Raw genomic sequence first — 144179 nt, 5'->3', positions numbered from 1 at the left:
TATCATCTATATATTGTAGTTATATCTATATATTGTATCTATATCTATATATTGTAGCATATATCATCTATATATTGTATTGTATATATTGCAATATCTATATATTGTAGCTATATCTATATATTGTAGCTATATGTCTATATATTGTAGCTATATCATCTATATATTGAAGCTATATCTATATATTGAAGCTATATCTATATATTGTAGCTATGTCTATATATTGTATCTATATCTATATATTGTAGTTATATCTATATATTGTATATATCTATATATTGTAGCAATATCTATATATTGTAGCTATATCATATATTGTAGCTATATATTGTAGTTATATCTATATATTGTAGCTATGTCTATATATTGTAGCTATATCATCTATATATTTGTAGCTATATCTATATATTGTATCTATATCTACATATTATAGCTATATCTATATATTGTATCTATATCTACATATCATAGCTATATCTATATATTGTAGCTATGTCTATATATTGTAGCTATGTCTATATATTGTAGCTATATCTATATATTGTAGCTATGTCTATATATTGTAGCTATGTCTATATATTTGAGCTATATCATCTATATATTGTAGCTATATCTATATATTGCAGCTATGTCTATATATTGTAGCTATATTTATATATTGAAGCTATATCTATATATTGTAGCTATGTCTATATATTTGAGCTATATCATCTATATATTGTAGCTATATCTATATATTGCAGCTATGTCTATATATTGTATTTTCCATATCTATATATTATAGAGAGAATATTGTAGTTATATCGTTATATCTATATATTGCATGTCTATATATTGTAGCTATATCTATATATTGAAGCATATTATATATTATAGCTATATCATCAGTGGAGAGAACGTTTGTTATTTACAATATTTATGTTTGAAAGTCATCTGGCTTCAATGGCTGTCATATTTAAATCACGTATAAAATTTATTCTTATAATTTTGATATCTGGTTAAATCAGATATCTATTGCCGTATGACATGACACAACATGCCAGGTACGTGATAAATATGCATGAGGCTATATCTAAACTAGAGTAAGATATAAAAGGAGTGTGAAATATATACACCACAGCTAAAACTGCCCATCACTTGCAGTTACATGTATAACAATTTCCTATTAAATATCACTTTTTTCTTTCTTCGTGTCAGGTTTCATTTTTCCATCCGACTCCATGATGACCACTGATGGCAATACAGACATACCTTGTATTGAAGCATGTGTGTTGTGAACCACTTGTAATACAGAAGCGCATTATGGTTAAATAGGAATATATTTTCCTGATTGCGGAAATGTCTTATTTGGAGAGCGCCTCTTCAGCATCTGACTGCCACCATATAATCATCCTCCGCGAAACGCGTTTGCGTGGGATATTAATTTGGGCTCCGTCCGTCCGTGCGTGCATGCGCCCGTGCATCCCTCCGTCCGAGGGGTTTTCCGTGCTATAACTTCAAAACCATTCAACTCAATTTCACAAAACGTTCTGTATATATTAAGTTTGTACCCTAGCCGTTTACTATTGATATTCCCTTTTGATGTATACTTTAACCAAAAACCACAAAGGGCCGGTTTCCAAAACGGCCCCTTCTCTGCTTCAAATTTCCTGTTGGTGGTGCATTGCCCATGCCGTTGTGGTCACAAATATATAAAGTATCAAGATTTAGGTCACTTGGTTTGTTTTTTATGGTTCCTCAAAGTTGTACCTTTCAGAAGCTGTCTAAGTGTTGATAAAATGTGCATGTTGTGTAAAATATTAATGAAAATCTCATCAAATGATAGTCACCGTAAAGAATACATTCATGGCATGATTGTGACAAAAAAATCATGTTTCCATCGCGCCATTTGGCTGTTTTATGGAAGAAACAATCTCAAAAATGCCATTTTCGATGATAACATTTTAGACACAAAAACTGTGTTTTTTAGAGAATACACCCTTTTATGGGCGTTGGATGCAAACCAATTTTTATCCTATTAAATAGTACGTAATATGCTATTGATGAGAGGAAAAATCATCAAAATGTAAGTGGTGGAACATTTTCAAATGTTGGGTTGAATTAGCCTATGGTTGAATTGCCGATTTTCGACTTTCTTTAGATAATTAACAAAAAAACGAGAGTATTTGCTCGGTATGTTGAGAATATGTACACAGATATGAAAAAAGTGAGAGAAACACTTTTTCATAAAAAAATCCAAGATGGCTACTTCGCAAGTCCCCGTGGTTGAAGATATTGGCTGACAAATAGACAGAACAACAAACAAAACGTGTTCCTTATGATTTTGGTTGGTTTTCGCATTTACGGGATTGTTCATAGCTACCGGCGATTGTATAATACCTATATTTATAAGTTTGGTTAGTCACATGGTAACGGGGATCTTTCATATCGAGCCCCAAACATACTTTCGACATATGCACTCTGTTGCCGCATGGAAAACTATTTCAAGTTTTGTCGGAATTTCTTTACCTGTGGTTGTAATGGTCGAGGGTTTTCCAGCGTCCTGTAATACCCAAGGTAGTACAAGATACTGGAGATGTGCGCACACATTCCCATCGTTCTCTCTCCAACTGGGCACTGGCAGTAGTAGTCCTTTATTGGGGCCTAAACATCGGGTGAAACGGTGAACCGTATCCAAACGTTATATTTCGTTTGGCGTTTGTGTCGAGAATGTATTTGACATCGGAGAAGGTCTGGGGAGTGCTGGTAAAGCCACACCTCATAGTCGCCGTCATCACTTAAATGTTCGGCGATGTAACCAGGAGCCAGAGATATCTGATACGTTCCACACGTAATGGTTCTCAAGTAATCAAGATCGAGACGGGGAAACAGTACTTTATTTTTTTTACACATCATAAAACTGTCATGAAAATATCCGCTCTGATATTCAATATAAAAGTTTGTATATAATAAGCTATATAATAGGGTTTCAGACAAGGTTGTTACTAATTTCCCATTTTCTTTCAATTTACAACCACATTCAGGCGGCGATATGAGAACGTTCCACCACATGGAATTAGCTGATTTTTGGTACACATATGAAACAAGTAAAGCTCTATCCGATTTTCTGATGGGAATTTGCATCCAAAACTATATAACGGGAGAAAATTGCAAATTTATGGCATTTTTCTTCATAATTGTGTCTCTGCAAGTGCATTTTCATCCGAGAATATATTTTTTTTGTGTTTTATGAATAAACACGATGTTTTGGAAATATTTATCAAAAGAAATTTATACTATGTTGCGAATTACAATTTCGAGATAACCTTCTTTTATTTACGAACTTATGTCTTTGATGCTGAAATTGACAACTTTATAAAAATACATTTTCACTGAAATTATGAAATCTGGGTGTCGGCAAGGTGTAAAATTATTTTTCGGAAAAGAAAAAAACAGTAGTTGAGCTAGATAAGAAATTATACGGGGGCAGGCTCCTATGGAGAATTAACATTACTGGAAACAGGCCCTTAGTGTTTGCTTTACTTTCTGGGCTACATTTTTGAAACTATCCTACTCAATCAACTCCACAAGACTTTTTTTATATATAAGGTTAATGCCCTAGTTAAATTAATTTTCTGTTGCCATAGAAACAGATATCTCACATCACAAATACCAGTTCTCTTAAACCATACCTGGTCCTCAAAATGTTGTACTGGCATCAAGCTAGTACTCCATCCAGTAGAAGTTCTCAATTTCAACACTTTGTATGGAACAATTAAAGATAACAAATAGAAATTAAACTTGTTGTAATATTAACACATTTATATATGATTGTGTGTCTTTTAAATAGCGGCGCGCGGGAGATAATGTCACGCTTTACGTCATCTTGTTATGTAAACATATAATATATATATATTGTCTGTTGATCCGTAGATACTACACTACATAACGACAAACACAACATCAATTAGAGAAAACACACGTTTCATCAACCTCAGACTGTTTCATAATTAGTCATAATTCTCCAACGTCACAAGTGATATGATGATTAATAGGTCTCCACGGAAACAGACTGTTTAGTAAACATAGTTATAACATGTAATTACCTTAAAACAATCGCTAGACTGCAGAATCCATCGACGTCATCAGCCAGGACCACCTCTCACTGGACGTTTCGACTCCCTATCCTGGGACGTCCTCAAGGTGGCGAGTCGACAGTGATTGGCCAAATCACTGCCCGTCGATGGATGGCTTCCAGCTCAAATCTTCTCTTCTCCACCAAAGCCAGCTGGACGACTTCTCTGCTGTTGTTGATAGTCGTTGAACAGCTGCCCTTGGGTCTCTTCCCTGGATGCCTAGTGTAGAAAACATCCTCCACATGGACTGTGCAGGGAACCCTCTGCACCCCATCTCTACTGGCAAGACCCACACACTCCATCCTTTTGCTCTCACGTCGTCTGCAAGATCGGCGCACTTCCCTTTCTTCCGCTCATGAGCCTCTTGGCATCGATCCTCCCAGTGGACAGTTGGCTCAATCATTACCATTTTCCTCCCTTGCTGTGACCATAGCAGGATATCTGGACGAAGGTTGGTTTGGACGACCTCTGGGAAAACTAGTCTTTGTCCTAAGTCAACCCGCATCTCCCAACTGTTTGCTCCATCCAGTATCCCTCCTTGGTGCACTGCTTTCTTATTGGTTGTCTCTCCAGATCTTACAAAGTTGATGTACGGTTGATGTTTGGTACATTTCTTCTTTTTCTGCCTTTTCTTCTCAAGGGTGTCTGCTAGCTCTCGCAGTACCTTGTTGTGTCTCCATGTATGTCTCCCCTGGGTCAGAGCGGTGTTGCACGATGACAATACATGGGCCAGGTTACCCGGTTGGTCACACAGTGGGCAGTTGGGGTTTTCCGTCATCCCCCATCGGTGGAGATTGGTAGGTGTTGGTAGGACATTATACACTGATCGCAGGAGGAACTGGATTCTACATGGTTCCAACTTCCAGATATCTGCCCATGTAAGACGTCTTTCCGTTGTCTCCCATTTGGTCCATGCTCCCTGTGCTCCCATTTCTACAGCTTTAACCTTCCTGATCTCTTCCTCCATCTTCCTGATGTTATCTTGAACCATCTTCCTCCTACCAGCCGTGTCTGCTGTTCCCCACCTTTCCACCCGCGTTGACCCTAACCCCTGTTTGCCTATACAGGTAATCCCAACGATGTCGCTGTGCCTTAGCCTGCTCTCTGCTTCCTGTACCGCACTGCTTGCTGACCACTGGCGTCCTGTTCGAGTCTCAATTCCAGCATTCCGGATCTTCTCATCTTTGGAGTCTCTAACAGTCATCACCAGCCTAACCTTTGCCACCTTGAACTCTTCTACCAGCGATGATAATGGGAGTTGTAATTTGCCTGTGGTGCTGTAAAGGCCCACACTGGTGAAACTTGGGGGGACTCCAAGCCAACGTCGTAGACATTTGCTTATTTTCCTTTCCAGGATTTCCACTGTGGTAGTGGTAACCTCGTACAAGGTTAGAGGCCACGTGAGGCGTGGTAGGAGCCCGTGTTGGTACATACAAGATTTGAATTTACCGGGCAGTCCTGATTTGTCAATTCTCCTCAAACCTTCTTCCACCTGGCTTTGCAAACGTTTGATATTCTTGCTGTCGTTCAGGCTAGCATCAAACCACTTTCCTAAACACTTGATTGGATTGTCTACGATTGTTGGGATCTCCTCCTGCTGTATCGAGAGCTTGAACTTTCTGGTCACTTTCCCTTTCTTTATCACAACACATCGAGATTTCCTTGGTTTAAACTTCACCCTTGCCCATCCAGCTGTTTCCTCGAGTGCTGACAGGATCCATCGCGCCTGCACGTGGGTGGTAGTCCATGAACCCTCTGTTTGGTGGTACTCGCACTCCTGATGAAGTTTTGGGTCCTCTAGTCTCCCGGTCTGCCGCCTTGATGATCAGGTTCATCCCCATCACAAAGAGTATGACCGATATAGTGCATCCTGTTACAATACCCTTCTCAAGTGCCTGCCAAGCTGTTGTTATCTCCCTGACCGTGAATCGGAGCCTGATGTTGCTGAAGTAGCTCTTCACGATCTTCTGGATGTGATCCGGGATGTGGTAATGTTCCAGCGCCTTGAAAATCAACTGGTGGGGGACAGAACCGTATGCATTGGCACAGGTCTAACCAAACAACTGTCAAGTCTCCTTGATTGATCTTGGCTTCCCGAATTAGCTGTGTGATTGCGCTGGTGTGTTCAATACATCCAGGGAATCCTGGAATTCCTCCTTTCTGCACAGAAGAATCGATGTACTCATTCGATGTCATGTACTTCGTCATCCTCCTGGCAAGTATGGCAAAGAAGATTTTCCCTTCTACACTCAAGAGTGATATGGTTCTGAACTGGTTCATGGTCGCAGAGTTCTTCTCCTTCGGTACAAATATCCCTTCTGCCGTCTGCCAGCATTCCGGAATTTTCCCTTTCCTCCAAGTCACCCTCAGAATCCTCCAGAGCCGTTTCAGAAGTTTTGGGCACATCTTGTATACTTTGTAAGGTATACCACTCGGTCCAGGTGCTGATCCTGATCTTGCTTTCTTCACAACTTCAAAAACCTCCTTCCAGGTTGGTTCTTTCTCGTCTAACTGGAATGTAGGCTCATCCTCCAATGGTATTCTCTCACACTCTCCAAGAGGCTTGTTCTTACCAGCATCAGAGTGTGTCTCCCTCAGATGTTGTTCTATCTCTTCCTTCGAGGCTTCTAATCTGCCAGATCTCTCTCCCCCCAAAAGTGAGGATGTAAACTTCTAGGGGTTGGCAATGAACGCTGCCCTTTTCTTTGCTGTAACCCTTCTGCTCTCCCTTGATCTTTCAGCCTTCTGTAGTGTTGTTAGCTTTGTTCTGATGTCATCTCTTAGCTGCTGCAGTCCGTATCTTTCAAGCTCACTCGCTTTCCTGTACTGTTTCCTCAATACCTTTAACTCCTTCCGGAGTTTTGCCACTTCCTGTTGTCTCCTACTAGGTTGGTGGACCACCTCTGCTCTTTTCCATTCTTGAACACCAAATCTCTCACAGCTGACAGTGTCAACAATGGTCGTAAGTGAAGTGATCTTCTTCTCCACCCCTCCTTGTAGCGTCGCTTCTAGTATACCATCTAGGTCTTCATCCAGTTGTTTCCATGACTTTCTGTCGTCCATCTTTGGCCATTTAACCCGCTGCCTTCTCTCTATGTGGATATTGTCTTCCTGAACCCCCTGGTTTGCCTCTCCCTCAGATGAATTCATGGTGTCTTCCTGCGAAGGCACAACAGTGGAGAGGTCCTCAGCACTGTGGTGTGACCCCTGGCTGGGAACCTCCTGCGTCTCATCAGGTTTTCTTCCTGTGCGCTGCCGTTGTATGTCCTCAGGTCGGCACCTTGCTTTCGCCTGGTGGATCCGCAGTCCACGCATTTTTTTACAGACCTTCCCACATTTGCATCTAGTTTCATTTTCCTTCCCTCCAGTCAAAGTCCGTTGAACTAGCTTAGTCGTTGCCGTGTTATCTGCCATGTTGAGTCTTTCATCCTCCCTCCCTCTCGGAAGACTTTGGGGCTGTTGTTCTCCTGTTGTGCTCGTAGCTGGTTGTAGGTTGCGTCCTTGCGGAAGCTGTGGATTGGGATGCTACCCCTCTCCACCCTGGTACTAGTCTGTTCCTAGTCGTCATCTGTCTTTCCAGTGTCACCATTCTATTCTTGGTTGTCATCCAGTCTTTCCTGGAAGTCACTGGATACTCCAGTTGTACATGTAATTACCTTAAAACAATCGCTAGACTGCAGAATCGACGTCATCAGCCAGGACCACCTCTCACTGGACGTTTCGACTCCTGTATGTATTGTATAGTTATCACATCTGTATGTATTGTATAGTTATCACATCTGTATGTATTGTATAGTAATCACATCTGTATGTATTGTATAGTAATCACATCTGTATGTATTGTATAGTTGTCACATCTGTATGTATTGTATAGTAATCACATCTGTATGTATTGTATAGTTATCACATCTGTATGTATTGTATAGTAATCACATCTGTATGTATTGTATAGTTATCACATCTGTATGTATTGTATAGTTATCACATCTGTATGTATTGTATAGAAATCACATCTGTATGTATTGTATAGTAATCACATCTGTATGTATTGTATAGTTATCACATCTGTATGTATTGTATAGTTATCACATCTGTATGTATTGTATAGTTATCTCATCTGTATGTATTGAGATGATGTCCTATGTTATCGTTTTCACCAAATCACGTTTTAGAATTTACTTTTTAAAATTCTGAACACTGACTAAATGTAAAGAAATAGTATTTTCATGATTTCAGCAGGTGAAGAATCTGTCAATATCGAGTGAGTTGACGACAGTGGATAACATCACAGTCGTCTCCATTACATTCTCGCGGTAGATATCTCACTGGACCGAGAGGTTAGTATTGAAAATGCGAGAAAAATGGAGATGCGGGGGATTGAACCCCGGGCCTTTCACATGCGAAGCGAACGCTCTACCACTGAGCTACATCCCCGATATTTCAATCAACACAGATCGATAATGAAAATTAATTGATTATATTGAAATTCAATCTGTAAAAATATTCAAAGAGTCAAAAGTTCTACAAAATTGAGTATCTATCTATAAGACCACGATATGTCCCCGATGACTTTTTCTTCGTTACTTTTAAAAGACTATCCCACTTTGTCAAGGATAGCAAGTGATTACACAAAAAATATATGCCAAATAGGGGATGTAGCTCAGTGGTAGAGCGTTCGCTTTGCATGTGAAAGGCCCGGGGTTCGATCCCCCGCATCTCCATTTTTAAATTTTGGTCTGTTTTTGCCTCATGGACAATTAACAAATAAAATTATCTATCAGGCCTTGTAAGCCACAGCCGTTTACTCATAAACATGGTGGCTTAGTAGAAATTTGAAATGAGAACTATATATGACGGCCATAGCATTCAAAATACTTGTACTAACGGCCATAGCATTCTTCTCAACCTTCTTCGTAATCGTGATGTAAAGTATCGTGTTGATGAACTCTAAGAAGTTTTTTCAAAGTCAAGACTTATTCTAAGTGAAATTTCAGTACGAAATCAAGAAAACGTCATTCGTGAATCTTTCATTTCTGTTTTATTATGTTAAAATACCTGAAGGCTTAATCCAATATTAAATCAGTAAGTTATGTCGACGCTCTAACTCGCATATAGGGGATGTAGCTCAGTGGTAGAGCGTTCGCTTTGCATGTGAAATGCCCGGGGTTCGATCCCTCGCATCTCCAATGTAATTTTCATACATTCTTGCCTGTTCAACATTTTTTTAAGGATTATATTTGCTATCCCTGTCGACGAGGCTGCTTTTTTCCTCCGATTTGTTAACAATGAAAAGAACAAGACCAGAATTTTACAATAATTGAATACGATGATAATCAATTAAACAAAGGCGGTGCTTCAAGTTGTTTTTTTATTTACAACTGTTTTTACAAAATTACTCTGGTTGGTTAAGCAGAATTAAAAAAAAACCCGACGACGTCCTCAACAGCAAACTAATCTGCTACAAGTTGGCATCATCGACATTTTTCATGCAAGTGCCTAAAAAAGTTCTACCTACTGAAATTTTGAATATTGCTATCATTAAAACAAATAGTATTCCGGCAATAGTTTTGATATTTGGAACTTCTTAAATGAAATGGGGAAAAAAATTAAAAATAATTTGTGGAGATGCGGGGGATCGAACCCCGGGCCTTTCACATGCAAAGCGAACGCTCTACCACTGAGCTACATCCCCTACGATACTGAAGAGTGTTTAGCAGGTACGGCCAGCGGTATGTAAAAACACTGCGAACACTTGTGTTTTGAATCAACGATTCTTATATATATATTTGAAACATATTGTGACAATTTATATCGTTTAAGTCATACAGCAAACTTCTTTAGGCCTGTATCGTGAACAATTATCGGTGGAAGGGAGACAACTCGAAGCATGCTATAAAGAAGACAAATAATGTCAATATAGATTTACAACGTTGGAATGTCTTATTATCTCGTCCTAAATGTGTACGATTTATCTTGAGAACAGCGAAACAATTATGACTTATAGAATGTGGTATATCTACCAAATGCTGATTGTTTTAAGATTCTACGGGGAAAGTTTGCGCGATTTTATGAAAACCTTGAAGCGGCCTAACTTACTTTTAACCTATATCCTGAAACACACCATGCGGAACCTTACCGGATACTAACGAGCATCAGAGCACTAGTGAGGACTTTCATAATGACGAGAGTAAAATTTCCCCTAATACTTACGGAAATCATTATATAAGTACAGTAACTGTAACACAGATACCATACAATTGATAATTGGGTGCCAGTTCGGACACAGACTTTTTGATATAAGCGAACTAATTGTAACATTGATAACATACAATTGATAATTAGGCACCAGTTCGACTCTGTATCAATATAGAAGCAAAACAAAACTTCATTCCTTTTCATTTGTTAAGTAATGACTGTGCAGTTTGATGTATCGCATGTAAATGTATGCTCTTTATTCGACAATTGGACTTGTTCAGCAGTATTCAAAACGAATTCGTCAGTCACGTTTTAATTTGAACTGTGTTAGACTTTCTATAACTTAAGTGCTCATTGTAACAGCTCCTTCGGATGGTCGTACGCTAGCAATACAATTATTATTGGGGAAAACGGTTGAACGGCGACACCGTTTTCAGAAAACCTATTGATGATTTTTTGTTTTTTTTTTTCGTGCCGTTGCTACAAGTTTTAGCCTAGTTACCTCGTTGCTGACCCCGTCAACTTTTGAGCACACACACGCGTTTTTGACCATTTTAAAAGTCTCGGGAACCTTCAATCTGCTTCTTCTTCGGTATTATTTCCGGAATCGGAAAATAGAGTCGGTTCTGTAAATTACATACGGTGAAAATTATCGTTCTCAAAGAAAACAACACAGTAATGTCGTCCATCGAAAACGGTGATATCACGACATTTTGTAACACGACGACAAAGATTATATAGCGCTTATGGCTTCAGTTTTGTGATTCTTGTGGGAACCTCGTAAAAATAACAATATTTTTTTATAATAAAGCATACGGAACGGTGTCAGGTGTAGAAATTGACCGGTGAAAATATGCCCAACGCCGTGAATTCTAAGAATGCACCCTTTTCTCCTGCTATACCTCCTTAGTATGTTCAAAAACCAAAATGGCGGATATGCAAAGTGCGCGAGCACAATCTGCCATATGATATAAAATTGAGAAAGAAAACTCATCAAAATCCAAGATGGCTGCTCGTTCGTTAAGTCATTAGCCATTTTGTTTTCTGATCAGTTTTAAATCAAATGAGCATAATTTGGGATTACATGGAACATACTTTTGAAATTGGAAAAGAAAACTCGTCAAAATCCAAGATGGCTGCTCGTTCGTCATTAGTCGGTTTGTTTTCTGATCAGACTGTGAATTTGGACCGTTATTTTTCTTTTCCTCTTCCGTTTTATAATTTTTCTGTCCAGCAGGAATTTTTTCAAATTCAAATGTGTAGTTAGATATTGACATTGCTTCACTATTAACTATAAAATGAGGTAAATGTGTTTATCTTCCTTGATATTAACTTTTTATCATCCATGAGAATTTTACGTATTTCAAAGATAACAAATAGTGCAAGTTAAACTGTCCTGGGTATTTTCATTTCTTTTGTGACTTATTCTGTATGGGTGTTGGTGTCCCTCCCGACACCTGTTTTGATATGCCCCTGGCTGTTGGTGTCCCTCCTGACACCTGTTTTGATATGCCCCTGGCTGTTGGTGCCCCTCCCGACACCTGTTTTGATATGCCCCTGGCTGTTGGTGTCCCACATGACACCTGTTTTGATATGCCCCTGGCTGTTGGTGTCCCTCCTGACACCTGTTTTGATATGCCCCTGGCTGTTGGTGCCCCTCCCGACACCCGTTTTGATATGCCCCTGGCTGTTGGTGTTCCTCCTGACACCTGTCCTCATATGCCCCTGGCTGTTGGTGTCCCTCCCGACACCTGTTTTGATATGCCCCTGGCTGTTGGTGTCCCTCCTGACACCTGTTTTGATATGATCCTTCCTGTTGGTGTCCCTCCTGACATCTGTCCTCATATGCCCCTGGCTGTTGGGTGTCCCTCATGACACCTGTTTTGATATGATCCTTCCTGTTGGTGTCCCTCCTGACACCTGTCCTCATATGCCCCTGGCTGTTGGTGTCCCTCATGACACCTGTTTTGATATGCCCCTGGCTGTTGGTGTCCCACATGACACCTGTTTTGATATGCCCTTGGCTGTTGGTGTCCCTCATGACACCTGTTTTGATATGGCCCTGGCTGTTTGCGACCCTCCTGACACATGTTTTGATATGACCTTTGATGTTGGTGTTCCTCCTGAGACCAGTCCTCATATGACCTTTGATGTTGACCTTTCGTTTTTAGGACATTACTCCATGATTGAATCAGTAAGACGTTTTACACTAAACCATTGATATTGGTAAGGGACAAACCATTAAGTTTGGTTAGGGACAAACCATTAAGTTTGGTTAGGGACAAACCATTAAGTTTGGGTAAGGGACAAACCATTAAGTTTGGGTAAGGGACAAACCAGTAAGTTTGGTTAGGGACAAACCATTAAGTTTGGTTAGGGACAAACCATTAAGTTTGGTTAGGGACAAACCATTAAGTTTGGGTAAGGGACAAACCATTAAGTTTGGTTAGGGACAAACCATTAAGTTTGGTTAGGGACAAACCATTAAGTTTGGGTTAGGGACAAACCATTAAGTTTGGGTAAGGGACAAACCATTAAGTTTGGTTAGGGACAAACCATTAAGTTTGGGTAAGGGACAAACCAGTAAGTTTGGGTAAGGGACAAACCATTAAGTTTGGGTAAGGGACAAACCAGTAAGTTTGGTTAGGGACAAACCATTAAGTTTGGGTAAGGGACAAACCAGTAAGTTTGGTTAGGGACAAACCATTAAGTTTGGGTAAGGGACAAACCAGTAAGTTTGGTTAGGGACAAACCATTAAGTTTGGGTAAGGGACAAACCATTAAGTTTGGGTAAGGGACAAACCAGTAAGTTTGGGTAAGGGACAAACCATTAAGTTTGGGTAAGGGACAAACCAGTAAGTTTGGGTAAGGGACAAACCATTAAGTTTGGGTAAGGGACAAACCATTAAGTTTGGGTAAGGGACAAACCAGTAAGTTTGGGTAAGGGACAAGCTTGGGTAATGGCAAACCAGTAAGTTTGGGTTAGGGACAAACCAGTGAGTTTGGGTAAGGGACAAACCAGTAAGTTTGGGTAAGGGACAAGTTTGGGTAATGGCAAACCAGTAAGTTTGGGTAAATGGCAAACCAGTAAGTTTGGTTAGGGACAAGTTTGGGTAAATGACAAACCAGTAAGTTTGGGTAAATGACAAACCAGTAAGTTTGGGTAAATGACAAACCAGTAAGTTTGGGTAAATGACAAACCAGTAAGTTTGGGTAAATGACAAACCAGTAAGTTTGGGTTAGGGACAAACCAGTAAGTTTGGTTAGGGACAAACCAGTAAGTTTGGGTAAATGACAAACCAGTAAGTTTGGGTTAGGGACAAACCAGTAAGTTTGGTTAGGGACAAACCAGTAAGTTTGGGTAAATGGCAAACCAGTAAGTTTGGGTAAATGGCAAACCAGTAAGTTTGGGTAAGGGACAAGTTTGGGTAAATGACAAACCAGTAAGTTTGGGTAAATGGCAAACCAGTAAGTTTGGGTAAGGGACAAGTTTGGGTAAATGACAAACCAGTAAGTTTGGGTAAATGGCAAACCAGTAAGTTTGGGTTAGGGACAAACCAGTAAGTTTGGTTAGGGACAAACCAGTAAGTTTGGGTAAATGACAAACCAGTAAGTTTGGGTTAGGGACAAACCAGTAAGTTTGGTTAGGGACAAACCAGTAAGTTTGGGTAAATGGCAAACCAGTAAGTTTGGGTAAGGGACAAGTTTGGGTAAATGACAAACCAGTAAGTTTGGGTAAATGGCAAACCAGTAAGTTTGGGTTAGGGACAAACCAGTAAGTTTGGTTAGGGACAAACCAGTAAGTTTGGGTAAATGGTAAGTTTGGGTTAGGGACAAACCAGTAAGTTTGGTTAGGGACAAACCAGTAAGTTTGGGTTAGGGACAAACCAGTAAGTTTGGGTTAGGGACAAACCAGTAAGTTTGGTTAGGGACAAACCAGTAAGTTTGGGTAAATGACAAACCAGCAAGTTTGGGTAAATGACAAATATAAAGTAAAGTTTGTAAAATATACAAATATTTAACAATATTTAATGAAGAAACAATTGTCCAACAAACATAATTCAGTTTTATATGTAACACTTAAAAAAACTTGCAGGGAAACTGACGATAAATTATGTACAAACATACATTAAAATCTCAACTAGTTTTGATAGTAAATTGAATGTTTTCTCTAAAAAAATATCTTGAAAGTAGAACTTTCTTTGGGACATTTCTGACCCCAATATCCATCAATATAACCTGTTTATGAGAATCATTTATTCTCAATTAATTATGTTTTGATTTAAAGAAATAAAGAAGATAATTGTATAGTTGTAATTTAAAGAGTTTGTGGTTTGATATAGGCTTCAGATTTGCAAAAAAAAAAAAAAAAAAAAAAAAAATGAAAATTTATTACAGAAGTACTTCTCTGTAAAGAAGAAAATGCCCTGTATTTATGTGAAGCAGTTTCTTAAAACATTAGTTTAATCAGCCTTCGACAAATTAGTATTTTTTAAAAAACATCAAATATCTGATTGTTTCCTTTTTTTCTTCTGGAACTTTTCTGTACATGATTTCTTTTTTTTTGTCCAACTTCAACTTCATCTTTTCCAAACATGCAGGCGATATAGTTTGATCTGACCTTACGTGTAATTAGAGTACAACATCAGAGTGACCAGCATAAACTATTACAGATCAACAGGGTAATGTAAATAATTATGCAATTATATAATAAAAAGTTTTTTATAATTTTTGATCATGATATTATTTCTAGAACAATGATACAGAGATAGTTTTACAAATAATGATATAGAGTGTCTCTATGTATAGTCCACAAACTTATAAACTGGAGCCTGCTGTTGTCTCATGTTATTTATTTATTTATTTATTATATATTGGTAATGAGAAAATTTGGACTGTAAATGTATTACTAGAATCCAACAATCACTGTTTGTTAAATAACTTTAAAAAGCAATATACTTGACACTCTCCAGAAGTCCCAACACTTACACTTACATTGAGGGGTACAAAGTTTATTGCCTCATTTATCATAAACATTCATATCTGACCTGTTTATAAAGGCCAACTGTCTATAAAGGCCACTCCCTGTACAGTTATATTTAATATCAAGATAAGTTCATTCAAACTATTGTATTTTAAAGAATTTACACGACATATAATTTTAGTTTATTTAACACACATGTTTTATTAGTAGATATATCTCTACAGTGATATAGATACAGAATCTGTGGCATGTTCTGAAGATTGTACAAAACATGTTTACCTTTAGTTTGACCACACACACCCCTCAGCAGTTTCTTTACCAGTAGCTCTCTATGTACATTTCAATTTAAATATCAAATGGTATTCAACCAAACCTCATATTTAAAAGATTTTACAAATCATTAAATTACCGGGTTCAGTAGATTTATCACAAACAGAGTTATCTGTACTCCATGATCTGTTTCCCTCCAAATCTCATCAATATTAGCAATTCAGTCAAAAGTTTTGGCTATAATTAATCAAGCATGATAACAAAGTATTCAAATTGTTTTAAAAAAAATTGGGGGTGGGGTTGGGTGGGGTGGGTGGGGTGGTGTTGGGGGTGTTGGGGGGTGTTGGGGGGAGGGGAAAGAGTTGTTCTATAATATACCAAAAGCCCCTTGAATAAAAACCAACCAAACAGTATAAAATTTCCTTTTACTCATGTAAAAACACTATCCCAAATACCTCTCACAGAACAATCATGCACACACCCACAATACAAATTTCCCTCTCCCACTTCACTGAAAACATCCCCCATGGATACAAAGTAACTTTCCCCAACAGTGTAAACAGTCTTTACATTTCTTCCCCTTTCCCACCCACAATACAAATAATACCCTCTTCTACACAACAAAAATATCCTGCACACTTCAAAATATAAACCTCCCTCCCAAGATAATCAATCCTTCTCTCAATATAAATTTCCCATCTGACAAACACATCCCCACAGCTTCCTTCTTGATTGATATAACCTCCCCGAATTACAACCATACCATCCCCACTCCCTAAAGCTACCATCTTGATATACCCTCCCAATATTACAGTCCCCACTCCCTAACCTACCCTCCAAATATTACAGACCCCACTCCCTAACCTACCCTCCTGAGTTACCCTCCGCATATTACAACGTCCACTTCCAAAATCTACACTCCTGATAGACCCTCCCAATATTACAATCCCCACTCCCTAACCTACCCTCCTGATATACCCTCCCAATATTACAGACCCCACTCCCTAACCTATCCTCCTGATATGCCCTCCCAATATTACAATCCCCACTCCCTAACCTACCCTCCTGATATACCCTTCCAATATTACAGACCCCACTCCCTAAAGCTACCATCTTGATATACCCTTCCAATATTACAATCCCCACTCCCTAACCTACCCTCCTGATATACCCTCCCAATATTACAATCCCCACTCCCTAACCTACCCTCCTGATATACCCTTCCAATATTACAATCCCCACTCCCTAACCTACCCTCCAGATATACCCTTCCAATATTACAATCCCCACTCCCTAACCTACCCTCCTGATATACCCTCCCAATATTACAATCCCCACTCCCTAACCTACCCTCCCAATATACCCTCCCAATATTACAACCATACAACCTCTGCTCCCTGATGCTTACTCAATGACTAAAATTCATATTTAAAATAGAATGTAAAATAACTGTCGGTGACAGAATTGTAAGATTATGAAAATTTTAAGTAAAATTAAAAAACTTACAAAAATACAATCATTCTGACAGACTAGTGATACACTTTAGAGGGGATCTAGGAATGGCAGGTATGTGAAGCCTTATACAGCCTAAAACGAAACTGTATGGCTAACATCAATAATCTTACAGACACTCCAAATTACTTTATCAACGTCAATAATCTTACAGACACTCCAAATTACTTTATCAACGTCAATAATCTTACAGACACTCCAAATTACCTTATCAACGTCAATAATCTTACAGACACTCCAAATTACCTTATCAACGTCAATAATCTTACAGACACTCCAAATTACTTGATCAACGTCAATAATCTTACAGACACTCCAAATTACTTGATCAACGTCAATAATCTTACAGACACTCCAAATTACTTGATCAACGTCAATAATCTTACAGACACTCCAAATTACTTGATCAACGTCAATAATCTTACAGACACTTCAAATTACTTTATCAACGTCAATAATCTTACAGACACTTCAAATTACTTTATCAACGTCAATAATCTTACAGACACTCCAAATTACTTGATCAACATCAATAATCTTACAGACACTCCAAATTACTTGATCAACATCAATAATCTTACAGACACTTCAAATTACTTTATCAACATCAATAATCTTACAGACACTCCAAATTACTTTATCAACGTCAATAATCTTACAGACACTTCAAATTACTTTATCAACGTCAATAATCTTACAGACACTTCAAATTACATAGAAATATATTTATACTTAGTTATGTATATTCTGTAAGGAAAAAGAAAGGAAAAAAAAAAAAAAAAAAAACCCAAAATCAAACATCAATGTAAAACACCAAATAATGACTGATAGACAAGGTCATTATCTCACAACACTCTATTAGTATGTAAATGTTCTTAGTTGCTTTATAAAGGTACACATAGGTATTTCACAATAATTAGAATTTACAGTAATTTTTGTCTGTAATCATTATATTTATCATAATTTAAAATCTCGTTTTTTGAAGAATGAAGCAGTCTCCTATAATGTCGCTTCATGAAACCTTTTTTTTTTCAAAATGTGTCAAATTTTGAAAATAAGTTTATTTTCTTGGTAATGTTTTTTTTCACATCAAAAATTTTGGCTGACACATGATGAAATAATAAAAACATATCAATTAATTTCAGTCGTCATCATCCTACGGCCAAATTTGTTTAAACTTAGATATTTAAGTTCTACGTAACAGATCTCATAAAGACTGTACACAAACATCACCTAATGGCTTTGATTGATCATCTATATCTGATCAGAAATAACAGGTATTGATCACCACCTATATCTGATCAGAAATAACAGGTATTGACCACCACCTATATCTGATCAGAAATAGGTGATCAATACCTGTTATTTCTGATCAGATATAGGTGGTGATCAGAAATAACAGGTATTGATCGCCACCTATATCTGATCAGCAATAACAGATATTGATCACCACCCATATCTGATCAGAAATAACAGGTATTGATCACCACCTATATCTGATCAGAAATAACAGGTATTGATCACCACCTATATCTGATCAGCAATAACAGGTATTGATCACCACCTATATCTGATCAGAAATAACAGGTATGATCATCACCTATATAGAAATAACAGTGGTGATCAGAAATAACAGGTATTGATCATCCACCTATATCTGATCAGCAATAACAGATATTGATCACCACCCATATCTGATCAGAAATAACAGGTATTGATCACCTATATCTGATCAGAAATAACAGGTATTGATCACCACCTATATCTGATCAGCAATAACAGGTATTGATCACCACCTATATCTGATCAGAAATAACAGGTATTGATCATCACCTATATCTGATCAGAAATAACAGGTATTGATCACCTATATCTGATCAGAAATAACCGGTATTGATCACCACCTATATCTGATCAGAAATAACAGGTATTGATCATCACCTATATCTGATCAGAAATAACAGGTATTGATCACCTATATCTGATCAGAAATAACCGGTATTGATAATCACCTATATCTGATAAGAAATAACAGGTATTGGTCGCCATCTATATCTGATCAGAAATAACAGGTATTGATCACCACCTAAATCTGATCAGAAATAACAGGTATTGATCACCACCTATATCTGATCAGAAATAACAGGTATTGATCACCACCTATATCTGATCAGAAATAACAGGTATTGATCACCACCTATATCTGATCAGAAATAACAGGTATTGATCACCACCTATATCTGATCAGAAATAACAGGTATTGATCACCTATTTCTGATCAGAAATAACAGGTATTGATCACCTATTTCTGATCAGAAATAACAGGTATTGATCACCTATTTCTGATCAGAAATAACAGGTATATATTATCAAATTGAACACTGATTACATGTGATAATAACATAATGGTGATCTCTGCAATTCATATATTTATACAGTAAGCAAGATATCTTAAGTCTGTCTGTTCCTGCCTATCGCCCAATAGTCTAAAGATAAACACAGTATGACCTTGTCTTATCACCTTTGTCTATACAGATCCACCCTATGACAGAATGACAGTCTGGTTTTCTTCTGGGATGACAACATACACTACTTCCTCACCCACCGTCCCCCCTTCACCCTCGTATATAATACTATCTTGAGGGATGGTGATGCTGTTTGTTGTTCCATCAAATAATGCTCCAATATTGGCCGCTGTCGCTGCAGAAACCTCGCTAGCATCTAAAGTAATGTGTGAAATGGCACTATTTGTTTCGTGGTCGTGTCCTTCCGCGAGCTCACTAGGGATTGTAACATAGGTTGTTTCTATAACTTCTTCTGTGTTGTTGTCCTTCCCATCAAAATGACCAAGATTGCGGATGATAATTTCCTGGTGTCCTTCCACTCCTTCTGTAGGCGAGTCACGCTCCATTTTCACTACGTTGCCTTTGTAGCCATACATGGATATGTTCTTTGTTCGATCCTCGTTGTGGACCTGTTTCATATGACGATTCAATTTGGCTCGTTCTAGGAAGCCCTTTGCACAGTACTGGCATTTATGGCGGAACACACCCTCATGGGAGTCAATGTGACTCTGAAGCTTGAATTTAAGTCGGAAGCCCTTCCCACATATATGACAGATGTGTGGTGTGATACCAGTGTGAATGAACATGTGGAACTTCATCCGCTCTTTACTGACAAAGCCCTGGTCACAGTATTGACATTTGTATGGTCGTTCTCCTGTGTGGAGACGACGATGGGTCTGTAGTGATCCGAGCTGAGTAAATCCACGGCTGCAAATATCACAGATGAAAGGTTTCTCACCTGTGTGACGTCGTCGATGACAGATTAGGACACTTTTCTGTGCAAATGACATGTGACAGAGGTCACACTTGAACGGTCGAATATTGCTATGAACACGGACATGCTTCACTAAATCGGTGTTTTCAAAAAACCTTTTCTTGCACTGTGGACATTCATAGTTTCTGACTTGAGTGTGCAGATACCTGTGTCGCCGTAGATGTGACATCTGTATAAATCTTCGCCCACATTCCTCACAGTGATAGGGACGATCCCCAGTGTGTATTCGAGTGTGATTCTCTAGACTCTTTTTCTCTGCAAAAGATTTTCCACAAGTTGTACAAGGAAAAGGCCTTTCACCAGTGTGACGAAATTTGTGGCGTTTTAAATGTCCAGAATTGAAGAAGACTTTTCCACATTCATCACAAGGCCATGCCTTCTTTTCCAGCATCTCACCTGTCGTCTCATCTTTGACAGCATGAACACATTTCTGATGTTTCCGTAAAGTGTCAGGATCCTTGTAACTCTTTTCACACAAAGCACATTTAAAAGTGCGATCAGTTGTGTGAGTGAGAAGATGGCGTTTTAGATGGGCCAGTTTGAAGAATCCTTTGGGACACTGATCACAGTGGAATGTCCGTAGATTTTCATCCTTGTGTGACTTCATATGAGTTTGGTAGTCGGACAGGATCTCAAACGTCTTCTCACAAACCTGACAGTTATAGACCTTAGTGTCGCCCTTCATGCTGATGATGCCCTCTTTCTCATGACGAACACGATGCTTATTGAGATATTTTTCTAGTGAGAACCCTTTCCCACATAAATCACACAGAAAGGACTTTGTATCTGTATGTGTCTGCATATGAATTTTCAATGAGGATTCAAAACGGAATTTCTTCTCACAGGTTTCACAAGCAAATTTACATTCTTCTGAATCATTCTCTGTGCTATCTTCTTCTTCCTTTTCTTCATAATTTGTTTCTATCTTCTTTGACTTTGGTGTATCAAGAGTTATTTCCCCTTCTTCAAGGTCGTCTTCCGTTTTAATTTTACCTCGACCTGTTTTCACCCAAGAGTGTACACGAATCATGTGGATATGAAGGTCATATTTTCGCATAAAACTTTTTCTGCAGATTTTACACATGAACTCGCGAATTCCAGCATGGATTGTCATATGACGTCGTAAATATTTCACATCCTTGAATGTTTTGCCACAAAGTTTACATTCAATTTCATCATCACTAATATTCATCTGCATATACAACAGATCAGTTTGAGAGTATTTCTTCATAGCATTTTTTCTTGCTTTCTTTAACTGGTCTGGTAGAAAATCATCATCATCATCATAATCCTCCTTATAAATCTGTCGTCGTGGCCGACCCCGTCCTCTCTTCACTGGCGGGGCATCATTTACTTCTGCTTCAGAAGTTTTTTGTTTCTTAGCTTCGTCAGGATCCCAGTCTTCATCATCATCTTCTCTTTTCCTTTTCTTTCTTACTTCTTCATCTTCCTGCTCCTTATCATCACCTTCGTCGGCATCCTCTACCTCTCCGTCAACAATACCATCCATGTCAGTTGTGTCTGTTGCTTTGTCTCTGTCTGGTAAATTTTCTGTATCAGATTTCTCTACGTCTTCTTCAGATGTTTTCTTGTCACCTTTTTCATCTTTTGGTGTTTTCTTTGCACATGATCTTGCATGACGTTCCAGTAAACATTCTAAAACAAATTCTTTATCACAAGTTTCACACTGAAAATTATCTTTCTTTCTGGCTGTTCTCTTCATCTGTCCTGGATTGATGTCATCTTTTGGTTCTCTTTTTATCAACACTACACCAGTGTTTTTCTTGACAGCATGTGTTTCATTCCCATCTGCTTCTTCTCCGTCAGCTGCAACAGATTTGCGTGGCCTGCCTCGTTTCCCTTTGGAAGCACTTTCGTCATTTTTTGGAGTTCCTGAAGTATCTAATAAAGATTTTGCCGGACGTCCACGTTTGCGGGGCTGAGGGGTATCAGCATCATCTTGTTCACCATCTTCATCTTTTCCTTTACTATCCTTCATCGCTGCCTTTTCATAAGCCTCACCATCTGGTTCACTTTTAATCAATATTTTCCTTGGACGTCCCCGTTTTCCTTTTGAAGATTTTTCCCCTGACTCTTCTTCCTCATCTACCCCCGACTCACTATCCTTTGTCTCATTGTCTGATATTTCAATGACGGCCGCATCTAAGTATCTGGCTGGAGTTTTCCTGACTCGTCCTGATCTGGAACTCACCATTGGCACAGGTGTGTGAACAGGTGTGTTTTTACCTGGTTTTGTCTTTCCTTTCTCTTCATCGCCTTCCTCTGAGTTTTCTTTGACAGTTTTTCTGGGTCTTCCTCTTTTTTCTACTTTCTCGGATTCTGAAATTTTTTCTGTTGATTTTTCCTGTGCTTCCTTTGGTGTTTTAGGAGGTCTGCCTCTACCACGTTTCATCTGTGGAGTTTCCGGACTTTTTCCAGGAGTTTTCAGATGTTCACTTTGTTTATCCGTTTCCTGCGAATCAGCCTCAATTTCAACTTCAACTTTTTCATCCAATTCCTCCGCACTAGGTGCTTGGTCCTTCTCATCTGATTCCTCAGATTCACTTTTCTTCTTTGCTCCTCCTTGCAAATTCTCATTTTCTGCATCCTCCTCTTTCTTGTTTTCATCTTCATCCTTTTCATCAGATTCTATGCTTTGTTTTCTTGTGGATGTTTTACTCGGCCTACCACGCTTTTTAATTTCTTTGCTTTTTGATTCTTCAGGAATTTCATCTGATACCTCATTTGCCTTTACAAGTGTCTTAGATGGCCTTCCTCGTTTTCTGACCTCCCTACTTTTTTCTTCTTCATCTTCACTGTCATCAGACTTTCCTGCATGACTTCTTGATTTATATCTTCGTTTGTTTTTCTCCTCACTATTTTCATCTTCTTCGTCATCTTGCAATTTTTCTTTATCAGCAGATTTTTGGTTACTTTCAACATCTGAAAAAAAAAAAATAAATGTACACATATAAATACTGTTTAAAATTTATATTTCACATGATTTATGTTGGTATATATTTGTGTTTCCAATAAAATCTGCCAATTCTAAACAGTGAAATATTTTACACATCACTGATGTTATGGAGAAGTGTCAAAAAATGTACCATATCATCACCATGACGATAAAAATATGACTCAATGACGTTTACATTTCATCAATTTTAATCAATTGATAAATAGAAGCTGGGATACAAAAATACCAAGCAAACTGATATAATTTACTCCTATATACATATTCCTTAAAACATGAAATATTGACCGCATAAATTTAAAGTGCTATACAGGAACCAAAATATGCTTTCTCAAATCAGCATAACTTTATTCTATCCTGAAATCTAATCAGAGGGAGAGAGGATGGAGTTAAATCAGGGCTCTCACATCCCATTTTGGGACTGGGGCCCGGGGCCCTTAGAATTGGGAAAAACAGCAGCGTTTTCCTTAGAATTGGGAAAACTTGGGGTCTAAATTGGGAATATCGGCCCCAAATCTGGGCAGATCGAGAGCCCTGTAAATATAAAACCTGGTTTTTCGGACCCTTCTCAATCATTATGTGATCTATGCTACAGTCACATTACAGTAATTACAACAGCTATAGTGTGTGTCTAATAGCAATAGATATGGTTGGCCTTATTACCAGCAGACAATGACTTATTGAAGGATCAGCAACACAAATCCATATTTATTGCCACATAAATGCCATTTCACCGTTTAGTAATCCCATATAATAAGCCCATCTAAAATTTTCATTCTGAAGTAACAGAAGTTGTGCTTTAGAATAAATTTTTTTGAGACTATATATTTGAGCTTGTTTTTAGGGATCATTCCCCAATGTGTATGTTGATGTTCCAATATGGATATACCAACATCAAAAATCTTTAGAGATACAAGTTTTTTTGTGGGGACATGAAACCTAGCAATTGCAATTCCCTATTATTTCCAATCCACCCTCCCCTCCCCCCTCTCCCCTATACTTCTGTCAAGTGGCAATTTCCCAAAATGGCCAGAAAAACACTTTAAACATTTTTTGTATAATGCTTGCTGTGTCAGACCAACCTTCCTTAGTGCTGCTCCCTTTATCAGGGTTGGCGACCAACATCACATCCACTCCCTCATTCTTTAGCGCGGCACACTGTAATATTAACAGAACAATAAAGTCAGGACTTAAAACATTTCATTTGACAATCCTTACATCAAAGCTGATGAAAGACTGCAATCAAAGGAAAGGAAGGAAAATATCTACGTCTATGTATGAACAGAAGAAAACAGAAACTGAAGAACTGCCTTCAGACATATCAAAACAAAATTGTGAGAAAATAAAAATTTGACTGTGTCTTAAATGTAAATTTGTAACAAGATTCTTGAATTTGACTTATATCAAGTAAGTTTACATAACATAAGTTACTGGTCATATTTCCAGTCTAAGGCAACAATTTTGAAGTAATGAAAACTGACCAAGGTCTGAAATTGATCTTTGTATTTCTCCCAGGCTGCTTTTTCTTTTTCTGTACGTAGAACAGGTGCAGTTGGAAAGTCTGCAATGACTGCCGTCTCTGATGACCCTGCCACAGGTGATTCAGATTCTTGAACTTTGCCCTTTGACCCTCTGGTTATTCTGGTACTCCCAACCTTAGCTGGCGATTTCTCAGTACTGGCAGCTGAGTCATCAGTCTCCATTATACTAGAAGAAAATAAGATACAGGACAACTGGAATAAAATTCTACAAAATCATTTATCAGGCAGATACCAAGGTAAATCTTTTTTTTTTTTGCTTTTTTGTGTTTTTTTTTATCTAAAATTCTACAAAATCATATATCAAGCAGATGCCAAGGTAAGTGGGGTTTTTTTTTTGTTTTTTTTTGTTTTTTTTATCTAAAATTCTACAAAATCATTTATCAGGCAGATGCCATGGTAAATTTTTTTTGCTTTTTTTGTGGGTTTTTTTTATCAGAGACTGTACATATTTTCAATATTTATATTCAGTTAATATATTTGCTCAATCAACCAACCATTAAGTGTACAATGTAAGCTTGATGTTGCCTGGATGGAATAAAGAGATGTTTCTGTTTCAGATGCCCTTTAATTTGCAATTACACAATGGTAAATTGAATTCAGTATATCAGTGTAATATTTTTTAAAAAGTGAATTTTCCATTATTTTTATGATGAACCATTTGCTTTCTTAATCTTTAGTGAACACTTTTGATAACTTTCATAGCATATTATCAAAACCAGTCATTTTCAAATCTATCTCTTTTTTGTTTTCCAAATTGAGGTATTTTCAAATCTATCTCTTTTTTGTTTTCAAAATTGAGGTATTTTCAAATCTATCTCTTTTTTTTTTTCTCTCAAATTGAGGTATTTTCAAATCTAGCTCTTTCTTGTTTTTCAAATTGAGGTATATCATATTTGATAATAGGAATCCTAGGTTTATTACATCCCAAGTTAAATTTCATACACACGGTCTATTATTTAAGATTTATTAGATGTTGTCTGGCTAGGTTTGTCTTTTTTCAGTCCTACAATACATGTCTTCAGATTAGATTCATCTTACAATGTTTAACATTTATAATAAGATATTTAATAGTTGTTGAACCTTTATACGATCCTTCCGAACCACATATTGCAGGACTTGCTTTATATAACTGACATTTTTTCAATAATATTTAGCTCATGGTTGTTGATGTCAATGTAAGCATCTTGTTTCTGTTGATGTGTCTTTATCCATATACCGAGTCACATCCAGATCTGGTTGCACAGATCAATGTAACAGTTAGATCCGACTTGTGGTCTACTCCTTGCCCGTGTGTGTTGAGTCTTGATTTAAATATATTAATTGTTGGAGAATTCACAACTTGGATGGGGAGACTTCCAGGCATTCACAACCCTATTGCCACTGGTGTTGAATCTTTATCTGGCTAACTGTTGCCTCTAATTACTGTAAAAATGATCTACAGTCAAACTTCGGTATTTCCAACTTCAATACTTTGAATTTCTCTGTATTTTGAACTTTTTAAAAAGTCCCACAATTTTTTACTATATAACTATAGTAATTTTACCATACTTATTTCGAACTTTTACATATCAAATTTCTTGCTATTTCGAACTTTTTTCTAGTCCAATTGCATTAAAAACATAGGAACATACACGTTTCATTTTGAGGTTTTCAAAATTTACCTGTACGAAAACTGACATGTAACCCTTCGGCGGTTTTCACACCTTCAGACCATGCCGCGCTACCAGCATGTATGACTACACTCGGAGTGTGTGTATATTCTCCGAGTTGGTCAACTTGTTTACAAGAGTGATTAATTAAAAAACATAACACGGACCAATCTGTGATGTTTACTTCACGGCAATTGGCTACCCCGTTAATTGTTTAAGATCAGAAGTGCACACATCCGTGACCTGACTATTGATTTTCGGAGTCATCTTTGTATATTGTTTAAGATTGTGTAAACTTTAATGTATCAGTAACCTTCTACATCTCTTAAGCTTGGTACTAATCAAGTTCCCCTTCTGTGAATATTCTCTACACAAACTTGGTCATTTTTAAGTATTTGGGACCATAATGTTACTGCTGTTTCTAAAAACTGGCAAACTACCAATTTATATAGGGTTAGAAACCTTTCCTGATGGATACATATGTGTTTTGGATGTGGGGCTCAGGTTATGTTTACTGTAATGACAGCTAACTGAACTACATGTACAATCACTAAATTGCTCGAGTTAAGGACTCTTTTTGAGTTATAGTACAAGTCGTTTCTTTTTAGGTAATCCTTGATGAACTTTGGGGTGTAAACATTTTTCAATATTTAGCAAGTCACGATAGAACAGAAAAGTTAATGCAAAATTTTTTTATAAATGAATGTTTAAACATATTGTAACTGGCAAGGATGTATTGAGTATTGATTCATGTTTACCATACAACACTTTAAATTCAGGACTCTAATAAAGAAGTAAACGAAACAGGCAAATTATAGTACAAGGGCTTTAGAAAAGCAGTTGATGAATTATGAGCTATACCTATCGCTGGAGCAATTTTCAGTTATCATTTTTTTGAATTATCGTCCTAGTGCACCTCCCCTCAAGATTCTAACATCTATTTTGATCACTTTCGATTTTCCTTTGGCTTCAAAATATGTCAATCACATCATTAACGAGTCCTATGAAGGCAACATCAGCTGTATGATGCAGTCTCGTTGTTTGATTGGCTCTACTGTATTTAACTCTAAATATATATTAAAAGGTGCTTATAACTTTTTGTGTGCTTTGTAATTTCCTGTTATACCTACTAATAAACCTAGAAATCCATCCAGTACAGGACTTGTGCAAGTCTATCCGATACACGTCACTAAATAAGGTCAAAGTCACAGACATCAGCATCAACGACAGCGGAGGAAATCATTTTCTAAATATCTTAACAAATCATTGCTATGTAATGGCGATCGTTACCAACAAGTGTAAGAACCTTGTCTTGTTAAACACAAACCCATTATCTGTCTCCCTAGACGCCTTCGGGCGACATTGAAAACAAAATAGAACACATGGGGTTTCTAAATATGACGCAACCAAGAAGAATTTCCAGACAACCAACAAAAGCAGCCAAATCAGATTATTATTCACCTCCCATTTTATCTACGTGTGTCTGTTAAATACATAAGTACATTCCCTGACGTTCATATTCGTCAACAACTTCGGTTCGAAGTCTGTTTTGAAAATTAAAACGTCCCTTTCTTTCTACAAGCTAAACCGGATGCGGGCCGCAACACATTTTTGGTGATCATACCGATATATGCGAGGTTGATGAACTCCAACAATCATTAAAACATTTATATATAATTACCTGCTGATGAAATTTACCAATAAATGGTACGCATGAGTTTCTTCTTGGCTGATGTATGGATTTCTAAGTTATTTTCCATAAACTCAAAATGGCGGAATCTTTACGCGTCCGCCTTTCCAGCTTTGGACGTTTAATTTGTCTGACTCTTTCTAGGGTTTGTAAGTGTAGAATTATACACGCCTTCAAAGCGTCGCTCTCACGTAGGTTCAATTTTGAATCTGGTCAGCGCCATCTACGAAGAGTGAATTCCCGCGTTTTCCCAAAGCAATCTCATAAATGTTCAAATATGAAATGATTATCAAACAAAATTATTTAATTCTATATGTGATTTATGTGAAACATTCCAATGGCTAATTGAAATTGATTTCCTATCAGATGTGGCAAACGAAAAAATCAGCCAACTGACGACGTTATTGAAAAAACTTTTTTTATAGTTGTGTAATACCTCCTCGAGCTAACGTTTCTTGTTCTCTGTGTACGACCATTTGGCACATAAAATCTTGTCCATAATTATTTTTCGCGAGATGTCGCAGGTAACTTAGCAGAGACATAAAACGTGGAATATATATATATATATATATACATATATAATAGACAGTTACGTGTTACGATCTAACACAATCGTTCCATTTGACCCATTGAATGACTCGACTTTTTCACGTAACTGAAATGTTAGATCTAGAACCTAGTATCAAGGTCTGCCGTAACCTATATATCACGTTTTAATTCATTTGTACATTGACATGATTCTGTACACATACATGCACTAGGCGTCATTTTGAAATAATTCAAAATGTAAAATTATGAAAGGTATTTTAACGAGACGGGCAACTGTGCAACACGCCTTCACCCTTTCCCTCGCTGTGGTTTTGATATTTCTGTCGACCTTGGGATGAATGCCCCGTTCATCGGATTTTTAGCTCACTTGGTACAGAGGCCTCAGATGTTATGTCATTCCGCGGCGTCCGTCGTCCGTCAATTATCATTTCCCCTCTAAAAATCGCAGCTAGTTATAAACGAATAAACCGAGATTTTTTTAACCAAATATGGTTATTTGAGAGAAGGACACATGTGTAAAGGGAACATTTTTTTTTTTTTTGAAATTGTGGGCCTCAGACCACTGGGACGGGAGGGACCGAATAGGGAAAATGGAGCAAATTCTTTCAAATCTTCTGTAGGGAAACTTGGTTTCTGTCCCAATATTTGGTCTGAAAAACCCTTGGGTAAAGGGGTCACTTTTTCATTGAACGATGAGTCTTGCACTCTTGGGCGGGAGAGCGGAGCGAGAAAAGGGAACTACAGCATTTTTTCTGTATGAATGCTAATGAAGATTCTATGCTAATTATCTTTTGAAGCATCTTTGAATGAAAAGGGGTTCGATTTTGTATAAATGATGAGCATCTGGGGAACAGAACAAGTTAAAATCTTTCTTGTCTGAAGCATCCTTGGGTAAATAGGATTCAGTTTTGTATAAACGGAAGAAGTGACTCCTTCTGGCGCCGGAGGTGGGGTGGTGGTGTTTCGGAGCCGAAAATCTATAACAAACCTTTAAAATATTTCTTCTTCTCTGGGAATGCACGGATTTCATCCTAATTTGTTACAGAAAATTCTAATTCTGTGTAAATAATGGGTCTTGGCACCCAGGAACCAGAGGGATAGTGCCCATGAGGAACAGGAGTGACGGAGTATAAGACCTTTAATAAAGTAAAGTAAGCCAGGTGTATAAGGTACAGGTCCAACATTAACCTCGATGATATTTCTGCCGACCTATTGTGATTTATCTCAGTTGTAGTACCATGTTTCCACGACTCGTACTTCTGAGCAGCACTGACGAGTCCTAGAGGCGCCGTGTGATGCAGTTCAATTCCCGATTAGTTTATTAAAGTACTTTTTTTTGTAATACATTTGTGTACATCTGTAAGTCAGCGACAAAGATCAGAAATGTCGCCGTCACAGACGATATGTACCCCAATAAGTAATTATTCATGATCAGAGATGTAATATATAAAAACTTGGAATACAGTCATCTGACACTAATTACACTGCAGATAATTTGTTTTATATCACGGATTTAAGATACATATATCTAAGTAAAGATAATTCTATTTATACTTACGGGGATGTTTGATGATCGCCAGCTTAATATCATTAGCAAATATTTTATTTCCTTGTGAACTACAAAGTAAATGGTTCCGTTAATTTGTCTCTGCACCAATTCTTAATTAACGGTGCAATATTAAGACGAAGCTACACGAAGGAATGATATGGCGGATCTTCAGCGGGGCCAAACTTCGGCAGTATATTTCATTGTGGTAACACTATAAATTCGGGTGACCAGATGGGATGTCCTCCTGGAGGGATTAAACAGAATACTTCATAGAGGTAGCACTATAAATTCGGGTGACCAGATGGGATGTCCTCCTGGAGGGATTAAACAGTATATTTCTGTGAGGTTGCGCTATAAAGTCGGCTTAATTAAGTATCAAACTATCACAAGGAGACTCACACAAGCGCACGCACACATGTACTTGTTTCGATTACATTGGGAGCTTCTGATAACCCTGGCTAAAGATAGAACATTTAACAATATAAACCAAAGGTAACACCGTATAATTGCCATGGGTTCCTCGGTAACATTTTCTTTAGTCGGTATGTTAGCTTAAAACGTATTTCAATTGTAAATCTGCGGTATAGATTTTCATTTAAAATTGAATTACTTAATTCTGTAGATATTTTGATCTCTTTTCAATCATGGATTTTGAGCTCTCTTGTTTTTCGGCCCTACATTCTAGGTTAATTCCTTCCAATTGTTTCTTTTCCAAAATACAGTCAATGCAGTGCTTGATTCGCCAGTTTTGGTGTGTGACCGGGGAATTCCGAGTTGTCCAGTCAGTACAATACGTGTTCCGGGAAACCAGTGACGTGTTACAAGACTATTTCCATTGGAAAGAATAAAGAAGATGGATGTGTCGGGTTTATCAACTTTACTACAACTGTCCTGTGACAATTCGACCTCTGTACGGCAACATCGTCCAGGTTTAGAGAAGTGAATTTTAAATAATTGGCTGTACTAGACACGATTGACCAGCTCCAGGTATGTTATGCCTTAATGCGTCTCTCGGTCGGAGGAGGGTAAGTGGTGAATGTGGTGGGGTGGGGCGGGGGGAGGGGGTCAGTATGCCTCTGATCTCTACAGGTGATACGAGCCGTCTCTCGTGGACCTAATACTACTGAACATTATACACAGTCATGTTAGTAAAGTTGAACAAGGAGGAAAAAATTCGAGAAAAGTTGGCATCATGTTGAGGTTGTTTTGGGTGATTATCACACATTTAATTCTTGAGTAAAATAATGTTAAAATATCACACAATGAAAGAGCTAAAATATCTCGGGATCGTGACTTATTCCAATACTATTATATAAATCTTTATGTTATTCACACTTCGATCCTTGTAGACAATCCTGATATCAGTAGGCTGTAGAACTAGAATGGTGCGCCAAAAGATAGCTGACGAGACCAATCTGGATACACAATCCTCCTCCATGGACTTGTCACGATTGGGTAGGTGCTGTTCACTGGTGTATGGCACAAATTGAAATTGTTTCCATTTCCATTTTAATCATCTCTCATTTTGATAATTTCGCCTGAAGAAATATCAGTTAAGAAGTATCAGTTTTTAGGATTAACACAGGGACCTATAATATATATATTTACATCCCCCTTCAACTACTGCAGCTATCCACTCCTCCCTCAAATATATCATATTGAAATAAATATTAAGTAAAACAGTTTGCAATATTGAGATAATTGTGAAATACTTTTGTTTAACAGGATTTGAAGAAGATTATGGCTCATTGTAACAAAAACTGGTTAGTAGACATTGCCAATGAAACATTGAAATGAAAGCAAGGTAGTGACTGATTGTTGAAAACAAGGTATTGACTGGTTGTTGACTAAATAGCCTGCAGTAGTTTCCTAATTCCTTCCGGTATTTGGTTGTTGAAAGCAAGGTAGTGATTGGTTGTTGAAAGCAAGGTAGTGATTGGCTGAATCAGACCACAAAATTTACAAACATTACAAACAAACAAAGTTTAGCTTGTCCCTATTTATTAGCATTAAATTATATAAATGACAACTTTCTGTGACCTCAAATGAAAAAAAATGTACATTATTAATGTAAACAACAAACATGACATAATCATCTATAAATATATCGCCAACAAATAGACAAAACAGCTGACCTTTGACCCATGACCTCTCAGAACTTCTAGTGGGTAAGTCGAAAGGTCAAAGTGTACCTAGACAAACTATATACCATTTGGAACACCTCTGGTAACTTTGCACTTCATTAATATGAATATTGGCAAAGGTCCCCTGATCAATCACACAAAATGTGTATAAATACTGACAATCTGAATCACCCCTGTAATTTCACCCCAGTGAATCCACAATAGAACAGTCATTTCATAACTGTGGAGCAGCTTAATTTTATCTCTAGGGTTAACAGGATATATAGTTTATCAATTAACAAAAATACCACTAAATTCCCTAAAGATTGTCAATATTCTGAATCTGTGGAAACAATTTGCTTAGTAAGTTAAAAACCCTGACTACAGATAAACGATGCAGTGCTTTGCTGTAAAAATGGCATCATTACACAAAAGGGACATAACTCAAATATTTTTCCAAACATATTTTCTCTGATAAACAAAAAGTATTTCACGTTATTCTACCAGGAGTAGTACTGATTACATTTTACGGTTTTAGAGAAATAAATAATCAATCTGGTAATAAATAAACCGATTGTTGCCGTAATCACCTACAAATTCTATTTCATTTTTACTGACTTAAGTGATAGTTCTTGCCTGTTGTGGTTATTACAGGATAGATACAATTCCTACACATAATAATACATCATGGAACATTGTGCATTTATATCCAAAATCTGTCTTTTTTATTCGTGATGCAGAGTTATCTATTCTTGTGAGCAGATATTGATTATAATGCCGTAAGTATTTGTTTTGTATTCTCACAAATTTACGATGATATTCACAGAATGACGCAACAAATAATATCTTCTTACAAGAGCAGATAACTCTGTCTTCGGAAAGGATGAAATTAACAATGATATAAACATATAGCCCAAGAAAAATACTAAACCCATACAAAATGTTCAATCAGAAGTCCATATATAATTATAAGTAATAATTTGTAACAAAATCGTACAGAGTTATAATTATGCAGGATTAATATATACAAAGGCAGTGATAAGTTAACAGGGATGTAAACCCATCCAAAACTTTTAACTTATATTTTATGTTAAAACTCATTCAAATTCTCCACACTGACTCACTACAAAGAACTGTTAAGGATAAAAACTACTGTAATTTATACCGCTCTTCTTTACCCAACTGGACTTGAAAGCTTTACCCATCAGGACCTGAAAGCTTTACCCAACTGGACCTGAAAGCTTTACCCATCAGGACCTGAAAGCTTTACCCAACTGGACTTGAAAGCTTTACCCAACAGGACCTGAAAGCTTTACCCAACTGGACCTGAAAGCTTTACCCATCAGGACCTGAAAGTTTTACCCAACTGGACCTGAAAGCTTTACCCAACTGGACTTGAAAGCTTTACCCAACTGGACCTGAAAGCTTTACCCATCAGGACCTGAAAACTTTACCCAACTGGACTTGAAAGCTTTACCCAACTGGACCTGAAAGCTTTACTCAACAGGACCTGAAAGCTTTACTCAACAGGACTTGAAAGCTTTATCCAACTGGACCTGAAAGTTTTACCCAACTGGACTTGAAAGCTAAGTCTAGGGTAAAGCATAGATTTTTCTAAAAAGAAAAGAAATTTCTTTAATAAAGTGAACCAAGTCAGGATCCCGTACAAGCCCAGTCTTATTTTAATGAGACCAATATAATCAAAACATCTGTCCCACCCTAGGACTCCTTTTTTCACTGTCCACACAATTAACTATTGGCATTAAAATAGATATCACCAGGATGAATTAGTTTAGTTTAACTATACAAGTACTTCCTGGATTAGCCTTTATAAATATATATTTTCATGTTCAAAGTTTTGAAGGTTTTCCACAGAAGCACTTGATTGTGTGGTTAAATCTTGTTAAAAAATCTGCTAGTTGTAAAATCCGTGTCACCATTTATCATTACTGTGAGATATGAATATATCTAGAGTACGAATTAATCCCCATGAAAATAAATCCCCACAAAAATGACTAATTTTGCAGTATGCAATTTAGTTGTTCAGAATAGGATTCAGACATATCAATGTGTACCACACAATATCTATATCTAACTTTCCTATAAAATAATTATTTTATTATTAATTTACTGAAGGGATCATTATTCAAAATCAGAAACAAAGAATAACTACAATATTCTAATGGTTCAAGTGACTTATACACTTAGGTAGTGTAAACATGGTACATAGTTTAGCAGTATTCTTGTTTTGGCACTTTCCACAGGTTATTGCACTAGATGTGTGCGCTAATTGGTTTCTGTATGTTGCGGATGTAGTAATTATGACTTATGTGTAAATCCATCATCGCGCTAATTTGCTAAAATGTGATAAAGTGCTGAAATTTGATTGCTTGCTAAAAATAAGTATGTTTACAGTATATATACCTTCAATATTGGAGATCGGACTCGTTCGGCTGATCTCTTCACCAGCAAACAATTCAAAATATTTCTTTCCTAGGAAGATGTGTAACCTTATTGTTATACACAGTAGTGTTGTATATAACAAACATAACAAATCAAGATGAAAATTTATCAAATGATTTGTTATATTAGAAATACCTAAACTAGAATGTAAACCTTTCATGTCACTTATATCATTGTCACCGTCATCGACAAAACGGACCAGGATGAAAAATTTTAATTCCTCTTATGAAAAAAAAATGAAAAAAAGGTGCAAAAGTCTGATATATATATATGATCAATGAAGTAATAGCAACAGTATGGACAAGCGAATTGTCAACTTTTCGAGGCAACCTTCATTGCTATTACTTCATTGATCATACATCTATCCCAGTAATTCGCATCAAATGAACATTTGTTTGTTAGGATCTAGTATCAATATTGAATCATACCGTCGATATTACTTACAAGATTATATATATATATATATATAAAATTTTCATTCAATTGTACCAAAATATCTGCAGGATACATTATGTTTCAACAAAAAATCTACATTTATCACAAAAGATATGAAAAATTTAATTGATAAACTTGCATTGTAAATCTATGTTATGACAGATGTTTAACACAATAATTGACTCACCTTCCAAAAAATAACTGGACGATTGACCTCTTTGCAAATGAATGTGACAACTTTTACCATCTTGATACACGAGATTTAAAATGCTATAGAAGTATAAATAGGTACCTGGTATATGCCTTGGAAACAGCCTTATGATTAACATGATAAACTGTATTTGAAAGACAACAAATAAATATGAACATTTTCTCTATAAATATCTACTCACACAAAATGAACGGTTTGCAAATAATATTTGACATGAAAATCACTCAGGAAGCACAGCTGTATATACATCTACACAAAACAGTGTTAAAATGATCAAACAATGCTTTCTGTGAACCTGTATTTTCATTTACGGTAAGTGGACAGATAAGAATATAAGTGCTTTTTACATTATGAGATTTTGACAGAAATCATTATTCTTGCATTGTGTCATGCTTTTTAAATCTTTATTGAAGAGAAATATGCTTACTGTGCTATACAAAATTTTTCATAAATAAATATTTTTTTTGTAAAGAAATATTGATCCAAGTTGTGTCCACAGTTTATCTCAAGTAATTGACTTTGAGCAATACAAACATATTTCATTCCATTTTACTAGGAATAGGACATGTCTCACACTTTCTGATAATATCATGGTATTAAACCCAAAACATTGAATATTTTTATATGAACAATCTGGTGACAATATCACAGATCTAGTAAACTCTGATGGATCTTTTTACAAGTGTGATCTTGTGACTTACATACATATATATGTAGGCTATATATACAACATTATAACATAGTTACAATTTATTGCTTATCATTCCCCCAAAACAAGGAATCAACTCTCCACTCCACAACAATATTCTCTTCTGTATATTCAGGTCTATACTTCTGACTTATCAATTCCCTGCGACTGAAACAGTTTAATTAGATACTGTAGGTATCCAAAACATTGTTCTCAATGCCTATGGTAACACTTCTATATCCTCGTTGCCCCTGGTAACACAATTGTATCCACGTTGCCGTTGGCAACACAATGTCTACTTGTTGCCCATAGTTACAAAGGGGCCTTCCAGAGACTATTTCAAGATACTTATGGGAAAGGAACTCTGCTTGATATGTAAAGCGAAATAATAACACCACAGAATGATGACCAAATATGGTCTTGGCTGTTGTGATATCCGACCACCTGGACAGTGATTCAGTAATATCGAATGACCTTGACCCTTTGTTTGGTAATGATCATGATGACCTCGACTACACAATTTTGGAGACTTAAAAACTTTGACTGGACAAAGTCAAAGTGATTTTGACATATCTGATCATACCGTCTCTCCAGTACAAGCACCATCGACATTGATTCTAGTCCTGAAGTGCTCAACTGTAGTCCAGTGATTATGATATAAGACATGGCCAACTCTGGTACCCATTGGTATGACCTTGTTCATTGTCACACAGCAGATATTGACCATGGTCAGGTAAACGCACCTTTGATCTTGACTCAAAAAAGCTTAAAATGACCATAGTCTAATAATCATAGTACCATGGTAATCATCACCTTGACAACTGCCATATACCTGTGGTCATGACCTTGACCTTGTCACTCCTAATGTATTATGACCTTGACCACATTTTCTTTCTAAGTGACCATGACTGAAGTCACCCGTAGGCTATCAAGACGACGTGAGAGAGAAGAGGACAATACGCGAGGCGTTGAAGTACATGTTAGATGAGTGATACACTAGTGACCAGATGTAAGGGATGAAGAATTCCTCCGGCGATTCTTCTTCTACGTATTTAAACTTCAGATCCGGGAATTTCTGAAAGAGATGTAAATATTGTTTTAAGTCAATGATAATATAAAATCTGGTTTTGAAGTTTATAACAAAACTAAACATGTAAAGAGAACAACTTTTTTCAGCAAAATTTTGTCTCCCGTTTATAAACCACTTGTTTGAAATGGCTACAGCCACTACTGTATTTGACAATAAGTATAGTGTTGTTTCTGAAAATCATTAAAGCTATAAGTTTATTTCTTTATCATTTTTGATTAAGAAAGTTAATCCGTCTATTTTACTTATTCATCTTAAATTTTCATACAAACTGAATTATCTATATATATAAATGTACATTTTTATGTTATCTTCACCAAGACATTAATATTCTATACATCTATACATGAATATCCTATACATTTATACATGAATATTCTATACATTTATACATGAATATTCTATAAATGAATATTCTCTACATCTATACATAAATATTCTCTACATCTATACATGAATATTCTATACATCTATACATAAATATTCTCTACATTTATACATGAATGTTCTGTACATCTATACATGAATATTCTATACATCTATACATGAATATTCTATACATGAATATTCTGTACATCTATACATGAATATTCTCTACATTTATACATGAATATTCTATACATCTATACATGAATATTCTATACATTAATATTCTACACATTTATACATGAATATTCTATACATGAATATTCTATACATTAATATTCTACACATTTATACATGAATATTCTATACATCTATACATGAATATTCTATACATGAATATTCTATACATCTATACATGAATATTCTATACATTAATATTCTATACATTTATACATGAATATTCTATACATGAATATTCTATACATCTATACATGAATATTCTATACATGAATATCCCATACATCTATATATGAATATTCTATGCAAACTAGAATCAAGTAAGGTGTAGAACTTGAGGCTTTGATACTACTTGCCAAGTATGAATAAAACTTCAGACATTACACTGATTCCAAATGTAATGGGACAGACAACATGGGCTGAATGCCCCCAATCCCAATTAACTTGGGGGTGGGGATGGGTGGGGGTGGGCTGGGATGTTGGGAATAATGGATTTTGTCTGAAGGGTGCTATGTTATTTGTGTCCCTACCCTTAAATGATCTCTTCGGAACTGTTTGGATCCATCTTTGATCAAATCCAGTACTTCAGCAGGAGATACGGTAGCGGTATGGCCATTTTGTTCTAGCTTTGTGTTAAAGAATGCAAGCACCTGTGAGCAAAAAACAAAAACATTGTACAATAGTTGTACATTATTGGTTCAAAACGTGATGAAATCTAATCAGTAATATCTACTGTTAAAATCTGTTTACCATAAAAGTCGAAGAATACCTTAATACCTAACTTTTACATATGGGGAGGGGATAAGTATAGATGTCCCCTCTCTACCACATTTCTGTATCCCATTCTCACCCTTTGCTTCATACTCACTTTCCTATCTTTTCTAGTCCACTGAAAGGCCAAAAGACCATAATAGTGGAAGTAAAACTAATTCACTGAATAAATGAATAAATAAATAAATAAATAAATAAAGACGGGCTTATTTGAGGATATATACAGTAAGTATAAATGGTCCCCAGAAATTTTTATACTGATGAGCCTTAATGAAAATCATTGTAACTGAACCTCTCTAAAAAGACCACCTGTGTACAAAGGCCACTTTTCTCTGTTCCCTGGAATAGTCTTTAGAAACAGGTTTGACTACACATAAAAATCATTATATAAAGAATTATTAAAATTTAATGTACTCAGACTCTATAAAAAAAGTCACCTGTCTGTAGAGGTCACTTTCCTCTACTACCTTACATGGTCTTTATAGACAGGTTTGACAACCTTCACTATACCACATAAATAAAATTATGTAATCTTACTGTGTCAATGTTCTGTATGATGTCCTGGAAGGTGGGATGTGTCCTGAACTGAGCGAACAGTTCCTTACGATAGAGAAGTGTGTATATTAGGTTTGGATTGTGGTGGAGGGAGCTCGTCAGACAGGAATTAAGAATTTCTAACATCATTCGTATCACCTCCTCAAGTACTGCAAGGTCCTGCATCTGTTACACAATAAAATTAAAAAAAACAGTTACATGAATCTTTATCATATCTTTTCTCTTTCAATAATAATATAGCTACTTAATATTCTCTTTTATTAAGGCCATTTACTGCCCTTTGCTAATTTTGAACTATATCCCAGGCCTTAATGTCCCTAACCCTTCATCCCTTTCCCCATCCCTACCCCATTCCCTTCATCCCCAACCCTAATCCCTAGTGCCCTACCCCTTCATCCCTTTCCCCCCCTCCCCTACTCCACTTCCTTCATCCCTAACCCCACTCCCTAGTGATCCTTCCCCTTCATCTCCTACACCACTCCCTAGTGCCCTACCCCTTCATACCCATCCCCCTCATCCCCAACCCCACTCCCTAGTGATCCTTCCCCTTCATCTCCTACCCCACACCCTAGTGGCCTACCCCTTCATCCCCATCCCCAACCCCACTCCCTAGTGCCCTACCCCTTCATCCCCATCCCCCTCATCCCCAACCCCACTCCCTAGTGCCATACCCTTTCATCCTCATCCCCAACCCCACTCCCTAGTGTTCCTTCCCCTTCACCTCCATCCCCCTCATCCCCAACCCCACTCCCTAGTGATCCTTCCCCTTCATCTCCTACCCTACACCCTAGTGCTTACCCCTTCATCCCCTACCTCTTTATCCCCATCCCCCTCATTCACAACCCCACTCCCTAGTGATCCTTCCTCCATCATACTTACATAGTCCTGTCCTCCTCCATCATACTTACTATGTACCTGACTCCATCATACTTACATAGTCCTGTCCTCCTACTATGTACCTGACTCCATCATACTTACATAGTCCTGTCCTCCCACTATGTACCTGACTCCATCATACTTACATAGTCCTGTCCTCCTACTATGTACATGACTCCATCATACTTACATAGTCCTGTCCTCCTACTATGTACATGACTCCATCATACTTACATAGTCCTGTCCTCCTACTATGTACATGACTGACTCCATCATACTTACATAGTCCTGTCCTCCTACTATGTACCTGACTCCATCATACTTACATAGTCCTGTCCTCCTACTATGTACCTGACTCCATCATACTTACATAGTCCTGTCCTCCTACTATGTACCTGACTGACTCCATCATACTTACATAGTCCTGTCCTCCCACTATGTACCTGACTCCATCATACTTACATAGTCCTGTCCTACATATGTACTGACTCCATCATACTTACATAGTCCTGTCCTCCCACTATGTACCTGGCTGACTCCATCATACTTACATAGTCCTGTCCTCCTACTATGTACATGACTGACTCCATCATACTTACATAGTCCTGTCCTCCTACTATGTACCTGGCTGACTCCATCATACTTACATAGTCCTGTCCTCCCACTATGTACATGACTGACTCCATCATACTTACATAGTCCTGTCCTCCCACTATGTACCTGACTATGTACTATGTACTGACTCCATCATACTTACATAGTCCTGTCCTCCTACTATGTACATGACTCCATCATACTTACATAGTCCTGTCCTCCTACTATGTACCTGGCTGACTCCATCATACTTACATAGTCCTGTCCTCCTACTATGTACCTGACTCCATCATACTTACATAGTCCTGTCCTCCCACTATGTACCTGACTCCATCATACTTACATAGTCCTGTCCTCCTACTATGTACATGACTGACTCCATCATACTTACATAGTCCTGTCCTCCCACTATGTACCTGACTCCATCATACTTACATAGTCCTGTCCTCCCACTATGTACCTGACTCCATCATACTTACATAGTCCTGTCCTCCTACTATGTACCTGGCTGACTCCATCATACTTACATAGTCCTGTCCTCCTACTATGTACCTGACTCCATCATACTTACATAGTCCTGTCCTCCCACTATGTACCTGACTCCATCATACTTACATAGTCCTGTCCTCCTACTATGTACCTGACTCCATCATACTTACATAGTCCTGTCCTCCTACTATGTACCTGACTGACTCCATCATACTTACATAGTCCTGTCCTCCCACTATGTACCTGACTCCATCATACTTACATAGTCCTGTCCTCCTACTATGTACCTGACTCCATCATACTTACATAGTCCTGTCCTCCTACTATGTACCTGACTCCATCATACTTACATAGTCCTGTCCTCCTACTATGTACCTGACTCCATCATACTTACATAGTCCTGTCCTCCTACTATGTACATGACTGACTCCATCATACTTACATAGTCCTGTCCTCCTACTATGTACCTGACTCCATCATACTTACATAGTCCTGTCCTCCTACTATGTACATGACTGACTCCATCATACTTACATAGTCCTGTCCTCCCACTATGTACATGACTGACTCCATCATACTTACATAGTCCTGTCCTCCCACTATGTACCTGACTCCATCATACTTACATAGTCCTGTCCTCCCACTATGTACATGACTGACTCCATCATACTTACATAGTCCTGTCCTCCCACTATGTACATGACTGACTCCATCATACTTACATAGTCCTGTCCTCCCACTATGTACATGACTGACTCCATCATACTTACATAGTCCTGTCCTCCCACTATGTACCTGACTCCATCATACTTACATAGTCCTGTCCTCCCACTATGTACATGACTCACTCCATCATACTTACATAGTCCTGTCCTCCCACTATGTACATGACTCCATCATACTTACATAGTCCTGTCCTCCCACTATGTACCTGACTGACTCCATCATACTTACATAGTCCTGTCCTCCCACTATGTACCTGACTGACTCCATCATACTTACATAGTCCTGTCCTCCCACTATGTACATGACTGACTCCATCATACTTACATAGTCCTGTCCTCCTACTATGTACATGACTGACTCCATCATACTTACATAGTCCTGTCCTCCCACTATGTACCTGGCTGACTCCATCATACTTACATAGTCCTGTCCTCCCTTTGCACTCAACCTCTACCGGCCTGACTCCATCATACTGTACATAGTCAAACTGTAAGAGAAATTCACATTTAATACACAGAACTCATTTACGATTCTGAATAGGTAAACAGGAAGAGGCATTTTCACCGATTTAAAATTCTCACAGACTATCTCTAACAGTGAAGTAAAAGCCATGTTTTTCTTGAGCGACTTGCCCATATTTTCAAAACCCACTACATCACCTGGAAATGAAATATCAATATTATGAACATGGAAAAGTGAACCAGAAATATACCAACAATATATCTATAGTATAACTTGATGACACGGTTTGATTGTGACAATCTGAGCGTAACCATTACCTGACAAGCCTCTGTGAGACATAAGGATGGAGATTGGTAAACTGTGACGACATATTGGCAAGGGCAGCCAGACAATTGGTGTGTAAATATTTATCCTGAAAAATTAATAAAACAATCTTTCAACTCTTAGATAAAAACATAACCAGTCAGTTAATGGAAAATATGCATCTTCAACAAAATGGAGTCAGTAACAGTTATTTTCACTAATTTCTTGTAATGTTTTTAGATTGCCCTTTCAAGGGCACCGACATACAAACTGATTGCCCTTTCAAGGGCACCGACATACAAACTGAAGGCCCTTTCAAGGGCACTGACATACAAACTGATTGCCCTTTCAAGGGCACCTACATACAAATCGATTACCCTTTCCAGGGGACTGACATACAAATTGAATTACGTGTATATTTTTGTTCTTAAGAGCTTAACACAAAGTCTAAAGGCTGAAGTGTCAAAATATAAAGGCCACAGTGATTATTAGTTTGTTGTATGTACCCTCATGCGAGTCATATTATACTGTATCGTCCTGATAACCACCAGAATCAGCAGACCACCAAGCGTTATCTCAGAAATCGGCCTTTCTTTGAACCAGGGAATATTTCTAATCACCTGCAATTATATCACCAAAACAAAAAATAGAAAAGTTTTGAAAAACCTACAAGTGTTATTTCTCTCTCTTTTTGATGGAAATGAAGGAGAATAATGATAACAGAAATAAAATAACGTTAAATAAAAAGCTCAACCACCGTTAACTCTGTATTAGTATTAACAGGAACTTAAACATGTAGTCGTGTCATTTTCAATATAACACTTTAAGTCCTTAAAATAAAATCATTTCCATTCTGATTTAACTGAACACATAGAACATCATTTTTATTTGTGAATAGTTTACATGACTTTAAACATGAAAATTGAACATGATTTAAACAAACACATAAGTTGAATAAATATATGTGATTTCCAACTAACACAAAAATTTGTAACAATTTAAACAAACACTGAAGTTAAACATGTCTACATACTATTTAAACAAACACTGAAATTGGACATGTCTACATACTATTTAAACAAACACAGAAATTAAACATGTCTACATACTATTTAAACAAGCACAGAAACTGAACGTGTCTACATACAATTTCATGAATGGCTTTGTTGAAGACATCATCCTCACTGAGTATGAGGAGAATGATGAGGGCCATATAGATATGGTGTGAATTTCTGTCCTGAGCGTGGTACAGGATCTTCAGTAGTGGCATCACCTGACAAGTAAAACATACTATAATACATCAAGATTACTTAAAACATGGAACTAGTTTCTGTAGTTTAAAGATTTCATACAAGAGCACACACTTAAAATACAATTCTGAAATTTCTATTACATATTTGAAAATAAATTCAGACAGGCCAATTAAATCTGTTGGACTTGATCTGAACCTGTCCAAGGATCCATGAGGTATCATGAACACAGGCTTTGTACACAGGGATGAATGGACATATACACAAGTCCTTACTATGTATTGTCCTTTACTAGTTAGATTGGGGGTGGGGTTAGGGGTTTGGTATAATAACCAATGTAATTGCTTATATACCAATAGGGCATGATATTTGAAATTTACACATATGAGAAACTCTTAACTTTACAGGTAATTATTTTTGATAGGTTCAACTTTTAGCTATTTTAAACGGCGAGATAACATCGTGAAATTTAGATAAATCACAATAAAGAAAAGCATGATACATCTCTTGACTTGTGGTAAAATTGTGAAAATTTGAAACATCAAAAATCATTTACAGCAGTTTTTAATGTTCGTACCAGTTGATCGATATTTGTCCTAGACAATATAAACGCCTTCATTAGTGTGTTCCGGTGTATAAGTAAATATAAGAGTAGTGTTGATTGGTCATCTCTAAGGGCAACACATAAGGCATCATACAATTGGCTGAAATCTAGTTTAAATGTAGCTGGCGTCTTAGTCGGACTTGAAGAGGATGGATCTGTAAAGAAGAAAATATTGACTGTATTTAGATATTTGGTCTAAGTAGTACATTCAATAACAGTTATGGACCTTTGACGAGGTCAAAATGGGGATTTAACAACCTGGCAGAAAGTAACCCCATATAGACCGAAATCAATCATTTCATATTATGTTGGTACATATTTATCAGCAATATAACTTTTGCCTTATATAAATATCTTTATGAAGTAGTCTTATCTTCAAATTGAACATTCCAATACATTGTAAATTTTGTGTATTTCCTTAACAGAGAACAGAACATTCAAAACCTTTCAATATCTAAAATGTCTGAATTAGTATAACACAAATTATACTCTTCCAGGCTGTATATGGACTAGCTGACCTAAATTCAGTAATGTGGAATGGGATGGCTTATTTAATTTTATGCAAATGGAGTCCTTTGTTATATATCAATCTGCACATGAAAATCTCTAATCCAGTCAAAACAAAAGAAAATCTGCACATATGTGATGCATTCTGTCTGATAAAATATCGATCTCGTGTAACTTCAGAGGGGATATAGAGAAAAACACTTTTCTGCAGCAAACAGTGATGTACCATGGAGCACAAGAAACAAATTTAGATAAAAGCGATCTATATTTAACATATTTCTATGTATACCTTGTGAGTTTGTAAAGGCAAACAGGGCCTGTCTGTAAGGGTTGTGCATGCTGTGATCTGTTGTACAGTGATTGGTCAGCACCAATAGAAATAAAAGGCTCTGATTGGCTAATAATGTCTCGTGATAATCTTCTTCCTTCTTCTCTGCAGCTCCTCCCATTCCTAACGTCATCACAGACCAAAAACTTGCTAAAAAATTAAATTGTTTTATGTTATTAACCAGTTAGTAGAGACCTGTCTCACACTTATACTACATCTACTTCATCTGATGAATAAATCTGTTTTATTCTTCTGACTAAATCAAAATTTCAAAAGCTTCAGAGCCTCAGACGGAGTCAGGAAAAATAAAAATAATCTTAACTCCACCACTGAATTAAGATGTCGCATGAAAATGTGTGTAAACTCCACTAAAGGCCAAATTAAATTGTTGGGCACTGCCACACTTAACAAAAAATTTCTACTGGTTCAGATCCGCAGACTTTCGTAAAATCTCAACCACTCCAACACAGACAACCTTGATACTCTAGGGATTAGGCTCACTATTGTTCTCTAAACCCTTGAAACATGCCAGGGTAAAATTGAAGGTTCCATGTGTGATACCTTGTAGACGAGAAGACTAGTACGATCTTTTGATGTATATGAAACGAATCTCTTGGGCGCATATTTGTATGTTATACTTGTTTTGAAGTTGGGTGTTGCGCCTGAATTCGCTCTAGACCAGTTAAATAACCCCTGGAGTATCAACGATGCTAATGACTCTATTTAAAAGTTGAAATGAACTTGTGTAAACACTCTGACTTAACGTCAGAAGAAATTGGTGATTTCTCGTTAAACTAGACAAAAATAGCAGCAGATCTATATCAGCAATTTACCTGCAACAGAAGCCATAACGCTACTGTTGTCACCAGTATGTTTGTAAAGCTCAGGGGGACATTTCTCTTGACCCGAAAAGTTCCGCAACAGAGACTTAACTAACAGGCAGGCATGGATAGAACTGAAACAGCAAAGCCATATGATAATGATTGAGCACAAAATTCATGTATCTTCTGTAATTTACCTGAATTTTGTCCATTATTGCATAGACTATGGAAATTAAAATTGATTTATTTTTCCTGTTTTTAGGGAACAGTTACAATTCTTAAACAATTGGTGTACTAATTTGAATAAAAAAATCATAGCTAAGAAGAGTTTTTAAATATGTTTAACTGGACTCGACTCTATAGCTGAGAACAGATTTCTCTGGTAGTGGTAACTGAAGGCCTATACTTGTTAGATGTAACCTATATAGGAAAAAGCTTGTGATAATTAACATATAGGTACCATTATGTAGACTGTTGTTCCATCATCATGTACAGAATTAATTAGTACTGTGGTTGTACTGAAATCAGCTCAGGGAACCAATACCATATCTGACTAAAAGATAGGGACACACCTGGGCTACAGGACACTGAAATACTTGTACATAAGGCTACTGAACAGTTATAAATAGGGGCGGGCTTACTACAGGACAATGAAATGGTATCTATAATTCTTCTGAACAGTTATAGATATGGGTGGGCTTATTACACCACAATGAAACAGTATCTGTGATTCTACTGAACATCAAGAGGTATGGGTGGGCTTATTACAGGACAATGAAACAGTATCTGTGATTCTATTGAACAGCAAGAGGTATGGGTGGGCTTATTACAGGACAATGAAACAGTATCTGTGATTCTATTGAACAGCAAGAGGTATGGGTGGGCTTATTACAGGATAATGAAACAGTATCTGTAATTCTACTGAACCACAATTAAATGTGATAATTTTTTTGATAACTGTTATCCGATTTCAGGTTAATGACTTACCATCGGCCCTGCATGATATACTTGTACAGGACAAACTTGGAGGCAGGCTGCGGCTGAAACATCTGTAGTGACAGCAGCACTAACAGGGTGTTTAGGGCCTCAAGGTGAAGGGCATAGGTAAAACTCCTGTTCATTAAATAAGAATATTTTGGTTGGAAAGTGTTTCATTGATTTACACAGAGTTTTATACCACGAAGAAACTTCCCGAATCAAGAAAAAATCTGTGTGAATTTTAATCATTTTGTATCATAGTTTTGTCGCGACACCAGATAAATTTTAAGAGGTAATAAATATTTCATCATGTATTAAGCAATTATCTATCCAACTTCACACACACACACAAGCTAGCTAATTGACTAGACAACTGAACTGGCCATATCAAGGAGCCATCACATTCAGTACATGTCTATTTAATGGGCTTGATGTCTGTTATTACAGCCTTTCAGCAGAGGAGTATTCAGTAAAGTTACAAAGACTAGTTGATATGGACTGTATCAATGTTGGTATCAGATGTACTGATATCACAGTTATACTATACATATCAATTATTATTATTATTATTACATTCTTAACAGCCCTTCAACACATAAAAGGTCATTATGGCCATCAAACAGATAACACACACAGCGATCCAAAAAGGAAATAACATTAAACAAACCAAAAGGTAAAAGACAAATGTTAAACATCTTAAATGGCTATGTTAACATAAAAGATTAAAATGGTACGTCATAGTCTATTATATAGACCAACATCTTTCAGGTAATGTAGAATTTTACAAATCTCAACAGTTTCAAAAGGGATTTTAGACATGTAATGTTACGATAAAAACGTTCTCGAGTAGACAGAAGGTCACTGCAGTCCAATAAAAAAATGTTTAACGGTGAATGGCTCATCACATGCTATGCACCAAGGATTATCTTCACCTTGCAACATATATGAATGTGTACGGTATGCATGACCCATCCGAAGACGGGCAAGGACAACTTCGTCTCGGTAATTGGCTCTATACATATCAATGTTGGTATCAGATGATATCACAGTTATTACATACATATGTATTATAATGCTCTTTCCACATTCTGTATTTGTCTGGTGCAGATGAATTACAAAACCATCCGTCAGATAAAATGCATCTGTGACCTTTGACCCCATGACTTTTAAAGTTTGTAAGGAATGTAGTTTTCATCCATGCCTACAATACTTTTGGAAACATATATGAAATACTAACAGTTTCTGAGATAATCAGCTATTACCACATGGACTGTTTTACTTACCAGGTAACTGTGTCATAGGCCATGACTATAAAAATTGAGAGAACCTAATGATCGTCAGGGAACACTCTTGTATAACAGGAATGCAAAGTTTGGTCAAAATCTGTTAATTCTGGGAGGAGAAGGCGGTACAAATGAACGAGGGCGTAATTATCTAACAATACATAAAACAGATACTACAGCACAGACTACTTACAGGACTGGAACATCAACTAGGAGCTCTAACGGTACAAATGAACGAGGGTGTAATTATCTAACAGTATATAAAACAGATACTACAGCACAGACTACTTACAGGACTGGAACATCAACTAGGAGCTCTAACGGTACAAATGAACGAGGGCGTAATTATCTAACAGTATATAAAACAGATACTACAGCACAGACTACTTACAGGACTGGAACATCAACTAGGAGTTCTACCAGAGAGTTCATCAGTTCTTCTGTCAGAGGTCCAATGTCCTCAGGATCGGCATAACCTGACAAAAACAAATATAAATAATCCTGTTGGCCTGGATGGAAGTACATCAGGCGTCCTACTGCGGGAGGACACTTGTTTACAAGCCAGCTGATCAGGTCAATGACCTTTCAGTAAGGTAATTAAACCCTGGTCACCAAGGTTACACAAGTGTTACCACTGCACTCCCATCTAAACAGATAATAGATTCACACTGCTGTATAATCTTTGTAATCTTTTGTTCCGTTGATGTTTTTATACATTGTTGATTGATCCTGTAAAATCAGGAATAATTCTGATTCCTTTTCACTGAATTTGTAGATAAATCTAAATCCATGAATTTATAGGTAAATGAAATGATGAACAATGTTTACGTTAAATGTTGACACGGATTATAACAAAGTGGATTTTGCGAGATTTAACCAATAAATCAAGTGCAAATGGAAATATATTTTTTTGAAAACCAGGAAATTGGAGTCCCACTACAGTCCATGTTTTTACAATAATTAACATTTGATTTTTATTTCTCAAGATTTTTTCAAGTCTACGTATGATTCGAGGGGTACTGATAGATTTAGAAGGTATTACTGTATTAATCCATCTAGTAACATGAAAAACTAGATAACATGGATATAGAAACCGTTCTACTATTCAGACTGGTTACAAAGTAATAAAGCCAATGCAACTGTAGTTCAATAGTGAAGGGCCCAGAAAAACACCAAGTTTTAAAACACAACCATTGTAGTACAAACAAGAATTTTGTGAGTTTTCTCACAGTTCTTAACAACATTGCTAGTATGACTGATACTCAAACATGCAGAGCAATAACTATAGGATGTCCACTATAAGGTCCAAAATGCTATAACTGCATACCCTACATATGTCACCTCCTATGTCTTGATAAGTTAACTTAAGGGTGTATGCCACATCTATTACCTCCTATGTCCTTAAAGGTTAACTTAAGGGTGTATGCCACATCTGTTACCTCCTATGTCCTGATATGTTAATTTAAGGGTGTATGCCGTATCTTTTACCTCCTATGTCCTGATATATTAATTTAAGGGTGTATGCCACATCTGTTACCTCCTATGTCCTGATATGTTAATTTAAGGGTGTATGCCGTATCTTTTACTTCCTATGTCCTGATATGTTAATTTAAGCGTGTATGCCACATCTGTTACCTCCTATGTTTTGATAATTTAACTTAAGGGTGTATGCCACATCTGTTACCTCCTATGTCCTGATATGTTCATTTAAGGGTGTATGCTGTATCTTTTACCTCCGATCTCCTGATATGTTAACTTAAGGGTGTATGCCACATCTGTTACCTCCTATGTTTTGATAATTTAGCTTAAGGGTGTATGCCACATCTGTTACCTCCTATGTCCTGATATGTTAATTTAAGGGTGTATGATGTATCTTTTACCTCCTATGTCCTGATAAGTTAACTTAAGGGTGTATGCCACATCTGTTACCTTCTATGTCCTAAGTTGACTTAAGAGTGTATGCCACATCTGTTACCTTCTATGTCCTAAGTTGACTTAAGAGTGTATGCCACATCTGTTACCTTATATGTCCTAAGTTAACTTAAGGGTGTATGCTATGCTTATTACCTCCCATGTCCGGCGGTTTAGCCTCAAACTGTTGAATAATAAGCTCCTCACTGAGATGTTCAACAAAGTATTTACACAGACTTCTGATGATGAAGAGAGCATTGTAGGTCTGCCAGGTAAAGATATTACTGTAACAAAAAAAATCAGCCATTATTACCAGCATTATCATGCATTAGGCTACCACCTCCTTATAAACCCATCCATGTGCATTTCTTTTGAGTAAAATTCAAACAAAGATAATATCATGAAAATTCCTTAGGACTTTATGTCAGCGGAAGTAAAATGGCCCCCTAGGCTAACTGCAGGATATCTTACCGATGATAATTCATATAACAGTAATTTTGATGGATTTTGTTTAAATGAGTCCAGAGCACCAGAAACTTTAATGAGTTCATATCCACTTACAAAGAGATAGAGTGGGTTCTGGAATCTTAAGTGAGTCCCACAGAAAAAGTATGAGTCCTTAAGGTTCCTTATATACAGGTGTGACAATGAATTGGAATAGGATGTGACAGAACACAACACAATGGACAGGTAACACCATAAAATGGTATACATATATTACAGAAACTAAATTTAATATGTTCTGCTTACAGATAATGTTTCTTTATGTCAAATATTAATAAAATATTTAAAAAATAATCTTGCAACTATTTATCTCTTCATATTAAAATTGCACATGGCAATCTATTTTGGCTGCCACGCCATTTTAAAGTTAACATCAAAATTGTAGTAAACAGGTCAATGATGTGATATTGAATTGTGAAAGTTCCACTATTATCATTTTTTTCATATAATTTACATGTATAGTTATATCAAATACACAAATTCTTGTGTGGATTTAGTTTAGATATGAAATTTTCTAATAATCTAAGGGAGATAACTGAGGTCTTACTCTTCACATTGGGCTGAGGCCTTCAGCTCTGTCGCCCGTACAAGAAAGTTTCGTACAAGTGCTCCAAAATTTCCTGATCGTGCATTGTTAATAGCTAGTGTCTTACAGATTCCCACTGTAGATTCCTCTAGGAGTTTACCGTCAGCACTGAAAAAAAAATCCAAAATGTCTCAATAAACCTCCAGAAATTTACAATTTGTGATGAAATAAAAACATGAAGTTGTCACAAACAGTGTAAAGTACAAGAAATAAACTTCTGCATTTGTTCATGTTGTACTACAGACATTCTTTATCCAATAAATTGTTTTATGGCTTATCCTTTCATTAAACTGACTGACAGGTTAATTTCATAGAGACTTACTTATTCATTAAATAATATATTCTAACATACTAGATTAGAGTTTGACTAATATACTAATGATATTGTGACACCTGTTGATGATATTGTGACACCTGTTGATGATATTGTGACACCTGTTACTGATACTGTGAAACCTGTTGCTGATATTGTGACACCTGTTGCTGATATTGTGACACCTGTTGATGATATTGTGATGATATTGTGACACCTGTTGATGATATTGTGACACCTGTTGATGATATTGTGACACCTGTTGCTGATATTGTGACACCTGTTGCTGATATTGTGACACCTACTGATGATATTGTGACACCTGTTGATGATATTGTGACACCTACTGATGATATTGTGACACCTGTTGATGATATTGTGACACCTGTTGATGATATTGTGACACCTGTTGATGATATTGTGACACCTGTTAATGATATTGTGACACTTACTGATGATATTGTGACACCTGTTGTTGATATTGTGACATTTACAGATGATATTGTGACACCTGTTGATGATATTGTGACACCTGTTGCTGATATTGTGACACCTGTTGTTGATATTGTGACACCTGTTGTTGATATTGTGACACCTATTGATGATATTGTGACACCTGTTGTTGATATTGTGACACCTACTGATGATATTGTGACACTTACTGATGATATTGTGACACCTGTTGCTGATATTGTGACACCTGTTGTTGATATTGTGACACCTGTTGTTGATATTGTGACACCTGTTGATGATATTGTGACACCTGTTGTTGATATTGTGACACCTACTGATGATATTGTGACACCTGTTGCTGATATTGTGACACCTGTTGATAATATTGTGACACCTGTTGTTGATATTGTGACACCTACAGATGATATTGGGACACCTGTTGATGATATTGTGACATCTGTTGTTGATATTGTGACACCTGTTGATGATATTGTGACACCTGTTGATGATATTGTGACACCTGTTGATATTGTGACACCTGTTGATGATATTGTGACACCTGTTGATGATATTGTGACACCTGTTGATGATATTGTGACACCTGTTGTTGATATTGTGACACTTACTGATGATATTGTGACACCTACAGATGATATTGTGACACCTGTTGTTGATATTGTGACACCTACTGATGATATTGTGACACCTGTTAATGATATTGTGACACCTACTGTTGATATTGTGACACCTACTGATGATATTGTGACACCTACTGTTGATATTGTGACACCTACTGATGATATTGTGACACCTGTTGATGATATTGTGACACCTACTGTTGATATTGTGACACCTACTGATGATATTGTGACACCTGTTGTTGAGATTGTGACACCTGTTGTTGAGATTGTGACACCTGTTGTTGATATTGTGACACCTGTTGTTGATATTGTGACACCTGTTGATGATACTGTGACACCTGTTGATGATATTGTGACACCTGTTGTTGATATTGTGACTTAAACCTGTTGACTTGCCTATTAATTAGGGTCACACTTACCTATTGATAGGTATGAGGAAGGAGTAGGAGAGAAGTTGGTTCCAGAAGGGGTCTATAGGGTTGATGGCAGTATTACCAGCCAGACGTTTGAGGTAGTCATTGTTGGCCAGCTCCCCCATACTACTACTGTTGGCTCCCATCTTTACAGCTGACAAGACATAAACAACAGACTTGTAGTAAACAATTGTTATATTCAATTCTAGTCTTGATTATTAGTATTCTCATTGGCATGGTTTCAGATTCTACAGAACATAGTTTTCTTCATGACATGGACTGGATAACTATGGTAGGTATCCACTGAAACACAATTCTGTTCTATAGGCTCAGGTGTCAGCTCTTTTAGAGTATGCATTTTATCAGGGGCACATAGCCTAGGAATGATTTTATTTCAATTTGTTTTTGTAGTTTACTTATGTGTGAACTGCATCTATTTTACAGCTGTTAAATGATGTTTGCTATGTTGAAATATTTGTAAAAAAAAAGTTCACACATCAGTAAACAGCAAAAATAAATTATTTCTTATATTTATATTTTGACAGGTTTTCTTTATTTACACTAAAAAAAACATAGTGTCCATTCATTGGATGTTACATACACTGCCGGAACAGCCGAAAACTGATAGAAAAGCAGAATTTGACAGCAAATGTGATTTTCATGAAGTAAACATTAAATTTTTATTAAATTTTTGTGTGATATTTTGAATATTTACATTTCAATTCACAGATGTTTTAAATTTTAGACTTAGTAAAACATGAATTAAAAAATACAAATATTTGAAGAATCATTATCATGGATTCACATAGAGTATAGAGACTTCCCACACGCAAGACTTGACATTTACTGAACTGTAAACATCAATTTGATGGAAAGGCTAAACATAGAATACACAATAAACATTAGTAACACATCATATGCCCCTGACTTTATATATATTTCTGATACTGATGCATTTTAAACAATTCAATACAACTATTGTATTAATGAGAAGTCACAACTTTATTTCTTGTTGGTCTTGTGTGTGGCTTATGGTCTGATGCAGCATATATTTGGATCATATTTATAAAATCAATTAAATTTGTTGGTGGGGTCCGTATACCAGTGTGACCAATAACCCAGAAAATATGGTAATGATTTACCAGCAGCTTTTATTGGAAAGTTGAAAAATGGAAAGATACAATAATTTTACTGCAACTGTTACATCTCAAATGCTAATAATTGGCAAGACTTTTTTTCCCCTGGTATTTAAGGGGAAATATTTACCTGTTGTAGTTAAGGGGTTATGGTATAATCTACTGGTTGGTACACGTTGAACTACCACATGTTACCAATTTAATTTTGTCTGTCTGTTTGATGGAGTTATTTCTGTTTCTTTAATCTTCTTTGTAGTTCCTTTTATCAAATGTTTCTCTCCTTTAATCTGAAAAAGAGAAAATCATGTGATGAGATCAACCAATTTTAATATTAAGGTAATATCTATGACAACACATTTCTGCTCCTGAGCTCTCCTTTTTTTTCAACACACAAAATATCAGCTGTCTGGCCTCAAACTTTCTGTAGCATTTAGTCATGTATAGGAAATAATTTTCTGATTGACTTTTCAAAATCACATTATCAAAATGTATGACAGACGACTGAAGGACTAACTGGAATTTTGAGGATACCAATGTCAGTTTCATACCTATTTTCAAGACATGACTAAGATTTTAGGTGGATTGTTTACATAAAATGATACACTTGTCGCATGAAAATTTCCTTAAATTGCCTGACCCGATGTCCTTTTTATCACGTACGCTAGACATACAAACTTTACACGATGTAAGTATATTTGCTACTTTATCAGATTCACGGTCACTACACTTGCAATCGCACCTGTAGATTAAATTTGCCTGTCAAAATTGCGCATATTATTTTATTTCCGTCTATCGATAATAAGTTGACTGAATCTATCAACAGTGACTGATGTAGTCGGTTTATTAATATAAAACAACGTAAGCGCATTAGTTAAATATCCTCCTTACCTGAAGTGAACATTGATAAACACGCCTCAGATTAATGTTGACAGCTTCCGTCGTACACAAGATGGAGGCCACGTTGCACGCACGCGTTAAATACCACTTCCTGTTTCCTGTCAAAAAACGCGGATAATTTTGAAACGGCGATAAAACATGGGAGATAACTCCTGAGGCCTTACAATTTTTCTCTTTACTCACCTTATTTGTGACTGTAATAATAATACGCAGCTTACGTTTTGGCTTGAGAATCTCTAGTGAATCTTTGAATTTTTCTAGGAAGGCGGAATAAATCAAGATAAATGACTTACTTCATGGGTGAAGTGATTTAGGGAACTATCCTTTGTTAATAAGCGGGAGCAATAACAACTTATATGGACATCGTCAGCTTCGTCACTCAAATGGAGGATGTAGAGGAGTTGGTTTTTTTTCGTGCAGGAACGTAGCAGAGCTAGGCTTCGCCGTTCATGTGAAGGAATAAAGCGGAGCTTGGCTTCGTCAAATTGATGGTGTAGCAGAGCTATGGACATCAGTGATTAAATGGAGAAATGTAAAAGAGCTGGACTTCATTCTTCAATCCAGTGGAGTTCAACTTTACCAATCAAATGAAGAAATGTTGAAGTTCTGGATTTCTGTCAATCAAATTGATCAGAGACATATATATATATATATATACGTCTCTGGATTGATGTAGCGTAGCTAGTCTTCGTTAATTAGGTGGACACCGTCGATAAAGTTGAAAATTGGCAGGGCTGGACTCCGGAAGTCTGAAGATTATATCTTGCATTTGACTGTAGACAAACTAGGAAATTAAGGTTCATTGAATAAAAACTTCCAATAAAAGAATGATTTGTTTAGTTGTGTTGTGTCTAAAGAAGTTTAAGCTTTTGAACCAATATCTTTGACTTAAAAAATGAACGTCACGTTATACCGTAGTGGAGATCGACTGAACTGATCATCTGTGATTACTATTTTTATGTGGATCAAATCTGCAGGATTCTGGAGGTCTAATGTTTTCTTTTACCAGAACTAAATGATGTATTAGACAAAAAATAGACTAGAATATGTTACTCGTATCTATTGAGTCCTTATCAAATTTGATTCTTTTCTCGAAATAATAACTGCTGTTTGAATATTTGTTAAGGTAGTGTTAACTTCATATCATTTCCTTAACACACCAGAAGGAAGTGGTGGCTGTCAGCACAGCATCAGACTTCGTACCCCGGAGGATGTTCTAACTAGATTACTTTATTGTTACCTTATATCCAGCCAGGGTCATTAAAGAACATGTTGGGATTAGGTGGTGGAGAAAAGCCGGTTTCCCGCAGAAAAAAAACACTGACCTGTAGCCAGTGCTATGAGACTGCAGCACGTAGGCCTTGAATCTGCGACCTAGAGGTGGAGGTCTAGTAATAAAACGTGGTCAGACACCTTATTCGTTTAGTTACCTTGAGTTTAGGTCCATGATCCAAGTCTTGGTAAGGTTTGTGCTCCTCATGGATCTGGGGTCATGGAACATCCAGTGAAATCATGGTTCTGTCCTTGAGCAAAATAACAGGCAAATGGTTCTTCAGCATAATGTTCAGTAAGGGAGCAAGGCACTGGTACAAAAGAGTCCTAGACTTCAAACAACCCGAGCTGTTCACAGGATAGTAAACCAAACAAGAGGCCCACGGGCCTTAACGGTTATCTGACTACAAAAACTTTCAGCAGGGAGAAGGGTTATTTTTTCGACTTTGAATGAAATCTTACTAAGAAGCTGTTTACTATGATGGTAGTTTTGGTGAGGTGTAGGAAACTGTAACTAGTGTTACCTACTTTTTGACAGTAAAGTTGGAGGTCAATCCAAATGGTGAAACTTGAGTAGAAATTTTAAATAAATGTTGCACAGAAAAAAAACATGATTGCGCAGTCATGTTACAAAATGGACTCCGTGGCTGCCTTACTGAAGATTTGACAAGGTCGAAATATAGCAATGCTTTGTTGGCTACCTTTCCTTTACATTCTCACCAATTTTTAGCTCAATGGCACCAGTAGAACTGGAGAAGAAGTTTGAATTTTTTTTAAGAAGGCGGACATCTTGGATTTTAAACATATCCGAAAAACAACACTTGGATAGGACACCTCAGGATCATTTCATGCGAGTTTTAGCTCAATCCCACTGGTGAAACTTGAGAAATTTAAAATGTTAAAAGTATACGCACGGCGTACTACGACGAAAGAAGTACATCTTGACCTTTCGGATCGGATGACCTCAAAACCATCTTTCGTAATGACTTGTATAAGGTAATCATCAAGGCTTTAAAATGCCAAGGAACCTTTTTTGGTGACCGAGACATTATCCACGTGGATGAAGAAAATTTAATATACATCTGTGATATTAATCACAATTAATTGCTTGTTACTGGATTGTTCCAGCAATAATCCCACCAAATGCTAAAGCTGTATAAATGCTTCATGTCCTGGAATAAGTCTATCCCTGATTCCGAGCAAGATTTTGTAGGTTTTGCTGTCTAGGCTTATTTCAGTATGTATACAGTGCAATATTTCTGTAAGGGAGACAACTGTGACAAATCTCGGGAAGATACAGCTTTAAGATGATTAATACATATGACAGGTAAAATCGGTGACTAACAATCAGACACACTGATTCAACAAGTAAAGATTATGTACTTGTTTGTATGTGTGTAAATATCTCTTTTATTTCCCCTTATTTTGAAATGAATAGACTGTTGCACATTTTGAAAAATGGAGATAACTCTACACCTGTTCAGACGATTGGAAATGGGGGGAAAACTTCGTATACAATGAACAATCAGAATCGATGACAAAAAAACCAAACACTAGGGTATGTTTGTCAAGTTTTGTTTTATTTTATAATTATACCAGGAAAACCATTAGTGTTCCTGAAAAATTGATCTGATGAAGATGACAAGGCCCGACATTATGGCCTTCTTAACACACATGATAGTATGTGATAACACATCCCAACACAACACCCTCCCAGCCACAAAACACCCGTGTACATTTAATAAACCCTTGAAATATTTCCAAGGCCATAAGGGGCATATCCAGTAGAAATATTGGACAGGCCCTTTGTGGCTATTTAAGGGTAAAATGAATGTCGCATGTGTCTTTTGTGGCATGGAAGGGAGGATAGACGTTTTATGTACATTGTGCATGCATTGCAATCAGTTTGATGTTGAACATTTACACACATGCAGTTGTACCTGTGTTCGCTCTCCCATTCATTTCACTCTACGTTATCAATTTCATACTCCATTCTATACTGCTTCCATACTTCACGAACTGATTTCATACTCCTTATATACTGCTTCCATACTTCACGAACTGATTTCATACTCCTTGTATACTGATGTCTTATGATTCCCACTAATTTCCGTCATGCCACTTTTAAGCAATTCTTCAGTAAATATATTAAAGTATATTAATTAATCTAAAATCATCACTATTTTAAAATTTCTTTGTGAAAGTAAAATCAAATTCATTATTTATAACATAGTATTATAAAATTCAAATAAATCTAAATTTATTAGTAATATTTCAAAAAGAACTTGTAATATGTCCTTTTACAGTCTTGTTTTTTCCTTTAAGTTGTATAGTCAGAGATAACACAGATGAATTTTATCTATGTTACTTTAGGGTCTATTTCATTTGTCGTTACCAGGTGATAATAAATGAAGACCTGCTTAGATCCCTAACTCAGCCTAGAAAAGGTCGACTCGTACAGTAACACAAGGTCATTAATACAGGTAAAACCTCACCAGGTAAACTTGACAGCTAAAAAGTCTGTCATTCTGAAATTGATAGGCGATTATTTCATATACATACACAGCTAATTAGCATAAAACTGGCACGGAATATTACACTTCTTTAAAAACTAAAATTCACAATAATTATGAAAATATTTGACTTCGATTAAAATAGAATTTATTCCTAAATCTTAAAGAATATGCAACTTAAGAATCCTTTTAGAGGATGGGGGTTGTTTGGATGAGAACAAAATATGCAAAACTTTAAGTAAGTTTTAGCAATAACAAGAACTATGTTTTTAAGATTTTCGTTTTTTTTTTTGTGAATGAAACCACAAAAATTTGAATGTCTAAAACTTTAAGTTGGGAATAGAGATGAGTGAATTAAACACATAGTAATGGGTATATTTAGGAAGAAGTTCCTCGCCCTCTTAGGCCTAAAACCTAGCTAGGACAAAACATCTGTGAAGAGAGAAGATTTATATGTTTAAACCCTGTACAGGAAAAAACATGTACAGAAAGCATTGATAACTTCTACAACACAACTTCAAACACTTTATCATTAATTATTCATACTTTTTCCGCCCCAGGTTTTTGTCCATAGTAATTAAATAATAATTGATAATGATTAAACGCTAACAAAGATTTAAATTAGTTCTTAATTAAATATATTTTAAATTAATTCAATTTCCGGTTTTGATGAAGCTACCTTGGTATGTATTTAAACCCTCACACAGGTATAAGTGATACCCGACTATTATAGAGTTAGATGCACAGTCGACAGTCTCAAGACTTTCCGAGCCACTGACTTCTATGTAAGTAACCAACCACCCAGGTCACGGTAGTTTGGCCCCAAAAGATCGGGTGACGCGCGTTTTTCTTGTCAGTGTTGTTCTCTAGGCATGCTCAGTAGTTACTACAGGTATAGCACTGAGATTTTGATGCCAATCTGTTGCAAAGGATTGCATGCTCTCTCGTCCCTCGACATTCCTAAATTACCGTCAATTAAAACTTCATACCTGGTCGTATTTACCCACGTAAGCCTTCAGAATTCAAGTGGAAATATTTTCTTTCAATCACAAGGTCATAAACTCTCTATATCTACATAAAGATATCAGATTTAGACTAATGTTAAATTTCTCCATAGTTTTCTAACATTTCATTTTGATAATACAACTGAACAAAATAGTTAGATTTTTTTACAGAAACTTTGTCAAATTAGTTTAATTAGTAAAATATTCTGAGAATATGTAAAGATAACTTTTCTTAGTAGATAAAATAAATGATTCTGTGATGTATAGTTGTGTGTCCTAAAACTACCGTCAAAACAACCACCTACAACTACTGCTGTCTGAAACTTTAAGGTTCCAATCAACATACACAATGACAGATATTCTCAGATTTTTCTCAAAATGGTATTAATACTTATTCCTGGAGCCAATTATTTTCTTGCCATGAAAAAGATTTCATCCGGTTCAGATTAACTTCATACTTCAGTGATTCAAAGATAATCAAACATTTAAAAGTTTTACAAGGTTAGGAGTCTTACCATATTAAAATAAACTGTCTCAGCTTTCTAACTGATTGATCTCAATAAAAAAAAGTAACTACAATCTAATTAGTTAAGAGTCATGTTACTGCATATATTTGTTCCTTATAATTTAAAAATTCATTCTACTTTAAATGTATTTCAAATATTCTACAACCCTAAAACAATTCACTAGAAATTATTGACAAGTTCTTTCGCATTCCTTCAATTTTGGTTTTGTTGATCTACTAAACAAGGGTTCCACGTTTCTCCATATTCATTAACATAAGGACATATACATTCACACACACATACTACATGCATACAGTTGCTATTTCAACTTTGATAAACACATTATCCATACTAAATGCAAATATCTGACTTGAGTTCCCTTCCATGCTGCTCACTCATTGCCACCTTATATAAATTACACATTTAAAATGCACATTTTTATACACATAATATTGGTATTTATATATATCTTATGTATAAAATAACCTAACATATCTAGTACAGTACTACCACAAATAACATAGGGCTGGTTCAGTCAACAAATGCACAACAGGGGAGATAATTTCAAGGGAGATAACTTCTAGAGGTTGTACAACAGAGGGTTATATTAAGGGAGATAACTTTGAGAAATTTTAGTATCACAATCCTGGGTAATTTTAGTATCGGGGATAACTCTTTTCCCCCGGCATAGAATAGACTTTTAAGGATATATTCCATGTATAACCCATTTAAAAAAATAAAAAAATAAATATAATTCAATTGAAAAGAAAAGGTTGAAAAATTATTAACAATTTAACATTTATCAGGAATTTGCCCTTGTATAGTTCACTGCTAACGATAAGAGGTATTCTCTCACAAGAATTCTCATATTATTCAATTTAAAAGTATCTCCTTTCCTTGCTGACAAGATTTGTAATAATTGGACATAAACCAGATTAACAACAGGTACACACGCAATGAAAAAAAAAGAACTTAATTAATTGGCAACTTCTGAGAGATTGGGATGCTTTCCAATATCAATACTGGTCTGTTGTGTCAAGTTTGGACAGGAAATGGCAAATTTAAGGCTACTCCAATCAAAATCGTTTTAACAGTATCTATTCACATAAAAGAAAGCAGCTCCATACACAATGTAACAAAATGTTCAAAATTGCGATTGTTTCTTTATGAGTTTAGATCAGATTAAAAAAAAGACATAACTTGTGATTAGTATCTATGATCAGAAAATGAAAAAAAGATGAGATTTTTTTTTATACAACACAAATTTCTGCATATTCAACCGTTACATATTTTTTAGTATTAATGAAGTAATTCCTGAGTTAAGAGTTTGAGAGCCTGTGTTCATAATAATGGAAATGATGTCACTTCAATCTATCTAACTTCATGTTAAGGAAGACTAATATTGATCTTACTGAACTTGAACAATTACAATAAATATTTGTTAATCTTGTAATTTCTGTACAGAATTTGCTGATGTTCACCATATCCACGAGATGATGCTGTTTTTTCTATAAGAGATGAGGTAAAGTAGAAGAAGTTTCACAGTCATTATTTAATAAAACATTTAAAATAGCAGAACTTAACAGCTAAATTAATATCAATACAAAATATGATTCATAGGTGTCACTTAAAAAACAACATCAAATTTTGACAGCAAAATTTAACCATTGAACCACAACATATTTATAATTTTCACATGAAAATGCAAAACAAATTTTATTCTAAATCAAATAAAATTTTCAAGAGTTAAATATCTAAAATTGGAGACGGAAAAATATTGTAAATCACCAGTTTATGAGAGAACGTCAAACAGAGCTAATTATCAAGGCACTTAATTTTTAACAGAACAAACCAAACTTCTTTATGGACAACTCAAGAAGTTTCACAAACAATCAAAATCTAGCCACCTGATAGTCATTTGTACAGAAAAAACATGTTTATAAGGTAGCTTATTACTTCCCTTTGATGTGCATTACCTAATTACTTCCCTTTGATTTTCATTCACAAAGTACTTCCTTTGATGTGCATTACCTAATTACTTCCCTTTGATTTCCATTCACAAAGTACTTCCTTTGATGTGCATTACCTAATTACTTACATTTGATTTTCATTATCAAATTACTTCCCTTTGATGTGCATTACCTAATTACTTCCATTTTATATACATTACCTAATAACTTTCCTTTGATGTTCATTACCTAATAACTTCTCTTTGATGTTCATTACTGAATTACCTCCCTTCATGTTCATTACCTAATTACCTCCCTTTGCTGTTCATTATTTAATTACTTTCCTTTGATGTTCATTTCCTGATCACTTTCCTCTGATGTTCATTACCGAATTACTTCCCCTTGATGTTCATTACCTAATTACATCCCTTTGATGTCCATTACCGAATTACCTCCCTTTGATGTCCATTACCGAATTACCTCCCTTTGATGTTCATTATCTAACTACTTCCCGTTGATGTTCATTACCAATGTCATACTTCTTATTTCAATAATTCTTATCATCAATTTTAAACATTTTGATTTGATTCATTTGTAATATTTTGCTAAGAAATATTTCCTTTTTTTCTCAAGGTGTTGAATAAACACAAGAAAGTGTTCTGTTTTTCAATAGTCACATATGATTATCTGCAGGACTTGCAAATTCTTGTTTAAGATAAAAACAAGTTATTTTAAGATATAATCATAAACAAAATTAAAATATTAGGATTCATTTCTTATTGAAGATGTCTTCATATTTGGCTAAATGAAAATTTCCAGTCAAATGCCTTGAGAAGAACTAAGAGGTTTATAAACATTCCCTCTGTACTTTATAAGCACTGCATTTTTTTTACTTAAAATTTTCCAGTTACCAATTCCTATATGTCGAAAGTCTTAATTATCTCAAGTGATCGGAGAAAATTCTTGATTTAAATTCAAATGGTTTGCAAATAAAAGTCCAGAAACCATCTGAATATTGATAAAAGCAGAAACCTTCCTTATGTAGTTAAAAGTTGAAACAATCTATTATGACAATATCAGTGAATGGTACACAGTGAGAATGCCTCTGAGTAGATGTACCACAAGAACAGACCCGTTTTTATCATTTCAGAACATACAATAGAAAAAACATTGTTATACTGTCTACAGTCAACCAACGAATATATATACTGACCTAAACAAACCATACATGTTAAAACAAAATGTCTTTTTTCCAAATAATAAAATCCATTTAGTGTTTTTCCTTAAAACAAATTATCAACTTTAGAAAAGATGATACACCAAATGCAAAAAAAAAGGTTATATAATTCTCAGTTCTTTGAAATTCATCTTTATAATAAATTAAAAGTGTACATTTTTGATGATAAAAAATTGTTATGAAACATTTAAACATTATTCATATATATATTAGAGTTTGCATGACAATATGAATATTGCAACATATTTTAAAGTTAATGTAACATCTTTTGGATAATTTTTCATTCTCTAATAACCATGGTAACCAAAATTAATGATTAATTACGATTAATGATGAAGTTTATGTGTAGTTGTATGATGTAGGTATGGCAGATCTTTGGCAACATCAACAGAAAACATCCTTGAACTTTGAATTCTATTTGACATAAAAAATCAAAATACTCAGTCTCTTAATTTGAAATGTTAAATCCAATTGAATCTTGGGCAAACATTTAAAATCATGTGGAAAAAAAAAAATACATCAAAATTCAAGGGCATTTTTTGCATGAAATTTTTACACAATATGGCACTATGACCCTGCCTGAGGTCAAGGCCTTTCTGTAGGTGACATTTCTATGGTAACCATGTTTTGGTACAAGTAGCACTGGAATTAGAGGTAAAGCATGTGTTAGCCAGCATATCTCTGTTTCACCTGTGAAACCAGGTAAGTAGTCAAATGGTTTCCAAGGCAACAGGTAACTAAGGTATTAAAGAGTCCTTTCTCCATCTTTCTGTATCTCAGATTTGGTGTTTCCTTTCTCCTGGATATTCTTGGACTTGTGCAATCTCTCATCGTGTCTTGAAACTTCTGGTCTGAAACTGATGCCTCTACAAAAGGACACCACAGTAGTACTGCCATGATAATGCTGGATTACAAACCAGTTTTAGTTAATATCACCTATCTATATTTAGTAACACTTCCAACCAACAGGGACATGAAGTTACAAACTGTCTATGATACGTGGGGCCCCATCCTTTTGCAAACGAGATCCGTATGGACCTTGGATCATAAGGTCCGTCAACAAATCTTGCATCTTTCAAACATTTCAAAAACTCAACACAATCGTAGTCAAATATCTTTATCGATCGCCCCGGTAACAACTTTATCACAATGGGCGTCCGTGAGTTTGGGGTGTCAAACCACGATGAATTGACAAAAACTGGAAACACGGATCTGTTATAGAGCCAAACTCCTGAGTCCTCTCGACTCAGAACAAGTCCGAATCCAATTTTTTCTCTAGTCCGTAACACTGCATCCAATTGTGTCCCTTGCTGAAGAACTTCGAGAGAGAGACCTCCCCCATGAGGTAGCGATTGAAATATATTTATAGACGAGTCGAACACAGTGAAAAGGCGTCCGACACGCTGACGTAACTCCCAGTAGGCCACAGTGCACCAGTGAGGACCCCGAGAACTGCCATTTGAGGTGTCACCTGGAAAAACATCAACAATAACTCATAGTTAACAGCAATTAAATAATATCTGTAAAATCAAGTTAACTATCCTGTATACAGTAGAACCTTGTTAGTCTGGACACTTTGGTCTGTGTGTACAGTAGAACCTTGTTAGTCTGGACACTTTGGTTGGTGTGTACTGTACCACCTTGTTAGTCTGGACACTTTGGTCTGTGTGTACAGTAGAACCTTGTTAGTCTGGACACTTTGGTCTGTGTGAACAGTAGAACCTTGTTAGTCTGGACACTTTGGTCTGTGTGAACAGTAGAACCTTGTTAGTCTGGACACTTTGGTCTGTGTGTACAGTAGAACCTTGTTAGTCTGGACACTTTGGTCTGTGTGAACAGTAGAACCTTGTTAGTCTGGACACTTTGGTCTGTGTGTACAGTACCACCTTGTTAGTCTAGACACTTTGGTTTGTGTGTACAGTAGAACCTTGTTAGTCTAGACACTTTGGTCTGTGTGTACAGTAGAACCTTGTTAGTCTGGACACTTTGGTCTGTGTGTACAGTAGAACCTTGTTAGTCTGGACACTTTGGTTTGTGTGTATAGTAGAACCTTGTTAGTCTAGACACTTTGGTTTGTGTGTACAGTACCACCTTGTTAGTCTAGACACTTTGGTTTGTGTGTACAGTAGAACCTTGTTAGTCTAGACACTTTGGTCTGTGTGTACAGTAGAACCTTGTTAGTCTAGACACTTTGGTTTGTGTGTACAGTAGAACCTTGTTAGTCTAGACACTTTGGTCTGTGTGTACAGTAGAACCTTGTTAGTCTGGACACTTTGGTTTGTGTGTACAGTAGAACCTTGTTAGTCTGGACACTTGTTTGTGTTGACTTTGTTAGTCTGTGTGTGTACAGTACCAACCTTGTTTGTGTGTACACTTTGGTTTGTGTGTGTACAGTAGAACCTTGTTAGTCTGGACACTTTGGTCTGTGTGTACAGTAGAACCTTGTTAGTCTGGACATTTTGGTTTGTGTGTACAGTAGAACCTTGTTAGTCTGGACACTTTGGTTTGTGTGTACAGTAGAACCTTGTTAGTCTGGACACTTGGTCTGTGTGTACAGTAGAACCTTGTTTGTCTGGACACTTTGGTCTGTGTATACAGTAGAACCTTGTTAGTCTGGACACTTTGGTCTGTGTGTACAGTAGAACCTTGTTAGTCTGGACACTTTGGTTTGTGTGTACAGTAGAACCTTGTTAGTCTGGACACTTTGGTTTGTGTGTACAGTAGAACCTTGTTAGTCTGGACACTTTGGTCTGTGTATACAGTAGAACCTTGTTAGTCTGGACACTTTGGTCTATGTATATGGTAAAACATGGTCTTTTAGACACATTTAATTGTGTTTATGTTAAAATCATTGCCTTTTTGACACTTTTGGTTGGGTGTACAGTGGGACCCAGGCCCTCTGGAGACTTTGGTCTGAGCTGACCATTCTGTCAACCCTTGTTCTTTTCTATCCATCCTTCCATAAGACCTCATACATTCTGTCATCATCAACAATAAACATCACACAACTTTATACTTGTATCAAAAATATTTTATAAATTATTTTCAGTATTTGTCTGCCTGGCCCTGTGTTTGTCTATCATTCCTTGTATGACCACTGTCTCCCTATCTGAGTAAGGCAGACAGTGTTATGAAGTAAACACAGTACTATCCTAGGCTCCACACATTTAGTTATATAGCTTCTATCATTTCATGGCTCCAGTGGGCCAGTCCATTTCTACAGAGGAGCCGAGGGGAGGGCAGGTTTGATATCAACAGTGCTATTAATCAATACTGGAGCCTAACTGTCATTCAGAATCTCTGCTAAAGGGGCCCTAATAGGGAATTTAATCCTTTTAAATGTAACATTTTCTGTACTGAAGGGGCCAAAAAGGCAATTTGATCTTTGTGCATTCCTTCGAAAGGAGTCTAGTAGGATATAGCAAAAACAGTAAACTGTACGTAAAGAGCCCTGTTGCTGAGAGAAGCATACACATATATATATATACTCTGCTGGTCGCTTTAAAATCTATATCATAGTAATTGTATCACAAGAAGTTATACTAACAGGACAACCCACAATATCTACCCACATAGAATCAATAGACAGACATAAACAACTGTGCATGGCATTCATAGGAACATGAATGCCTCCAGTTTCATACACCTGCAGTTACCATCAGATTTGTTTTTGCAAACTGATTAATAGATTTTACAAAAATCAAAACATGTAGAATCATAACCAATAGAAGGTTAATGACAATTGAAAATGAAATCTTTCGAGTTTTTCTACAAATGTTAAAGAATTTTTCTGTAACAGAGAAAACAAATATGTACAAAAAATACTGAAAACTGTTAAAGACACAACAGTAGCTGAGATTTCTATAACTAGGAAAACATACCTGTACAACAATTATCATCACTTCGAGAACAAACCTGTTCATTTAAATACAACAGTACAAATGTTTCATAAAACTAGGAAAACGTAAGTGTACAACAATTTTTATGTCTGATCTATCACAGGACGTACTAGTCTGCCCATGTTCTAAGTTTCTGTAAAATATTTTGTTGAGTCACTTAATATATCACCAATGCACACTATGTTATAGCTCTCTTTTATAGACTTAAAACTTTCAGAAGGAACTGGTCTTGTATATTTCTAAAATCTTTCATTTTACAAAATAAAAATGAAATACTGTGTGAAGTTGTTTTAATCTTAATACAAATCTAGTTCCGTGTCATTGTTCTTTTCTCGGTCAGAAAATCTACAATAATTGTACATTATCTGTACTACTACATCAGATACAAGTATGCCCTGAACAATACATAACCTTTATATCTAATTCATAAATACAGGATGTTCTACAGCTTACAATACAAGTGTTCTGCTTTGTTTAATACAAGTCATGTTTAATTATAATTAATATAATACAAACATTTTTAGACAAATGGGACATGATAGAACAGTGAGGAATACTGAAAACTACAAAGTCACTAAGACAGGCCCAGAATACAGAAATCTATAAAGTCACTAAGACAGGCCCAGAATACAGAAATCTACAAAGTCACTAAGACAGGCCCAGAATACAGAAATCTATAAAGTCACTAAGACAGGCCCAGAATACAGAAATCTACAAAGTCACTAAGACAGGTCTAGAATACAGAAATCTATAAAGTCACTAAGACAGGTCTAGAATACAGAAATTTATAAAGTCACTAAGACAGGCCCAGAATACAGAAATCTACAAAGTCACTAAGACAGGTCTAGAATACAGAAATCTATAAAGTCACTAAGACAGGTCTAGAATACAGAAGTCTATAAAGTCACTAAGACAGGTCTAGAATACAGAAATTTATAAAGTCACTAAGACAGGCCCAGAATACAGAAATATGCAGAGTAACTAAACAAAATTAGCCTGTGTAGTTAAAAATCAGAGTCTTCTTAAATCTTATATCTATTTTGTGTATATTTAGGTCAGAGCCCAGCCTAGCAAGGAGAAATCTGGCTATACACACACACACATACTGAAGGCCTATACACTAGAGAGGCCCCAGACAGCCAGGCTTGTGGAGGCGACACTGTTCTCTCATCCCTATACCACTAACATACAGTCTATACAGAAACAAGTAGTTCCTTTGTTACAGCTGATCACGACCATCAAGGTTTTGTAACCAGCCAACAAAAAACTGCCAGGACGGTTCTAAACAACAACAAAGTAATCAAAACTATTTTGTTTCATCCCCTTTGTCGATCTTTTTCTCCCCGCCTACGATTCCTCGAGATCCGAGGTGATCAGTGAACGAAGGGCGCCTCAGTAACAGGTTGTCATGTCTACACAAATTTATCATCAACGTTTATCATTTTAATAGCCATCTGTAATTGTTACGAATATATAGTATTGGTCGTAAGCGGGAACACTTTGTAGGATTCTAATAACCATCAGTTATAGTTACAAACACTGCTAAAACTTGTGTCTTTTCCATATAGCGAGTAGACACTAAATTGTTACAAATATTAATGGGCAATCCTAGAGAATGTTTATATTAGTGAATAACATTGTGGAGTTCTACATCTGATGTTACTGATACCAATCTTGATGGTGTTGGTAGGAGTTCACTATGGTTAGTGGGAGTTAAACAATTACTTATTCTACTAACTCTAGAGTTATTTCCCTTGAAATTAGAGACCTACCACATCCCGTGTTTATCATGTATGAAAAAAATATATACCTTAATGGTATTAGACTTATAGACAGTCACCTATTTACTATGTTTGTTGTGTTTATTGCCAGGTTCATATTGAGGTTGTGCTTCCAGGTAGTAGCTGGTGGCTACCTAATTGAACTGAATACAGGAGGCCCATTACATTTCATCCACAGGGATCAAGTGTTTTTGATTAAAGACACAACCATATCACCACAGACCAATCTGTTCCTGAGAAACATAAACCAATACAGGTACAGAACTGACAACACTTGAGTACAGGTGTCAAGAGGGAAACAAAGAGTGAAAAAGAAATACAGAATGAATGGAAAGAAGGAAAAGATAAAATATTGCTCTGAAATACCACTGGGCAAGTAAAGAATATCAAATCATGTCAGATGGAAATTTTTTAGGAAATGAACAAATCAACAAAATAAGCCGCAATTACATATGACAGATTTTCCAATTTTACTTGAAATTTGAATTACAACAAAAAAATCAATATAATGAAAAAAATTACACAGGTACAACCAGTCAGCGATACAAACACAAAGAATGACAACAACAGCCAAGCGAAGCTATCAACTAGTTAAAACTTGTTGAAAATTATTAAAATATTTAAGTTGGACTCCATTTCAAAAGCAATCCACACCTACATGAAAGTGCTGAATCACTGACTTTGTGCCCTGACTCATTATAATTATATAATTATACAGACAATTATGTGAAGGATCCTAATCTTATGTACGGTAGCTAATTGTCCCACCACTTTTATAATCTGACGCCGTTTTTTTTGGAGGGGGTTGATAATACCCCAATTTTGAAATAAGAATTATTTTTCTTTAGAACCAATTATAGGATATCAAAGCAATTTCCTACACCATATCAGCCAAAAATTCTAAAGCCATATGCCTTATTTGTCAAGGGGAGGTAACTCATATAATGGAAATTTAAATCTATAGACCCCATTTCAAAATCATGCAAAATTTACTGACAAGGTCATACTGGATAATAATACTGGTCTGCTGTAGTATCTTTCTTCTACATTGTCAACCAGAACAAACAAATGTTTGTCAAATAAAATGAAAAAAAATGACCAGTTGAAAAGTCTTCACAATTATATTAATCTTCAGGAAGATTAAAATGTTTGTCATATAAGATAAAAAAAAAGCCTGGTTAAAAAATCTTCACATAATATAAATCTTCATGCAGATTCCATCTCCCTTTCTCACAATTCTCTTAAGTACATGTTTAAGTACACCATTTTGTTGTTATCTAATTGTACTATGCATTTTAACACATTTGGAATATTTACTTGTATACTTATTAACAAAAAGTTAATTTGTCATTTACAATATAATCATCCTGCATATATTCATCTCTCATACATTTCATTAGAAACATATGAAGGTTTCACTTTCAAAAATCTAAGCTAATATGGTAACCATCAACCTAATTAAACTAATCAATTACATATAATTACTTAAAACAACACAAGAGTTGTCAATCCCTACCATAAAGATATTATAGAATCATCCATCACTCATATGATATAGATGGACTATCACCAAGAGTTATCTGCCCCTACCCTGGGTTCCCAACATAACATACAAACAGACAATCAGCAAGAGTTGTCTGCCCCTACTCTAGGCCCCCAACATATCATACAGACAATCATCGCTGTTGAAAGCACTACAATACTGGTAAGTAGGTATCGTAAAAAATCCTTAATGGCTATGGCTCCACAGTCAAAGTCAAGTTTTTTTCATGGATGGTGGGAGCTCACAGCAAGGTGCCTTATATATATGGGAGCTGTATATAATTTTTCTCTTGTAATTAATATGGACTATCCTTGTATCACTAATGTACATAAGATTACACTCCCTCGGCTGTTACAAGGTTTCTGGAGTCGAAGGTCTGTGTTCAGGATAGACACAGACATTGACACGACTTTTTATCTAAAATTGATATCAAATAGACAGATCTCAAAACATAAATACACAAAGATCATTTTTTTAAAATTGAGTCAGCATGCTTGTAAATTGGTTTTTATAAACAAATCAAATGCTTATTTTCCAACTTTCATGATATATTCAAAGATTGTTCTAAGAAAGACATCATCTTTACATCATCTTTACGTACTGTCCTTTATGTATATATTAGATACAACAGTAGATAACAACATGATGTCTTTATGTACCAATATTTGATACAACATTATGATAATGTCTTTTATATACCAATATTAGATACAACAGTACGATGATGTCCTTTATGTACTAATATTAGATACAACAGTACGATGATGTCCTTTAAGTACCAATATTAGATACAACAGTACGATGATGTCCTTGATGACTGATTTCTTCAGGATTCTGATCTATTTCACATTTCTGTTAAATTTCACTAATTTTCAACATTGTTTTGGTATCTTAGATGAAATGTCTTTGAAATTTATCACGGTAGCAAATGTAACTTATTGGGTTCATCACACTTCCTGGATTTTGGTGTGAAATAATCATTTAAAAACCTCAGTGGAGTATATGAATTACATCCATGTTACCTGGTATAATATTTAAATGGAGAGAAGAATTTTGAGGTTGTCTTGTATAAGAATGGTGAAGAGTGGCAATAGTTTTTTTCGTCAGTTTCTAAAATCTTTTATATAAATGATTATATGATGATATGGGGATTATTAAACATTGGACATATCAGTTTTGATCCTAATGAAATTTACAGACTACAAAAGTAAATGGAAGATATGACGTGTCAGAGATCGTTGAAAATCTGTCTTATTTACATTTCATCTGAAAATTTCAATAACAGAGCCTTACTGTTTGTTCTCATTCATTTAATTCATATTTTGAATCATTTTTAGAACAAAAAAAAAAAAATGTGATCCAGTTGTGACTCTATTCAGTTTTAATTGGAATCTACAAAAACATCTCTTTGCCTTAATCACATTTTAGTCTGTGGAACTTCTACCCATTTTTGATCAGTGAATCTTGCTGCTTATACAAGACAGAAGACTTAAGGTTTCCATATAGTGCAGGTTCATGATTTTTCTTAACAATATAAAAGTTTCTATACCATACAGGTTTTTCTTGTACTTTTATAATCTTTTTTCCAGACAACAAAGATTTTTGTTTTTTCTTTCATTTTTTTGTTTTTTCTTTCATTTTTTTGTTTTTTCTTTCATTTTTTTGTTTGTTTTTTTCCTTTGTTTTTGTGTTGTACAAGTTCTTTTCAATACAAATAATGCAACATTTCAATTTTATAAGAAACCATCAAAAGTTTGAATATAAACCTGTTTATTGTTACATAATGATACCAAGACCTCTCTACTTGACAATGTCAGGTTGATACAATAATGTATAGCTTGGTGCAGGTCACACTTAAAAGGGAGCCGGTCATGTGACCGAGTTTCTCGTGAGTGTTTATTGGTATTACACTGATGATTAGGGAATACAACACAATGATTCACTATACCCTGTGGCTCCAGCTGATACGTGGGGTTCAGTTGATACACCAGTTCCTTCTCAAGCTGAGTACCATCGTAATATCACGTACTATGTTGCCATCACTTCAGTGTGTCGAGGCACTAGTCTAAATCCTACGGAAGCTTGTCTGGATCGCACAGATGTTTGGAGCCACAGATCTGCGTCAGTTGTGGGAGATGCAACGACTTCTGAATCGGACGTGTACCTGATTAGGACAGCTAGTCCCCACTGCGTTTGAAATAAACCTATTCCTGAGTGCATTTGTGTGTCTAAAAAAATAGCTCGTCGACTGAGCTGGGAGCCGCTCAGATCAGTGGCTGTTGTAGTGTGTGGTCGGGGCTCCAGAGGGTCGAGTATGGCTGAGGCTTTCTACAATTATCAGTCTGTTATAAGCAACCCAACACCGATCCTCAATGTGCATTAACAGCTAATGGGAATAATCAAATCACCACAATTAATACATGGCAAACCTCTATGATACATTACTATTATGTACCTTTTTTATCTGGTCAGATTCCAATATCAAACATTTCTATACTCCAAACAAAAAATTTATATAACAAAGCAGTAGCCATTGTACAACCAAGGAAAGTAAACCCCTAATAGTTATATAATAGTATTATTCCCATTTTAAAACCTGGTTAGACCATGATATAGTTACTGAAGTTTAACAGTTCTCCCTGCTATTTCTATACATCATGAATCCCAGTCAGCGTTTTAGTAAATGATCGATGGATTAAGTCCAGTAGATTTATTGTTCATAGGAAGTAAACTCACTATCGTCAAACCAGAGAGAGCTTCGACATCATGGCACTACTTCTATCTCTATAAACACAGAATTCTTTTTTAGAATCAGAATTAGCCGACTTTTTTGAGTGATATATGATAAGTCCCGTAAAAGATGACACATTGCTGAGTTGGTGCTATAAGAGCGTGTTAGCCTAGAACTCTAGTCTACAAGCTTCCTGTATGGCCAAACGGCTATCTTACATGTAGATTAATTAAATCATAAAAACTATAGAACTAAAGGCAAAGATTATAGGGCTAGACGAAACCAGTTCTCTGTTTATACATTAAACAAATCCTCCGATAATTCTAGGAGTAAATACCTCTTTACATGTTCTTGATGATTGGATATCATGTTTTGTAAGTTTTTTGTGTCATTACGAAAATTTACATATTTTTCCTAATGGAATTCCAACATTTTAATAAAATCTGATCAGATGTACTATAATTTTTTCTGTACTTTTGTATACTATGATTTTTTTTAACATGAAAAGTGACTTGAGTAATTTCTAATCAGAGTTTCGTACCCAGAATCAGGGTACAAAGTCTATAGACAGGATAAGTATCTTACTAATTAAGTACACAATTATGGATGTTAATGTTTTATTAATGACTAAGTATCTTATATAATTACTAATTATGTACTGTATAAGGTACCTGTATCACCCTACATACACAGAGAAGTTATATAAAGATTCGAATAATTTGACTCTTGTGTCCTCGAAAGAGAATTTAAAGACAATAATATTTTTTGTGGGGGGGGGATTTTTCATTAGCATTATTACTTGTTCCTTGCCAAATATCGTGTTCCTGGGCCTCAATTTAAATTGTCTTGCTTGACTTCTGGAAAAATGTGATTAAATGTAATCTTTCACCACAATCCAGACACACAAGGTCAGCCATATCCAGGTGTGCTATGAATTTGTCTGGCAAAAAAGCTAATGTCTGGTAATAAGCCCACCAAAATATACTGCTGTTAATCACAAACAAGTAATATTTCAGTGTCCTGTAATAAGCCCACCCCTAAATGAGTCAGGTAATAATTTAAAGTGTAGTAAATTTCTAATGTGTTGGATAATATATAAGTTACTATTTCATTGTCCTGTAATAAGCCCACCCCTAAGTTTATTTTTGTTGGCCCTCAGGTTATCAAAATATGTTAGGTACATAACAGTCTACATGTTTATCCTGGAATCAGCTCAGGAAACACACAATATATTTAACTTAAAGGACAGGCATGTTGCACGACAATATCATTAGTCAGTAGTGCTAACAAACAAAAAACATGGGTGTGCTTATTACCAGACATGGAATTTATGGGTAAATATGGTTTGTGGACAACTGGATATATTAAAAAAAATAGATTTCAAAACCTGTTATTACGAAAATTCCTAGTTCCATTAAATTTCCATCAAGAAGCCAAGGACTTGATTAGTTTACTATAGAGATCTGTTAATTGACCTGCAGAATGATGCAACATATATATCTGTGTATTTCCTGTCCTCCACATAACCTGCCGGGGTCGTCCTCTACAGACAGGTGTCTCTTGTAGTCAAGTCAGAATTCCAGTACAAATGCTTCTTGCTGTATACAAAGTATACCACAGGGAATGAGTTGACACCAACAAATCTGTCTATAAAAATTAATTACTATTTTCTAGCCTCATCCTGAAAATCTACCACTTGGATTTTACAGTTCATCATTGACATCAAGATGTTTGTCTGCAGAATATCTTCGGTTCAATTTTTCTGTCACTGTGTGTTGAGAATACTATAAAACATCTGCCTAAGTGTCGACCAGTAGAGTCTGCAATATGTTGTTGATTTTTAACACGAAGAATTGTGTCTAGAGTGACTTTCATTAACCGGTCACAAAACATTCACCACATCCCATATAGATGTCTAACAAACATGGTCCCCCGGGATCACCAAACAGCTTTACTGTCGTCCTCTAACATTGCTTAACCAATAAACACCAAGCAGGAATGGAGACAAGGGGATGTCCCTTCTCCTTTCAATTCCATGAGTAAGCCAAGTTTTTTTAACACTACATCTTTAAGCTTCCATGAGTATGCCGAGTTTTTTTTTCATTTTTTCCGCAGAACATTCAGTGTCTAAAATTATGTTACCATTCTAGAAGGAAAAGGACATGTACTTCTCCCAATATTTTCCAATTTACATTTTATTAACAATTTTTGAATTTATCTATAAAATTGTATTTAAAAATAACAAATGCCTTTTGAAAACCTTACAACCTTCAAGTACTCCATACAACGTCATTTGACTTCAAATAATGTTTTTCTTGTCTAAAAATAACGTTTTTACATTACAATACCTCAACACAATTCTAAGCACATTCAATAACTTACGTCCTCAAACATTTTATCGACTAAACTGATTTGAAGTTTGAAAAAAAAAGTTTCTACAATAAACACACTCATGTAAATAATGAGCCGATTGTACAAGTATGACTAGCTTAATCAGGATCACCACGCAAAATCTTCAACAAAATAAAAAATTGTTGAAACTTAATTATTCTAAAATTTTATACATGCATTAAGGTTTTACACCAAGTATCTAAATAAATTTTTTTGTTCTTTTTAAAATTTTTTTTTTTTTTAAATAATTGGATTTGAAAATCTCGAGTGAATACCGTGTAAAGTTAATAAAGTTTTGATCAATATAACTGTGGAGTGTGTAACCTTGTACAGTACTCCTAGCACACAAAAACACCATACAATCTGTATGTCACCACTACCCACGACAGCCAGGGTGAACACAAGCTATGTGTCCCTCCTTAGTTGTACAACAGGAAGACAAAGTCCTTCAGAAAAGTCTTACAGAAAGTCTCAAAAGCATTAGGCAGACGACAACTTCAAAATTGACAAATCTTTTCACTGAGTGTCCTATGGAACAAAGCATTCAGTTTCAAAGAGAAAAATAAGGGTATTGTGTCGCAGGTATTCGGTCGGGCATGGTTAGAGATCAGAATTACCTGTTACTGTGATCAGCTTGTGATTTCTATCGTTACTTTTTATCTACATCTTCAAGTATGACAGAAGAAAAAATCCTGTTTTCATTAATCTCTAAAGTTTATAAACTTCTACTTCAAATACTTCTTCATAAAACTTTTTTTAACTTTTAAGCATTTTTTGTCAAATATCTTCAAAGTTCAAGCTTAACAAGCTTTTGAAGGACACAGACTCTTTATAGAGAAATGAGATGGCAGCACTGATTGAGTTGAAAGGCAACCACACATGTAATTATCCCCATTCCGTTCAAACGTTTTCGTGCTTTCATGAACGATCCCCAAACAGAAGTTCCCTACCCAACAATAATCAACATCGAATAGAACCTGAGTCAGAATGTGTTACGGACAATTTTGTAATGCTCTCTTCTACTGAAGACAAATTCCAGTACATTGTTCAATGAGAACAATACACCTGTGCAAAACGAGTTGAACATTTTTCTTTTTTGACCTCCCAAACCTTAAACAAGTCTGAGAATTGAAGTTCTTAATTTTGGACTTCCTAAAAGAGGAAATCTGAGTTCTCAAAATAATTTTGGACTTCTTAAAAAAAGTTGAAGCAATCAATAAGATGTTACCCTTCTTAAAACAAAAATACTGGTACATCTGAAATAGTCATTAAGAAATTAAGGATGAGCTAGCTAACACTATCCATCAATTAGCATACACCAACAGACTGACAACTAAGACATAGTCGGATATTCAGGTTGCCCATTCTGTCAGTATGATTAACTTTTTTCCAGTTTTCTTTTTTTCAGACTGCCCATTCCATCTGGAAGATGAACATTTTCCAAGTTTTCCAAAGCAGGTGGGGGCTGTAACTGATCATATGTTAGAGGTGCATAGTTTGATGCTTCCTATCCATGGCTATCCGATCTAAGTGATTGTTTCTCAGGAGGTTGACAACAAACCAGTCTAAGTGAATGTTTCTCAGGAGGCTGACAACAGACCAGTCTAAGTGACTGTTTCTCAGGAGGCTGACAACAGACCAGTCTAAGTGACTGTTTCTCAGGAGATCGACAACAGACCAGTCTAAGTGACTGTTTCTCAGGAGGCTGACAACAGACCAGTCTAAGTGAATGTTTCTCAGGAGGCTGACAACAGACCAGTCTAAGTGAATGTTTCTCAGGAGATCGACAACAGACCAGTCTAAGTGACTGTTTCTCAGGAGGTCGACAACAGACCAGTCTAAGTGATTGTTTCTCAGGAGGCTGACAACAGACAAGTCTAAGTGAATGTTTCTCAGGAGGCTGACAACGGACCGATCTAAGTGAATGTTTCTCAGGAGGCTGACAAGATTGGTTGATGTTGTTGTGTCCTTGAGCAAGACACTTTACGTTAATTGCTCCCAGTGGCATGTGTTGGGCCTCTGGTATGCTGTTCAGTGAGACAGTCACCAGCAATTACAAGGATACAAATAGCAAACAAGTTTTGATGAAGCATCCCAACCTCTATTCATTTAAAATGAAATTTTGAATTTTTTTATCGCAGATTCGTCAATGACTTGCTGGAATGAAGAATATCATGATAAATATATCTTATATGAAGAAGAAAATTCTACACATGATTTTAAGTAAGCTGTATAAAAAAAACATCCTAAATTACATCACAAATACTTGGTATATCAATTCCTTATTGTTGTTCTACCACCCTGGGTGGGATTAGAAAAGGAGGTCAAAGGTTAGGAAAATTCATCTCACTGACATACCTGATACCATTGACACAGATACCTTAATGAAGAAAACCTCTCCGTAGATAAAAATAGACCTAAATTGGACATATTTTTTAGTGTTGCTAAGTAAGTGATGTGAGAAAGTGTTTTTTCTCAGGGCAGTACCTGTATTATTGTCACATGTAGCTTGTGTCTGTAAGACATGGATTCCCTCACTCCCTCATAAATATAAGTATCAATGTTTCACAATCTACTACAAATAGTGACCTTGACTTTGGAACTCTGAAACATTAGACGTATACCGACACTTTACCGTTTGTGTCAACTTTGATTGAAATCCTGACAGTAATATCAGTACTTCACTGGAAAGGTGGTTGTATTCTCCTTTTTACAAAGTAAAGTCTTTAATGAGAAAGGTAAGGCACTCACATCCTCCTTCAGAAAGGTAAGTCTACCCTCAGAATGGCAAGACAGTCAAGTCTTTCATCAGAATGGTAAGACACTCACATCTTCCCTCAGAAAGGTAAGTCTACCCTCATAAAGGTAAGACAGTAAAGTCTTCCCTTACAGAGGTAAGACAGCCAAGTCTACCCTCAGAAAGGTAAGACAGCCAAGTCTTTCATCAGAAAGGTAAGACAGCCAAGTCTACCCTCAGAAAGGTAAGACAGCCAAGTCTACCCTCATAAAGGTTAGACAGCCAAGTCTTCCCTCTGAAAGGTAAGACAGCCAAGTCTTCCCTCAGAAAGGTAAGACAGCCAAGTCTTCCCTCAGAAAGGTAAGACAGCCAAGTCTTCCCTCAGAAAGGTAAGACAGCCAAGTCTTCCCTCAGAAAGGTAAGACAGCCAAGCCTTTCATCAAAATTTTTCACATCAAATCAATTTTAGAACTAGGATAGATTTGATTTGTTCAGCATACAACACCTCAAAATCTAACAACATTATGACATTCCAGCAATCACCTACACACTATTAAATACTAGTACATGTTAAATTGGTCTCCAGTTAGCCTAACATACAAAGATCCACCACTTCATCTCCAATTTGAAGTGGCGAGTCTCATTGTTGACTCAACCGCTAAACCTAATATTTCTTCAAAGGTTTACTAATATTAACTCACCATATTGACTCCGTTATACATAGGCTTACAGGGGCTCCTTATGTCAGGGAAAACAAATTTTAAACGTCAAATTTTTTTCAATTATTTTAAAATACATTGAATAATATTATGATATTTTTATTGATTATTTTTTCAACTAAACTATTAATTCACCTTTCATTGAACAAATTTTTTGATGTGAAAAGTTACCCATCAATTCTCGATACACTGAAAACACTGATTTCTTCTTGACAGAGATTTTTTCATGTATATAACAGACTGAACACACAAGAAATTTTGAACAGTCACAGAGTTTGTCTTATCCTTATTCTGCTACTGATCACAGATTTGGTTTTGTTTTATTAATTCATTATTTTAAACAAATGATTATTTCAAGATTTTATTTCCTTAGACACAAAATCGGTAAAACATATTCCAACTGTTGCCTCTCACCCGTCCCTTTTCTCTCCAAAAAGATATTTCTGTTCCACAAATGAAAGCAAATGAGCTAACCAAGACAGAACAGTTTTAATTCAAATATATGAATATGTATGTATCAATGAAATTCTTTGGAAACATTCCAAACAGGTATATGAATGAGCCATTAGCTAGCAATTCAGTCTTGAAAACAAAATGATAGAACTTTTTCTAAGGACTGTCAACAGAAAACTTTGTAAAGACAACTAGATTAGGTCAGAGGTAAACCAATGTCGGATATACAGTAAAAAGACCAATATAAGTAAAATCAATCTGATTTCTTAGCGACAACAGCTCATCCCAATATTGGAGGCAAACATTTAATTCATTTGACTTTTTACGTAATCATAGGTGATATCAAAGTATGGACAGCGATATCTCATGTCTGTTAGAGCACACTACATAACCCCAGGTGAAGACCTGACAGGATAATACCACACTTCCTACCTGTAGACCTGACAGGATAATACCACACTTCCTACCTGTAGACCTGACAGGATAATACCACACTTCCTACCTGTAGACCTGACAGGATAACACAACACTTCCTACCTGTAGACCTGACAGGATAACACAACACTTCCTACCTGTAGACCTGACAGGATAACACAACACTTCCTACCTGTAGACCCGACAGGATAATACGACACTTCCTACCTGTAGACCCGACAGGATAATAGAACACTTCCTACCTGTAGACCTGACAGGATAACACGACACTTCCTACCTGTAGACCTGACAGGATAATACCACACTTCCTACCTGTAGACCCGACAGGATAATAGAACACTTCCTACCTGTAGACCTGACAGGATAATACCACACTTCCTACCTGTAGACCTGACAGGATAATACCACACTTCCTACCTGTAGACCTGACAGGATAATACCACACTTCCTACCTGTAGACCTGACAGGATAACACGACACTTCCTACCTGTAGACCTGACAGGATAATACACACTTCCTACCTGTAGACCTGACAGGATAATACCACACTTCCTACCTGTAGACCTGACAGGATAATACCACACTTCCTACCTGTAGACCTGACAGGATAATACCACACTTCCTACCTGTAGACCTGACAGGATAATAGAACACTTCCTACCTGTAGACCCGACAGGATAATACAACACTTCCTACCTGTAGACCCGACAGGATAATACAACACTTCCTACCTGTAGACCTGACAGGATAATACAACACTTCCTACCTGTAGACCTGACAGGATAACACAACACTTCCTACCTGTAGACCTGACAGGATAATAGAACACTTCCTACCTGTAGACCTGACAGGATAATAGAACACTTCCTACCTGTAGACCCGACAGGATAACACGACACTTCCTACCTGTAGACCTGACAGGATAATACAACACTTCCTACCTGTAGACCTGACAGGATAATACAACACTTCCTACCTGTAGACCTGACAGGATAATACAACACTTCCTACCTGTAGACCTGACAGGATAATACAACACTTCCTACCTGTAGACCTGACAGGATAATACAACACTTTCTACCAATGGTTGTTTTTGTTTCCCATATGTTGTTCTGTGCGGTAACTACCAGCTACAAAATGGAGACCTGCAGCTTAAAATGACCCCTTTCTATTCATTGAGCAAAAAACCATGCAAACAAAACAAAAGAGATCTGACATGTTAGCTGAATATTTTGAGATCAATTTCCCAGATTTTTGACTGGATTTTTTGATGTACAAATTTTATAAGTAGACGCATATTTCAGCATTTTAAACCCCAGAAATTACCTGTGCAAATTACCCAGGTGAGAACATTACGAAGGTGTTTACAGTATTCGTGTAATCCAACAGTTAAGATAATGACATGTTGGTATTTTCTTGATTTTTTTCACCCAACATCCTCAAAATGATCACAGGGGTCTACAAGGCAGGTCCCAGGAATCAATCACAGGGCCACTGGGACTGGTAAACCATCAGCATACTCTACAAACGTACAATGGTCAAATTGTTTTTTTATTTGTTTCCATGTCTCCAAGGTCAGTTTCAGATGGAATATGCAATTCTCATTAGTATAGACATGTGAATATCAATTTCTATTTGTTCTGCAGAGTTGTTTCCATCCGTCACGACCATTCTGAGACAGAAAAAAGAATCATGCATTTCTATGGCCATCTTTTTTATGCCATGGACAAATTGTTTTTGCAAGTTTTTTTAGCTTTGAATCCTCTCCAAGGTCGTTCCAAGGCTGTAGATGTAACAGTAAATACACCTTTTACTGTTGTTGAAGACACCCTCTGGGACATCATAACCTTCTCTCAGAATCATTTCATATACACATTCGATAAAAACACCACATTTTATATATCTCTTGTCAAATCTTGCCAAGAGTATTTCAATATGTCCTGCTTAAATTATATTGAACTTTCACACAAAATCTGCCAAGGTCATTTTGAACCTTAATTCAATACTCTAGATGTTTTCTCAGATCATAAAACGGAGAACCTGGACTCATTGAGGACAGTTAAGCATGGATTTTATGACTAAACCAGCTGCTTATCATCTGACCAGGGGACAGTTTCAGTTAAAAGGACCATCCAGACTGCTTCAGCTACATTATGTAGTGGGTCATCAAACCAAAAGGCCTACCAGGCCTGTCTCTATGAAACATAGGCCTTTATTTGTGAAGTATGGAAGTGGGGGAAGAAAGTAAAAAGTATGTCAAGAGGCCCACATGACCTGTATCACTACTATTGATATACAAAAGGCCCACAAGGCCAATATCACTAACAATGTTATACAAGAGGCCCACAAGGCCTGAATCACTAGCAATGTTTTACAAGAGGCCCACAAGGCCTGTGTCACTAGCAATGATATAAAAGAGGCTCACAAGGCCTGTATCACTAGCAATGATATAAAAGAGGCCCACAAGGCCTGTATCACTAGCAATGTTATAAAAGAGGCCCACAAGGCCTGTATCATTAGCAATGATATAAAAGAGGCCCACTAAGCCTGTATCACTAGCAATGATATAATAGAGGCCCACAAGGCCTGTATCACTAGCAATGTTATAAAAGAGGCCCACAAGGCCTGTATCATTAGCAATGATATAAAAGAGGCCCACTAGGCCTGTATCACTAGCAATGTTATAAAAGAGGCCCACAAGGCCTGTATCACTAGCTATGTTATACAAAGATGTTAACAGAAAGATTTTTTTCCCATTTAACTGACCTGTGTCATTTAATAAAGCTATATCAAAAATATTGTAATATAAATGAAAAATACTCTTTGTGATGTTTACATACTATCCAAGATCAAATAAAGTCTAATTAAAGGGAAGTTTATTCTTGAGTTTTCACTTAATTATCAGAAATAAAGAATATGATAAATAGGATCTTATACTTTTGCACTTAAAATATGGAATTTATCAAACTTGTTTCACAATTTGAATCTTAATACTTGCAACATGTAAAAATGATTGAACATGTTTGATAAGTTCACATATTGGTACTACTTCAAGATTTCTGTTTACGCGTATTGGGGAATCTCCTCTTTATCATGAATCATTCAAGCTTCTTGTATATGATTTTCAAATAACTAAAACACAATTTTAGTAAATAAAATCAAAGGATGGTCATTTTAGCCTTGTAATTATAATTTGAACTATGAAAACAATCTCAAAAATAGAAATGAACATTGAGCAACTTTACATATAACTATTACTGCAGCTCCTTCAAGTCCACTCCACACCAAGGATTTAGTAGTGATCTCACCACAACAATGCTATACAAGTATACCCACAGCCTACTTATCATAAGTTGTTCTAATTAGTATTAATGTATTAACTATTATGACAAGTGCCCTCGGTCATGTCCTCGTACCGTAGCTCCCATACCATAGGTTCAGACAACTTTCATGTTTACATTTTAAAAAAATAATTTCTTAATTTTCCTTCCATTTTATTTAGATTAGTTCTTATATTCAAATAAACTTAATTTTTTTTCTTAAACATAATATTTCTTTTTTGCTTTACTTAATATATATTTTCACATTTTTTGCAAAATGAAAATTTAATCCATCATTAACTTCTAGTGTTTTCATTGGATTATTACAGTTTTTACAAAAAAATCTCATTTTTTCAAACAAAATTTCATTTTTCTTTATCTTTTAATTAGTTTAAACATGTTTTTGACTTCCTAAATAAGTTTGTGAATCATGGAGTCTTTTTTCATGATTTCCTGAGGTCAAGAACATGGAGTGTATTTACATGGTATTATGGTAAGTAGTTAACAAGTGTGGTTTAACACAAGGTCAAAACTTCACTACTCACTTCACATGATATGCATCAGTGCACATATTTACATGTAGAAATAATATTTACAGCCAATAGAGATTTCACTTCACACGATACCTAATGTTATGCATATACCCTGCCTACTTCATTAGACAATTACAGACAGATTACAACCGTCTTGTCAGACCCCTCAAGATACATAAGACAGTATCAGACCATTGACAACTGTCTTGTCAGACCCCTCAAGTTACATAAGACAGTATCAGACCATTGACAACTGTCTTGTCAGACCCCTCAAGATACATAAGACAGTATCAGACCATTGACAACTGTCTTGACAGACCCCTCAAGATACATAAGACAGTATCAGACCATTGACAACTGTCTTGTCAGACCCATCAAGATACATAAGACAGTATCAGACCATTGACAACTGTCTTGTCAGACCCCTCAAGATACATAAGACAGTATCAGACCATTGACAACTGTCTTGTCAGACCCCTCATAAGACAGTATCAGACCATACAACTGTCTTGTCAGACACATAAGTATCAGACCATTGACAACTGTCTTGTCAGACCCATCAAGATACATAAGACAGTATCAGACCATTGACAACTGTCTTGTCAGACCCCTCAAGATACATAAGACAGTATCAGACCATTGACAACTGTCTTGTCAGACCCCTCAAGATACATAAGACAGTATCAGACCATTGACAACTGTCTTGTCAGACCCCTCAAGATACATAAGACAGTATCAGACCATTGACAACTGTCTTGTCAGACCCCTAAAGATACATAAGACAGTATCAGACCATTGACAACTGTCTTGTCAGACCCCGAGAGTTATATTAGACAGTATCAGACCATTGACAACTGTCTTGTCAGACCCCTCAAGATACATAAGACAGTATCAGACTATTGACAACTGTCTTGTCAGACCCCTCAAGATACATAAGACAGTATCAGACCATTGACAACTGTCTTGTCAGACCCATCAAGATACATAAGACAGTATCAGACCATTGACAACTGTCTTGTCAGACCCCTCAAGTTACATAAGACAGTATCAGACCATTGACAACTGTCTTGTCAGACCCCTCAAGTTACATAAGACAGTATCAGACCATTGACAACTGTCTTGTCAGACCCCTCAAGATACATAAGACAGTATCAGACCATTGACAACTGTCTTGTCAGACCCCTCAAGATACATAAGACAGTACCAGACCATTGACAACTGTCTTGTCAGACCCCTCAAGTTACATAAGATAGTATCAGACAGATGACAACTGTCTTGTCAGACCCCAGTTACATTAGACAATATCAGACAGATGACAACTGTCTTGTCAAACCTCTCTAGTTATGCTGTATGTCAGTCCATTTTAGAAACCCAGCTGTACATACTGATAGACAAGGCTTATGGTTTCAATAGTGGTAGGGTAAAGTCTATATCTGTTGTACCTGCTCAGTACTAATATCTCTGATTCAAGTGGACTAAAGCCTGTAACCATCCCTACCTTACCTTAGATTTAATACCTGTCAACACTCTAACTCAAACCAGCAAAGGAAAAGTAAGATTTCGGCAAATTTAGATTTTCATCATCAGGAAATCTTCTGAATTGTTAAAGATTTCAAAAATCTACTTCATCCAACAGAAAGAGCAGCTTCAAACATTTGTTTTAAATTTTTCCAACTTTGTCAAGTATCAGGTTTTTCAGTCTACCCTGACATTTCTGTTGTACATTTAAAATTTGGTTTAATATTAATCAGTAAATAAATTAGGATTCGATACAATAGACAGCTAAACAATTACAACAAAACTTTCTAATTTATCAAAAATTTATTTTGAATACAGACTTTAAAGTTTAAGGACTTAAAATAAAGTCAAAATTTCTTCTGATAAGTTTATGTCTTTAAGTTATATTTATTTGAAACTGTTTTTGTAACAATTTTCTACAATTTCTATCAAGTTGTGCCATTACAATGTTAAATTAACACCTGATTATAGAAGTCATCACCTTACTGTCATGACTAACACCCAAAGCTTCACCTTCTCCTCCTTACTAACTCTCTTGCACCCTTTAGCTGTGAAATATGTTGATCTCATTTACAATTAGTGTAAAACATGGAACCTGCACAATTGCACATAATTACATTTTTCTCAGTCACAGAAAACGATTAGGTGTGTTTGTTACAGATAAAGAGGTCTCTACCATAGGGGCTACAGCCCACCAGGCTTCAAGCTGACAGCTAAGCCAGACATCAGGAAAAGGGATCAAGTTTGTCACCAAAACAGCCAGGTCTCAGCAGGGAACAAGCAAACCCTGACCCCTATATCCAACAGCTAATCACTTGTACAAACACCACACCTCATTAATGGGATCAAGTCCAGAGTGATCTCCCTTTGGTATTTGTGAAATAATCAATATCCAACAAACTGTTTTCCAGCAATATCTGAACAACACCTCATTAACAGGGTATATACCAGAGTAATCTCCCCTGGGTCTTTGTACTCAGTCTTTGAATATATTGTTGTTTTATTTTCTATAGAACAAATCTGAAATCAATCAATCAATATGAGTGACCTCCCTTGGATATCTGAATTCACTACAATAAAAGTTTTATTTATAACACATGGGATTTCCCTTAATTTTCAAAACTGAAAGCACTGGTTATTTTCTACTTTTTTTGTGTAAAATAACGAACACCTCATTTACAATATTACACGTTATTATTCATGTTAAAAAACAACAAAAGTCAGTAACCAGTGATTTCCCTTTGTATTAAATACTGTGTTGTTTTACGACATACTTCAACCCATGACTTCCTCGGAATGAAATTGAAGAATACAAGGTGAAGAAATAGCATTGAATGACTCCAGTGAAGATTAACATCTCTGACAAATTAATCACTGAAGATTATGTTAGAACCTGTATTCATCATAAAATCTTTACATTGCTTGTGCTGTTTTTCATTCATGAATTTTTATGTCTGTTTAATAGTTTTAATTGTCAATTCCATCCATCCATGGCTTCTTCATTATGATGTGTTGATACATGTCAACACCAGACTTCCACTTTAAATTGTAATAGTGAACTGTTTTCTTCTTTAATTTTTCACAATTTGACATTTTAATATTTCACATTCTTAACACATATTCACTGTTGATATAATTTATGTAACTATCATTAGAGAGACATGGTTTGAACATTTCCTGGTCAGTAATCTACATAAGTTCTTATTATTCATGATAAATAATGTTTGGATTACTTTTAATCTAATTCTTCAAGTCTGGGCAATTCATTTTTTTTTCTTTTTCATAACTGAACGTATGTTCTACAAAAATAAAGACAATTTAATGATGACAATACATATCAGTCTAATAAACATTTTCTTAGTTTAATTAATTAGTTCAATTAACTTTGACAAAAATAAATAATTAATGGTTTATAGTTTTTAAATCAGTTGATTTTAATTTTATCTAAAAACACACTTTTAATGAAATGAATTGGTTTTAATTAGGATGTTTTCAACAAGCAATTAGAAGTTATCATTTCTGTCTTTGTTACACAGTACATTTAATGAAGAGATATTAATGTCATCTTCACTGATTAGGTGATTTATGTCTAACAAACGTACAAATTATTTATTTTCCGTCGTGATAGAGCTGGTATTTCAAAATTTTTGCATGTGTATATTTATTCCTGATCTGATCTTAAGATGTTTTTGCATATAAATCTTTAAAAAATTCAAATAGCAAAAGAATATTTAAAAAAGTCATTTTTATTAATTTAATACATTGCTAATACAATGCTAATACACTGAGGATATTAGTTAACTAAAAACCGTAACCAAAATCATAATTTTTGATAGATTAATTTTGAGAGGTATCTTATATTTCCCGAGAAGACAATCCTTTCTTTTCTTTAAACATATTTCCGTTTTGTATAGCCATGTTTTCTTTTTATTGTTTTCCAGTCAAAATTTAAAACTTTTTGTTCAGTCTTTTTATGACAATTTGATTTTTCAAATAAAGCACATAATATACACAGTCTTTCCTTGAAAGACATTCATTTTAAAATTTTGTTTTGTTATTCAATCATATTATGACAAGTTCAAGCGAGTGTCTATAAGGCACAGACATTTTTTTATTTTAAAAACCTAATTCCTTTCTTGTTTTTGTTTCCTGTCGTCGGGTGTACACAGAATGGCGACACACTAAGCCCTTATGTACGAGTGATAATAGTCGTTTCTTAAGCTATCTTCCTTTGCTTTGTGACTAATTACCAGCCAATGTAATTGTGCCCTACAGAATCCCACAAGTCTGTCGGTGTACTGTAAACATCCAAAATATTTGAGAATCAAAAATGTCTTCCTTTTTTTTTTTTTTTAAAAAACATTTCTGTTGTAAACTGACATTCTGTTTTTCCTTTTTCTCATAGTCAACATTTTCGATTTTGTAATTATGATACAGGCAGAGAATGTGTCATAGGATGAAACTTTCTACCTCATATACTTAACCTGATAATTCAATTTTTTTTTTTTAAAAAGTTGAACCTTTAATTTTAATTTTTATTTCTTCTACTAAAAGATAAGCAGAATTTGTGCTGTGTTACCTAGTTCTCATTAGTTAATATCTATAGGTATAAGAATCCAAACCAAGTTTTTAATATTTCCCATTAAAGCATTTCAGATTCTGATGATTTCACACCAACTTATAGGGTTGTAGATCCTAGAACATCAATGGAACTCCACAAAAATTATTTCATTTAAATAAAATAACTATTTCACTAAAACCTTTACAAGTTTGAACATTTATCACCTGAATTACTATTTTACCAAAAAAATCCTTACAAATTTCAATATTTTCCATCGGAATTATTATTTTACAAAAATTCCAACATTTCTTCACCTGAATTATTACTTGACAAAAACTTTAACAAGTCTGAACACTTCTTCCTCAGAATTATCATTTTATGACGATCCCGGTAAGTTTTAACATCTGAATTGTTATTCTATAAAAAACCTTAATAAGTTTGAACGTTTCTTCACTGATTAATAATGAGTAATGTATATAATTTGACGTGTGTCAGACTTATTGGATGTTTACCGTACCTGTGTAGGTCCTAGACAAGCTAAGTTAACTCACCCAGCCCCTGTCGCCAGTATAGCGGGCTTACTAGGCGAACTGACTCCAGCAGTGTATACCTAGATCATTTCGCTGATAACACTCGTTTTAGACCAGATAGCACAGCAAGCTTACCTGGTCATACACCAAAAATTCTCAAAATGAAATAATTCTACTAATATCTAAAATCTCCACAAAATATTCAAATATTCATAAAGTTTCCAACTAAACACTGAATATTTCATTATGTACTTAAATCAGAAGTTGGATGTGATGTAGTGTGTATTACTGTGTTAAGTTGACAAGACTTAGTGCGACTGTCCGGTGGCGACTAACACTAGGACCCTATACACACACCTATACTAGGTCCCCAGCCTGACGCTGTGTTGGTACACATAGTCTACCTGTTCACACGGACACACAGCCTTGTCAACTTTGCATCAAATCCTGAAAAGTATTCACCTACATATAAATCACACGACAAGACCATAATTTACATCTGCATATTTTGGAGATTACAAGTAACTTTCTGACATCTAAAAACTCAAAAGAATTTTTTTTATCATAATTAGGATTGTCTTTCCATGCTGGAAATTAATGACATTGTTGATTCAGTAAGTTGACTGAACTTATAATCTTACTGGCGCTCAGCGTTCAACAGGACACTTATGTAGTTGTCTATCAGTGGTACGGCCCAGTTTTCATTTGTCCCTAACTTTGCTGTACAAGATTTCTGATGGTTTGACTCGAACTAAATAGAACAAGGTATTTATGTTGTATCCTTAAGCACTTCTATATCACAGGTGGGGGAAAGACAACTGCCCCTTACTCTCCTGTGCACAGACCAACATCCTTTTCTTTCAGTACAGTCTGAACCCTCAACTCTCCATACAAAACATTGCAAGGCCCTTTACTCCATGCATAGACAGAGTCCCCTTCTCTCCACTGTAGAGCCCCCCATATATCTTACAATGGCAGAAACTCCTATATCGCCTAGAGACAATCTCACTACAGGCCAACCCAGCACCAACCTTAGGAACTCTTCAGAAAAAGAGGTATAATAGGTAATGTCACATTTTTCCTGAAGTACAAATCAGTCCTTTATTTAGGTTCTACTGTACTTGATGATAATTTTAATCATTAATGTTCTCAGACATCACTCTGTACATTATTCCCCTGACAAACTAGGGATCGATAGTTTACTTGTACTTTACAAATTAAAAATTTTTAAAAAAATGCTTAAATACCTGAAAAATCCAGACGACGAGGAGTAGGTGTGTTTCCCGTTTCCGTGGAAACATCCATCACAGTTTCTTCTATTTGGTCTATATCTGAAACATTGATCAATACTTAATGAGACAAACACACAAGTGACCAGGAGGACGTGTATGATACAGGTCAGACTCTTGTAAAGCATTGTAATAAGTACCTTGGAAAGCATTTTAGAAACTAATAAAATCAAATCTCCAGATTTGGTGTAATGTGCTCAACTGTTTTAATCTAACACATGCACCAGACAGAGCAACTTAAAATAGAGGGAGGGCTTTCAGCACGACATTAAAACAATATTTTAAGAATTTTTTTGAACTGTTTTAGACATGGGTGGGTTTATTACTGGACATGGGCTTATTTCGTTACAAGAAAACAATAACTGTCTTAAACATAAATATAAGATACTGTAAAGATAGCAGTCAATATCTTATTCCAAAGTATAATTTTGATGTTTATTTAAAGGGTCAATTTCTTACCAACACTTCATCCAACAAAATTATAAGAAAATTGAAGTTTAATATGTTTTACCTGTAATTTTTAGCCTGGAGATCTTGGACCAGTTCCCATTAGTATAGGGCGTATCTGCAATATAACAAAACAGTTATGTTAATTCACCAGAAAAGACTTCTTCTCAAGAACTGCTTTACATGTCATATCTAACAGTCAATGAACTTCGTAACAAATCCCACAGTATTAATATATATCTACATTTTCTAAGAGGGTCACAATAGCTCGATCAGTAGACTTTGCATCCTTAGGAGAAAACGCAAGGTGCTTGATTTAATAGCTATTTCTATTAGAGGAAAGCTAAGATCAAAGATCCTCCTTGGCTGTTGCAGTTGTTTCCTCGGCAAGCAAAAAGATCCACCCAAAATGCTTTGGATAGCATGCTACAGTTCTCCCATATGGTGTTCACTGATGAAGTCACCAGGTACAACATAGAGGCTGTACACAAGACAATCAATACAGAATTCATGTCTTCAAATTGACCCCTGTCATTCACAACATCAACAAAAATATATCTTAATTAATATTGCAGCACAACCTACTCAATACTTATACAGAGAAAAACAGAAATCAATTGGATTCCAGTAATGATATTTTCCTGATTTCCTTTTTTCCAGTGAATATTATTGCTGAATCTTGTAAGTGTTGTGTTCTATATATTAAATGTTCTTGTCTTGTTAGATTTAAATTCTCAACACTGTAGTATATTTTTTCACTACTGTGTATGTATATTGCTCAGCTGCAGTAGGAGATGAAGAAAACAGTAATGTTTACATGACTGGAGTTTCCCTGTGTGGGCCTCCAACATATAGATAGTGGCAGAGACGGGCTGATGGATGTGGAGTCACAGTGCTGGATACAAGAACATGAAACACAGAGGAATCCTACCCTCCCCCATCACTACTCACATCAATTTCAACCCTACCCTCACCTAACACTACTCACATTAGCTCCAACCCTACCCTCACCTAAAATCACATCAACACCAACCCTACCCTAACCCAACACTACTCCCATCAACTCCAACCCTACCCTCACCTAACACTACTCCCATCAACTCCAACCCTACCCTCACCTAACACTACTCATATTAGCTCCAACCCTACTCTCACCTAACACTACTCCCACCAACTCCAACCCTACCCTCACCTAACACTACTCATATTAGCTCCAACCCTACTCTCACCTAACACTACTCCCATCAACTCCAACCCTACCCTCACCTAACACTACTCCCACCAACACTAACCCTACCCTCACCTAACACCACTCCCACCAACTCCAACCTTACCTTCACCCAATACTTCTCACATCAACTCCAACCCTACCCTCGCCCAACACTACTCGCACCAAATCCAACCCTACCCTTACCCAACACTACTCATATAAACTCCAACCCTACTCTCAAAACACATGCTTGCTCCTGAAATTACAAATATCCTTACATACTCACTCCAAACCATATTGTTTTCTATCTATATGGTATTCCTGCTAAAAAAAGACCTATCGTATATGTAGTATTTCATAAGAACATTCAGTAAGTACAGTATGATGGGTTTACATTATCACAAGAAACTTTCGCCATTTGGTGACCGGAATACCTAGTTATAGCATATTTTCACCATTGACGAGAAAACAACCAAAATGATCGGATTCATTATAACCCACATCTATTGTTCTGATCATAATTATGTAAAACAGCTGTTAAAGTTTCTTAATCTATGGGTATAATACAAATGATATAAACAGATCCCTTTAAAAGTTGACATATTATGTATCCTTACAACTAATTACATTTTTAAACTAATTATATAACAGCATCACATACTGAATACCTAAGATCAATATGTTGACATTCCTAACGGGCTCTAAGTACTCTGACACGTTCTAGCACTCCAGCCTAGTTCCTGTTGATGAAGACTATGTTTGTGTTATATTGGTGTCAAGTTCTCCAAGACATACTTCTCCACATGCACCATAAACCACAACAGGCCACAGTCATGAATGGATCAGACCTTCACTGGAGCTGCCCTAAGTGTTTTTGTGGTGGAGAAAAAAAGTTGGAGAAAAATATCTGCATTTTGTCACGTCTGTGCCTGGTTGTAAGGGCACCTGTCTGTCAGTAAGGTCGTTTTAATGGCCTGCAGGCTGCCGACTGTAACAGATTACATGGAATGTCCTGTACATAGGTAATCTAGTATAGGTGTAATACAGGTGATGTTTTATTGGGGTGTGTTTATGGTCTAATATACAGGTAGGTGTGACTACTCCAGAAACAATTATATACTAAAACTATGAAGCTTTTATATTTTACACATATACATACAGTTGTGATATTTGCAAGATATTTTTGGCGAGTCCGTAGCCCTTTTCCCAAAAATTTTGATAAATCCCATTATTTAGACAAATTTAACAGGAAAAGAATGGGTCCAGACTACAATATCTGAGCCCAAAATACATGACAGCCAGAGGTCCTCAACTCTCGCATTTCCCTCAGCCTAAACAACAAACGAGACACTGTTTCTACACATCTTACATGTACCATAGTAATGGGGCCCCAGACCTGATTGTGATCAGACTGTTCAGAAAAATATACATTTCTTCACACCACCTGTAAATTTGAACTGTTTGTTAAATCAAACTCATGATTTCACAGGTACTATACCCAGGTATTTCCTAAAAAACACATTCTTTATCTACAGTTTTCATCCGGTATACCGCCCTGCCGTTTTAACGCCAACTCCGTATATCGTTATGTTTCAGAACATTTGCCTTTGTATATATCAAGTCACATTAATACCACCATGTATGTCAAATAGCTTCTTGTGAAAAATTCTGTATTTCGAAACATATTCTTCACCAACTGAATATCCCTAAACATGACAAAAACTTTCATTACATCACTCGCCTAAAGACTATTTAGATTCTGTATGACGCAACATGATTAATAGATTCTGATTGACATAACAGGATTAATAACAGAATTAATAGATTCTGTATGACAACAGGATTAATAGATTCTGAATGACAACAGGATTAACAGATTCTGTATGACAACAGGATTAATAGATTCTGTATGACAACAGGATTAATAGATTCTGTATGACAACAGGATTAATAGATTCTGAATGACAACAGGATTAACAGATTCTGAATGACAACATGATTAACAGATTCTGTATGACAACAGGATTAACAGATTCTGAATGACAACAGGATTAACAGATTCTGTATGACAACAGGATTAACAGATTCTGTATGACAACAGGATTAACAGATTCTGAATGACACATCAGGAGAAAGAGGACATTTATAATGATACATGTTAAACATTTTGTGACTTAAAACTCAATGTTAAAGTGTTTCTTGTACATGCAGATTCTGATCACGAAACACAAAAGTACGATTTGACCTTATTAAAATGATTGAATGTGAAGTACAAAACGTAACTTTTTTTTAACCCTTCAAAACTTTTTCTCCGACTCACTACAAGTATTTATCACACCTGTTCAAATGTGTAATGTCATCGTCATGGCGATGAAGTTAGTAACTGTCATTTTCCCAGATTCACATAAAAGCGTTTACGATAAAAGCAAACAAATTGTTCTGATATTTAAAAAATACAGGAAATGCTGCTAAAAAAACAGTGCTATATGTGGTAGATTTTGCCACTAGTTGCCCAAGCCTAATAGATATTGCCCGATTCTACTGGATTATCACCCAGAATGCATTTGGCAAGCAGTGAAGGTCAAAGGATTATCAACAGATTTAACGTTTCGAATTAGTCATTTCTTTTAAGCAAGAGAAAAATCCTAAAAAAGTCAGAAAAGTGCAAATCTGGGAGAAAATAAGAAGTTTGCTGATACAATGGATATACTACTACAGTCAGATCCTGGACTTAGTGTACTCAAATATATCAGAAAATTCTTAATACTTCTCATATTCTCAAAATTTCTTCTGAAAGTCTAATAAACTTACTTCAGTTATTCTGTTAAAATGATATCAATCATCCCATCCCAATCAAGATTACATCCATCCCCATGACACAGACCTGTACCCTACAGGCACACATACATCTCTCCCCTCAACACGACACAGACCTGAACCCTACAGGTACACACATACATCTCTCCCCTCAACACGACACAGACCTGAACCCTACAGGTACACACATACATCTCTCCCCTCAACACGACACAAACCTGTACCCTACATGTACACAGTATACATCTCTCCCCTCAACACAACGCAAACCTGTACCCTACATGTACACACATACATCTCTCCCCTCAACACGACACAAACCTGTACCCTACATGTACACAGTATACATCTTTCCCCTCAACACAACGCAAACCTGTACCCTACATGTACACACATACATCTCTCCCCTCAACACGACACAAACCTGTACCCTACATGTACACAGTATACATCTCTCCCCTCAACATGATGCAAACCTGTACCCTACATGTACACAGTATACATCTCTCCCCTCAACACGACACAGACCTGTTACCTACAGGTACACACATACATCTCTCCCCTCAACACAGACCTGTTACCTACAGGTACACACATTCATCTCTCCCATCAACACGACACAGACCTGTTACCTACATGTACACTCATATATCTCTCCCCTCAACACAGACCTGTTACCTACAGGTACACACATACATCTCTCCCCTCAACACGACACAGACCTGTTACCTACAGGTATACAGTATACATCTCTCCCCTCAACACGACACAAACCTGTTACCTACAGGTACACAGTATACATCTCTCCCCTCAACACAGACCTGTTACCTACAGGTACACACATACATCCCTCCCCTAAACATGAAACAGACCTGTACCCTACAGGTACACAGTATACATCTCTCCCCTCAACACAACACAGACCTATACCCTAGCTACATCCCTCTCCTTCAAATGACACAGACCTGCACCCTACCAATAAATGCACACAGTATGCCTCCCTCCCCTTTACATAATCTAGACCTGCACCCTTTGTGTACACAGTATGCCTCCCTCCCCTTAACAGGACACAGACCTGCACCCTTTGTTTACACAGTATGCCTCCCTCCCCTTCACATAATCTAGACCTACACCCTTTGTGTACACAGTATGCCTCCCTCCCCTTCACATAATCTAGACCTGCACCCTTTGTGTACACAGTATGCCTCCCTCCCCTTCACATAATCTAGACCTGCACCCTTTAGGTACACAGTATGCCTCCCTCCCCTTCACATAATCTAGACCTGCACCCTTTGTGTACACAGTATACATCTCTCCCATTAACAGGACACAGACCTGCACCCTTTGTGTACACAGTATGCCTCCCTCCCCTTCACATAATCTAGACCTGCACCCTTTAGGTACACAGTATGCCTCCCCCCTTCACATAATCTAGACCTGCACCCTTTGTGTACACAGTATGCCTCCCTCCCCTTCACAAAATCTAGACCTGCACCCTTTGTGTACACAGTATGCCTCCCTCCCCTTCACAAAATCTAGACCTGCACCCTTTGTGTACACAGTTCACATCCCCTAATCAACTTGTACTTGTCCTGAAGTTAAATTTTACATGCAAGTGCACAGTGAGACTACATCAACCCACACAGTAAATTTTCAGTCTCCATGTCTCCAAACATCCTCCAGTCAGACACATACACCCTAGCCTCCTTCAGTGTTAGGGTAAATTTACTGGGTAATTGTAAATCATTCGATCCCTCGGTCATAATGAAATAAAATGCTGTTCCCTTCTCTATACATAAATATACAAATCTATTTTTTTTTTTAAATTTTACAGTCTATTGACAATTCAAGTCCTTTAGCACCAAACAATACCAAAAAAGATGCTAACAAAAATGAACACATCAAACTACTTTAGAGTATTTAAAATTCGTGCAACCTCTTCCTTGTATCAATTATACTTAATATAGTATTACCCATGGTTAGGGAGTCAGGCCATCCCATCTCCGTAATTATGATTATATAATTTCCTCACAGACCTGTGGGCTAGTGTACATGTCTACATTAATTGTAATTTAGATTCCGACATTTCACTTAAAAACATGAATCTATAAGCATAAGGACTCCAGTACTTTTACACTCTACATAATAATCCTAAGTCTGGTCAAGTGGTCACTGACCCCTCAAAATTGACCATTATTTTCAATTTCACATACAATAGCCTCTATCATTTTCTACTTTTATTTATTTGAAAACTACCGATAACTTTCAGATTGCAGGATTTTCCCTGAGGGCCCTGTCTCAGTGATTATAACAAGTCGTTATTATAACAGACCCGATGTCTAGTGTGTACAAAAATTTTCACTTAATTATTAGCAAATACTAGACTTTATAATACTTATCAAAACATTACTCATGTTTATAACTGATTTTCATTTTCTGTTGTTTTGACAGGGCTGGAAGGGGATGGGGCTGGGACTATGAGGGGGTGGGACTGTGAGGGGGTGGGGCTGGGGCTGTGAGGGGGTGGGGCTGTGAGGGGATGGGGCTGGGACTGTGAGGGGGTGTGACTGTGAGGGGGTGGGGCTGGGGCTGTGAGGGGGTGGGGCTGGGGCTGTGAGGGGGTGGGGCTGGGACTGTGAGGGCTGTGAGGGGGTGGGGCTGTAAGGGGGTTGGGGCTGGGACTGTGAGGGGGTGGGACTGGGACTGTGAGGGGGTGGGACTGGGACTGTGAAGGGGTGGGGCTGGGACTGTGAGGGGGTGGGGCTGGGGCTGTGAGGGAGTGAGACTGTAAGGGGGTGGGGCTGGGGCTGTGAGGGGGTGAGACTGTGAAGGGGTGGTGCTGGGAGGGTTACACTGGGGGGAAATCTACCTGTTGATACCACTATTTAGTCTTAAGTTCATAGCCTGATTTCCATCATATACTCTGTGTGACTTTGTTACTGTATATTGCGTATCTCTCATATTCACCAGTGGTACATTTCAATTAGAAAAGTTTTGAGGACTCAGGGTAAATAAGAGTTTTTTGGCTGGTAGAGGAGTGTCTAACATACTCAGATATACCGAGCCTGGGTACATAACACTTGATATACCTGTTGTAAATCAAGTACATTACAATGGTAATAGAGATATACATGGCTGTGTATCCCTCACACGTCAGAACCATCTCACGAATCTTACTTGTTTGAAAATTTGTATTTTTCTTCTCAGTTTTATGACATTCAGTGATATTTATTGGACTCCAGGAGTCTCATTACTAAGATATAGCGAGTCCAGGACTCAAATATTACTGGACCTTGACAAAACGATATACCCGGATTACCCAGGACGGCATGTAATGGGCCTCCAGTATGTTGTTCAGTGATGTGGCTAAACTAGCCACCAGCTAGCACAAGAAGACTCCGCCTTATAAAGACCAAACAAAATGGAGGCCACAAGCACAAGCCTACATAAACATCCTTGATTTTGATTTTAAGAATAGGACTCCAATACCTCTGTTCCAGGAAATAAACTTAAAAAACTTCTACCAGGAAACAACTAAACATGTCTACGATGATTATCGAATCTTAACTTTGTTTTCGGGATGCATTCCCTTTCTAGCGTTTAATTAATGCTCACTAAAACTGCAGCCATGTTTACTGTTTCTATGATGATTCCAACAGAAAAAACATGAAACAATGAATGATTCAACAATTCCTGCCCCACATATCACTAATGGTTTTTACCTTTAATTATAATTTGATTAATTAGATAATTTGCTCAAAGAATTAATTAAAATTTTTACCCTTTATCTTTTTCCCTATTTTGACATTGATCCAATATGATTGTGTACATTTACCTATATATAAGATTTTCACTATAACTCAGTATGTGTGCATCATTAAATAGCCATTAAGTCATTGATTTCATTTTTTTATCAAATTATTGTGAATAATTCCATGACACAATATTATAATTCACAAACTTTGACCTTAAATGGTATCAAATGTTTTAATTTCTTACATTAAAAACTGTCCATTTTTACAAACTCTGTGAAGATATGTTTAAAATCATCATATTTATCTGGAGAAGCCATATTTTTTGTCAATTAGACCCATATAAAGATTTTATCATGTAATTTTTTCTTTTATAGATGTTAAAGACTATTGCTACAGAACCTGAAAGACTTGACAATGTCCAAGCAAGAACAGGGCTTTTTCAGGGAGCTCTGTTGGGCTAAATATGAACCTCATTCCCAACATTACTTAATTCATGATATGACTGAATTCCTGGAAAATATTATTTACATTTTCTCCTAAAAATGTCCTTCCAAATTGATTAATTTTCTTCCCAAAATGCAATAAAATCGCTCTTTCTCAAATGTGTGGAAAAAAAGACTAGAGGAACTAAGTGTATGTTTTCATCCTGTATATATTGATAAGTGAAGTAATAATGGCTGTACACACAAGTAAATTATCAAATTTTCGAAGCAATTATTCCAAAAGTTGCACACATCATTTGTATTTATATACGTGTGTTTATTGTAATTAAAAAACCTTAGAAAAAACAAACAATTTGGCAGTAATATTTGTAGATTTTTTCACGAGTCCAGAACACAAATTTCAAAATCAGATATACAATAAAGTTGCATCTCCATATTTGAGTCCCACAAGTAAAGCAGAGTCCATGACTAAAATAACTTGAGTTAAAAAATCACTGATTAGAAAAAAAAATCCATGCAGAAATATCATTTAAATGTATGCAGAAGAATTCTGGTTAAAATCTGAAACATGGTAATTATAAAAACACCGAACATAACAGTCCATTATTCAATAGTCTACATATACAGCATTTCATTAACTTCTGTGTGTATTACCTGTACACAGAAATATGTCAGAGGTGGAATTCTCCCTCCAATAATTAATCAATTATCTATTTTAATAACAGATCTACAGCTGCCTGGAATTTGGTGTAAAAATCATGCATATCCATCAATTAAATTCATTACGAGGAATAACCCAGAGAACTGCGATCTTTCAGATATATCACAACAACATTGAGTTGGACTCCATGTCTGCAACCACAATGTGATACTGTATGAATATAGAACTAGACTACGACAAGGTCCCAGCTTACAGTGAAGAACTATATCACTTTAAGGTAACATTTGGTTAAAAGCCATCACAAGCGTTACAATTTTAAAGTGAACGAGGCCATGTCAAATCCACAATGGTAATTCATGTTTTTTTTTCTGCTTTAACACAACAGAATTCACAGTAACAACATTTAACTTATCAATATACCTTCTTAAACAGGACAGGTTAATATCACAAATTACAAAATTAACATTCAACATCTTAACAGATTTCTGTCTACATCACTAACTAGGACACGTCAATATCTTCACTTCAAAAAACAAGAGTTCACCGTCAACATCGTAACTATGAATATAAATCATTTTAAGTAGGACAGGTCGATATACTGCTTGTCCCTGTATTTGTACCGTCTCGACTTAAAAGAAAAAAAAAACTCAGTCAAAATGCTAACAATACCAGTGAAGTCAATTTAACTTGAGAAGATCACAATAACAGCTCATCTGACTTCAACAAATACATTCAATATATTATAGATATATATCAGAAAATTGTTGTACAGTTCACTTGAACAGGTCAAACCAAAAACATTCTGCATCTATTTGTGTTTAACAGCAAATGATAAAGTTTAAACCTCTTTCTGTTTTTCTATGTAAACTTCAATTATATCTAACTGTAATTGATAACTAACTTTAAACAGTATGTCCCTGCAAAGATATATTGCCTGTTTTTGTTAAATAACCCAACGACATTTAGCTGTAAATTAGTAAACAACTGTATTTCTGTAAAGATTATTACCTGTTTTTTGCTGTATACTCCAATGATAGGGATTACAGCATAGATATGCAGGATCGTCCGCACTCTCACAATGTGGCAATCTTTTTAGTTCGGTATTGGGAGTAATGTCACTCCATCTCCACAACTGACAACACAAAATATGAGGAGCGACCGACCTCTTTCCCAACCGGAGGTCACTATTGGGAAGGAGGACACATCCAGTCGTCTCTCCTCCCTTGGTTTCAATACTCTGACACAGCATCTCCAGTTGTTTTTCTTTTAGTCTTTTTAACATGCTCTGTGCGACACACTTAATTTCTGTATCCACGTCTGGACTTGTTGATAAAGATGTTTCATTCTCACCCGAGGTTTCATGGTGTATTCTGTTTTTCCAAAGACGTTTCACGAGTGCAGATCGTTTAGATCGGAACATAAATCATACAACACTTCGGACATTGAGATCTATGTCTCCTCAACATAAGGTAAATAACAATTGACTGTTAAATAATGTCAAAAAGTTCTATTTTAACCACTTAGAACAATGTCATACAATGAAATGTAACATAGTATGAAATAATATATTATTTAATACCGCAACTTTGTTTTGTAAACACACTGGGTGTGTTTTATAAATTAAATTGAAAATATAATACACATCTGGTGTGTATGTTTATATATTGGATACAATAAATGTTACATATTGTAAATAAACAAACGACATCTTGGCTCGCTCTACTCTAAATCTCGGCATCACAACACGGGCATGAGGAATGTCGGATGTACGTACACAACACTCTGACCTGTGGGGTCAGGGATTCTCCTCAGTATGACACGTCCTTCGTTAATCCAGAACTGTCAAATTTACACACACTTCTACACAATGCATCGTATACGTACAGACTACACTCACGGAATCCGACAGAATGATGCTAATCTGGTACTGAATATACCTAAAAACAACGCTGTGATGTTTCCCCTACTTAACCAGCGGAGACACCCTGTCGCTACCACCAAACTCGGTGAAACAAGCCACTAACACACTTTTCTAAATCCTTTCTTAGACTCACAAGTCGTCTCGATAATATCCAAAATTATCAGAATGTCCACACTTCAGTTAAAGCTCAATGTAATATCCAAAATACGGAATTTCTCAGCTCTGTGTAGCTCGTCTTCTCACAGTATCGCTCGCCAATTGTATGACCTGGACGAGTCTATTCTCAAATCGGGGCCGAAGGTCATTCATTTACCTGAGTTGTTCATTAACGTTCATGGGATTTTTCAGTGCCGAGGCGTTGAACACGGCATGAACATCAGCATATGGTACGCAATTTTGAACAGTTTGGTGACTTTGTATTGGATGTCATATTATAAATGTTTATTCGTGGAGGTTTTGAATATATTAAACGTGCACCTCGGTAATACCACAACGAGGAACACACGGTACCTGAAATTGCTGCGACCTCGCTAGCTATTCTGATATCTCGTTGTTTGATTGGTTGATTGCTCCCACGTGGTAGGTCTAGACTTTTTGGCGCGGGCTGAGTCTATGTTAACTATCGGAGGTATGTAGCAAGTCGTGTGTGGATTGTATATAGGCAGGGAGCGCCTTGTATTATTTTAAACCAGTGAAATATCAGAGAGGATCTTTTGACTCGACTAACAGAACAACTACGTCAAAACTTGTTTGTTATAAAGTTATATGTTACGAGAAAAGCGTCTATTCCGGATGACGTGTAAATAAACACTATAGATAATAGTACTTTAAATTCGCGAGCTTAATGATGTTTTTAATGATATTCCGTCGCCAAGTGTCTTCCTATTTTTTAATATTGGAAATATGTAGATAAATCAATTAAGTATCATCCACAGGTAATACCAATTTACCTGCAGGCAAAATTCGTGGAGTAAAGTTTATTCATTTTTTAAAGTTATTTAATGTTTTGAAAATATCTACTTTCAATTTACGGGATTTTAAAATCTGTTTTCTTTCTTTGGTTGATTTTATCAAAGTGTCAACATTTTCCGGATGCAATTAAGATAAAAAAATTCCTTCATTAATGTGACCAGCTGAACAGATATTCTTCTCCGGTAGAAATTTCCGTTTTCTATACTATAGGTTGGTAATGATCTTTTCTCGATAAAAATGACATTTCATTGAAAAAAAGTTATTCTATTTAATTCAATTAGATTCATTTCATTTCATGTTTCATTTGAAATAAATAAAACCCTCACAAATGAAGTGGAAGAGGAGAGGAGGGGTCCTGGTTATCGATTTTTCGGGATTTTTTTTAACGATTTTGGCTTATTTTTCACTTTAGTATATATGAGATACATGAATAGTCTCTGATATAAGGAATAAAAAATGTGTGTTTTAATCTTATGAAGACAGACTGTTTCTGGAATGTGGGCGTATATGTGTAGTTTGGCCTATACTAGAGCATAAGTCTTGAATGTATTTAGTACATGAAAATCGTATCAATATTGTTCTATCAAGGATTATTTTTGTATGCTGGGATTTTTTTTGCAGCCTTTCTCCCAGTGATTGGTTGATGTATATATATAAACACATATAAGCAGTGACTTTGCAGTTATATGGAATATGCCGCCACGAGAAAACTTTCCTCTGAGAGAAAAGATGGCGTGTCGAGGAAAAAAAAAACAAAATCTAATTAATCAAATATTGATTACGACCTGTGTATGTGTGACATATTAAGGAACACGTGTCTTTATTCCTTTCTCTTATAATTCTTATCATCACAATTTCGCGAGAAATGAATGTGTGTCTCCAATTTTCATTATTCTCTGTCTCGTGGACAGTAATTCGGCGATAGAAGATAATACTATGTCCAGCCATCCCCCGTAATTATAACTTTATACAATATTCGCACCTGTATATTTCTCCCCAGATGCCCCATGGTAATTGACAACCAATTAAGAGCACGCGCCACTAATGACATCCATTGTCCACACGAGACGAACGCTAAGCCCCGCCCCGCCAACATGGCGCTGCTTCGCTACAGTTACGACCCGAGAACAAAGCGAGTGGTCCCATCCACTAGTAGTCGATACTTGAACCGGAGTCTTGTTGTTTGAAGCGTGAGTAGCTTAATAAAATAAATAGTTTATTCTTTTCACGAACTTGACGAATTACAGAAGATATTTTCATTATTTTCGGACTGTGTGTATTCTTCATAGTTTAAATACCCAAATGTCGGACATCTAAAAGATATATGTAAAGAGAAACGCCCGATTCGTTTTTATGATTTTAACCTACCAGACTGACAGTATTGGCGGTATAAATCGTTAGGCCTTTCTCTCGATCAATTAGATGTGAGCAGATGATAGTGTTGTCGAGACGGGGAGACAATGAGGAAGAGAGACGGACAGACTAGCCATGCTCTCATGTTTTATATATAATACACTCAACCACTGAATATTCATAACCATACACACGGGTATTTTGTTTATTTTTATACTAAAATTGCCGGTTGACAAACTACCTTCTGTTTTAGAGCGATATCCGATCATATTCATGTTGAATATTCAAGGACCTTTTCTGTTTTAAAGTGGGTGTCACCGATATCAACAAATCGATCCTTGTGTTTGTGGTTTTTCTGCCCAAACTTGTTTAATTAGCAAAACGTCATTATAACTGACGACAAAGTTCTTCCTGGAGTCATATTATGTCTGCGACCGATTTTTATCGCCCCGTATGTCACTTTTGTTAAATCAGGACGTAAATGGGAAATCAAACAGAAATGACGACAATAATGGCCAGGTCATGTTTTAATCATCGTTACGCGACATGGACAACAACGGTGGGTAGTTTGATAAACAGGAATAAATACGATATAACGATCGGAAAACATAGGGATCAAATTACATACACGATCGGTTTTCACACCCGAAACCAAGGTCGTGAGTTTAATATTGGAATGAAACGCTTACGTAATACGGAAGGGTTGATTTTACACGAGAATAGAACGGTCCTAAGTTCAACGGTTTCGTAAAAAAAAAAAAAACAAAAAAAAACCCCAATTAATTTACTTGAAAGGACGAACTGAAATGATGATGAGATGGTACTGTACACACAGACCAAAGTGTCCAGAGTAACAAGGTGGTACTGTACACACAGACCAAAGTGTCCAGACTAACAAGGTGGTACTGTACACACAGACCAAAGTGTCCAGAGTAACAAGGTGGTACTGTACACACAGACCAAAGTGTCCAGAGTAACAAGGTGGTACTGTACACACAGACCAAAGTGTCCAGACTAACAAGGTTCTACTGTACACACAAACCAAAGTGTCCAGACTAACAAGGTTCTACTGTACACACAAACCAAAGTGTCCAGACTAACAAGGTGGTACTGTACACACAGACCAAAGTGTCCAGACTAACAAGGTGGTACTGTACACACAAACCAAAGTGTTCAGACTAACAAGGTGGTACTGTACACACAGACCAAAGTGTCCAGACTAACAAGGTCGTACTGTACACACAAACCAAAGTGTCCAGACTAACAAGGTTCTACTGTACACACAAACCAAAGTGTCCAGACTAACAAGGTGGTACTGTACACACAGACCAAAGTGTCCAGACTAACAAGGTGGTACTGTACACACAGACCAAAGTGTCCAGACTAACAAGGTCGTACTGTACACACAAACCAAAGTGTCCAGACTAACAAGGTTCTGCTGTACACACAGACCAAAGTGTCCAGACTAACAAGGTTCTGCTGTACACACAGACCAGTGTCCAGACAAACAAGTTTCTACTGTACACACAAACCGACGTGTCCAGACTAACAAGGTTCTACTGTACACACAAATCAAAGTGGCCAGATTTTCACACACAGACCAGTCATTTGACACACAAACCGACTTTCTACCTAACAAGGTTCTACTGTACACACAAATCAAAGTGGCCAGATTTTCACCTCATTTGAACGACTTTCTACCTAACTTATTAGATCTACCGCCTAACTGGTAGGACTTATTCCCTAACTTGTACGATCTACCGCCTAACTTGTAAGACACACCGCCTAACTTGTACGACTTACCGCCTAACTTGTCCGATTTACCGCCTAACTTGTACGACCTACCGCCTAACTTGTCCGATTTACCGCCTAACTTGTCCGATCTCCGCCTAACTTGTACGACCTACCGCCTAACTTGTCCGATTTACCGCCTAACTTGTACGACCTACCGCCTAACTTGTCCGATTTACCGCCTAACTTGTCCGATCTTCCGCCTAACTTGTAAGACATACCGCCTAACTTGTACGACTTACCGCCTAACTTGTCCGATTTACCGCCTAACTTGTACGTCCTAACGCCTAACTTGTACGTCCTACCGCTCAACTTGTCCGATCTCCGCCTAGCTTGTACGACCCTTTTGACTCGGTTGTCTGATTTTTCACCTTATTTATCCTTTGGACGACTTTTCATTGTATGATCTTTTCTGTAATTTGTTTTGTGTTTCCATCCGATTTGTGCAGCTTTTCCTCTCCTTTTTATTTTGGTGGATTTTCGTTCATAACTTGTACGACCCTTTCTTTCTTTGTGGTGACCTTCCATCTCAATTGTACGATTTTCATCTCATTTGTACGGCTTTTCCCTAGTTTGTAAGACTTGTGATTACATTAATCTTATTTATTTTCGGCTGAATTGTGTGACATTTTCACATATTTTTTCCTCCTTTGTACGACTTTCCCCTCCTTTGTACGACTTTCCCTCCTTTGTACGACTTTCCCCTCCTTTGTACGACTTTTCCCTCCTTTGTACGACTTTTCCCCTCCTTTGTACGACTTTCCCCTCCTTTGTACGACTTTTCCCCTCCTTTGTATGACTTTCCCCTCCTTTGTACGACATTTCCCTCCTTTGTACGACTTTTCCCTCCTTTGTACGACTTTTCCCCTCCTTTGTACGACTTTCCCCTCCTTTGTACGACTTCCCCCCCCCTTTGTACGACTTTCCCTCCTTTGTACGACTTTTCCCTCCTTTGTACGACTTTCCCTCCTTTGTACGACTTTTCCGGTCCTTTGTACGACTTTTCCGGTCCTTTGTACGACTTTTCCCCTCCTTTGTACTACTTTCCCCTCCTTTGTACGACTTTCCCCTCCTTTGTACGACATTTCCCTCCTTTGTACGACTTTTCCCCTCCTTTGTACGACTTTTCCCCTCATTTGTACGACTTTTCCCCTCCTTTGTACGACTTTTCCTCTCCTTTGTACGACTTTTCCCCTCCTTTGTACGACTTTTCCCCTCCTTTGTACGACTTTTCCCTCCTTTGTACGACTTTTCCCCTCCTTTGTACGACTTTCCCTGCTTTGTACGACTTTTCCCTCCTTTGTACGACTTTTCCCTCCTTTGTACGACATTTCCCTCCTTTGTACGGTTTGTGATTACATAAATGTTATTAATTTTCTGCTTTGTCTTCCCTGTGTTCGATTTTTTCTCCCTTTGTACGTCTTTGTGTCCCCTTTGTACGACTTTGTGTCCCCTTTGTACGACTTTGTGTCCCCTGTGTACGACTTTGTCTCCCCTGTGTACGACTTTGTGTCCCCTTTGTACGACTTTGTCTCCCCTTTGTACGACTTTGTGTCCCCTGTGTACGACTTTTTCTCCCCTTTGTACGACTTTTTCTCCCCTGTGTACGACTTTGTCTCCCCTGTGTACGACTTTGTCTCCCCTTTGTACGTCTTTGTCTCCCCTTTGTACGACTTTGTGTCCCCTGTGTACGACTTTTTCTCCCCTGTGTACGACTTTGTGTCCCCTTTGTACGTCTTTGTCTCCCCTGTGTACGACTTTGTGTCCCCTTTGTACGTCTTTGTCTCCCCTTTGTACGACTTTGTGTCCCCTGTGTACGACTTTTTCTCCCCTTTGTACGACTTTGTCTCCCCTTTGTACAACTTTGTCTCCCCTGTGTACGACTTTGTCTCCCCTTTGTACGTCTTTGTGTCTCCCCTTTGTACGACTTTGTCTCCCCTTTGTGCGACTTTGTGTCCCCTTTGTACGACTTTGTCTCCCCTGTGTACGACTTTGTCTCCCCTTTGTACGACTTTGTCTCCCCTTTGTACGACTTTGTGTCCCCTGTGTACGACTTTGTCTCCCCTTTGTACGACTTTGTCTCCCCTTTGTACGACTTTGTGTCCCCTGTGTACGACTTTGTGTCCCCTTTGTACGACTTTGTCTCCCCTTTGTACGACTTTGTGTCTCCCCTGTGTACGACTTTGTCTCCCCTTTGTACGACTTTGTGTCCCCTTTGTACGACTTTGTGTCTCCCCTGTGTACGACTTTGTGTCTCCCCTGTGTACGACTTTGTCTCCCCTTTGTACGACTTTGTCTCCCCTTTGTACGACTTTGTGTCTCCCCTGTGTACGACTTTGTCTCCCCTTTGTACGACTTTGTGTCCCCTGTGTACGACTTTGTCTCCCCTGTGTACGACTTTGTCTCCCCTTTGTACGTCTTTGTGTCCCCTTTGTACGACTTTGTGTCCCCTTTGTACGACTTTGTGTCTCCCCTGTGTACGACTTTTTCTCCCCTGTGTACGACATTTTCTCCTCATTGTACGACTTTGTCTCCCCTTTGTAAGACTTTTTCTCCCCTTTGTATGACTTTGTGTCTCCCCTGTGTACGACTTTTTCTCCTCTTTATACGACTTTGTCCCCTTTGTACGACTTTGCCCCCCCCCCACCCGTGTAAGATTTTGTCTCCTCTGTTTATGACTCATGACCACGATGTTCGTTTTCTCTCTTCTGTATCCCTTGTTTTCCTCTGATTATACGGCATTTTTCTGAAGGTAATGACATTTTCAATATTCCTTTGTACAGAATATGCAATTTGCTGTTATATAAAAAAATAAAACATTAAGTGTTTTTTTGAAAGCCAATCAAATCTAGACTCAGGGTTGCTGAGTTAAAACGTACTGTGTTATGTTAATCTGCCGAATGCTAACTGAAGGTACATCAGTTTAAATGACAAGATCTGATTGGACGAGAGGTTATGAGTTTAACACACGTGATTATTGAATTTTACACGTTTTCCCACGAGCCGCTTGTACGTTTGAGTAACCCCTGTAAGCGCAATTATATGGGATAACTCGTGTTTATTTAATGTAAAATATGTCTCTACCATCTCGTCAAGAGGTATGCCTCATGGTGTATCCTTTTATACATAGTCACTCTGAAAATCTTTGATGTGTTTTATCGTGTGTGAACGACCTAGTTTGTCTGGGACAATAAATACTAATGAATCATTTGTCATTAAAAATTCAATATTTTGTGACGCCAGTTAAAATATAAAACTGAGCGTCAGTGTTAATTCTTGAGACTTACGTCTGAAATATTAAGGAAAGAGTTAAATTCGAGACGTTTTATAACAACGTGACGAGAAAATTGCCCGACTACATATTTATGTCTACGAAATTTGAACAGAACTATAAACTATTCGTTCTGATTTCAAATTCATCTCTCCCCTTTTAACTTGATATAGTCCCGTGGTTGATTGACTCGTTAAACCTGTAGCCTGGGTAATTTATATCTCATCAGAGACCGGATTATTGGTTCGAAATTCCAGCTTCAAAATATCGTGTATTGTCACATAACATGACCACATGGCAGCCAAAAAGGATAAAATGAAACAAGGTTTAATTATAGACAGAGAATCTGGTCTGATTCTGTTTGGACAAATTATCAATAGAGAGAAATGCTTGTAATGTTGCTATGTAACTACTTCTTTATTGTTGTTTTACGCCCTGTTTATAGTTATGGATGCCATACATTACATGTTTGTCCAATACAAAACCTACTGGAAGTCATCTCTAGCTTAGACAATACCAAGAACGATCACACGTCCCTGAAAACACGGGAAAACATTTTACAATGATATTCGAGATGTGATTTCTCCTCGGTTTGGTTAAGATACATTTCAAAAGCACAAACATCGATTGGAAATTATTTCAATGAGCATTCAGAATAAAAAAAAAAAAAAAAAACTAAAGAAAAACGCCTGTTTCCTTTACGAAGCAATGAATGGAGTGACCAGTTCTTGAAGAAAGTTCACTGTTTGGCGAATGGACAAAAATAAAGTCAGTTGACAAATTAAAGTCGGGACACATTTACGTACCGGTAACTCTCTTTTACTCTAGAAATTCTGCTATTCTCTCACAGACAGGAACTTATTTAGTTTACTTCCGGTTCTGAGCGTTTCCCCCAAAGTATACGTAAATATTTACGTAAAAACTATAAACTTTATTTATTATACAACAATTGCGAAACAAGTTATTTCAACTTATACTAATCACTCTTGTTGGCCCGGATGTAAACGCGCGAGGGGTCTAATTATGGGAGGAAACCGGAGTACCCGTGAAAAAGCCCACGTGGTCGGGCAGGTGACCCTTACCTTTTCACGTCCGTTCCAGGAGTCGAACCCCGGACGTCTAGGTGAAAAGCGGGTGCATTACTACTGCGTCATCCGACCACCCCCGATATTAACGTACGAATCGACACCCGCCTCCCCCCTCCCCTCACTCCGATATAATTTACGCACAAGTATATCATGCCGGTACGTTTAAACACACGAGCCTGTCGTAACACTTTACACATAGTTTAACGTTTGTCACGACTGTTGTTTTAAGTAGTATCAATTTGCGGAACTTCCAGCAATCAATTTTCTCGTCTCTTGTTTATACAACGTTGGAGTTTGTGTTTTCTGTAACTTAATATTAACTTACTCATAAACGGTGTGTATAAAATCACGGAAACAATAACAAGAGGACCCACTGTTGTGTGATCTTTTCTTGACGTTCATAAATATCATCTAATGAAACTGCATCAAACATCATAGGGAGTATATAGTACGAGGACGATCATCCAGCACTTTTCAAGCACAGACGACAAAAAGTAAATATCTAAAATGGCTGTATGTCCTTCATATCTTTTTTCCAATCAGTCCCAGAATGTATGATTTGGAGTGGGGAAGTGTATGATTTGGAGTGGGGAAGTGTATGATTTGGAGTGGGGAAGTGTATGATTTGGAGTTGGGAAGTGTATGATTTGGAGTGGGGAAGTGTATGATTTGGAGTGGGGAAGTGTATGAATGAGTGATTTGGAGTTGGGAAGTGTATGATTTGGAGTGGGGAAGTGTATGATTTGGTAGGGAAAGTGTATGATTTGAAGTGGGGAAGTGTATGATTTGGAGTGGGGAAGTGTATGATTTGGAGTGGGGAAGTGTATGATTTGGTAGGGAAAGTGTATGATTTGGAGTGGGGAAGTATATGATTTGGAGTGGGAAAGTGTATGACTTGGAGTGGGGAAGTGTATGATTTGGAGTGGGGAAGTGTATGGGAAAGTGTATGATTTGGAGTGGGTTAGTGTATGATTTGGAGTGTAGTGTATTACTTGGATTGGGGTAGTGTTTGACTGTTTGATTTGGAGTGGGGAAGTGTATGATTTGGAGTGGGGAAGTGTATGATTTGGAGTGGGGAAGTGTATGATTTGGAGTGGGTTAGTGTATGATTTGGAGTGGGGAAGTGTATGAATTGGATAGGGTAAGAGAAAGAATGAAAGAAATTGAGAGTGTAAGATGAAGTTTTGGAGTGGGGAAGTGTATGATTTGGAGTGGGGAAGTGTATGATTTGGAGTGGGGAAGTGTATGATTTGGAGTGGGTTAGTGTATGATTTGGAGTGGGGAAGTGTATGATTTGTTAGGGAAAGTGTATGACTTGGAGTGGGGAAGTGTATGATTTGGAGTGGGGAAGTGTATGATTTGGAGTGGGTTAGTGTATGATTTGGAGTGGGGAAGTGTATGATTTGGTAGGGAAAGTGTATGACTTGGAGTGGGGAAGTGTATGATTTGGAGTGGGGAAGTGTATGATTTGGAGTGGGGAAGTGTATGATTTGGAGTGGGTTAGTGTATGATTTGGAGTGGGGAAGTGTATGATTTGGAGTGGGGAAGTGTATGAATGTATGATTTGGAGTGGGGAAGTGTATGATTTGGAGTGGGGAAGTGTATGATTTGGAGTGGGGAAGTGTATGATGTGGAGTGGGGAAGTGTATGATTTGGAGTGGGGAAGTGTATTGTGTATGATTTGGAGTGGGGAAGTGTATGATTTGGAGTGGGTAAGTGTATGATTTGGAGTGGGGAAGTGTATGATTTGGAGTGGGGAAGTGTATGATTTGGAGTGGGGAAGTGTATGATTTGGAGTGGGGAAGTGTATGATTTGGAGTGGGGAAGTGTATGATTTGAAGTGGGGAAGTGTATGATTTGGAGTGGGGAAAGTGTATGATTTGGAGTGGGGAAGTGTTTGGAGTGGGGAAGTGTATGATTTGGAGTGGGGAAGTGTATGACTTGGAGTGGGGAAGTGTATGATTTGGAGTGGGGAAGTGTATGATTTGGAGTGGGTTAGTGTATGACTTGGAGTGGGGAAGTATATGATTTGGAGTGGGGAAGTATATGATTTGGAGTGGGGAAGTGTATGATTTGGAGTGGGGAACTGTATGATTTGGAGTTTGGGTGGGGAAGTGTATGATTTGGAGTGGGTTAAGTGTATGATTTGGAGTGGGGAAGTGTATGATTTGGTAGTGGAAAGTGTATGATTTGGAGTGGGGAAGTGTATGATTTGGAGTGGGGAAGTGTATGATTTGGAGTGGGGAAGTGTATGATTTGGAGTGGGGAAGTGTATGATTTGGAGTGGGGAAGTGTATGATGTGGAGTGGGGAAGTGTATGATGTGGAGTTGGGAAGTGTATGATGTGGAGTGGGGAAGTGTATGATTTGGAGTGGGGAAGTGTATGACTTGGAGTGGGGAAGTGTATGATTTGGAGTGGGGAAGTGTATGATTTAGAGTTGGGAAGTGTATGATTTGGAGTGGGGAAGTGTATGATTTGGAGTGGGAAAGTGTATGAATGAGTGATTTGGAGTGGGGAAGTGTATGATTTGGAGTGGGTAAGTGTATGATTTGGAGTGGGGAAGTGTATGATTTGGAGTGGGGAAGTGTATGATTTGGAGTGGGGAAGTGTATGATTTGGAGTAGGGAAGTGTATGAATGAGCGATTTGGAGTTGGGAAGTGTATGATTTGGAGTGGGGAAGTGTATGATTTGGAGTGGGGAAGTGTATGATTTGGAGTGGGGAAGTGTATGACTTGGAGTGGGGAAGTGTATGAATGATTGATTTGGAGTGGGGAAGTGTATGATTTGGAGTGGGGAAGTGTATGATTTGGAGTGGGGAAGTGTATGATTTGGAGTGGGTTAGTGTATGATTTGGAGTGGGGAAGTGTATGTGTATGATTGTATGGGAGTGGGGAAGTGTATGATTTGGAGTGGGGAAGTGTATGATTTGGAGTGGGAAAGTGAATGATTTGGAGTGGGGAAGTGGGTAAGTGTATGATTTGGAGTGGGGAAGTGTATGAATGGATTTGGAGTGGGGAAGTGTATGATTTGGAGTGGGGAAGTGTATGATTTGGAGTGGGAAAGTGTATGATTTGGAGTGGGGAAGTGTATGATTTGGAGTGGGGAAGTGTATGATTTGGAGTGGGGAAGTGTATGATTTGGAGTGGGGAAGTGTATGATTTGGTAGGGAAAGTGTATGACTTGGAGTGGGGAAGTGTATGATTTGGAGTGGGGAAGTGTATGATTTGGAGTGGGGAAGTGTATGATTTGGAGTGGGGAAGTGTATGATTTGGAGTGGGGGGGAAGTGTATGATTTGGAGTGGGGAATGTGTAAGTGTATGATTTGGAGTGGGGAAGTGTATGATTTGGAGTGGGGAAGTGTATGATTTGGAGTGGGGAAGTGTATGATTTGGAGTGGGAAAGTGAATGATTTGGAGTGGGGAAGTGTATGATTTGAAGTAGGGAAGTGTATGATTTGGAGTGGGGAAGTGTATGAATAAGCGATTTGGAGTGAGGAAGTGTATGATTTGGAGTGGGGAAGTGTATGATTTGGAGTGGGGAAGTGTATGATTTGGAGTGGGAAAGTGTATTTGGAGTGGGGAAGTGTATGATTTGGAGTGGGAAAGTGTATGACTTGGAGTGGGGAAGTGTATGAATGAGTGATTTGTAGTGGGGAAGTGTATGATTTGGAGTGGGGAAGTGTATGATTTGGAGTGGGGAAGTGTATGATTTGGAGTGGGTTAGTGTATGATTTGGAGTGGGGAAGTGTATGATTTGGAGTGGGGAGGGGAAGTGTATGATTTGGAGTGGGTTAGTGTATGATTTGGAGTGGGGAAGTGTATGATTTGGAGTGGGGAAGTGTATGATTTGGAGTGGGGAAGTGTATGAAACATTGATACGTGTAATTGTGTTCGTCTATGTAGATATTGTATCATGTATTTTAATTGTTATTGTGATCAGTTTCGATGTAGTTTATTTGGCGTCCAAGCTCTGAGTGAATACATGTTATAATATAAACAATATATATGAATGTATAGTAATACAGCATTACAGTACAAAGGTAAAACACATTATAATTGATATTGACATAGAAATACAATAAGTATTCTGACAATAAAGAGTTACAATCATATAAAATTGAACTACTTAATAATGGTTCACTATACTGTATGTACAATTGATTAAGTTTTTTTTTTTTTTTTTTGGGGGGGGGGGGGGGGGGGTGGGGAAAATTAGCTAGTGGTAAAGTCTAACTTTGCTATGTAAAAGGTGAGTAATGCCTGTGAAATATAACTGAACAACTAATCTACCGTTAGCTGATGCAAGATACATATGAACATATTAAAATGAAACTTATTTACAATGAACTTGACTGAGATAACAACTACAACAAGACATGACCAAATAGTGAGGTTTGACTACCGTTTGTTTACATTAGAAACATCTAATTAGAACATTATAACTGTCCACATAAAAATCTAAAATAAGAATTGTTTACCAAAACTGACAGATTTTCACTATGAAATTTTCATTAACCAAATACTTTGATTTTAATTGCTGATACAAGAATTGGTTTTATCAGTGTGTTCAAATCATAGGGCGTTCACAAGTGTTTCCTTTGTTGAAGACAACAAAATAATCATTGTCAACACAAAAACATGAAAAGTATAACAAGTTATTTTTTGCTGTCAGACATGTTTCACGTAAGGAAAAGGGCAAGAAAAATATTTCAGCGAGTTTGATAGGCAAGGGGAAGTAACTCGGGTTTAATAAAAACAATTCTCGCTACCTGTCTTTGAAATAGTGCAGGGACGTGATTAATTAAGCCTTACAGTACGAAGCCGATGTTGATAATATATTTTCCATCAAGGAAAAACTTGATAGTATAACGAAAGCAATATAGATTATACAACTCAGTGTTACCTCAAGTCGCCATCACAGATGGTCATCATGGGATTTTATCAGAAGGGATTCAGTAACGGTCTGAATTCCCGTTTGTATTGTATTGGATTAGTTAAATATAACTAACACAGCAAGGACAAACAAAGAGATCAATGGATCGTGACGATTACCTTGGTTCTATAAATATTGATGTTGATTTTGTAACACATAATAAAGAAACCATTTTATATAGTAAGACAACTCCAATATACATATGACACCAGTGTTGAATTAACTTAACCAAACTGCAATCCCGTGTTAATTTCTCACGATGTCTGACTCATTACTAAGTGAAATTTAAAATAAAACTATAGTGTTTATATCATTGAGTTTTATTTGGAATATCAACCATTCGTTATAACTTATATCAAGCCCTTTTGCCATAAAGTTGGACAAAATACATAATGAAAAGACGAAACGATGTTTAAATACAAAATTACACGGAGAGAGAGAGAGATCGATCACTGATTTTGTCCGACTAAATGGCCCGACATTTTGAACTCTTCGTGGAATATTTAAGATGGACGTTCACAGCCTGATATACTTTCATCTGGTTTACATAGAACTCGCGGTAGAATACTATTTCCATTCATGGCTTTATTGTCTCCCTTTAATACATATTACATCAGTGTGTATCAAATTGTATAGTTTGTAAAAGAAACAACACTTTTGATTGGTTCTTTGTAAGAAAGCATTTCATTAGATGGGTAGTCGTATAAATAAATAGGTCCACCAGGTCACGGAAACGAAAAGCTTCCAACAACGACAAGTCAAGCGTAGCCCCTCATCGCATCTCACAACTGACCGTTGAGACAATCAGACGTACGCCGCCAACCCTCCAGCCGATTATACAGGTAAAGTAGTTAGAGTAAAAATAGCTAGTATAGGTTTTTATTTAGATTCAATTTAAGCTTTAAGCCCTTAATAGACATATAAAAAAAGTAGGATAGAATTATATATTCAAAATTTCATATCGGTGCACCTCAAATAAACAGGTTCCCCAATCATTTCTGATTTAAATAATTCCCCAGGGATAGCGCCTAACGGCATTCGTAAGTCCCTTACGTTTAGCTCGTTAAGTTAAACGCCATAGTTTCAGAGGTAGCACAATTTTTCGGACCTAAAACAAGAATATTAATAGATCCGTTTAAATCGACCCCACCTTACATACTCTCTATCCCCCCTCCTCCCTCGAACGACACTTATCTCCATCCCCGGATGGATCGGGTCGGTGTGATATCGGTAGAAAACTCTCGCACGCGAAGTCGGTTAGCGAAACATAAGTCCACCAGAGTCGCCTTACGGCTCCATACTTGCATGTAAATTACGCTCACCACCTCATAAGTCCATCTTTCATTGATTTTCAGAGTTCCAGCATTTTTAGATACTACTATATTAGTTTTTTCTCAGACAATTTAACATGGACTGCAACCCTTCTGGAGTTTCAGCAAATAAGACCATATCATTCGCATACATTAAAATAAAAACACTTATCATTTGTAATTCGATACCAGGACAATTATTACTTGTGAATGTACTTGTACATTCATTAATAATATTACATATATTTGCAACACGTTTGTTTACCAACAACTGTCACGTAAGCATGTATATTTTGTATACACTTGGGGTAAGTCACCTTAATGGTAGGGTACCGCTAGTACGGGTAGGTGTGCACGGGGTGAGATTCTCATGACAGGTATTGTGTTATTGTTACCGTGCACCCGATATGGATTTATCGGCATTTAGCGTCATGTGAGACAGGCACAGGGGACTCACTGTGCTTCACATGACGGGTTGGAACATTGATTGAGTCAGGACCAGGCAGGCCTCTCCTTTACATTGCGACCCAAGCGTCAGGACCGACCAGAAGTAACGACTTTCATTCAGGGTCAAGGTCTATGGAAGGGTATGCCCGCCAACACAGAAGTACAAATGTAAACATGAATATGTGAGGAAGACGAATTGGAATGTAAGAAAGATACATAGACTTTTGGCGGGCATACCCTTCCATAAAGGTCAGCGAGGGAGCATACCCTTCCATAAAGGTCAGCGAGGGAGCATACTTAGAAGTTACACTGCCGGGGTAACTGACACAAACTCATAATCTTTGAGTTTTTCTGCCAGTTCTCTGGCAATGTTCCAGGAAAGGATTGACACTTCACCCTCCTTCCTGTCCTACCTCTGGTACGACCTATGAGGCGACATCTGGTGAGAAGGACCAGCAATCGGGCTTGCTTGACGCGACCCCCTTGGTGAAGCTAGTGTCCTAACGTTGCCGACGTACGACACATCATGTTGCTGACATGGCCGAGCAGGAGAGGAAGCGCCGGCTGACTGGTTGGGTGCGGGTGGACGGTGTTCTGTCACTACCCCTTTTTTCTTGGAAGTATGGCCGTGCACGTTATTTGGCGGTTGTGGCCCATGCGGAGGCTGTGTCTGGCTACTCATCGAATCAACATATAACTCTCCATTTACATAGAGCCGATGGCGAACAAGTTTCACTTCGTTTCCTTCCTGCTTCTTTTGTTTAAGAACAGGATACAATTTCCGTCTACGTGACTCTACTTCTTCTGGGTACTGTTCATTGATACCTATGTTACCATGCTTAGGTTAGGTGTTAGGTACAGGCGACTCACCCCCTCTCTCCTGTAATCCCCTTCCCTTCCTCTCACTACATACTTTTTCCCCTTCTATTCCCTCCTATCTTTTCTCGTCCTCTGAAAGGCCTAAAGGCCATAATAGAGGACGTTAATTCCCTAATAATAAATAATAATACGAAAAAGCTCTCTCTCGGATGCTGACAGACGAACGTAAAGGATCTCTAGCTGAAAATAAAAGGTAACAGTGACCAAGCTGAAAAAGTTTGGGCCTAGCTGAATAAGTTCGGGCTCCTCTGTAATCCTTTAAAATCGGAACCAATAATTCTTACACGTCTTATACAAATGTACAAAGTCACGAGATCATAGTACAGGGTAATGTGTAGTTGATCAGGTACAGTGACAGGGTACCGAGGCACAGGTTTTGCCGAGACACAGTGTATAGCTGACTTGGTCCAAGTGGTTGAGGCAAAAGGTGACGCAGTCAATGCACGTGTGTCGCGGTGAAGGCTGACGTGGTCAAAGTGTGTCACGGTTAAGTTTGTACAGTCACGGGTGTTGTGGTAAAAGGTTAATTATGTACTACCGACACAGGGTGGCGGGTATATATGTGATATAGTGTTTTAGTTGGTATTGAGACTCTATACATGTCAGTGTTAAGGTGAAATAAATGTTAGTTATCTACCGGGTGTAGTTTAGAGTATAGTTATTGAATTCGTACAGTTTAATATCATTATTTGAGTCAGGTAGACACGCCAGTATTTTGTATATATATGGTGGGCATTTTACTATTTGTTAAACAGTTACAGGGTCCAAGATAGAACTTGGTAACGATCTGAAAATACGCATCCGTTACACTACTTATGCATCATCTTTCGCAAGTACGATAATAAAATGTAAAAACAAAAAAGAGAATAAAAAGACAAAATATATCGATAGTCTTTTAATATAGCAATGAATAAGTGAGAGTCTAATTAAAGCTTATCTGCTACAGACGTGCAGCATATTGAGCGATCAGGCTAGCCAATCTCACTGCAACATACATAAAGATGACGACGACGACGACGATGATGATGATGCTGATGACGATGATGATGATGATGACGATGACGACGACGCCGACGACGACGATGACAACGAAGAAGATGATTATGATGATGATGGTGATGACAATGGTGATGATAATGATGTTGACGCTGATGATGATGGTGTCGACGACGATGATTATGAAGAAGATGACGACGACGACGACAACGACGACGATGATGATGACGATGACGCTGACGCTGCTGCTGATGATGATGATGATGACGATGACGATGACGATGGCGATGATGGTGAATTTAATTACATCAATTACCTGAAATTTGATTAGGTACGTCCTTTATGTATACAAAGTAACAAAACAAAATATGGAAATGAAAGATTAACACGACATATCAAATTGCCTCAAATAAATAAATTCAAAGTGATTGATATCCATTCATTACACAAGAATGTAATTGACACTTATTGGAATATCACCATTTTCAGCAAGTACAGTATTAGCTGACAAATAACAACAAATTTATGTCACAAACGGCAACATTGAAAATAGATCAAACATCCTTCCAGTTTTTCTTTTGAATTTTTCCCTTGTCGTCCTTCTTTTACTTTCGCTATTTTAATGTCAATCTCTGAAATTTGCTTTCTATTTTACCCACACAAAGGACGGTGTCCCGCGTCCTATTATATATACTAAAAAAATACCGCCAGAGTAGGAAAGGGAAGGGGATGTAGCTCAGTGGTAGAGCGTTCGCTTTGCATGTGAAAGGCCCGGGGTTCGATCCCCCGCATCTCCACAAATTTTATTTTTTTATTTACTATTTAGAATTCCATGGAAGTCCTATGTGAATAGCCTATCAAGTAATTATCATAACAATTATTACTCATGAGTAGATAAAGGGTAGATCAGCTTTACTAATGAGATGATTGTGTAGGTAACTACAGGTGAAACAGACGCCATTTTGTACTTGTATCTATGGCGATAGCTGTAAATGACCAATCTAAAATTTTATAGTAAAAGTTCAGTGATTTAGTGTATAAATGAATGACTTACGTTACGTTTATTAATTGGACAAATTAAATAGATATAGACGTTGTAAAATTATATAGAAAAAAGTTGTGGAGATGCGGGGGATCGAACCCCGGGCCTTTCACATGCAAAGCGAACGCTCTACCACTGAGCTACATCCCCTACAGGATTTTACTGAGATATTGATAACGGACAATTAGAACTCTAAAATATTTCGCAACAATTTTCTCGATCGGACAGGTATGTAGTTTGTTTATGTAATCAGTATTTTAATAACTTGTGACATTGTGAGATGTGTTCGCTACAGAAACAGCTTTTCACTGGGTTGTGGTTAATTTTCAATACTTTTGTGATAATGTGTGAATTTCAGTCACATAATAAATTGTCTTTATTCATGAGATTTCCATTTTCTCTTATTTCCGAAAATCCAACATTTAATGATTCCACAAGCCTAGTCAACGTTTACCTTTAGAACTTTGAAATGGACTTTAATTACAATGTTACAGAGCCGAATCTCGATATATACAATTTTTTAAATTAAGCATATTTTTATTTGCATCAGGGACGCACAACAGGGATTGAGCACAAGTTGTCCAACTTTGTGTGATCGCGAAATCCTGGTAGCGATCACCCTCGACACAGATGGCATTAACAAGAATCTCCAGTTTTCAATACACTCAGCTTTTCTAAATCGTGCTGTAATATTCTTTCATTTTCTTATTAACTTTATTCCGACGTAACAAACAGTATCAGCTGTAAGTCCCTGATTGATCACGTCATTTTGGATTCAAGCAAACTCCATTTTGTACTTCGCTGTGAAATTTTGGATGACGATTCCTATCTAGATGTTTCTAACCATCGGGCAATTATATTAGAGACACATGTACCTGCACCACGACTTTCTAGTTGCCCTCAGTTTGTGGAGAGAATATCTTATTAGTGGATAACTGCTGGCGAGAGAAGTAATATACGCAAAACCTGCGACAATGTGGAAAGCATTATCAGTGATCGTAAGCTGGAGAATCGTTTGCTCGTGTCGAAGTCTGATATTGATCTTTATGCAGAAGAACTTGTGAAAAGTGTAAAAGAAGCAACTAAGGCGTCTTTACCACTTAAGAAATTTCCGGTTCATTTTTAAAACCCTATTGGAAAGGAACTCTAAAAGATCCTCATAAGGTGATGTGGAGATGTCGTTCTGTTTGGACGCGCTATGGAAGACCAGGATCCCGCGACTCTGAAGGGTTTAGGAAATACAAGGACGCGAAACTTGATTTTGTATATTCCCGATGAAATCTCATTGGAAACAAATAGTTAAAACGACAGTTTTGAGAAAAGGAGAGAGCAGTTGGCAATCTCGTTTGAATGCTACCAATGACTTTAGTAGATTCAAAATTCTCCAAACTACGCTGGTACCTTCGCCACTCTATTTTTGCTGGTTGTCAATTAATGTTCGTTGTGGTACAGTATGTCAGAAAATGGCAAAGTTATGGACAATTAATCCAGACTGTGAGTTATTATGTTTAAAATGTGCTAGCTAGTGTGAAGATCTTTAGCACACTGCTCCATCGATTGTCGCCATTCCATTATTGTAGATCTAAGGGATACATTTTTCACCAAAATTGATAATGATTACCCGGTGTCTGTATATATATTTGTTGACAATTTGGAACGTGAACGTTTTATTACAACCCTGCTAGGGGCCATTCCTATAGAACTGCAACTGTTATTCTCTAATGTTGTAGAATTACAATCATTTAGATTGAAATGTTTTGTATTTATTATAAAAGTGTCCGAATTAACATTTCAATGAGGCTTTAATACAGCTACGCTGTTTACAGTTATAATGCATTGCAATTTACTCAGTGTCTTTATTTTCCCATACTTTTGATATAAGATATTTTTTTCCATTTGTGCACTCTATTGATCATTTTAGTGTAAACAACTCTTATATTCTTTGATGTTTGTTTTTCTTTTTTTTTGTTTCTATTACACTTTCACTCTTATTTCATTTTGTACACTCACTTTATAAATCACTGCTTGTTTACTATGTTTTTGTACACTTCATTTATGGAGGAAATAAAGATATGAATGTATGAATGTAATCGTCCAATGTAAAATTTCATAGTAAAAGTTCAGTCATTTAGTGTATCAATGAATAGACTTACGTTACGTTTATGCAATCATACATTGGACAAATATATAGATATAGACGTTGTAAAATTATATAAAAAAAGTTTGGTGGAGATGCGGGGGATCGAACCCCGGGCCTTTCACATGCAAAGCGAACGCTCTACCACTGAGCTACATCCCCTACATGACTTTACCGGGATATTGATAACGGACAATTAGATACTCGATATATACATAATTTGAATTAAGCATATTTTTTATTTGCATCAGTGATACACAACAGGGTTGAGCACAATTTCCAACTTATTGTGATCGCGAAATCCTGGTAGCGATCTTCCTCGACACAGATGACATGAATTACAATCTTCGATACACTCCGCTTTTCTAACTAAATCGTACTGTAATATTATTTCGTTTTTTGATTGACTTCATTCCGACGTAACAAACATCGATATACACACTTTTTAAATTAAGGGAGGGCATCGTCGACCATGTTGGCAAATCTGCATATTTTTCAATTATAAGTAATGTCAAATATACAAGTTACAACTTTTTTTCATCATCTGACGATATTGCATGACTGTTTGAAGTGTTATATGATTTTAAATCCCCAAAATCATTTATATTTAAAAAAAAAAATGAGAAAGTTAGTATTTTTCATGGTGGCACGGTTACAGCTTTCACAAAATCGTCAAATGTTATGAAACACCGCTTAATAGCGTCGCATATAACCTAGCTAGAGGTACTAGAGCTCAGAATTGGAAATATAAGAATACAAGTCGAGAATATTCAAAATGAATGTAGTTAGGGTGTTGTAGAGCATCCACCATTTTGGATAAAAATGTCAGCAGAGTTTGTTTACAAATTTTGACGATTTCTGGTAGAATATTCAACTTTGTTAACGTCCAACGTGGACTTCTGTTTAGCTGTGTCCGCCATTCACATTTCTGATATCAATACGCCAGACGTCTGACACATCGTGAAAAATGATAAAAAAAAAGGTTGCAATCCCTTACGTAATGCTATTTTATGTTACCTACGTTTGCATGCAGTCTGAAATAACTATATAGTGTAACGTAAAGGCTACCTACGATTACGATTTACTTCCGTGTTCGGTGTCAAATAGATACTTGAATAATTGAATTGTTTATGATCATATAGTTAAAGCGGTTAGGTGACTAAGACAATTGAAGTGTTTGTTTCCCGCCATATTTTACAGTATAAAAGGGGGCCAAACACCGTAATTCTGACTCTTGTTCTGACCGTAGAAGCTGACGGAACTAATTAGCCAGCGGTACTTGATACGGTAGGTGTGTTTTGTAAAGCGTTTGGAGATCGTGTACGAAGATAGTTGTGCAGATGAGCAGTGCCGAGGGATAGGGCTGAAATAGTGCCTTGTACTCGGCCAGTATCTCTGTTACACGCGTCACGACTCATTGCTACGCTGGTTATATACATACACACGGAAACTCACCTGATCACTCGCGTGAATAGCCTGGGGTTTTGCTCGTTCGTTGAGTAGTGCGAGTTGGTAGGACAGTAAGAGTTGCGCCCCTTTGTACAGTTGTCAGTCGCGTGCTCATTGTTTACGTTAAATATAGCTGTATGTAGGTAGGTACAGTGGGCAACTAAGCGTGTTGTACATCTCATTGTAAATAGCGCAGTGAGTGGTGAGGATTACTGCTCATTGTATATTTCTGTATGTAAGTTAATAAATTCCTTATACCCGGTATGTCAAATCTTGTGTTCATAGTATATATAGACAAATAGTCAAGACATTTACAACATGTAATGTTAAATTGTTGTGTAGATATCTGTAAGCTAGGCAGCTCATTTGTTTGGTAATATATACTGTAAGGTAACTTTGTATATTTAATGGTTATTAGGCGTAACTCTGAGCTCGGATAAGCTCGCTCTTATTTGTATATATTTGTACTTAAGGTGTTATGCTAGGTTATAGATACAATGTTTATATACTGTGTACTCAAATACAGTGATTCCGGGAAATAACTCGGTACGAACACCCTCTACACGTTACAATATTTACCGTACATTCGTTTATAAGTAACATTCCGTCACCTGAAGAGTTTACATAGGCGCATTAACAAAAGTCGAGAAAGTGTGTTTTTGGGCACATCCTGTTAACAAAACTACAACAAAATGCAGGCGTAAAAACAAATCAAGTGAATAATGTGCAAGTATGGCTAATCGCTGTCATTACATTTATATTGTTGTGTACATGGAGTTAATGTTCATTAATAATATTGTGTTACGATCATGTATAAAATTAGCCGCGATTTATCTGACTTCTAATGCAAATGTTACTCGCCGTCTTGTTGTTGCCAAAATATGAGGATTTGTTTATGTAATTTTATTATGGGTACGTCACAGCTATTGAGGTTTTCTCCGTATTCCTTTTCGACGTTTACTTTAATGACAACTTTATAATTTTTCCATAAATATTTTCTTAAGTAAATATTATATTGTAAATAGCTGTAGGAAGATATAACAGGGTGATTTCTTTTGCCATTTTTTTTTTAAAAATGTATTAATCGCTCATGAAATCCTAGTGGAAGCCCCATACGTGTTCTACTTAGTACACTACATTTACAGCAAAAGTTACGGAGACTCATACGAACAGTGGCTATAGTACATACAGTAGAAGTGGTTATATTGGTAGTTTATGTTATTGTATATTTGGTATATGTTGTAAAAAGAATAAGGAATGATTATTTTGATAAATTTTGGGCTTGAAGGTACATTTTCATATCTTTTCATACAATTTTTGCAACATTTTCTGACACATTTTTAGCCTGGTTGTACTATGAGTGAAGGGAAATTAGCAAAATATCTTCAGAAAAGTCAGTATATTTGGGCAACGTCACTCAGCAAAAAAAACCTATTATTCTTAGTGACAACAAAGGAAAATATTTGAAGTATTTGGCATCTACAAAATTGGAGAAAGACATTATGTGGTTTTCTAACAATGGAGCAGATACTGAAAGAAGTTTTTACTGGTTTTTGTCCAAAGCAGAACAGATTTTTCAAACACAGATTTTTTGAACTATTTGTTTGGCTTGGCAATTGTGACTTGACAAGTAAAAACAAACAATATATTAGTTTAAACCACGTTTTTTTCAGAATTAACCCTCATACAACGGGTTGAGGAACTTAACACTCTTGGGGATAAGATCGGATTTGGGGTGACTCTGCTAGAGATACCGGTGTATTCAATTGTTGAGTGGAACCGTCAATAAAGGCCACAAAACTCCAGAGGACTTTTCGGATCAGGACAGCCAAATTCAAATTTTATTAGATTCTCTTAATAATCAGATCCGTTCTCTAAATTCGAAACACAACAAATCTTCTCGATTCAGTTTGGAATTACAAGGTAATCGGAAAAACAATTCAAGGTTTTCAACTTACAAATACAATTTTAATCTTTACAAGGACGGTATTCACCCCAAATTATTGTTGAGCAGGTAATGGCTGCATAAAGTGCCTGAAACCATTGTAAATACATGTTGTTGACATTTAGTGTGTGAGGATTACTTCGCAATTAGATTAGTTATTTCATATCAATATTTTACTATTACACATTGGAGTGCGTAACAGGCATTGTTATATATGCTCGTCTGCAGAGTCAAAGCAATGTGATCCCATCCCTCATCTTTGTTTCAAAAATTGTAAAAAAAGCAAGCCAGGATATGGAGGCAGACATCATTCTTGAAGGATCTATGCAGGATGGAGAGCTGCATGGAGTTCAGTACATGCGTTCCATTGCAGATAGAGATAGTTGTTCTTTGTATTTTCGGATACAACAGCAAGTACGTGTGTGAGGAAAGCATGTAGAGAAGATGGAGTGTGCTAACCATGCTTGCAAATGTCTCTGTTCCTATTAAGAAAAGCTAGTTGAGGGCAAACCACATTATAAAGGTCGTGGGAAACTTATCAAACAAATGAGAATTCGTCTTGTGAAAGGTGTTAGATGTGCAATTCACATGCGTTCAACAGATACAAACATAAGTAGTGCTGTGCAGCAGTTACACCACGATATCTGTAATTCAATTCATCATTTGTTTGGTAACCACCGGCATTGCAGTGACTTCTGTAAGAAACGGCCACAATCAAGAGAACCTGAGGAGTCAGATTCCATACCAGATCATGGTAATACTGATGGAACTATTCCATCTGTCCTGTCAGAGCAACAGTTAATTTGGAATGAAGTTACCTGTGATTTTGGGATGTTGTGAGAAGAAATGTTAATAGCAATGTCAGTTCATTGGTTAGGGATCTTCTGTTCAAGGGGTTTGCTGGCAATCGTTTCACAGCGTTCGGCGTTTGGAACAAACAGTGAATCTGTCACCATCAAAGAATATATCCTGAAGAAGAAAGATGAAGGTTTGAAAGTGACAGTAACCCCTGTAGGCCTTGTCATTGATAGAGAACACAATTTCTTGGCAGCCAGTTCAGATGGCAAAAGTTAAAGAGGGGGATGAGTTTGGGCTAGTAGAGGTGTGAAACCTTCTCCAACAAGCAGCTGATAAGGGAAAGTTTTGTTTGGAACTGTGTGGTGTGAAACTCTCTCTGAAACGCAACCACAATTATTACTACCAGTGCCAAGGACAGGTAAACGTCCTGAAATTACCCTGGGTAGACTTTGTGGTTCGCAGGACCACCCCGTATCATCTGTAAGACCAGAGAGACGGGGCTGTGGCAAAAACGAAAACAAACAAAGACATATAAAAAGAGATCCGGTAAATTATTAATATTACTCCTCTTGTTGTCTGTTACATAGTGAATCGTACATATATATTAAATAATATATTAATTATAGAAACCAAATGAAGAAAATTTAGTTTAATTATTCTACAGACATCATGATGCAATCGTTACATTGACATTTGTTCTCTACAAATAGTTTGTTTTTATTTCATTTATTTGTTCTTCAATGATGATTATATTTATTATTCTTAATGCATCATCTCATCGTCGTTAACTCACGTTCGGTTACTGTGGGTTAACGACGATGGCATCATCATTAAATTGACACTGAAAGAAATGGCCTGTTTCGATATAAATGACATAAATATCTATTAGTATGAATTAAATTGCTTGATAGATGTTGTATGTAAACTTTGTTTTTCGTCACAAAGTCTATGCTTACATATAATGGATTGTACCACAGATATCAATATCATTGGATGTTGTTGCCTGAAAAAAACAAAAACTCTTATTTTTGAAATTCTGAAGAACTGTACATATGCTTAATTGTAGTTAGTGAACATAATAGAATGAAAAACATTTGCTATTTCTATTTATTTATGTTGTTTTTACCACAGTCTCTGATGCACATTTCATATGCCAAACAGCCTGATGCTCCCCCTTAAGCATATTTTTATTTTCACCAGTGATTTACAACAGGGATTGGGTACAAGTTGTCCAACTTATTTTGATCGCGAATTCTTGGTAGCGATCTCCCTCGACACAGATGACATGAATTAGAATCTCTGATGTTAAATACACTCAGCTTTTCTAAATCGTACTGTAATATTATTTCATTTTCTTATTGACTTAATTCCGATCCTACAAACAGTATCAGATGTAAGTCAAGAGAAGTGACGTCTTTGATCTGCATAATTGTTATAAGGCCAGGCCCCACTTGTATAAAACATCTCAACTTGAGATTTCCTCAAGTCGAGATTTTCCTCAGCTGATATCTCCTCAAAAACGGCTTGTATAAATTTTCCCATGGAACAGGAGAAAGGCATCGGCTAGGATGTCCTGAAATTCCTTGAGGAATTTTCATACAAGATATTTTCAAGGAGATATTAGCTGAGGAAAATCTGGGCTTGAGGAAATCTCAAGTTGAGATGTTTTATACAAGTGGGGCCTGGTGTTTAAAAGTTTTCATGTTCTATCGCCAGTCTGAGAATATTAAAAAAATCAAAGTATATCCCTCTGTACTCGCTGATTGTGAATTTTAGACACTTTCAAACTCCGAAATATTGAGGCCTGAAAGGGCCCATCATTTTACTTTGAAGTCAATACAAGATCTAGAAAAAAGAACAAGAACTGCCATGTGCACTTCCCTACTGGATAGACGTCCTTAGAAGCATACGTTGATACAAAAAACCTTTATTTTAAAGAGGAATGTACAGAATGGAAAGAAATAATTTATCTAATAAAATTTTCTTTTATATTGCGGTGTTTTTGTACAATTTAAATGAATGTACCCAAGACAGTTATATGCCAGACATTGTTAGAATATTTAGAAAAGTACAAAGTAAAACGTTTGTTTCAGAATACGGAACCAGTGCCTGGTTGCAAAGAATAACCAATAATACCGATTTTTCAATATCTTATAACTACACACTCAATTAAAACCATACTGTTTATAGAAACTAGCTTTACATATACAAGTTGTCCTTACGATGTAAGCTATATTGTTAAAATTATCGTTTCTATACGAAATGTGATTATTCCATTATTGTGTCCGTTTTGAGGAATTGTTTACAGATATTCTGAACCATGTTATGATACATTGTTCTCTAATAGAAGTTATGCGTGACGACTTATGGTGTTCTATTGTGTCAATCTCTGGAATTGAATTTTCTCCATATTTATATTCATTACCAGATGATAATATAACTAATATTTTGCTGGGAGGCCCTAAGGCTATCAAGACAACAAACAGGATGTTGATGAATTAAAATAAATTTCAGTGTAGCGTATAACAAGGATGATTGAATTATATGAGTATATAAAGATCATTACATGCTAATCCGTTCACTTGGTCAGTAATAATTTTCTATTACTATATCTTCATTATAGAATTATAAACTTTGTTCAATTAATAACTTATTTTTAATTCTTTTTCCTTGGTTTATGTAAATATGTTTTCATATCTGTACACATTTTGATACTTGATACGTTGTCCTCTTGCAACATGTAATACTGCAATAATGTTGTTATGCCATGCCGTTCATTTTGAAGGAAATCAAGACATTAATAATACTAATAGGCGTTATCAAATCATAAAAAAATATTTTGTGGAGATGCGGGGGATCGAACCCCGGGCCTTTCACATGCAAAGCGAACGCTCTACCACTGAGCTACATCCCCTACAGGATTTTAAAGAGATATTGATAACGGACAATTAGAACTCTAAAATATTTCGTAACAATTTTCTCGATCACACAGGTATGTAGTTTGTTTATGTAATCAGTATTTTAATAACTTGTGACATTGTGAGATGTGTTCGCTACAGAAACAGCTTTTCACTGGGTTGTGGTTAATTTTCAATACTTTTGTGATAATGTGTGAATTTCAGTCACATAATAAAATGTCTTAATTCATGAGATTTCCATTTTCTCTTATTTCCGAAAATCCAACATTTAATGATTCCACAAGCCTAGTCAACGTTTACCTTTAGAACTTTGAAATGGACTTTAATTACAATGTTACAGAGCCGAATCTCGATATATACAATTTTTTAAATTAAGCATATTTTTATTTGCATCAGGGACACACAACAGGGATTGAGCACAAGTTGTCCAACTTATTGTGATCGTGAAATCCTGGTAGCGATCTTCCTCGTCACAGATGGCATTAATAAGAATCTCCAGTTTTCAATACACTCAGCTTTTCTAACTAAATCGTGCTGTAATATCATTTCATTTTCTTATTGACTTTATTCCGACGTAACAAACAGTATCAGCTGTAAGTCCCTGATTGATCACGTCATTTTGGATTCAAGCAAACTCCATTTTGTACTTCGCTGTACCAACAGTCAAGGTATAAGAAGTTTTATTTAATGTCGCATATTACAAACAGGACCAAAATAACACTGTAGTGCTATTCTTGCGACAAACATACGTATAAGATAAACAATATCAATATCAACATATTACAGTCAGTTTAGACCTAGATATGATAATTAAGGAAACAGTTTAAAATTCTTGTATCTCACACAAGGATCACTAAATGCTGAATTTAAGACACTATTAAAGTGTAATTTACATATATCCTAACATAGCAAAACATAAAAATTGACATAATATACACCAATATAGTTTGTGAGGATTATATAAAACAAATGACTTGGTATTTTATCAAAATTAACAATTGCACTGATTTTTAAATGAATAAGTGCTGGTGAAGGACTCAAAAGGGGAACAACTCACAGAGTAGCATGTGAACAGATAGTACAGAAACAGACCTCAGCATCCCAGGCGCGGAACAGCCTCCAAAAAGAGTCGTAATTCTCGGCTAATCTCAGCTTATTCGGTAAGCTGTTCAAAACCTGGGAAGCTGTAAACCGGAAAGATCTTTTCCTATACGTGGTGGTGTTCACCTTTGGAATTCTTACCAGATTATCCTGCCTAAGATCATAAAATACTTCTTTCCTCTCAATAAGGCCCTATAAAATGGATGGGGGCATGTCATTTAAAATCTTAAAAACTTCAGTGGCCATATACTTAATACGTGTCACATGTAAAATATCTAGTTTAAATATTCTTCAAATATTAGAAACTGGAGATGTGTAGTCATTTTCAATAAAACGAATAGCACGCTCGAGCACTTTCTCCATTTTCCTAATATTTTATAAAAGACTTAATAATAGTAACTTTTCCTTTCTTGGTAAGATTATTCCACAGTCTTTTTAAAACAGCAAGTTGTTTACAAGCATTTCGGCAAAGGCGAGAAACATGAATATCAAATTTAAGAAGAAAGTCAACATCAATACCTAATAATTTTACACTTTCTTGACATGATATCTCCAAACCTTCAATATCAAAAGAATGTACAAAGTTGCTGGTCTTCTTACCAAAACAAACCGCTTGAATTTTCTCTGGGTTAGCTTTCATTCCATTAGAGTTAAACCAGTCAATAAGAACTTTGCTCTCTTTTTCTAAACATTCTTTCATATCTACAAAACTATCACATATCTTGGAGAACGTATTATCATCAGCGTAATTATACAAACTGCATGAGTCTACAAAAGTAAAAATGTAATTGATAAAAATATAAAAAATCGACCCTTGGGGTACACCCTTCTTTATATCGGTCCAGTCACTGGCCACAGGCCCCAGTCTGACCTGCTGCTGTCTGTCACTGAAGCCTTGGACAGGTCCATCAGAATCGCACCAACATATTGATGGTTGTCCAAGGGCCGCCTCCAATCTTCAAGGGCTCGCAGCAAGACAGACTGGCACCCGTAACCGCTCCTGAAAGCACACAAGAAAGGGCTAAAAATGGGCTTAAAGATTAACTAAGCTGGTCATGTAGTATTCTTACAAAAACTTTTGACAAGGATGGTAAAATACTTACTGGTCTAAAATTACATTTATCCATAGGATCATTCTTCTTAAAAATAGGTAATACTTGAACTTTTTTTCAGAGCATGAGGGAAGTGAGAAACAGAAGCACAATAATTAAAAAGTGATTATAATAACAGGTGTAAAAGCTTCTGTACCAGCTTTTAAAATCTATTCTATCAAAACCTTTAGCTTTTCTCTCTTGAAGTTCTGTGAATAATTTCTTAACATCTTTCTCCTTTACATACTTAGAAATAAAAATCATCTCTAAAATTATCTTGACAGAGATCAGTTTGGATTTTGGTGGTCTGTAAAATCTGACACACCATAATGATCTTTACTAACATCATCAGCAACAGTGGAGAAAAAATTAATTAAAACATCACAAACTTCATTCTGACTAGATACAATGTTGTCATTTTCTTCTAAAATATTTTTTTCTAGTCATTAAAACATTTGTTGGATAAAAATGGCTTTACAATAGGCCAATAATCTTTGTAGGCTAGTCCCCATCACATCGTTCTTGAAAATTAAGCCTTTCAGACTGCCTCCTGAGTTTTTCTACATAATTTCGGTGCCTTCTGTAGGCTTCCCAGTTAGCAGCTGTTCTCATACGGTTATACATATTCCATAGCAAAGCTTTCTTATAGGCAGCCCTTCCAAGATATTCTTCTTACAAGTCTCTCGTAGTTTTTTTAGCTCATGACAATTGTACTGTGTATCATCGCTGTTCAATGTGTTGTTTTTTACATAAGTGGACAAATTTATCTCCGGAAGTGGAGGGTCAGAAGAGGGGAGATTACTCTCTCCGGTAAGAGAAATGTGTATTGCATCAATTTCGTCGACGCTGCTGTCATAAAATAGAGTCAGAAAATTGGGGTAGCAAACATGCAGAGCAATACCAATATGTAATTTTCGAGTTTCTAAGAAGAAAATACTCATTTACAGGCATGTCTATACATTTCCTGTGAAACCATAGTTCACAACCTTCACATGAAATGGCTTGCTGGTTGGAACGTACAGACTTCATACAAGATCCACAGGGAAATCGAAATCGCCCGACAGTAAAATGGAAAGTATAAAAATAGTCTTGACTTCACAAGGCACAGATGAGTGTAGGTATTGACGGGGTGTGGACAGTGTTCGGCTATGAGTTGTACTCACGTCAGTCACAGAAAATCTGTAAAGCGCCATTTATTCACCTCCAGATTTTACTGAGTGTGTATTCAGAAATCTCCACTCGATGAATGTCTGATAAAAGTACATGGTTTGGTGGATAAAAACGACTAAAAATAGCGGAGCTCCCGTCAACACATCCGATACCATCGGCGCCATAATGATCTAGGATCAGCTATAAGTCTAGAGAAGTGACGAATGTCCTATAAAACTTGCTCGATTAATAACTTATTTCTATTCTTTTTCTTTGGTTTGTATAAATGTTTTCATATCTGTACACCTTTTGATACTTGATACGTTGTCACTTGGTTAGTAATCATGTAATTATAGAACTTGTTCAATTAATAATTTATCTCTATTCTTTTCCCTCGGTTCACATAAAAATATTTTTTTTATCTGTACACCTTTTGATACTTGATATGTTGTCCGCTTGTAACATGTAATATATTTAATTTCACCCGTTTGACTGGGGAATAAGGTTGAAATTAATTTCTCCGTGGTATGTTTTTCCAATAGGTGGCGTGTTAGGTATTAGCACGTGCGAGTCGTGCTAATACACGTGTCCTTGTACCCGGGTCCGTCATTCAGACGACTCGGGAAGTGCGGTACACACGCAATTTTTTTAAAAATAATATTAATCAACTGAAATGAATTTTGATAATTTCGTTTGCTATTCAATGCAAACCAGTATTTAGTAATTGAAGTTGTTTTCAAATGTAAGCAAGTTGCGCGTGCTTATGAAGAACAATACATGTTTCTGTTAAATATTAAATGATGAGGCAATAAATCATGCGGTAACCTCTGTCTATTATTATCCTATTGGATTATTAAAAGGAGAAGTAATATAGTTATGTGCTCTTCTTTTCTCTCATTTTGAAGGAAATCAAGACAATACTGATAATAGATGTCATATAATTATAAAAATATATTGTGGAGATGCGGGGGATCGAACCCCGGGCCTTTCACATGCAAAGCGAACGCTCTACCACTGAGCTACATCCCCTACATGTACCAACAGTTATTCAAGTCATTCGATTTTCCCTCAAAGTGAATATATATCCAGGTGAAGATCTCTCAAAGTAAAGATTTCTCAGAGTGAAGTTCTTTCAAAGTGAAGATTTCTCAGAGTAAAGACATATCCGAGTGAAAATCTCTACAAGTAAAGACATATCCGGGTGAAGATCTCTCAAAGTGAAGATATCACCGAATGAAGATCTCTGGAAGTTAAGACATGTGCAAGTGAGAATCTCTCAAAGTAATGATTTCACGATGTGAAGTTATATCATTCAAAAAGATCTCTCCGAGTAAAGATCTCTCAAAGTAAAGATCTCATCGAGTGAAGGTCTCTGCGAGTGAAGATATCTCAAAAGTGAAGACATATCTGAGTGAGAATCTTTCAAAGTAAAGATCTCTCAGTGTGTATATATCTAAAAAAAGATCTCTCCTAGTAAAGATCTCTCGAAGTAAAGATCTCATCGAGTGAAGATCTCTCAAAAGTGAAGACATATCTGAGTGAGAATCTCTCAAAGTAAAGATCTCTCAGTGTGTTTATATCTCAAAAAAGATCTCTCCTAGTAAAGATCTCTCGAAGTAAAGATCTCATCGAGTGAAGGTCTCTGCGAGTGAAGATCTCTCAAAAGTAAAGACATATCTGAGTGAGAATCTCTCAAAGTAAAGATCTTTCAGTGTGTATATATCTCAAAAAAAGATCACTCCGAGTGAAGATATCGCGAAGTAAAGTTATTTCAAATGAAGATATCACAAAGACAAGGTCTCTCCGAGTGGAGATCTTTTAAAGTAAAGATTTCACAATGTGAAGATTTCTCAAAGAAAAGACATATCTGAGTTAGAATCTCTCAAAGTAAAGATCTTTCAGTGTGTATAAATCTCAAAAAAGATCACTCCGAGTGAAGATATTGCGAAGTAAAGTTATTTCAAATGAAGATATCACAAAGACAAGGTCTCTCCGAGTGAAGATCTATCAAAGAAAAGACATATCCGAGTGAGAATATCTTAAAGTCAAAATATCTCAAGAAAAGATCTCTTCGAGTGAAGTTCTTTTAAAGTAAAGATTTCACAATGTGAAGATTTCTCAAAGAAAAGACTATATCTGAGTGAGAATCTCTCAAAGTCAAGATCTCTCAGTGTGAAGATATCTCACTGAAAAGATCTCTCCGAGTGAAGATCTCTCGAAGTAAATATCTCTTAGTGTGAATATCTCACAACATACAGATCTATCAAATTGAAAATTTCTCAAAGTTAAGGCCTTTTTCCGAGTGAAGATCTCTTCAAGTAAAGATCTCTCCGAGCGGCAATCTCTCAAAGTAAAAACCTTTTTACGAGTGATAATCTCTCAAAGCAAAGATCCTTAGAGTAAATTCGCTCCAATTGATGATCTCTACAAAATGAAATCTCTCCGAGTGAAAATTTCTCAAAGAAAAGACAACGTCGAGTAAGAATCATTTAAAGTAAAGATCCAGCGAGTGAAGATCTCTCAAAGTAAAGATTTTTCAAAGTGAAGATTTCTCTAAGAAAATATTTCTCCAAGTGAAGATCGCTCAAAGTAAAGATATCTCGCGGGATCGCTACTTAGTATAGGTGTAGATTTGTTAGAACGGAACTCAGATTCTAACTTTGTAAAGGCAACAATCGTTTTCAGTCTGATTGTGTAAAGTTACCTTTCTCTGAGTAACTAAACTGTTGAGGTCAAAAGTAAAATGGCTCACGGACTATTTACCCACAGATAATTAGTTATCATAGATAATATCAGTTTGTGAAATTTTTGGACGTGATATATATATATATATATATTATTTACAGAAACCATTCAGGAGACGTACATCAACGACCATGTTAATGCATACGTATACTTTAGTTACAGGTAGCACATTGTCAATATTCAATTGAAATATTATTCTACTCGGCAGCGTGAGGAACATGATATTAGACTATTACGTGGTCATTGGTTAATATAAATACAATATAATAGAAACTATTATCGCCCTACCAATAACCATACATTAAGTACACTGTACCATCGATAGTCTGAGGAACATGTCATGCTCTTTGGCACGCACAGTTGCACCCTTTATGGCAGAGTGAATATGCTGGAATCCATTTCCTCCTGGGTGCAGAAGCACTGACGTTATGACTTTATTGATTACAAAGGATATCTCACGTGATATTATTTACTTGGAATAACCACGAATTAAATGGCCGAAGGCGCTTACTACTCTGGAACAACGCATCACCACGAATGTATATGATATTCCTTGTTTGGTCCACATATTTATCAAAATGTAGTTTGAATCGATTTGTCAACATGTCGGCATATTCTTTATTGGTTTGGGTTCAGTAGGCGAAAGGTTTTGCGAGTGGACCGTTTTGTCTCCGTTATTACTGAGTAACCTTTTTAAATAGCTTGTTGACAATAGATAATGTGGACATAATTAATCGGCGGCCAGGGAACTACATGGTTACAGGATTAATATTGTACTCACTGATTATCAAAATAATATATTTTTCTCGGTTCTTTGAAACAACCATGTTAAATCAATTTTGTTAATTGCATTTCTTCAATCTCCCCTACTACTTTGAAATCCTTCGCTTTGAACCCTCTGAAATGTAAAACGTTCAAGGTTGTGTATAATATTGGATTAGTGCTATGTGATAATATACGGTGTAGAAAATCAATAGGGGTATCAGCATTTTGACTTCTCTGATCACTGTTGAGGACAATTCGCATCCTTGAGATAAACAGTCAACATACAAACAAGATCTTAGTATCGGAAGCAATCAATAGATAACGAATGCATTCATATAAATAAAATTTTGTTAGAATTAATGTTGTATTTAATGTTATAATTACCAATTATGCCTTAATAACAAATCCATTGACATGTATGATAACAAACAAGATGTTGACATAATAACAAGCATTTTAACGTAATAACCAAAATTTTGATATCATAACGGACATTTTGACATGATAACGGAGATGTTGACATGATACCAGAGATGTTTAAACGATAGCGGAGATATTGACATAGCTACAAATGTTTAAATAACAACAACAAATTTTGATAAGATCACAAAAGTTTGACATGAAAAAAATTCAGAGATGTCGAAATTATAAGAAAGATGTTTACATAATAACCAAAATGTTGACATCACAACAAACGTGTTGACACGATAACTGAGAGAATAATATAAAAACGGAGAGGTTTACATATAACAGGGAGCTTTACATAATAACGAATATTGATATTATAACCAATATGTTGACATAATAACAAAGAATATGAATAGCTAACAAAAGCAATGAACATTCCCAGTGTCTCTATTTGTTGCAATTGTTGGAAATACATTCTTCATTCTCCCAGAATATCCATTGAAAATGGCGACATATTGTGTAACGATGATATTTGATACCTAGTACCTGACGAGAAAGGCAACGAAACCAAGCGATGATATCGATATATTGTTATTCCTGTTTTGTTTCTATAAATAAGTGATATTAGTTAGATCGCTCATGAAATACTTCAATTATAGGGGCGTACGAGTTGTTTCTCTTGTAACGATGATATGTACCATTGAGCTTAACTTAAACAGTTTGTATTAAGACAAATCAAACTCTCAAACAGTTTGTGACAACATTAGGGGCATACGAGTTGTTTCCCTTTCATTTCATTTATGAATATTTTTATATCAACGACATTATCAACAACACGAATATATCCATTTAAAACATTTACCGAGTATTTACTAATAACGGGGCTGCGATAACTCAATCACCTAGGGGGTTGTCCTATGCAACCTATTCGCGTGTTTCGACACTCCCTGCCCATGATTGTTTGTTTCTGGGAAGCTGAGAAATTATTTGGTCAGTGACTAGGTACGTCCTTGCATTTTAATCTTTTGTGTTAACATACTCATGTAAGATTTTTAACATTTGTCTTTTACATTTTGGTTTGTTTAATGTTATTTCCTTTTGGATCGCTGTGTGTTTGATGACCCTTATGACCTTTTATGTGTTGATGGGCCGTTAATAATGTAATACTAATAATAATTGCTATGAATACAATCGGTGTTCAAATGGTTGAAATCTAGAGGAGGACCGGATATTTGCTGCCAAAATAAAAGCTCCAACATCGTGGCAATAGTGATAATCTGGAGTGTTTCATGGAGGAAAATATATGCAGATAGATGAAGTTGAAAGCAGCTTTCAATCATTTTCGGAGGAAGATTTGCACAAAATCTCACTAGGTTTTTGCCATTTCTAATTAGCATGAAGCTATATTCTGGAGCATTTCGACGACGAAGATGAATCATGATTGATGGCTTTGTGTCAAACATTGCCAGAGTTCCAATTCAGTGTCACCACACGTCTGTCAAATTACTAGTGTTGGATTAGGTTGTAGTCAAATAGATATAGGGAGTGAGGAATGTGTGTACTTTGTTCGGAAGATGGAAGATTCTTCTCGCACACTGGCCCTTGTAGATGTTTCAGACACAGACAGTGATCCACAGCAATAAACCTGTGTAAATAATAATCACACGATAATTGGAAACACCATTTTCCAGACGAGTAAATATGCTTAATAGTTTAATAGACAACTTTTATTTAACTCGATTAAGTTTACAGAAAATACTTGTTGGCAGACCAACATGTATTCCATTCGATTTCATTTCTATAACTTAAATACATTTGCATCATTTTGATCCATCAAATTGTAGACATTTCTATAGTTAATGCAAAAAGTGACAATCAATACTGATGTACCTGATCCCGAATACTTGTCTAATCAGAGTATTTGTTCACATCACACTTTTAATTGTAATAAATGTAAATTCCTTTTAGAACTAGTATGACAGGAAATCATCATGAAGACCCGCTCTTTAATAAGATTAAATAATGTGTGATTACTGGCATATTATAAATTTGTAACAACATGGGGAAACCTGGAACAACAAGAAGTCAGAGTACTACAGGTACCAAGACAACAGAAGAAAGATTGGAAGAAATTACTGCAATGCTTCATAACCTTGTGACGAAAACGGAGATGGACAAAAAGATCCTTCGAATTACTGACAAGATGGAGGAAAAGTTCACAAAGTTGAGGGATGACATCAAAGAAGAGAATCGTGAGTTGGTAGAGTCATTGGAAGGACGTATTTACGAACTGGAGAAGGAAAATGAAATGCTTAGAGAGCATGTTGAGAACCTGGAATCTAAGTGTTCAGAACTCCAAGTCTCAAAGACCACTATGGGTGAAAAGTTTAATGACTTGGAACAACATGGACGAAAAAATTCAATAAGAATTTTCGGACTAGAGGATCCGTCGGAAAAAGAGACTGTCGACGAATGTAAGGAAAGTGTTGTGAGATTTGTCAACTCTAGGCTGAATGTTCCACTCAGGGAAGAAGATATTGACATTACCCACAGACTCGGGAAGTTCGTTCGTGGAAAAAACAGAAATGTGATTGTGAAGTTCACGCATAGGACGAAAAAGCATGAGATCATGAAGGCCAGGCGAGTGTTAAAGGGTTCCGGTGTGACTGTTTTCGAGGACTTGACTAAGTATAACCAGGATCGACTTAAGGAGGCATACAGACTTAATTGTGTGAAAAATACTTATAGTATAGACGGCAAGCTGTATGCTATTCTAATGGACGGTAGAAAGCGTAGGCTTTCTTTTGATATTCCTCTCACTGACGATTTCCTTATGAAGGACGAGAATTTCAGACGATCCAAAAGGGACGATTTTTCGTAAGTGACAATGTGTTTGATCGCGTCGCGCTAAATCGGTAATGGACCTTTCCGGGAATTACCCGGTTACCGATTAGTCGTGATCTAGGTGCATGTGTTGTGATATAATATTTGTGTGTTGTGATATAATTTATGTGTGTGAGTTCCCTTGGAAATTATACCTTGGAATTAAGGAATTCGATATTTAAGGTATGTCATATTTTTCTGTTTATCGTTACACAATAAGTGTAACAAGATGATCCATATACAGTAATCGTTACTAGCTAGGTTAACACGTCCTCTTTTTTTCCCTCTACCTTTCTCTCTTCACTAACTATCGGTCCGCTATACATTTTCAAAATTTTTGTATCAGTGGATTCAATTGTTTTATTTTATTTCTATTGTTACGTTGTTGATTTACTCAAAATCTGAACCCGTTTTTTTTTTTTTTTCTCCTCCACTAGTTTCAGGAGAATACGGATTATAACCTTAGTTTTTTCAATCTTTACTATAGTACTTCCGGTAGAAATGGTTACTTCCTTTTTGTACCTCGTTCCCGTTCCTGTGCACGAGTCTTGCCTGGTAAACTTTTCTTAACTGTTTTGCTTCAGGGCGCGGAGTCGTAAAGTTGTCTTGACTCAGACCTTTGTGATACTTTTTATTCTTCTTTTCTCCTCTCTTTCTGTCTCTTTTCTGTTCTGTTTTCTTCTGACGAAAATGGGCAAAGTTTCGCTTCGGGAAAATGATTGGGGTTACACCTTATATTTACTTTTTGTCTATTACTACATACTGCTGATAACATAACGATTTTGAGTTCAAACTGTCAGGGTCTTGGGGATCGGGTAAAACGAAAAGACGTTTTTTCTTACTTGAGAAGTAAATCATGTAATATATTTTGTCTACAGGATACTCATTTCACTCAAGATAAAGAAAACATCTATAGAAGTGAATGGGGGTATGAGTGTTATTTTAATTTCTATAAGTCCAATGCTAGGGGTGTAGCTATACTCATAAATAATAATTTTGAATATAAGGTTAATAAGGAAAAGAAAGATGATACTGGTAATTTTCTGGCCCTAGATATGAATATTGAAGGTTCAAGAATTACTCTCATAACTATATATGGTCCAAATCAGGATAATCCAGGCTTTTATAGTAATATTGTTGATGTTGTTGAGGAACTAGGAAACTCTGATGTTATTATTTGTGGTGATTTTAATTTAGTTTTAAAACCAGAAATAGATTATGATAATACCTACAAAAATGTAAATAACCCTAAGGCAAGAGAAAAGGTAGGTGAACTCATGGAAAACTATGGTTTAGTAGACATTTTTAGAGAACATCATGAATTTTCTAGAAGATACACATGGAGAAGGACTAATCCGGTTAAACAGGCTAGACTTGATTTTTTTCTTGTGTCTGAGTGTCTGTTATCCAGTTGCGTAAATTCTTCTATAGAGCCAGGATATAAATCAGATCATTCAATTCCTAAAATCAGCTTAAAGTTTAATAAATTCAAAAAAGGAAAGGGGTTATGGAAATTCAATAACTCACTCTTAAATGATTTGGAATACCTGAAACTGGTTAAGACCTGTATTGAAGATATGAAAGTCAGATACTGTTTACCTGTTTATAATTTAGATTCTATCTTAACAATGTCAGATTCAGATTTACACTTTAGTATTGATGATCAGTTGTTTTTAGAAGTCTTATTGATGGAAATTAGGGGAAAAACAATTTCTTACTCAAGTTATTTGAAAAAAACGCAGAATATTAGAGAAGAAAGTCTAAAGAAGTCTATAGAGGAATTAGAAAATAGTGAAAACATGGACATAGTTGAACTGATGAATAAGAAAAAAGAACTAGAGATAATTAGGTTACATAAAATACAAGGAAATATTATCAGATCAAGGGCGAAATGGGTAGAGGAAGGGGAGAAATCCACATCATATTTTTTTGGCCTAGAAAACAGAAATTATACTTCAAAAATAATTCCCAAAGTTCAGAAAGATGAGGTGTTCATTACAGATCAGTGTGCAATTCTAACTGAAGTTCATGATTTTTATGAGAAATTATATGGTGTCTCAGATAATATATCTGATGTTAATCTGGAAGATTTTATGAATGATTTTAATGTTCCAAAATTAGACAATATAGAATCAGAATCACTAGAAGGTAATATTACACTTGAAGAAGCAGGTAAAACACTTAGTAAAATGAAGAATAACAAGAGTCCTGGTTCTGATGGCTTCACTACAGAATTTTTTAAATGCTTCTGGAAACAACTAGGTACTTTTATTGTTAGGTCACTAAATTTTGGATACTCAGTTAATGAACTTTCTATCACACAAAGACAAGGAATTATCACTTGTATACCTAAGGGAGACAAACCGAGACACTTTTTAAAAAACTGGCGCCCCATTTCACTTTTGAATATTGTTTATAAAATTGCATCAGGGGTTATTGCAAATAGAATAAAATCTGTTCTAGGTAAACTTATTGAAAATGACCAAACAGGATTTCTATCTGGGCGCTATATCGGTGAAAACACTAGACTTATCTACGATATAATGAACTTTACTGAGGAAAATAATATACCTGGAATGCTCCTAATAGTTGACTTTGAAAAAGCCTTTGATTCAGTGGCATGGGAATTTATAGATAAAACGCTTAACTTTTTTGGCTTCGGGGAGGGTATTAGGAAGTGGGTGAAAACTTTTCATAGAAATGTTAGTTCAGCAGTGAATCAAGGGGGGAACTTGTCAAATTTCTTCACTATCAAGCGTGGTTGCCGACAGGGCGATCCAATCGCACCCTATATCTTTATATTATGCACTGAAATCTTAGCTATTAGATTAAGAAATAACAAAAACATAAGAGGTATAAATGTATGCAACTTCCCCATTCTTCTCTCACAGTATGCCGATGATACATCCCTAATACTTGACGGGTCTGAAAAATCTTTGGGTGAATCTATTGTTGAGCTGAATTTATTTGCAAGTGTCTCTGGATTAAGAATTAATACAAGCAAAACACAGGTAATATGGATAGGCAATAAAAAATTTAGTACAGATATTTTTTTTCCGGAATTAAATCTACAGTGGGGGAGAGAGAAATTTACTTTATTAGGTATTGATTTTAGTGTAAATCTGCACGAAATGCCTAAAATGAATTTTGACAAAAAACTAATTAAACTAAAATCTTTGATGAAGGCTTGGAGTAGAAGAATATTGACACCTATAGGAAAGATACAAATCATAAAGTTACTTTTAATTTCTCAATTTAATCATTTATTTATTGCTCTTCCTAATCCAAATACTACTTTCATTAATTCACTAAATACAATCCTTTTCAATTTCTTGTGGGGTGGGAAAACTGATAAGGTGAAAAGAAATATCATCACCAAGAATTTTTCTGAAGGTGGTTTAAAGATGATTAACATTCAAGCCTTTATTAGCGCACTGAAATTAGGTTGGCTCCGGAGATTTTTAAGTCCATCTACGAGCAAGTGGAAAATTTTATTTTCTAGATTGTTAAATAATGACATAGCTATGAATTGTGGAAGTGATTATTTTAAGATTTGTAAAGAAAAATGTAAAAATAAGTTTTGGTGTGATGTTTTTAAGGCATGGGAGCAATTATTGATATTGAAGTCTAAAGAGAAAGGTAGACAGCAGTCTCCTCTTAAAACTCCTCTATGGTATAATCCACAGCTGACTATTGGTGGGAAATCTGTTTTTTATAAAGATTGGTTCACTAAGGGAATAAGGGTGGTAAATGATATGATTAAAGATAAAAGTACAATTACTTTTTATTCTTTTAATGAATTTATTGAGAAATATGGGTTAAAAACAAACTTTCTTAGATTTCAAGGGCTGTTGAACTCTATTCGGAATAATATTGACTTGCAGAGAATTTTAGACTCTGATTTCTGTTTGCCATTTATCCCTTGTAGCATAGAACCTTTCTTCTCTAAATTAAAGGGCACTAAAGATTTGTATCAATGTTTTGTGGAAAACAATGAAATTCCCACTGGAAGGAAAAAGTGGGCCAAACAATTCGATTTTGAAGATCATATCTGGGCTAATATCTTTACCTTACCTTTTAAAATAACAAATAATTCTAACTTCCAGTGGTTTCAGTACAGAATTTTGCATTATATTTTAACAACAAACTCTATTCTCTATAAAGCAGGCATAGTTGACAGTCCATTCTGTACCTTCTGTAAATCTGAAACAGAAACTATCAATCATATCTTCTGGGAATGTGAAATGGTTCAAAACTTTCTGCAAAGCTTTGAAATTCTTCTAGAGGCACTACTTATCCCCTTTACTCTCAACAAAGAGTCCATTTTGTTTGGCTTCTTTTCTGCGAGAAATGTGTATAGTAAAATCGACAATGAGATTAATATAATCATTAAGCAATATATCTATAAAATTAGATGCTTGAACAGTAAGTTGAACATAAATGCCCTTGTAAATCTAATAAAGGATCATCATAATATTAAAAAGTATATTGCTACTGGTAAGGGAGACCACTCTCTTGAACTTTTTAAGAATGAATGGAAGAAATGGGAAAAAATTCTTACTCTATAAATAATTCTTCTGTGTTTTTGATGATAGTTTTTTATTTTTTCTAAAACCTTTCCCCAATACCCTTGACAGTTTCATTATGAACGTTT

General features: G+C 36.5%; 4 protein-coding genes and 9 non-coding genes across 13 annotated transcripts; 3 read left to right on the top strand and 10 right to left on the bottom strand.

The window, feature by feature from the left end:
* Nucleotides 1-4209: 4209 nt before the first annotated feature.
* On the bottom strand, nt 4210-6521 carry LOC132556244 (uncharacterized). The gene is made up of 2 exons (XM_060220628.1): nt 6172-6521; nt 4210-5932 (listed from the first exon to the last, which is right to left on the bottom strand). Exons 1-2 carry the CDS (start codon nt 6519-6521, stop codon nt 4210-4212), a joined length of 2073 nt encoding a protein of 690 aa, XP_060076611.1.
* A 1956-nt stretch (nt 6522-8477) lies between these two features.
* On the bottom strand, nt 8478-8549 carry Trnaa-cgc (transfer RNA alanine (anticodon CGC)). Its single transcript has one exon. It is a non-coding gene; the product is annotated as a tRNA-Ala (tRNA).
* Nucleotides 8550-8764: 215 nt separating this feature from the next.
* On the top strand, nt 8765-8836 carry Trnaa-ugc (transfer RNA alanine (anticodon UGC)). The gene has a single exon. It is a non-coding gene; the product is annotated as a tRNA-Ala (tRNA).
* Nucleotides 8837-9229: 393 nt separating this feature from the next.
* Nucleotides 9230-9301, top strand: Trnaa-ugc (transfer RNA alanine (anticodon UGC)). Its single transcript has one exon. It is a non-coding gene; the product is annotated as a tRNA-Ala (tRNA).
* Nucleotides 9302-9735: 434 nt separating this feature from the next.
* Nucleotides 9736-9807, bottom strand: Trnaa-ugc (transfer RNA alanine (anticodon UGC)). Its single transcript has one exon. It is a non-coding gene; the product is annotated as a tRNA-Ala (tRNA).
* Nucleotides 9808-32351: 22544 nt separating this feature from the next.
* On the bottom strand, nt 32352-55426 carry LOC132556242 (dymeclin-like). The gene is made up of 17 exons (XM_060220627.1): nt 55370-55426; nt 54612-54768; nt 53352-53499; nt 51487-51633; nt 50592-50719; nt 48916-49000; nt 47251-47376; nt 46276-46397; nt 45404-45592; nt 44581-44762; nt 43901-44026; nt 43260-43373; nt 42773-42862; nt 42386-42475; nt 39286-39468; nt 38508-38627; nt 32352-37362 (listed from the first exon to the last, which is right to left on the bottom strand). The coding sequence occupies exons 3-17, from the start codon at nt 53489-53491 to the stop codon at nt 37216-37218; spliced, it is 1989 nt and encodes a 662-aa protein (XP_060076610.1). The 5' UTR covers nt 53492-53499; nt 54612-54768; nt 55370-55426; the 3' UTR covers nt 32352-37215.
* Nucleotides 55427-64083: 8657 nt separating this feature from the next.
* On the bottom strand, nt 64084-101588 carry LOC132556268 (mothers against decapentaplegic homolog 6-like). The gene is made up of 4 exons (XM_060220652.1): nt 101141-101588; nt 91311-91364; nt 90758-90841; nt 64084-65330 (listed from the first exon to the last, which is right to left on the bottom strand). The coding sequence occupies exons 1-4, from the start codon at nt 101550-101552 to the stop codon at nt 64792-64794; spliced, it is 1089 nt and encodes a 362-aa protein (XP_060076635.1). The 5' UTR covers nt 101553-101588; the 3' UTR covers nt 64084-64791.
* A 5184-nt stretch (nt 101589-106772) lies between these two features.
* LOC132556241 (serine/arginine repetitive matrix protein 2-like) lies at nt 106773-108676 on the bottom strand. Its single transcript, XM_060220626.1, has 2 exons — nt 107589-108676; nt 106773-107487 (listed from the first exon to the last, which is right to left on the bottom strand). The coding sequence occupies exons 1-2, from the start codon at nt 108674-108676 to the stop codon at nt 106773-106775; spliced, it is 1803 nt and encodes a 600-aa protein (XP_060076609.1).
* An 11143-nt stretch (nt 108677-119819) lies between these two features.
* Nucleotides 119820-119891, top strand: Trnaa-ugc (transfer RNA alanine (anticodon UGC)). Its single transcript has one exon. It is a non-coding gene; the product is annotated as a tRNA-Ala (tRNA).
* A 323-nt stretch (nt 119892-120214) lies between these two features.
* On the bottom strand, nt 120215-120286 carry Trnaa-ugc (transfer RNA alanine (anticodon UGC)). Its single transcript has one exon. It is a non-coding gene; the product is annotated as a tRNA-Ala (tRNA).
* Nucleotides 120287-122363: 2077 nt separating this feature from the next.
* On the bottom strand, nt 122364-122435 carry Trnaa-ugc (transfer RNA alanine (anticodon UGC)). The gene has a single exon. It is a non-coding gene; the product is annotated as a tRNA-Ala (tRNA).
* A 6872-nt stretch (nt 122436-129307) lies between these two features.
* Trnaa-ugc (transfer RNA alanine (anticodon UGC)) lies at nt 129308-129379 on the bottom strand. Its single transcript has one exon. It is a non-coding gene; the product is annotated as a tRNA-Ala (tRNA).
* Nucleotides 129380-133681: 4302 nt separating this feature from the next.
* Nucleotides 133682-133753, bottom strand: Trnaa-ugc (transfer RNA alanine (anticodon UGC)). The gene has a single exon. It is a non-coding gene; the product is annotated as a tRNA-Ala (tRNA).
* Nucleotides 133754-144179: the final 10426 nt, after the last annotated feature.

The sequence above is a fragment of the Ylistrum balloti genome, unplaced genomic scaffold, assembly GCF_031769215.1.
Source record: "Ylistrum balloti isolate Yb309-2 unplaced genomic scaffold, AGI_CSIRO_Ybal_v1 Utg370556, whole genome shotgun sequence".
Lineage (NCBI taxonomy): Eukaryota > Metazoa > Mollusca > Bivalvia > Pectinida > Pectinidae > Ylistrum > Ylistrum balloti.
Note: the sequence above shows the minus strand (reverse complement) of the source record. Positions and strands in the feature narration are given on the sequence as shown.

What these genes read in the sequence shown, in the direction of transcription:
- LOC132556268 (XM_060220652.1), bottom strand. Translation starts at nt 101,552, where the DNA reads ATGTTCCGATCTAAACGATCTGCACTCGTGAAACGTCTTTGGAAAAAC. An exon ending in GAGTATACAGCAAAAAACAG is followed by an intron (nt 91,365 to 101,140) that starts GTAATAATCTTT and finishes GTTATATTGCAG; the next exon opens with ATACGCCCTATACTAATGGG. An exon ending in CTCCAGGCTAAAAATTACAG is followed by an intron (nt 90,842 to 91,310) that starts GTAAAACATATT and finishes TCAATGTTTCAG; the next exon opens with ATATAGACCAAATAGAAGAA.
- LOC132556242 (XM_060220627.1), bottom strand. Translation starts at nt 53,491, where the DNA reads ATGGGAGCCAACAGTAGTAGTATGGGGGAGCTGGCCAACAATGACTAC. An exon ending in CGTTATGGCTTCTGTTGCAG is followed by an intron (nt 45,593 to 46,275) that starts GTAAATTGCTGA and finishes TTAATTTTTTAG; the next exon opens with CAAGTTTTTGGTCTGTGATG. An exon ending in ATAATATGACTCGCATGAGG is followed by an intron (nt 42,863 to 43,259) that starts GTACATACAACA and finishes TTAATTTTTCAG; the next exon opens with GATAAATATTTACACACCAA.
- LOC132556244 (XM_060220628.1), bottom strand. Translation starts at nt 6,521, where the DNA reads ATGTGCCCAAAACTTCTGAAACGGCTCTGGAGGATTCTGAGGGTGACT. An exon ending in GGAGACTTGACAGTTGTTTG is followed by an intron (nt 5,933 to 6,171) that starts GTTAGACCTGTG and finishes CTGATCATCAAG; the next exon opens with GCGGCAGACCGGGAGACTAG.
- LOC132556241 (XM_060220626.1), bottom strand. Translation starts at nt 108,676, where the DNA reads ATGTCGTACACAGGGGAGAAAAAGTCGTACACAGGGGAGACACAAAGT. An exon ending in TACAAAGGGGACACAAAGAC is followed by an intron (nt 107,488 to 107,588) that starts GTACAAAGGGAG and finishes TGTCGTACAAAG; the next exon opens with GAGGGAAAAGTCGTACAAAG.